This window comes from Coturnix japonica, chromosome Z (assembly GCF_054131305.1).
Source record: "Coturnix japonica strain WE chromosome Z, WE-NBRP24, whole genome shotgun sequence".
NCBI classification, from domain to species: Eukaryota; Metazoa; Chordata; class Aves; order Galliformes; family Phasianidae; genus Coturnix; species Coturnix japonica.
Window position 1 is genome coordinate 15,213,719 of NC_140702.1, and position 123,431 is coordinate 15,337,149.

Below are 123,431 nucleotides of genomic sequence, written 5' to 3' on the forward strand. Positions count from 1 at the left end.
CTGGACTGCCTTTACTGTGAAGAAAGGCTGAGGGAGCAGGACTTATTTAGCTTAGAAAAGGCTCCAGGTAGACCTCATTATGGTCTTCCAGATCTCAAGGGAAGCTAACAAAGAGGGGAATCCACTTTTTACATGTCTAACAGGGACAGTACAGGGCAGAATAGTTTTACACTAAAATAAGGGAGATTTAGGTTAAGTGTTAAGTGGAAATTCATTCCTTGGAGGGCAGTGAGGCACTGGCATAGCTGCCCAGAGAAGCTGTGGTGCCCCATCCCTGCAGGTGGTCAAGGCCAGGCTGGATGGGGCCCTGGGTAGCTGAGCTGGTGGGGGGCAGCCCTGCCCATGGCACAGGCTGGGGCTGGGTGGGCTTTGAGGGCCCTTCCGACCCAAACCATTGCTCTATGACTGCCTCAGATATTTCCTCGTAGCCGTTCAGGTGTCCCTGCTGGAGCAGAGCTTGGAACAGCTTGACCCAGCAATCCTGCCAACCTCAGCCTTTCTGTGATTCTTGGAGCAATTCTCTCCGAGGCAGCAGCTGAAAACACATGACAGCACTTGCTCAACTTACACTAGTACTCTTTGGCACCAAACGCCTTGTTTTAATCACCAAGCTACCGACCAGCAGAGAAACGCATATCAGGTTCCAGCTGCCGGAGCCCTCCCAGCCGTGCTGCCGGGTGACAGCAGCAAGGAGCTGATACTGCCGGGCTGCGCTCCCTCCCTCCCCGCCCCCGGGGCGCGGCGCTGCCATCGCTTTCGCTTTCGCTTCCCATCGCTGCTCGGGGCCCGCAGGCCGCAGGTACGGGGGGCTGCCTACGGAGGGGGAAGGCCCGGGCCGGGGGTCGTCCGAACGGCGTTGATTTGGAGCTTGCTTTCCTTCTGCAGGTGGTAGCCGCCAGCGGCTGGTCCATAATGACAGCGCCGCGCTGGGAGGTGGTGGTGCTGGTGTTGGTGCTGGTGCTGGCGAGCATGGGGTGGTGTGTCAGCCGTACCCAGGGCGGCGGCGGCAGCACGCCGTTTCCCTGGGACAAGGTGAGGCTCCCCAGGCACGTTGTCCCGCTGCACTACCACCTCCTCATCCATCCCAACCTCACCACGTTCACCTTCACCGGCACCGTGGCCATCGACATCGCGGTCACGCAGCCAACGAAAGCGGTCGTCCTACATAGCAAACGCCTGCGCATCACCAGGGCTGCCATCGAGGCGGGGGCAAGGAGTACCTGCACGGTGCGGGACGTGAGGGTGCTGCAGCACCCTGCCCTCGAGCAGCTGGCACTGCTGGCCGCCGAGCCGCTGTGCGCCGGGCACAACTACACCGTCAGCATCCAGTACTCGGCGAACCTCTCCGACTCCTTTTCCGGCTTCTATAAAAGCACTTACAGAACCCAGGAAGGAGAACTCAGGTATTTGGTGGGGTTTTTGTTTCTTTGTTTAGGATTACAAGATTGTGCAGTGGGGTACTACAGAAACTGCCTTTTTCTCAGATAGTGATATGGTTCACAGAGTTATAGAACAACAGGAAGGTTTGGGTTGGAAGAGACGTCCAAGCCCACCCAGCCCCAACCCCATGCCATTGGCAGGGCTGCCCCTCACCAGCTCAGGTTGCCCAGGGCCCAGTCCAACCTGGCCTTGAGCACCACTAAGGATGGGGCATTATCTCTGGGCAGCTGTGCCAGGTCCTCACTTCCTTCTGAGAAAAGAATTTACTCCTAATCTCTGAGGTTTGGACTGTGTCTTTAGCAGGCCTTGATCCACCAACATATCCACTGATGCCTCTTACGTATGGTGAGAGGAAAAAGCAGGCAACTTGTTGGGCTTATAGCAAATTTTCTTGTATTCTGCAACCTTTTCCAAGGTTGTTTTTAAGCAACTTCATCTGCTCACCTCAGTTCCCCACTACAGTTCCAGAAGCAGTAATTCTTGAATTAATGTGCAAAATATTATAATGGTACAGTTGTAATTATTATGGTATAGTTATTTCTGTAGTATGAAGTTTCTCAGCTTTTACACATCAAGGTGGTAAGCCCTGTGCGTGTGGAGATGTGTGGACTACAGCTCCTCCTTTCTTTCTTTTATTCACTTAGAGTGCTTGCATCAACTCATTTTGAGCCTACATCTGCAAGAATGGCCTTCCCATGTTTTGACGAACCAGCCTTCAAAGCCAGGTTTTCAATTAAAATTAGAAGGGAACCAAATCACCTTGCATTGTCCAATATGCCTCTGGTAGGTGGATACATCTAACGTTGTGTGATTGCTTGGTAGCCACTGAAACAAGAGAAGAATATCCAAGCATGGGAATGCTTGGCTTAAACATTACGTCTGTCCTTTTAAGGCAGTTTGCAATTGCTGGTAGTTTTGATGCAAGATTAAAAAAGAATGCGAGAAAATTATGCATCCAGTGGGTTCCTGCTTCTTAGCAGTAGTTTGAGAATATTCTGGGTTTGTGAGGAAGCTAGCCCTTAAAAATGAAGGAATATTAACTCTCCATACACACAGAGTACCTCTCTAAAAAGGAAACATTTAGAAAACTGGTTTAAAAAAGCAATTCTTACATAGAGAAATGGATAGAATAATGATTTTTCTTTTCATTATTGGGTGAGTCTGAGTTATTTAGCTAAAATTGTATGTAACTAAGAGGAAAAATGGATAACTCCAACAGGTGACCCGTCTTGTTTTCAAGTAGATACCTGAAACATCTGAATCAATCATTGTCTGAAGGAGTTTATTTCTCTCATGTATAATAATTGATGTTTAGACTTAGACAATCTAATTTGGTTGATGTACTGCCACACACTGAAAAAAACTGAACCAGCAACCAGTGTTTTTATATATATAGTTTTACCACTGTACAAATAACTTGTGAGTTTCATTTCTTATGAGTGAAACTACTTGTATATGTGTGACTTCTTTGTGTGGGGAGGATAGCCAAGGGAATTACTTCTTTCCAGCATGACTTTAAAATGTTCTCAATGAAACTGAAAAAAACCCACAGCAATTTATGCATACTAACAATGAATGATGTGCTGTGCTTGTTTGTTTTTGTTTTGTTTTTTTTTTTAGGTGAAGTCCATGAATATAGCTTCAGGGCTTGTTGAGGACCATTTTGATACCAGCGTCAAGATGAGTACTTACCTCGTGGCCTTTATTGTTTCAGATTTTAAGTCCATCAGCAAAGTAACCAGTCACGGAGTTAAGGTAGGTCTTTGTCATTTTCTAAGAGCTTTGTAAGAAGATCTGTATGGAAACAAACAGTTTATTTTTCATTTAAATCATTGCATTTAAATGTCCTGAAGTTTTACATGAATTAAAAGACAAAATGAGATAGGGTCTGTTATTAGATGATTGGACAATTAATTTACATTGTGATTCCTAATAGTGCCAATAGCTTTCGGTAATATGCATGCTTTTTATATACATGCACCGTGTGTAACGTTGTCTCATGTAAGAAGAGAATGGTTATATATATGCTCTAGAGACACTTTTTATGGCTACTCAGTTAGCAGTGTTAAGGAACAAATGACATAATACACATGACATTTTTGATGGTGGTATTAAAATCCTGCTTGCTTGTGTGCTGTAGATTTCCATATACACAGTACCAGAAAAGATCGACCAGGCTCATTATGCACTGGATGCAGCAGTAAAACTTCTAGACTTTTACGAGGACTACTTCAGCATTCCCTACCCCTTACCTAAACAAGGTAAGCTTTAAATAATCTATTTGATAATCATAATAATATTCTTAAGAACAGTGAGACATATAGAATTAGTAATTTATGTAAGACTGGGTTGACTTTGGCTCACAAGCTTCTAAGATTTTTTCCTCACCTTGCTTAAGAATAGTTTGAAAGGCTGCACTGAGAACTAAAATTCCTTGTATTCTGTGTAGAACTTCTTTTGTGGTATGTTTTTGCTATTACATCTCAGGAACCCCTTATACTGTATGTGATATGAGTGCCTGTGTGTGTGTGCTGTGATGAGTGGGATGAACAGGTAGCTGGGTAAAATAATCCTAGCAGTATTTTAATGTTTTGTTATGTTTTCTTTTCTAGATTTAGCAGCTATTCCTGATTTTCAGTCTGGTGCTATGGAAAACTGGGGGTTGACCACATACCGGGAATCTGCATTGCTATATGATCCTGAAAAGTCTTCAGCATCCTCTAGGCTTTGGATTACTATGATAATAGCCCATGAGCTGGCTCACCAGGTGAGATTTAGGAGTAACAGTGAAGGATCAGAATGGGCCCACAGAGTGGGCTGCTCCAGTTTGAGGGTGTTCTGCTATGAACAGCGAGGACTATTTCCAGTAATGGAGTCTAGTCAGGCTGCACAGACATGGAAGGCTGAAAATGTGTTTGGTTTGGTAGCTGCAGTACACTGGGGCCTTTGCACCATTGTTAACCATTATAATTGGTTGTGGGGCCTGAATATAGATACATAAAAGTTTGGAAAATATTTATATGTGTCTTTCCTACCAAACCTATTTAATTTACAAGGTTTTGGGGAGTGGAAGTGGAAACCAGTGCTTTAGGGTTTTACCATAAAAATAACAAATGAAGAAGCACAGAGCTAGCTATATCACTGAAAAGGTGTTCCTTAAAAATCAGTGAAATACTGTAATTTCAGTTTCATGCAGGTTGGCAGCAGCTTTTGTGATAAGCCAGGTACTTAATTGCAGGAGTTTGGTGTTTTTGTTGTTTCAGTGGTTCGGCAACCTCGTTACCATGGAGTGGTGGAATGATCTGTGGTTAAATGAAGGGTTTGCAAAGTTTATGGAACTCCTGTCAGTAAACGTTACCCATCCAGAACTGGGAGTTGTAAGTAGCATTTCCTGCATTTTTATTTTAGATCTGCCTTCTAAGTAAGTAAGTATGCTAATTTGCATGGGTAAAGACTGAGCTGTTTTGTACTGTGAACCGCTTCTTAATTTCTTTTTGAAGGAATCATCTGATCTTTACTCTGAAGGGTGGGAATGTTGATTGAATTGTGTGTAATTATTTTCAGAAGTTGATGATGGAAGTTAATGAGTACAACAAAAGTACTTTTTTTTTTTTTAACATTATTTAGATTTTCAAAAATGTAAAGAAATGATTTTATCTTTCTCTTAATCACATGCAGTCAGACTTAAATCCTCATGAAGACCCTGAGATCCTTCCAATAGGATCCACAGGTCCAATATAAGTAACTCTGCAATTTTGCATAGCTCCCCTAAAGTGAGGAGCACTGGGAAGATCTATGCAGGATTTTGCTGTAAAATTACAGTGGAATGATAATGAAAGAATTCACCTCTGGATTTTTTTTTTGTTTGTTTTCTTGTTTTTGTGTTGGGTTTTTTGTTTTATGGTGACAGACAATTCTTTTTTTTCATCAAACTGTTGGAATGTGCACGTGCTTTTGTGGAGTTATATTCAGCTCTCACTAGCTGCACTAAGTTTGTTTATAATGCTAGAAGAAATTTGCATCTCTTATGTAAATGTGGGTTTTTTTCCTAATGCTCTGCAATAAAAAGAAAGACATACATTGCTTTCTTTGTGTGATGAGAAGATGATGTGGAACAAACTGTAACGTGAACTAACTCAGTAGTCGCTGAGCAAAATGAGGTAGCAATAATCATTTCTGCCTCCCATTAGGAAGATTATTTCTTAAGAAGATGTTTTGATGCCATGGAAGTGGATGCCTTAAATTCATCCCATCCTGTGTCTACTCCTGTGGAGGATCCAGCTCAGATTTTAGAAATGTTTGATGAAGTTTCATATGAGAAGGTAAAATAAGTAACTAACTGCTTCTGATTTCAGTTGTACTGATTGTACTGTTGTACAGTACATACTGTACCAGGCATCCCTGAGCCACAGTGTGAGTACACATTTTTATGACTTGCTTAACTCCATGTCCAAAACACCTGTATGTAGTTCAAATTGTGTAAAAAGAGGAGGCTTTACTCCCTATTCTCTGTTCTGTATCAGTTTAAACCATTAAACCATTACTGCAAATGCCTAAGTCAAGCAGTGTATTTTACTGTTAGCATTATATGATGCCCAGACTATATAGTAAATAAAAAAATAATAACAGTTTGCCCAACCCAATATATTTTTAAGAAAGGTGATTATGAAAATCAAATTACTACTTAAATATACATAAAGACTAGTTGTTTTTTTATCAGAGACAAATAAAGCCATACTGCTATTTAGATGGTAGCATGCTGAAAAATTTCTAAAACAAGCATTTTGCTGTCCAAGGAGTGGTTCTGTAAACACTCTGTCACTCTGTTTTTTAGGGATCATGTATATTAAACATGCTGAGGGACTTCCTGACTGCGGATGTGTTTAAGGCTGGACTGGTGCAGTATCTACAGAAATACAGCTATCAGAATACTAAGAATGAAGATTTGTGGGACAGTTTAACAAATGCAAGTATTTCTGTTATTCTTTCTCTTTTTCTTTCTTTTTTTTTAAAAAAAATCTCATGGCTTTTCAATAGTAATTTGTTTTTATTATACATTAAAGAAAACAGCAAACACTACTTAAAGCTGTAACATCAGTGGATGGTTAAAACTCTTTTACAGATTTGTCCCACAGTAGGTACTGAAAACAGTGAACTACAGGGTGACGGCTTTTGCAGAAGAAACCAGCAGTCATCTTCAAATACAGTAAGCATCTATTATTTTACTCATTAGTATTTGGAAGTCTGGCATCTATCAGAGTCCTCTCATGTTACTATCCTTTGCTGTAGGATTGGTACTTGTACAGACTGGGCACAGACTGGAAAACTGCACTACTTGAAGAGATATCATTAACTATTTAAAAGTGTTTGTAGGAAGATAAGCCAGAGATGTCATGATAGCCCACATTCCATCCTAAACTTTCCTATGCAGAACTTACAAATATGCAGAAGGTTTTGTGAAGTGCTTACCTACTCAGGTCTACTTCATTGTCAGTGTACTCCATCTGTCTTCCTCCTCTTCCTACATGTCTTCTTTCTCCCTCACTAACAGCACTGGACCAAAGAGTCCCTAGATGTGAAGGCAATGATGGACACTTGGACACTACAAAAAGGTTTCCCCCTGGTAACTGTCACCGTGAGAGGAAGGAACGTCCACTTGCAGCAGGAGCACTACAAGAAAGGAGTGGATTCTCTTTCACCCACAGAAAATGGGTAAATCTCAGGGCACAGACTATAGTACTCACTTGTGGCAAACACAGCTACACAGTAAGAGCTTTTACTATTGTTTCTTAAGGAATGCTGACTGAGCTAACTAGATGAGCATCTTTGTGCAGATCAAGACCAGCACTGCTGCTGCAGTAGGTACAGTTGGTCAGACTCTGAGTGCAGAGTTGGGGTACCAGCTGCTGCAGAGCTGCAGGGGCTGGGCACCTTGGTTAGTGGAGTAAACCTCTGCTGCAGTCATGCTAGTGGAACTAGGCTTGAAAGTTTACTGTTTCAGCTTCACTGTTAATAATCTCCCAAGCAAACTGAATTAAAACTAGATAGATGCATGTGGGTCTGTACTGAAATGAGCAGGTGTGAGTGCATCTCATGGCTGTCATCTGGCAGGTACTAGATACTGCTCAGCTGTTAGGCTGAGCTAAGTTGGAGATGGTTTTTCAAAGCTTATTCATTAAACAAAGCACTTCTGTTTTGCAATAGGTACTTGTGGCACATTCCACTAACTTACATTACCAGCAGATCTCATACTGTTGAAAGATTTTTGATGAGAACCAAAACAGGTAATTTCCTTGACTAATTTGATTAACTTACTCAAAGTTCAAAAGCTTTTTTTGCTCTTAAGTTTTTGTTGTTGTTGTTTTTAGAATTGACAGCAAGATAAACTTTTTTTTTTTTTTTTTTGTCATCTCAATAGCATCACTAGAACAATCTCTTACTGTATTCAAACTTGTTGGAATTCTATTCAAATCTCTGAAATGAAACAATCTGTGGGCCTAGCCCTAGGCTGTGTTTGACTTGTTAACAAAAAGGAGTTATATTTATGTTTGCAGATGTCATTATCCTTCCAGAAGAAGCTGAATGGGTTAAATTCAATGTGGACATGAATGGTTATTACATTGTGCACTATGAAGATGATGGATGGGATCGTCTGATCAACCTTTTGAGAGAGAACCATACAATGATTAGCAGCAATGACAGAGCAAGTCTCATTAACAATATATTCCAGCTTGTGAGGTAACATGTTCTGTCAAAGGCAAAAAATGGACAAACTCTACATTTGTAGGAATGTCATTAAAGAAGTAATGTTGATAATATATATATATTATTCCTTATATTTTTTAAATAGTTTGAGATCATGTTCCCTACTTGCTTACAGCTATGTGAGCCCAGGATTTGCAGTAGTTCTATCTAAGCATATTGAATACAGGCCAGAGGACATAGTAATTCTCATGTTCCCAACAGTGTATTTGGTCATGGAGCTGGCAGACTGCAGCAGTAGAAGGCATTTTGTTCATTGCTAACGTGCTACAGTCTGCAATCAAAATGAAATATATCTATGTTTTTATGAAACCTCTATTTTCTTTGAATGTTTTGTTCTCAGTCCTACCAATCCCTGCTATAATTTTAGCTTCTGAGGTTTGAATATTCAAAATCTGTATTAAAGTGTTCCTCGAGGACACCAGGTGCTGTCAGCACATCTTCACCTATTAAATCTCTCCGTCAAGCTTTTGCAAGTGAGCAGGTGCTGGGAGTGCATCTATTGGAAATCCTGATGTTCACTTTGTATCTTCGTATGAAATCTTTGTATCTCCTGCACCACAGGTAGCCATCCCTTCTCTCTCAAGAAAGGATAGCACAGAAGTTAAATTACAATTTCCCTGGTCCAGCTGATGAGCAAGAAGGCAATTAAGTCTGGCATAGATCTCTTATTCTTTGATTTGAATGAAGTTTTTTAGACCAGAAGAGAAACAGAAGTTAAATTCTCAGCATTAAGTTTCACAAAGGAGAAAAGGAATAGATTTTAAAGGGGTTCAAAAACATGTTATTTTCAATGCAGTTGTGGTAGTACAAGTATGCCAATGTAAAACGATGGACTAGGAGAGTGATTTTGCTTTTAAGTTTGTCGTGTAAGCTTAATTGTAAATTGTTTTATCCTGTTCCTTCTACTCCTTAGAATAAAAAAACTGCCAATTTCCAAAGCTTTTGATTTAACTTTATACATGAAACGAGAAACACAGATCATGCCCATACTCCAAGGTATGAATGAGCTGGTTCCTATATACAAGCTCATGGAGCGGAGAGATATGGATGACACAGAAAAACAGTTAAAGGTAAAATTTTAAGCTTCTGCAACTTCATAAATCTGATTGTACCCTGCAAAAGGCCTTTTGTATAAACATTTATTATTGCCTTATTTTAGGACTATATAGTCAGTCTATTTAAGGACCTAATTGACAAGCAGCTTTGGAGTGATGAAGGCTCAGTGTCTGAGAGAATGCTTCGGCAGTCCCTGCTGACATTTGCATGTGTGCGCAGGTACCAGCCCTGCGTGGACAAAGCGGAAGAGTATTTTTCAAAATGGCAGAAATCCAATGGAACCTTAAGGTCTGTTGTGTAATTAGTACCGCCTTTTCTAAGGCTGTCTTTTCTGATGTTGTGTTTAATTACACTTAATTAAGCAGTGTTAATTTATGAGTTAAACTGCAGTCTTTTCTGCAATCTGAAGCTGAGTCTATTTAGTTTCATTTTTCAAGTTTTAGTTCCCACTTCTGTGGCATTTTGTTGAATATTATATACCCAAACCATCATGGACTTCATGTGGTATTCCACATCTTTTTTTTGTTAGAAATGTTCAGAGTAGTGAACATTATGCATGAATGTGTTCCCTCTTTTGCTTATATAAGAATAGGTAGCTCCTGTTCATGAACTTGGCCTAATTTATGTTTTCCATCATGACATGACATAAGAACTCTTTAAAACATCCTCCAGAACGTCTTTGAGAGATTGTTCTGGGCAGGCCAAAGATGACCACATTGGTATCTGACTAAATACAAGACAGATATGAAAAGAATATTCAAAATAAGGAAGGAAAACAAAAGAAAAGGAATGAGTCCAGCATTTCAGGAAATCATTTCCAGGGTGGGGACAGCACCATGATACACCCTGTGATATACTTAACTGTTTCTCAGCAGCAGGCATTGCTTTCTAATACCCATGAAGGACCAGTGTTCTTAACAAGCAGTCTGTTATACCAGCGAAGCATGACATGGTTGTGTTTCTACATACATTCCTAGATGTGACACGGAGACTAACTTTATCTTCAATTTGCTGTAGGCTGCCAGCAGATGTGAAGACAGCAGTGTATGTCGTTGGAGCACAAACATCTGAAGGTTGGGATTTCCTCCTTAGTAAATACCAGCACCACTCCTTCAGTGTAGACAAAGATAAAATTGCATCAGCTCTCAGCCTCACCAGGAATAAGGACAAACTTCAGTGGTGAGTGGTGTGTTACACAAGAAAAGTGCATTTGAGGGAAGATACACCAGTTCTGAAACAGGAACTGGAGTTGCTCCATCTTGTTTCACAGCTGTTAATTTCAGGATTTCTGAAGTGCTTTATATATTTAATACAATAAGAGGCTGCAGCACTTCCTTTCAGAATCTTAGTGCCAGTAGTCAGTCATCAGTTGAAACTGGGCTAAAAAGTAAAGGGAGTAATCATTTGTCATTATTATCTACTGGTCTAAACAACTTCAATTTCTGTTACTAATTCTTAGGCTAATGGATGAAGGTCTGCGTGGTGACATCATAAAAACTCAGGATTTTCCATACATTCTTGTGTCTGTTGCCAGAAATCCATCTGGCCACCATCTTGCTTGGACCTTCTTAAGGGAAAACTGGGAAAAACTCGTCAAAAAGTAAGGAACAGAAGTTGTTTCACTTCTGTCTGTACCCAGTCATACATTAAAACACTATTTAATTAATTTCCTACAAAATAATATAAAGCTTTCTGAGTGTAGGTTATTCTTTTTGCTAGATTTGAACTTGGTTCGCCATCCATAGCAGGCATGGTCACTGGAGTGACAAATCAGTACTCAACAAGGCCACAGCTTGCACAGGTAAGCCATTCACTGGCACAAGAGTTTGGATTAAATTTTAACATTTTAAAAGCATAACTAGTTATGAATTGTCAAAGTAATATCCAATATTTTCCTTGGAGATTACAGCAATGGAGCTGGATTGCTGAAGGCAGAGCATTAAGCAAGTGGCAAGGAGAAAGGTTTTGTTTAGGCAGAGGACTTGGATGCAGAGTATGAATGTGTAAGCTCGAGAGCTTATGCCTTCCCTCTGAAAAATACTGAGGAAAAAAAAAGGAGGTTTTCTACTGAGCAGAGTGATGGGCAAATATATCATAGATGGTACTCATTTTGTCCACTTCTTCCATCATCTCTGTCAGCATCAAAAAAATAATCAGGACTGGTCAATGTCCATTCATAGTCCTACCAGGACCTCAAAATTGAACCCTTGGCACTTTCTTTTCAGAAGCTGTCTCTGCTGTTGCCAGTTTAAGATTTCCTGATTTAGAGCAAAATACAGACAGAAATAATATAACCCACATAAATCCAAAATGAAAGAACACAAGGAGCAGTACACTGTTTTGTACTTGGTTCTCAGCTCTCTTGTTAGATCCAAATGAACTCTGTGGATGTGGATCTTTTTTTTTTTCTGGTAGAAAACTGGAAGGAGGCACGGATCTCTCCGTGTAGCAAAATCTTCTACCATTGTCACTTAATATTCTCTGTGGTAAAGTCTGTGCTGACACACAGCTGTCCATAGTGCAGGTGCCACAGTTTCAGAGACCACAAGGGCTTGTTGAATGAGCAAAGGACAGATTCCTCCCACACAACATCACATTTCTTGCAACTGGATTTCTTTTTATATATAATTAATATGTAATCTTCATCAGCTTATGGGATAGAGCAGTTTTGAAACCTTCTAAGATAACTTTTTGTGTCAGGTGGTTGTCAGGTCAAATACTACAAACTTCTTGCTGTGAAAGTAGGAGATGATGCTGCCTCTTCATTCATCCACTACTCTTTCACTTTTTAACCAACAGGTAAAAGAATTCTTCAGTTCTCTGGAGGAAAAAAGTGCACAGCTTCGTTGTATCCAGCAAGCCATTGAAACCATTGAGGACAACATACAATGGATGGATAGATATTTTGAGGAAATCAAAACGTGGCTGCAAAAGAACCACTCCTAAGTTAGGAAAGCTTGTTTGTATTTGTTTGAAAAAACTGGAAGGCACTGAAAATGCCTGAGGCATTAGTTCTTCAGGAGGGAGCTGTCAGCCTTCTGCTGCTGACTGAAAATATGCTGACTGAAGTATTTTTTAAGTCACATCAAGGAAAGGAGCATGGATGTCGTGTGTGTGAATCTGAATTTAAGATGATTAAACTGTTTGCTTTATCTGGAAATTTTCTTTTAATGATCCCTTGTACAACTGAAGTGCAGCTACTACTATAAATAATCACTGATGGTTTAAAGGGCAGATATCATTTGTAACAACCTTTATTTATTAGCTCTACGATGATGAAAAGGATTGTAAGATAATTACTCAGATCATTCATGAATATTATGATGGAGACATAGTTAAGAGGCATGAGTTGAAATCCTGGAGATGTTTTTATTTTTATAATACGCAGTAGTGAATGACCTTCTCTGCTTACCTACAAAAACTCTTCAAATACTAATTTTAAAAAATCAACAAATTCCCATAGGTGCCTAAAATCACTAGATTTCTCACTCCTGCCAAGCATGCCTGTAATTTTGCAGCTTTTTATTTTATCTGTTGTTCTGACTTGTCTGTGTTTCAATATTGGCTGACATGGCCAGAAAACTCTTAACAAAGACTGAAACATAGGGGTAAGTGCACAGGCTGGAACTAATCATAAGCTTTCAGTGCTGCTTTGTTCACTTTTCACTCTACTAGGAATAAAATCTGCTTAAAAAGTGGAAACCTACCATTAGCGTTCAGCAGGTCTTCAGAAAGGCCAAAGTTTGGTCTCAGTCCTGTCTGAAATACTGTTTCCTTTTGCTTGCTCTATCCATTCATATACAAGGAATCTTGTACCTCATCACTCAGTGAGGGAAACAATTCAGAAAAGGATGTGCACCATGTGTACTAAAGTTGGGGATTATATCAGCTCAATACTTGAAATGGATTTAGAAGTTTTACTTTTTGATGAACAACTGAGGTTCAGTTATTAGTTTCTAATGCTGGTGGAACTTCACTGTGCTACTGCAGTACTGTACAGGTATACTGCTAAGATGTAGCAGACAGGTACAGAGCTCTGCCAAAGTGCAGCTTACTTTGGGGTGAAATGCCTGGATAACTTGCAGCAATTTATAACAACTGTGAGAAGTTGAGACTCAGTATTTCAGGTATTGTTGACATCTGTTTCCTTTAAAAAGTTTCAGAGCAAACTGAAAAGGTGATTAATAGTAATAAATTTTTTTTACACGATTCTGGTTGACGTACTTCATTTCTACATATGTGTTTTGTTGTTTTTGTTACTGTAAGAAGGAATTAACGTTTCTGTTTTCTGCTTTATCTATCTGCTTAATTTTCAGCTCCAATGACTTTCTTCAGTATCTCAGCTCTGGGGAAAGCTATTAAGTAGCACTGCTTGCCCTCCCTATGACACCCACCTGCTCCTCTTCTTTTTTAATTAACTTAATCAATTTGACCTGTTTGCAAGCTTATATCCAGACACATTGCAGCTCCTTCAATGGGAGAAAAGGGAGAATCACCAACAAGTACACTGATAGTTTTTATTCACAGAGTTGTATGAGGTGACACGCTAATGAACATTTTAGACACACAGCTGTGTGTGTCATGAATAAAACTTGCTCACTGTGCTAGAAACACTCTACTGAAATTCTTATGTCAAGATCCAGCCATGAATTGCAACAGTTAAAGGCATACAGAGCGGGGTTCACAAACTTTGTTAAAATAAGGGTTTCTTTCAGTCTCTTGAGAATGACCGTTCATCATCATATGTCCCAGATTCTAACTGGACTTATTCAGCAAAATAATCATTTTTTTTCTGAAAACTCCTGTGTGTAAAACTCTGCGCTGGGCCTGAGGCCCATTTTGGCCCTACTTAGCTAATATACAGCATGGAAAACCAAGGGCAAGGAGGAAGGACCTGTAGCTGGCTCACAGTCAGACTATGGAGGGCTTCATGAAGCACCTCTGACAACCATTTTGGTTTTTTTTAGACACGCATTCAGTTTTAATAGGCCAGTGTATTTTTATAATTGCACATAATATAAATTCTTGCTTTCACCTTCCAACAACTATTCACATAACAGCTTCGGTGAATAAAAAAGCTAGAAACATGGCAGTGCATCCTTAAAAACTTTATTAGTGTGACACAGGTTCTCAGTACAGACTGCAAAGTACAGTCAAAATTCTGATTATCATCCAACTTCCACCTCAAGGCCACCTCCGTCTGCCACACTTCATACTAGAATCAGGTAATGGAATCATTGCAAATACTGACCCTAGTATGACCTTCGGTAAGCTAACAGCAAAGCAATACATGTGTAAGGATGTGCAAAAAGATGTTTTGCAAGTAATAAAGACAGAGGTAAACAAATGGAAGAACTTGGTATGCCTAGGTCCCAAAAGCTCTATCTGTAGCAGACGTAATTGAGGGTGCCTGCTCTTGCCCGTTATCATGAAGACTTGGTGAAAATGACATTGTTCCTTGCTGCATTCAGTTCTGTTCTACTGCATTCTCTCCTGAGTGTGAGGAACAGAAGCAAGGACCAGAAACAGCAAAAAAGGAAAAACAAACAAACAAACGAACAAACAAAAAGCCCACCTGTCTACTTTAATTTCTCTTTGATCTCTGCTAAGGCTTATGAACGTCCTTTTTTGTTTTGTGTGTGATTATAATGGTGGTGGTGTTACACTGTGATCTTTATTTGTTCAGTCCAGGAGACTCCTGAAATTATGAAAGAGCACAGATGCAATTGCAATTTAAAAAAAAAAAAAAAAAAAAAGTCCATATTATCTGGAGTGGTTTTGCTATGGTTTTAGCTGCAGTTAAGGCAAATACGTGTTTTATTATTCCTGATGAAGCAGCTGATCACCAGTTTCTCATTCCTTACGCATCCACAGCTTATCTGTGGTTTCTTACAGTGAAAAACATCAGGAAAGACTGTGTACAGCCAGGCTGAGATCTGCTGGTGATAACTAAAGCTCATTATATTCCAGAATATTTATTACACTCACCGCAATGTTAAAACTGCTAGCACATGCAAATTCTTCTGAGATTTACAGGCACTATGTGGAGATTATGTGCAAAAGTTTGCAATTTCTTTTTGGCATTGCTATTAATTTCTGAAATATACTTCTTACAAATATAAAGCATCCTTTTCCTCTGAAAACTCAAGAAAATTACAAAAAAATTTAAAGCATATCAGTACAATAAAATGAAAGGTTAGGAAAAAAAAAACAAAAACACTGATCTACTGGGGAAAAAAAAGAAAATACGAAGGAAGTCCAGAAAATACCACAGTACAAAAAACACCTAGAATAGCTACATGCTTTTTGCACCAGCTTTTGCAGCAATTATTATCCCCAATAAAAAGACGACTTTTCACATCAAGTGCCAACATCCTGAGGGAAAAAAAAAAAAAAAAAGAATATTAACATGGAAATACAACAGTTATAAAATATCTAGTGACAGAAGGAAACCCAGGAAGTCCAAATATCAAGAGAAAGGAGGCATTTTTTAAAGGGACACTGCAGTAAGTGTATCAGCTTGCTGCAGATGCAGAGCAATTACACATCTTTGTACCCCCCCATATTATGTCCACTGCTAAGGCTTCACACAGGACTTAGGTTCGCTCATCTACTGATAAAACAAGCTGAACCTTCTGCTGGGTTGTTTTTTGGGTTCCTTTTCGTTTTGCTTCCTTGCTTTGCTTTGTTTTTCTGAGAGATACAGAAATCACGACATAAGTTAACTGTCCCAGATATAAAAACCAGTCAACATATGCTGCCTGGTCTTTGTAAATTCCATGTAGAAGGCGTTACTAAGGAATCGGTATGGTACACTTTGTAATGCTTAACATTACAAGGGTTTAAAGAAATTTAGATGTGGGAAATAATTCTGTACTAGCTGCAGGGATAGATGAAAAGAACGGTAAGGCCTTTTCTGCATAGGATTCCCTACTGAAGTACAGAGTAATTCTATGTGTTTCTCTGTCTCTAATCACCATTTGCTTTTAATTAAAACTGTTTAAAAACTTAGCTTTAACAACACTAGCGTGAATTGTCTTTATGGTAGCTCCAAGATAAGAAAACAGCTCACCTAGAAAGGTTAACGTTTAGCTTGTTTTCTGCTTCTCAGATTTGCTGCTGGAGGACTGTCCCCTTGCCTAGAGAGAAAAAAAAGCAAGAAAGAGTGTGAAACCAAACTAAGCTAAATCCAAACTTACACACTGACAGACACTCATCAGAAATCACAGTGATTCAGTCACTACTCAGAACCTTAAAAAAACCCCATCTTTCTGGATTTAAAGACCTTCCACTTTCATACTGAAAACTGTAAGACAGTCCTGCTGCTATACAAAAGGAATGTGCAGCAATTTCACAGTAAACAAAAATCCTTTCACTTAAAATGTAAAGAACATTTTCAGAGCAGATGTTAGCATGCTGCTGCAAAATTCTCTCCAAGGTAGGCGCACGTAATACAAATCCAAATTGCAGCTGCTCATCTGTCACAATTACAGTGCATATTAACCTTGACTGTCCATATTCTAATATATTTCCACCTTTTTATGATCCTTGGGCTTTCTTTCATCCTTCGAGGTTGCCTTAGTGGTGACTGTTTCCTTTCCACTTTTCTCCTACACTCCAAAGAAAAAACATAATTACAGTTACAAACACGTTACAAAACTGACGTCTCTTACTCAAACAGCTGCCCTTACACATTATTTTAAATACACAGATGCAGGCTGCACGTACACAACCACTTTCCTTAATTCAAAACTAGCTCAAAGTTGGGATTCCAGCTTAACACTGGGGCAAATAAAGTGCAAGAAAGTACACAGACAAAAAATGGCTGGTGTATTTGGGCACATTCTGTATTTAGTACAGAGTAATAAAGATTTAGCTGAAAAGATCATCACCAAATAAAACAACTCTTAAAATCACAGAATCACGTAACTTGGAAAAGACTTCAGAGTTCACCAAGACAACCACCAACCTGGGCTACTGAGTGCCATCACTAAATAATGTCCCCTAGTGCGGCATCCACGTGTCTCTGAAGTACCTCCAGTGGTGAAGACTCTACCCCTGCACTGGGCAGACCATTCCAATGCTTGACCAGCCTCTGTGAAAAAATTCTTTCTCACAGCCAATCAAAACCTATCATGGCACAGCTTGAGGCTGTCGCCTTGCATTCTATTACTTGTCACTCTAGAAAAGAAACCAACTCACTTCTCAGTGCAACCTCCTTGCTGACAACTGGGAAAAGTGATGAGGTCTCCCCCCAGTCTCCTCCTCCAGACTAACAACCCCTTTTTCCTTAGCATCTCCCAGTCATTTTCTATGCCTTTCACCATGGCAGTGACAAAAGGCACAGTGGATGTTTCAAAGCCATACAGGACATCATCCCCTGTCTAAGCTCAAGATAGCAAATTCCAGGTTAAGGATGTGTTAGAGCAATCAAAAACCAAGTCTCAGTGCTGCTTCCCCTCAAACGTGGATCAAACCCATCCCGTTCTTAATACTCTTCTCTAGCACAGCCATCCTTTCTCACAAATTTAACTGTAACGACACTATTACTTCACTTCATACACACAAACAGAACTCCTCCAGGAAATGTCTGACAGGTGTTTGTCAGCTGTGCTACAGATAATTCTATGACAAATACTACTTTTCTCAGTATAATAACTTCTCTAGTGCATTCCTCCTCGACCTTTTTTGTTGGCAATGAAATTTTCTCTAACATACTTAAAACTCTTCTCCAGTTCTAGCATTTCTTTGAAAACACTCTTGAACTAGATGATTCTTAAGGTCCTTTCCAACCTAAGTCTTTCTATGGTTTATGATTCTGTGACTTCCAGCCTACAACTTCCAGTACTTGAAGGGCGCATACAAACAGGAGGGGGAATGGCTGTTTATGAGGGTGGATAGTGATAGGATAAGGGGGAATGGCTTTAAGCCATTAAGAGACAGGGAGGTTTAGGTTAGAGATTAGGAGGAGATTTTTCACACAGAGGTTGGTGACACACTGGAACAGGTTGCCCAAGGAGGCTGTGGATGCCTCATCCCAGGAGGCATTCAAGGCCAGGCTGGATGTGGCTCTGGGCAGCCTCTCTGGTGGTTGGTGACCCTGCACATAGCAGGGGGGTTAGAACTCAATGATCATTGTGGTCCCAGGCTATTCCATGATACTGCGAGGTAGTGCACACATCACAAGCCAAAGATTTATCTGCCCACTTTTGCTTTTTCTGTACAAAACCCATTATCAGAATTCTCTGCTTAAATCACCTCCAAGCCTACCTAATCACTCTACAAGATCCCAGACACCACAAACATGACTTCTTCCAAACACAAAGTACGGGGAGGACACATCAAACTTTCCTTATAGTATTAAGAATCATTATATTATGAGAGTTACGGCAAAGAAAAAAACTTTCACAGAACAGTGAAAAACTGTTTCTTTGGTTGTTGTTGTTGGTGGTTTTTTTGTATGTTATTAGTAGAAAATGTCCTACCTTTGAGTGCTGTGGTGTGGCAGAAGTCTTTGGACTACTATCAAAGTCATCTGACAACGCATCAATAGCAGCAGAGTCATCCGTAGGCTTCTGCAATAATTTTAATTATGAAGTTAATACGTGCTAACTCCTAAAGCCCAAATTATTGTATAAGGCATTTAACGGCTTAATCAACTTTTATATAAATATGCAAACCTTATACACATCCTATATACATGACCTTTACAGAACAGACACATTTATTTGAGTTTTCCAAACTGCACAGTATCTTTGGATACCAGATACCAGCATTACTAGCACAGTTGCGCATTTATAATGAATAGTTATTCTTAAGAAAAGTTTTGCTGCCTGTTCTTCCTGTTACCTCCTGCACTCAGCTGTACTTATGACATTTTGCATTAAAGTTAACTACAAGCCTCCAAATGACACAGATTTAATAAATAAATTAATTAATAAATCTGAGTTCATAGCAAACAATCACAGGCCAAAAATGTAAGAAATATTACCTTTTGTTCTTTGTTTTTCGAAGCATCCTTTGGTGCTGGTTTGACAGGTTTACCCTTTGAAGGAATAAAGATTACATCTTCAAGTTGTGCTGGTCAGATTCTTTTTATGTTTCAATATATGCTTACATATTAAACAGGGAGTTTTGAAAGTTGAACCATTCTGACCTGACTTCTGTACTACCTGTGATATATATTCAAAATTGGTTCAGAATGTATTTTCATTCTCTATTCTTCTGACTATGCTTGTAATTTTATCTTTTTAGTCTACTGGAAGGGCAGTTTCTTGATCTAGAACAGATCAAATCACTGTCAGAGTAGTCACTTGTCACAGTGAATGGCCGTCCCACAGTGCCTCAGGTATATTACAAAGGTTACACTTGCATATTTACTTAGCTCTCAGACTAGAAGCTACCTAGAAAGAATAAGCATTATTATATAAGGTTTGTAAACAGCTCATGTGTACTATGACTATAAACAACATCTTTTTAAAGGTTGATATGGTATTCGTTTTACTGGTTTTCTGGAACAACTAAGAAACTGCTCCAGTATAACTGAAAACTGCTGAATATTCATGATCATTGCTACTGGCTTGTTATAATTGATTAATTTTTTTTTCAGACTGCTTATAAAACACAACTTTGATTATTGTTTCTTCTAGAAATCAAGTGTATGAAAGGATGCACACAGCTTCTCTCAAGTATATAAGATTTACAAACTGAATGTTAACACATTAATATATCACACACACTTACTTCCCTGTCCAGCATCACTGTTCTCACTGTAATTCCACAGAGGAAAGACTGGCATATGTGCACAAATTTCTAGCATTACAGTAAAACAGTTAAGTAAAAACCAACACAGTTTCTCCTTACCTTATCAGACGACTCCAGAAGTTTTTTATAGTCAGGTGGAATAGTATCATCTCTTTCTCCAAGTTTGTCTCTGTGTTCAGATTTAGCTTTTTCCTGAAAGCATTTATTTTTTTAAGAATTTCAGTACTTGTATTGTTTCCCTGTCCCTATTACATTTTAGAACTGGATACCTGTTTACTACTTAGGAGGTTGTTCTTTCTTGTGAATCATGAAATGGTTTGACAAATACAAAATCAGTCAAATTTGACAAACATTATAAATGTAAGAAAACTGTGAGTATTCCTTAAAAAAAAAATAAATAAAAATGTGACAGCTGCCACTTTTGAAACAATTATCTCCAGATAATAAAACACATTAAGTGACTCAACATCTTTGACAAAATTCAAAAAGAATTCAACTGACTGAAGACTTTCTGCTTAGAAATAAAATAATAGTAATAATAAATTAAAATCTCCACTTTCCTGAGATAGCAAAAGTTTCATATTGCCTTTTGTTACCTTTACTTTATCCACAACCGGTTTGTTCTCATCAGGATCAGGTTCTCTCTGTCCCAGGGAATCAGACAAGAGATCCAAGGCATCATCCATCTCTTTTCCTCCCTAGTAAAATGAAATATATGTGAGAAACCAAATCTGCTGTGAAAATATTGTGGGTTTTTTTAAGCTAATGCACTAATTCATGTCTTGTCCAATTCAGAGAAGAATGCACAGATAGTTCTCTGTTTGTAATTGTAGTGTAGTCATAACAGCTGGGGAAAAAATATCTATATATTGAAGACAGACAGAAAACAATTTCAAGTAGGGGTTATGGAATTGATTTTAATGGTTCTGTTTTGTTACACAACTGAACTAATGAAAATAGTACTATAAAAAGATTGTGTTGCTGTTTGTTTTTTTGTTAGGAGTCATTCACTTTGCAATTATTATCACTGCAGACTAGTTTGTTTTACGCTCCCCTTTCAAATTAGGTTGCCAACGCTAGAGGGAGCTCTCACTGCATATATCAAAACGGAAATAAACCCAACACACATTACAACTCAATGCAAAAAAAGTCCTGGTATTAGAAAGAGGTCGTGGAACTACTCGGGCTTTCACTGACAATGAATTCGTCCGCATTTAGGCTTACAAAATGACTATGCCACTACGATGATGACTATGCTATTATTTATGTGATACTGACATTAACTAAACTACAAAAAGAATAGTGTGGTTCTGTTAAAAGAGCAAAACCTAAAAATGAAGCTATTTGCACACAGCTAACTATCCTTCATCTACAGAACAGAAAAGCCAAATCCTGCTGATGTCCTCTGTAGTTCTGGAGGGATCAGCCATGAGACTGTGTTCTCATTTTCAAAGGGCAGCCAGGGACTTTTCAAGAACAAACTGAAACATGCCAATATTCAGAAAAAAGAAAAACCAAAATAACAAAAAGAACAGTCTTCAAAGTCAGTCAAACACAAAATGTCCAGACCATCCCAAACTCTATTTTCAAGAGTAAAAAAAAAAACAAAAACCTTCTAATCTTAATAACCGTTACTAACAATTAATGACTTAACTTTACAATGGCCTATACTGGTAAAACTGGTCTTATGACACTCCAAACTCTACTCATCAATGTCTTGTCTGAAAAAAGAATCTAAAGAAAATGTTGCTTACCGATGTAGAAGCCAGAGGAGCTGCTGAGTGCACTGAGGAAACTGTAGAAGCAGAGATAACATCCGAAGAATCTGCAGTTTTTTTACCCGTCTTGGATTTCTGAAACAAGACACAGCCTCACTACTAATAGAGAAAAATATTCATCAAATGCCACATATTTTAAATGCAGTGCCCACATCGTCTTTTAAGGACTTTTTTTTCCTTTGTAGCTTGACTTATTTTAGATTGAAATGTCTTCCTGAGTGCAGAGTGAAGGCATTCTGCATCTCAGCTTGCTCACGTTCAATATTCCATCTCAGCTACTGGGTTAAAACCTGGCATAGTTAAGTCAAAGGCACATTTCACACAACCTATAAGTAGGTAAGATTTCAGAAAGCCCACTTATATCACCAGGTAACATTTTCAGCAGTCTCTACTTCAGGTGCTATATATGCACACAACTGGTAAGAAGATGCAAAAGCTAACTTGTCCAGCTTTTGTCTTACTACTTAAGTTCTGCTCCCTCTTCCACTAATTTCCTGGCACAGGATTAAAATATAATTACTCAGGAATATTTGCATAAAAACTAAGGGAAAAAATAAAACACGAGGTTACTGATATTATATGAAAACGCATTTTTAGGAGATAAATATACTCACCTTTTTTACAGTTTGTGTAGGTACTGGGGCAGATTGGGCTGGAGAAAATCCTTTGGTCAAACCTTCTAACAGATCGTTTTCACTCATAGGCTATCATTGAAAAGGACAAAAAATATCAGCAAGGTCTATTCTAAAACTTAACACTAGCAAATCTTACAAATGTTTGAGTAAGTAATTAATGAATGAAGCAGTCCTCTAAATATGTAATTGTTCACTTTACCTGGGACTCTTCTTCAGGTTTCTTTAACAGTGGTCTTCCATCTTTATCCTACAAAAGAAAAATTCCCTTACATTATATCAAGCAGTCCTTAAATGACCATGCAATACAACAAGTCTGATGGAATTTACTTACTGACAGATAGTAGTACAAAAGAAAGAGATCTAATTAGCAATTCCTAGCATTTACTTCCATTACCCAAGGACTCATAAAAAAAAAAAAAAAAATCAAGGTCCTCCAACATAAAAGCATAATGTCTATTTAAAAGTTTTCCAGTGTGTGGATTCCAGACTCCCTTAATTTTCTGTTTCCAAGGGAAATAAGTAGCAGAATCAAAAAAGATCCAGCTTTGTATCAATACTGCTGAATGAAGAGTCCAGAAAGGCAGTGTCACACTGGTACCTGTGGCAAGTGATGGGCAGCACCTGGCTATATGTAAGCAAACCATCTGCATCAAATGAGTTGTGTGGTGTTGTCTGTAAAAATATCCACTTGAAGTTTGTTGTTTTGTGGACTTTTTTAACAACAGTTTTAACTAGTCATGATTTATTAAATTTTACAATATGATGAAAGACTCCAACATACTAATCTGAAGAAAATTACTCATATGCAGGCAATTGCACATAAACCATTTCAGATCCTATGTAGGCATCTAATGAAGGATGTCAGATAATTCAGGAAGTACAAACCATGACTTTTACATAGTGTAAAACTGCCTTAAGTAAACACATCAAAATGTAATATGGTTTCAGTTTCATCATGTGAATTGAGGAATGAAAAAAAAAAACCAAACCAGAACATTAAATTTCTTACCTTTGCATCTGTTAATCTGTAATCTGGAGGAATCGTTTCTTCATCCTCACCCAGTTTTTTGTGTTCTTTCTGCTTGTTTTTCTCCTTTGAAGGCAAAATGAAATTAATAAAAACAAACAGTCACATCTCAACAGAAATTCAAATACACAAGTTTTCAATGTCTTCAGTTCACCAATTCAAATCAGTCTTTCTAATTCAATACAAAAGCCAGATGAAAAAATCTCATGCAAATTCAAAGAGCACTCTTCAAAAAGGCTTTACCTATCTTCATATCTCTTTCTAATAGCAAGAGTAGCTCCACATATCTCAGTGAAGATCAGCAGCATTAAGTAAATGGGCAAGTGTGAATCGACAACATAACAGCAGCGTACCTCTGATCAAAACTCCTGACTTGGTTTGAAATGCACTCAGCAACTAACTTCACTGCAGAGAATGCAGCAGCCAAATCCATAAAGGACTACTCTCAATACAAATTATACTGGAAGATGAGAAGGAAGACATCACAGTAAAAGTAACTTTAAAAAATTCTGTTTGACACATTCCAAGCACACCAGAAGAGCTGTTCTCTCTTTTTGGCTACATTCATTACCACTCGGCCCACAGTGACATTCCTGATTTAAACAAATCATCATAAATGCTCCTTTCTGAAAACGACTAAACTATATGTCAACTCCAACACACTTGTTAGCTCTGCTTTGCTTCTGCAGTAATACACTAGCAAAAGCAGCTTTCAGAAGCTGACAGAAGATGAAATACTACCAACAGGCACAAAGTACTCACTGTATTCAAATCCTACTAGAATTTCCTAAGCAGAATACAATTTGTTTCACACCTAAATATTCTTTTTTTAAAAGTGTGAGTGCTATCTCTGACTTGTTTAGCCTGTGGAAATACAGAAACAATGAAGGTATGTATACCAACAGAGCATTTTTTGAGGTCTGATTATTTTTTTTACCTTAACTTTGTCCACAGCAGGTTTCTTTTCTGCTGGATCAGGTTCCTTCTTTCCTAGACTGCTGGACAAGGCTTCTAGTGCTTCATCAGCTTCATGACCAACCTGCAAGAGTATTGATACAGTAGAACATAATCATGTGTTTGGAACTCCATTGCAGCTGAAGAAAACTCCTCATAGACTACACCTCCTAGACACACATTAATGAAGGTGGAAAACTGATGTAGAATCTCTTCTCCACTAAGTATTTATTAAATTCACTAACAGCATCCCTTTCACAGAATCACACAGAATCACAGAATTACCCGGGTTGGAAGGGACCTCAAGGATCATGTAGTTCCAACCCCCCTGCCTAGCAGGGCCACCAAACATACACCTTTACTAGATCAGGTTGCCCAGGGCCCCGTCCAACCTGGCCTTGAACACCTCCAAGGACGGGGCATCCACAACCTCACTGGGCAGCCTGTTCCAGGACCTAACCACTCTTCTAGTAAAGAACTTTCCCCTAACATCCAACCTAAATCTTCCCTCCTTCAACTTAAAACCATTTCCCCTAGTCCTGCTATTATCAGCCCTTTCGAAGAGTTTACTCCCTTCCTGGGAGTAAGTTCCCTTCAGGTACTGAAAGGCTGCAATGAGGTCACCCCGCAACCTTCTCTTCTCCAGGCTGAACAAACCCAACTCCCTCAGCCTGTCCTCATAGGGGAGGTGCTCCAGCCCCCTGATCATCTTTGTGGCCCTCCTCTGGACCCTTTCCAAAATCTCCATATCTTTTTTGTACTGAGGGCTCCACACCTGGACACAGTACTCCAGATGGGGCCTCACAAGAGCAGAGTAGAGAGGGACAATCACCTCCCTATCCCTGCTGACCACCCCTCTCCTGATGGAGCCCAGGATCCCATTTGCTTTCCGGGCTGCCAGAGCGCACTGCTGGCTCATGTTAAGTTTCTCATCTATCAGGACCCCTAGGTCTTTTTCTGCCGAGCTGCTCTCAAGGACAACTCCTCCCAGGCTGTACAGGTGCCTGGGGTTCTTCCGGCCCAAGTGCAAAACCTTGCACTTTGCCGTGTTGAACCTCATTAGGTTCACCCGAGCCCAGCTTTCCAGCCTGTCAAGGTCCCTCTGAATGGCATCCGTTCCCTCCACCGTATCGACTGCACCACTCAGCTTGGTGTCATCAGCAAACTTGCTGAGGGTGCACTCCATTCCCTCATCGATGTCATTAATAAAGATGTTAAAGAGCACCGGTCCCAAGACAGACCCTTGAGGGACGCCGCTCATTACCGGCCTCCACCTGGACATAGAGCCATTGACCACCACCCTCTGTCTGCGGCCTTTCAACCAATTGCTTATCCATCTAGTTGTCCACCCATCAAATCCACCTCCCTCCAATTTGGAGATGAGGATGTGATGGGGGACCATGTCAAAGGCCTTGCTCAGGTCCAGGTAAATGACATCGGTCGCCTTCCCTTCATCCACCAACGCCGTCACTCCATCATAGAAGGCCACAAGATTAGTTAAGCATGACCTTCCCCTGGTGAAGCCGTGCTGGCTGTCTCGGATCACATGCTCGTTCTTTATGTGATCAAGCATGTTGTCCAGGAGGATCTGTTCCATAATCTTCCCAGGCACAGAGGTGAGACTCACCGGCCTGTAGTTACCTGGGTCCTCCCTGCTCCCCTTCTTGTAAATGGGAGTGATGTGACCCTTCCTCCAATCATCCGGGACCTCACCTGACAGCCACGACTTCTCAAATATGATGGAGAGCGGCTCAGCAACCACCTCAGCCAGCTCCTTCAGGACCCTGGGATGCACGCCATCTGGCCCCCTAGACTTATACTCATTCAGTCTAAGGAGGCACTCTCGGACTTGCTCTACCCTTACAGTGGGGAGGGATTTACCTCCTTGGTCCCCACATAGAGGTATGGGGGTGCAAGACTTAGGGACGTGAAAAAGACTAGAATCCTGGCCACCAGTGAAGACCGAGGTGAAGAACTCATTCAGCACCTCAGCTTTCTCTTCATCTGTTGAAGCCATTTCTCCTTTTAAATTTACCAGAGTAGGTACGCCCATTTTGGCCTGTCTCTTCTGGCCAATGTACCTGTAGAAGGTTTTCTTATTGTTTTTCACGTCCCTCGCCAAGTTCAGTTCTGCCTGCGCCTTGGCTTTCCTGATCCCACGTCTGCAAGTTCGGACGGCATCCCTGTATTCTTCCCGGGTGACACAGCCTTGTTTCCAGAGCTTGTACACCCCTTTCTTCACCCTCAGTTCTCTTAGCAGGTCCTTGCTGAGCCATGCCGGTTTTCTACCTCTCCTGCCCACTTTCTTAATCAGGGGAATGGAGACCTCTTGTGCTGCCAGGAGGGCATCCTTGAACAGTAGCCAGCTCTCCTCAACGTCCTTATCTTTGAGGGCAGCGCGCCAGGGGATCTTGGCCAGCATTCCATTGAGAAGCTTGAAGTCAGCTCTTCTAAAGTTCAGCATCCTGGTCCTGCTCTTTGCCAGGCCCACATCGCTTGAGATCACAAACTCAATCAGGGCATGGTCGCTGGAGCCCAGGCATCCTCCAACCTTGACGCCTTTGATGATCTCCTCAGCGTTGGTGAGCAGCAGGTCCAGCAACGCTTGACCTCTGGTCGGTCTGTCCAACACCTGAACCAGAAAGCTATCATCAATGGATTCCAAGAGCCTTCTGGAGCTCTTGCAGCTCGCCGTGTGGTTTTCCCAACAGATGTCCGGATGGTTGAAGTCCCCCACCAGGACAAGAGCCTGTGAGCTAGATGCCTCACGCATCTGGAGCAAGAAAGCCTCATCAGCAGCCTCCCCTTGATCAGGTGGCCTGTAGTATACCCCTAATACCAGCTGTCCTTTATTAGTCCCATCTCTAATCCTAACCCACAGGCTCTCAACCTGTTCTTGACTGTTTCTCATGGGGAGCTCCTCACAGTTTATCCAATCTCTGACATAAAGAGCAACTCCCCCACCCTTCCTACCTCGCCTATCTCTCCTAAAGAGCCTATAGCCATCGATGGTAGTATCCCAATTGTGGGAGTCATCCCACCATGTTTCTGTGATAGCAACAATGTCATAATTTTCAGAGTGCATCACAGTTTCCAGTTCCTCCTGCTTGTTACTCAGGCTCCGTGCATTAGTATAAAGGCACTTCAGCCGGGCTGTCCGTCTCACCACCTTCATAAGTGATCCAGGATCCGCTAGAACAGCAGCATCCCCAGCATCCCCCTGCCCTACTCCCTCCTTTTGCACTCTGCAATCATTGCCCACGGAGTTTGGTACAATCCCTTGAATGCACCGTTCAACCCCAGTAGCCCTTATTTTGCCCCCTTCCCCCTTCATTCCTAGTTTAAAGACCTATCAATGAGTCCCGCTAATTCTTCAGCTAATACCCTCTTACCCCTCAGGGACAGGCTGCTTGCATCAGCAGCCATCATTCCAGGTGCAGTGTAGATTGCCCCATGGTCAAAATAGCCGAAATTCTTGTGTCTGCACCAGCTCTTAAGCCATCTGTTTAAGAGATGGGTTTTTTGGATCCTCCCTGTACCTTTTCCTGACACCACAGGCATAGAAGAAAAGATCACCTGCACCCCAGCTCCTTCAAGTATTCGCCCCATTCCCCTGAAGTCTTTCTTGATGGACCTCAGGCTTTGCTTGCCAACTTCCTCACTGCCAGCCTGAATTATTAAAAGTGGGTAGTAGTCTGAAGGATGAATCAATCTAGAAATTTTCTTTGAAATGTCCCTGACCCGTGCCCCAGGAAGGCAGCACACTTCTCTGCGGGTAGGGTCAGGCCGGCATATAGGGCCTTCTGTTCCTTGCAGAAGGGAGTCACCTACAACAATCACCCTTCTGTCCTTACGTGTAGAAGCAGTCTTGAGGCTTCGGGGTGACCGCTTCACCTGTGGCAACCTCATGGGTGCACCTGTTTCCATATTCTCACTAGTCCCCCCCTCAAGTTGCAGGGCCTCAAACCGGTTTCGCAGAGGCACCTGGGGAGCCGGGGATGGTCGTGATGGAGGATGCCCCTTCCGTCGAGCAGGTACCCGTTTCCACTCCTCCTCCCTTCTCAAGTTACTGCTGGGGGGAACAGAGGACAGGGGGCCGGCTGCAGTGTTGCCAGCTGGCTGGTTCCCCTTTACCACCTGTTTGTGAGGTGGCAGGGGCTGACATGCTCCATTAGGAGCCTCGACTGTGTGCTGAGAACTTGAGGCTGAGAGGGACTGACACCACCAGTCAATCTCCCTCTCACACTCTTTTATAGTCCTCAGCCTCTCCACTTCCTCCTTCAGGTCAACTACGAGGCTGAGCAAGTAGTTCACCTGGTCACAGTGAACACAATCACTGCCTCCCTCACCGAGCACTGCAAGGGCCAGGCTCAGGCACTCAGTACAGCCAGAGACCTGCACACCAGCATCTTGGGTTGGGGGCTCAGTCTGAGTTTCCTCAGACATTTTGGCAGCAGCCTTCCTATAAGACGTGTGCAGGACCTCAGTCTGGGTCTCTGCAGTCTTCTTGGTTGCTGCCTCCCGTTTCTGTGAGATCGGGACCCTTGTCTTGGCCTCCTCAGTATTTCTGGCAGCAGCCTTTCGCCGGGGAGCACCCATGTCGGAGCAGAATACTTACCAGAGCTGAAACAGGAAGTCAAGAGGTGCACGAGCCCCGCCTCCTCCTGACCGTTTCTGGTGGGCAGCGACTAGTCGCTGCCCTCCTTGTGCCCGTTTAAATCTCCCTCCGTAGGCAGGGAACGCCCACACGCTGCGTCAGCGGCTGCGTCAGCTGCTCCCTGAGAGCTGCCGGGCTTCTCCTCTACCCGGGGGTTCCCTGCTTGAAGGAACCGCCCGAGATCCCCCTTGACCACGCGGTCAGCCGCTGCTGATCGGTCCGAGACGGCTCCGAATCAGGCGACTTCGGCGATCAGAAAGGATTCTGCCGAGCAATGTGCCCGTTTAAATCTCCCTCCGTAGGCAGGGAACGCCCACACGCTGCGTCAGCGGCTGCGTCAGCTGCTCCCTGAGAGCTGCCGGGCTTCTCCTCTACCCGGGGGTTCCCTGCTTGAAGGAACCGCCCGAGATCCCCCTTGACCACGCGGTCAGCCGCTGCTGATCGGTCCGGGACGGCTCCGAATCAGGCGACTTCGGCGATCAGAAAGTCGCCTTTCGTAGCACTGAGGGCTAGAGCAGATACCAAGAACCGCCAGTTCAAATTCCTCTGTTAACTTCCCTGTTGACCTTTCCTTTTAAGTCTGACATACACTAGAATCCTCTCTAGAAGCCAGTAAGTCAACTTCACCAGGGGCCAAACTTAAATTACTCTATGCAAATACATGTCACATTCGTGGGGCTATGCTCTTACTGGCATCATGGATAAGTGGTGGCATGGATCTCATGACTTGAATACTGTAATGGAAAGATGAAGGCTCCTGGGATGAGTAAACAGGGGAGATGAGGAGGGGGTGTTTCCTTCAATGTCAAAGACCATCTGGGGTGCACGGAACTCTGCCTGGGGGTAGACAGAAATTGACTGAGAGCTTATGGGTAAAGATTAAAGGATGAACAAGAAAATCTGGTCAAATTAAAACTTAAAGAAGTCTGAAGAAAATGAAAGCAAGGATGGCTAACCTGAGAGAAATACAGACACACTGTCCAAACATCCAGGGACCAGGCTGGGAAAGCTGAAGCCCTGAAAGCAAATTTGGCAAGGGACATCAAGGGCAACAAGAAAGCCTTGCTACAAGCAAACCAGGGATAAAAGGAAGACAAGGAAAAATGTGAGCTTTCTCTTGAATGGACAAAACAGAAAGACTTGGTTTCTTGAGATACACTGGAGGCTGAGGGACTCAATGACTTATTTGCCTCATTTTCCCTGGCAAGTGTTCTAACCATACTGTGTAAGCCTCAGAATCCAAAGGTAGGGACTGGGAGAACTGCCCATTGCACAAGATCAGGTTCAAAACCATCTAATGAACCAGAAGATGTACAAGGTCACAAAATCTGATGAGGTGCATCTGAAGATCCTGAGGGAACTTGTGGATAAAGCTGTTAAGCCGTATTTGAGAAATTATGGCAGTTCAGTGAACTAAACCTCCACTGAGATTGGTGAAATGGATATTACCAATTCCTGAAAAGGGAAAAAAGAAAAACCTAGCAAACTGAAGGTCAGTCAGCCTCATCTCTGTGCCCAACAAGATCATGGAGCAGATCTTACTGGAAATTACGTGTGCAAAACAAAGAGGTTACTGTGAACAGCCAGCATTGCTCAAGTAGAGGGAAATCATGTCTGTCGGAGTTCATGATCTTTCATGATGGGGCAGGAGTACTGGTGGATAAAAGAAGAGCAACTGGTGTCATTTATCTGACTTGAGCAAAGCATCTAACACTGTTCCACACATTATTCTTGTGTCTCTACTGATGAGACGCGGATTTTACAGATGGGCCATTTGGAGGATAAGGAACTGGCTGGATGTAATGGCTTTATACTAAAAGACAATATTTGAATTAAATACTGGAAAGAAACTATTTGTCACGAGGATGGTGAGGTTGCCATTAGCTCCAACTACTCACAGAAGATGCAGATGTTGGAGCTGAAGACTGCACAGAGCAAGCTGTGGCACGAGGGACTACTTCATCCTTTGCAGTTTTTCCAGATGCAGGAGCAGAAGGCTTCTGAAACAGAAAAGATGCATTGCATTTTACTGAATATACTTAGAAACCCCACAGATATCTGTGAAGTGTTTTGTTTTGCTTTATAAAAATACAGTACAAAATAAGGGGGAAAAAAGAGTCCAAATTTAAAGCTAGATGCCCTTCAATTAAAGACTAAATGACAGAGTTGACATAATGCAGGATCCACTGAAACAACACAAAAATAAAAAATAAAATGAAAATATTTCTTCTTGAATGAATGAACACCATCAGTATCCAGTCTTAACAAAGCACTTACTGTTCTCATTTTCAGTGAACTAGACTTACTTTGGATGTGCTGCTGGGCTTTGAAGGTTTGGATTCTACTGCAGGCTGTGCAGGGCTGGCAAAGTCTTTTGAAAATTCATCAACAAGGTCAGATTCACTCAAAGGCTGCAACGAAAAGGACATATGTGGTATGGGTGACTCACTGTCTATTTCTCATTTATTTTTCATGAATTATACTTCAGGTTTTCAGAAAGCAGACAAACTTCTGTAGCCTACACCAAAATAACCTCTGACATTTACATCCAAAAAACATGAATTTTACAGTGCAAGGAACTAAAAAGACAAACCCAGCAACAACAAAAATCAGAATGAGTCAGTTTCCTTGATATTAAAAGCCAACATAACTGTAGAGAATGTTATGTGCAAAACTTAGGGAACATTATGTTCAATGCAGTTTACTGGGCTACTGAAAATGAACAAACAACTTTCTCACTACAAAAACAAACAAACAAAAATAACAACAAAAAAATCACAATATGATTTGCACATTTTAATTTTCTCCCAGCAGAAGTACAGTTCCTTCAGAGGAAGTGTTACTTAGCAGTTCTCAGCTCATGCAGTGACTGCTGACACTCCAAGTGTTCCCCTGCAAATACGCCAGGGAAAAGTGAATAAATTGCAACCTTACTTCCCTGCTGTGAGAACTATTGGAATTTGTTGATGCTATGTGATTTAGTACTCTGTGATCTAGTTAGTTCTGTGACTTATTGCAAATGCTCCCGTGATCTGTCCAGCTTTTAGGATAACACCAATATATCAGCTGATTTAATATCAGTGATAACCATTCAATTGCTATGTGGAATTCATTTAGTAAATGAATATTTATTCAAAATAATTTGACTAAGTTCACAATACATATTATGATATTCCTAAAGGATGCTCTTATCTTTATCCCTCTCACACTGTTCCTTTTGTTGGTCAGTTTCCCTAAGTATTTCTAAGCTATTTAATCACAAAAAGTCCCACTTTTCATAACTACTGAGTTGCTCTTTAAACTGCTACCTCGTAGAAGCATTTAGGAAAATCAGCTTTTTTCAGAAAAGTAATCATGCCACGTGTAGTTAAGGGCACACAAAACAAAGAAGTTCAGTTGAAATCATGAAAATAACTGACTCTGCACTTCCCAGGAACTGAGTATGAGATGATAAGTGATTTGAAGATTAGTCAGCTAGTGACAGAATGTTTTTAACTTTGTTGCTTTCAATTTCACAGATCTAAATTACTGACGACAGCACGGGAATACTGGCTAATATGACTTGCTGAAAACTGCCTTCTTCAAATTACAAAGTGAGACATAGTACAGAGGGAAAAAAAAATAGAATAAAGAAAAAAAAAGCCAACACATGAAACATTTATACACCTGACATGTCAAATATTCAATTATACTCATGTCTCAGATTGATTGGGGTATAAGAGCACAGGAATACTTATCCTTCTGCTAACAACTTCATTCTTTTGGTATAAGACGTCTTGTTTTGCTTTGGTACTGGACCTCATTCACACTATGGATCAGCCTCTTCTAATTCACACTCTGCTCCTGTTTTGGAGTATTTTTTTTCTAGGCACATTTTTCCTCGTGCTCCTCGTGAAACAAGAGGACTTGTCTCCTAACATCAGTTCTGGTTCCCTCAAAGGCTTCTCTTTTTTCTTGTGACATGTTTGGCAGCTTCTAACACACCACCCATTCAGATGGCTGGATGTCTAAGATTTGACATACACAAATTTATAGAGAGGTAAAGTCTTTTCATCACTGTCTTTGTCTTCCTCCATACTTCAAGCTTCAATACTGAAAACGGATTCACATTTTTGTTACAAAAGCACTGTTCCATTTTCACTGAGATTGGTCCTGACGTCTCAGAAGAACAAAGGTTAACTGTACTTTTCCAGTTCTAGCCCAGATATTTTGACATCACTCTTTAAGTCACCGTATTTCATTTCCTTTCTCTTCTGTTCCTTTTCTTTTTCTATTTCTTTTTTTTGTTTGTTTATTTTTTCTTTTCCTTTTGTACTTTTTCAAATAACCATTGAACTTTTTCTTTAGTCCATTCAATCTATCTTGCACTTTCTAAGCCATAATAGAGATGCTTCTTGAGAAGTCTAAGTCAATCTCTTTATTTAGAAAAATGTCAGCAGGACCTTTTTGCCACTTTCCAGTTATACTACCTCATATTTGATGACTAACTGTCAAGATAACACTGACTTTCCTACCTTACCTCTCTGTATTTCAATTGCTCAAGCAGACTTCTATAGGGTACCTTACACTGCTTCTTTACAAAACCTTTTCTTTGTGTTAGCAGTTATTTCTGTAACTCTTCAATACGTAAGTAACCTCTATATACTTCTCTTACTTTGATCTCCTCTTTCACAGCCAGTAAATGTCAGTAAAAACAGCTTCCACTTGACTCGTCAGATTAGTGCTTTTTGTGCAAGGAAGTATAGATGCAAACAAATAGAGACTTACATAATGGCACAGAGAGAAGTGACGACAGAAGGGGAAAAAAATATGGAATCTATTCACACTCCTACATTACTGTCAGTTTTCTAACCTTAGGTTTTTCTTCCAGCTTTGGGATTACTGGTTTTCCATCTTTATCCTGAAAGTAAAAAAACAAACAAACAAACAAACATGTTCCTTTATTGCAAGACACAATTCCATATTCCACAGTCACCTCAACATGACAACATGAGACAGACCAGATTAAATCAGTGACACAGTCACAGGTATCCCCCTAATCAGAGGCAGCTCTTACATGACCAGGTTAGCAGATTTTTAAAAAATTAAAATAAAATAAAATAAAATAAAATTGGGCTGTCAACACAATAAAAATGGGCTAAGAAACTGAAAATAAGCACTCATTCCTATCAGTACCAATACTCAATATGAATTAATTCCATAGCAAAACAGTAGAAATTAACCTAGTGGAGAATTAAGTTCTGAGTGTAAAAGACAAACTTGTGCTAACAAGAAAATCCACATTCCTGGCTAGACAGCCTTGAAATCTCTAACAAAGGGGTTAAAGTGCTCAGTTCAAAACAGAACACTAACATACAGCTCCACAAGTGACAGTTATATACCAATTTGTTACTGTCAACTACTTTAACAAACATTAAAAAAAAAAAAAAAGGTCTGTAATTGAAACTGAACTACATGGAGGACACTTCTTAGTTCTACTGCTGGTTTTCTTAGAGCAAATCTCCATCATTTGAATTTGTCATTTGAAGAAGCAGTTTCCATACTGTTTTACGTTAGTATTTCAAGGCTGCATGGAAAATGGGCACCGTGTTATAGGTAATTGTCCTATTTACACAGCAGTGGAGATTTTTAAAATCTTACCAGCTCTGGTTTTAGCCTGTAATCTGGAGGTATTGTATCATCATGTTCTCCAGCCTTTTTTTCTTTCTTCTCTTTAGCTTTTGCCTAAAAAAAGAAAGTACAAAAAATAGTTACTTAGAGAAACAAAAACATATCTTACATTCAACACTGCTATCAAGAAACACTAGCAGCAGATAAAATTATTCTGTATATCAACATACTCAAATTTATAGAATCACAGAATCACCTGACTTGTAAAACACATTAAATCTTTGTACAGCTCTCTGAAATGAACAGTGACACCTACAGCTCAATCAGGCTGCTCAAATCCCCATCCAGTCTGACCTTGAGTTACTCCAGGGACAAGGCATCCACTACCTCCCTGTGCAACCTGTGCCAGTGCTGCACTATGATTACTATAAAAAACTTTCTTCTTATATTTAGTCTAAATATTTTAGTTTAAATCATTTCCCCCTTGTCCAGTCACAATAGACCCTGATGAACAATTTGTCCCCTTTTTTCCTAAGGACCCCTTTAGATACTGAAAGGTCATAGATACTGTGAATTCCTCAATTCACTCATCCAATTTCTGTGGAAAAAATAATTATGGCTTAAGAATTAATACCACAAAAAAGGACAATATTTTGTTTTTCTTTTTTTAATGCATAAGGCTTCAGCCACTGTTCACAAGCTTCATAGCCAGTACTTTCAAACCTTTTAGGAAGTACAAAGTCCTGAAGTTCCCTTGGATTGCATCACACTGACAATACAAAATGCAATTTTTCATCAGCTACTTAAACACAGCTTTTCACTCTCTGGACAAGATATATGAAGATCCAGACTCAATCTGCAATATAACATGCCCTTGTTTGTCAAAATTTTACTCCAATATATCCTGTCAGCAATAATTATCTTTCTGCTGTTTCCCTGCCATTTGCCTGCTTTGTGCTGTAAGTGAAGATGGGAGGAAAAAGGTAATATTAGTGATGTTATAAGCAGAGTTGCCAAACTGAATTAAAAAAAAAAAAAAAAATCAAAGGACAACACACAGAATATGGCTATGGCAAAAATCTTACTGTTGAAGGAGAAAAAAAAAAAATGAGAACACAAAGCTAAAGAAAAGGCTGAGATTTCAATGAAAATGGAACTTTGTGGATGAAGGAGAACATCTCACAAAACATCAAAAGGATTTATTTAAAAGTAATCGAAGAAGGAATATATGCAAAGCTAAGATCTAGTATTAATTGTACCCTAGTGCACTGGGAACAAAACAGAGGAACTATAACTAACACAGAGAAAGGTATATGTATTCATATCTACATAGTAAAAAATATATATATATTTAATTTTCTGAATATCATATGATATTCTTCTTCATTCCACTTGGGATTTTCAATTTTCAAATTTTCCAAACCAAACTGGATTTAGACTTTCCTTAGGATTCTGGCATGAAAGTTGCTCTGCTGTTATTTTACATGTTTGTACAGTATCTAACAAAATGGATCTAAGATTCCACAAGAGATATATTTCTTAGTGGAGGAAGATTATACCTCTGACACCTCCACAATAGGGCCTTTTGGTTCGGGTTCAGGTTCAGGTCCACCAATAGTAGCCATAAGAGCTTCCATTGCATCCTCTTTGATTTCCTGTATTTACAAAAACACGCATTTTTTCTGTTATTTCTTTAAATGGACAAAAACTCAAACATTTTGCTGTATAAGAAGCAAACAGCCAGCAAACCCGTGGTCATTTCAACATAGCTACATTTGACTTTTGTAACACCACACTGAAGCATATGGCAAATTTTTGAGAAGAAAAGGCCACACTCATTCTCTCTTAAAATAATAATAATAGTAAAAACAATAATAATAATTTGAAAGATGCTAGAAAATAAAATCACATCCAGATTTTAAACACAACTCATACAGCTAAGAAGTTACTTTACTCCTCCAGTCAAAATAAGGGTCACTGTACAGAGGATGGAAATGTAATCATCAAGACCAGATCTTTCAAATGCTGGATTGTCTACAAAACCAGAATTCCTAACATTCACTTACTTTCTTGGCTGAGCACGATTTTCAACTGAAATGAGGATGACAAGTATTTTTGTAAGACAAAGCATGCTGAAATTTTAATTAGAAGTTAACTTGTGAAAAGATAAACCTTTATACCTCCTTAGATTTTGTTTTCTTCTCTTTAGGAGGAACTGAAGTCTTCATTGAACTTGCCACTTGTGCTTGTATGATTTCTCCTTCCTTATTTTGTTTCTTCAACATGAGCACAAAATGAGAGATTTAATTACAGGCAAATTGGCAAAAATATTTTTCACACGTGAAAGGAAAACTGTCAGCATTATTTTAGAGTGAAGCATTATGATAGTAGCAGTATTTCACTGCAGTAAAAGATTGCATGGCGAAGAAAAATCAATACCTCTGTTGTCTTCTTCTCTTCAGTAGCAGCAGTACTACAGGTAAAGTCGGATGACAGGGCATCCGCAAGCTCATCATCTGTCATTGGTTTCTGAACGAATTTAGCAAAGTACGATATGGTTACTGAAGTTCAAATTTCAACGCTGTCAAACTCAGTTTAAAATCTGAATATATTTCAAGCTTACTCAAATGATATTTCTCATTTTTTCAATAGATTTTTAAGACAAGTACTTAATTTTACATACTGAACTTACAAGTAGCTAAATTAAATCAGCTGACAGAATTATCTTGTAAGTATAAAGATTCAAGTAATCATTGCTAAAGAGATTATAAAGAGACTATTGTGTGCACACTCAATACACCTTCTCTGTGTTATTATTACGACAACTATTTTGTCCCTTTATTATTATTAAATCCAATACCTTTAAAGGCATTTATTTCACCTGATTCAGTTTCTGTCAATTCCCACCTCTTTATTAAAAAGCAAATAAACAAACAAAAAATCCCTGTGCCAACTTCTTAGTTTTATCAGTATCTCTGTTATCCGACAGCACACAGGCCCCTCCTACTTCCTGGTATCTTTGAAAGACACATGAGATTTTAATTTTCTAAGGAATCCTGTGATAATTGGGTTATTTTCACCTTGCAATACACACATAAAGAAAATCTTACTTCAGAAGGTTCATCTGCTTTTGGTAGGCCTCCATCTTTGCCATCCACTTTGCTCTAAAAGGAAAATTGATTTTGTAGTAAATGGGAGACAAAAACATACACAAAGAAAGAAAACAGACAAAGAACTGTGTGTTTTATTAACTCACAAACCTTCAATAATGCAAGGTAATCTGGAGGGAGGCTGCCTTCTCGTTTACCCAGTTCTTCCAAGTATTCAGAAGTAATATTTTCCTTTGAAAAGAACATATGCATCAATATTTTTATTACTGAAATAAATTTTTAATTTCCAAATTTTCTCATTTATTTACAGCGACATTTTTGGAAAGAAAATAAAAGCATTGGCTAGATCACAGGACCAATACTAAAAAGCAGCTATATAATATATTTCTGAATCTATAGTCATGCATATGCATATCAAATGTTTTCAGCTGTGTACTTCATCTAGCAGAACACTGCTAGATCATTTCTAGAAGAGAGTAATTTAAAGTACCATAGAATATATTAATGTACGTGTACTGAATTTTAGATATTTATCCATCCCAATTTGTTTGTTATGGATGTGTACTGAATTACACTTGTAATCTTAACTGTCCTTACATGACTCTAGTATTATAACTCTGAAAATATGTGTTCTTCCTCAAATTCTCAATATTTTACTCACTAGTAAGAAGATGTAAACGCTCCTAGACTATTGTTCTCTAACACACCCATTAGTGCATTTTGCAAACGTACTGGAATTCAGTTCAAAAAGCAACTTTATTGTCTCTTACTTAACCACATCCTGCTGCAATAAATGCATAACTACACCATTTCTCTATTACTGAAAACCCCTAAAATGCAGCAATTAAAACTCTATTTTGCCTCTTAGCAGACTGAAGTAACAATTACTGCATCGCTGTACAGGTGAGCAACTGTAGACATACCTTACAGATTAATTTTCCAAAAACTGAAAAGTGTTAAATACCGTAATTTCCCGACCAGTGTAAACAGGTCTAGTAGCCACATCTTCTTCAGATCCACCTAGTGTATCTATTAAGCTGTCCAGTGCTGATTCATCCATTGCAGGCTAAAAAATAAACGGAGCACTATAAAACATGCTATTCTATGGAAAGGAAAATATCATCTGGTAGATCCACAGAAAAACTTGAGAAACTAGACCAGAAAATTTCTTCGTGTAGGTCTAGTATTTGCAAATATTTTCAACAAAAGCTCTTCTTAAACTTAAGCCCAGTGCTGGTAACAAGATCTTCGTATTTATATACTAGCTGAAATACATGTATGAATATGAGCGTGGTAAAAATAACCGTAAATAATCAGAACGCAAACGCCATTATTTGTTTACCTGCTCCTTCAGGTACTCCTTCACCACAATCCTAACTACTAGAAAGCAATACTTCAGCAATAACAACTTTATTTTTTCTGAAACAGACATATTTCTTTTTTTCTGAAACAGGAATGTTTCAGATAAAGAAACATTCCCTGAAGTCAATTTACAACAGAAGCATTTCTCTAGGACAGGTTGACCAACCTCAGTATTTGGTTTATCAGCTGCAGCAACCACACTCGCAACAGCAACACCTGCTGTGGATGTCTTTTCGGTCTTAGGCTAGAGAAATAAGAGAAGAATTAAGAGATCATTTCACTGTGTGACCCTGTATTAAAAATTCTACAGAGAATACAAAGTGAAACAGATATTCTCCTCAGGCACATGTAGCTATAGTTCCTCCTTATCTGCACTTTGATTAAAAAAAAAACCAACAAACAGTTCCACATACTGTCTGAAGGGTTTGGAAGCTGGATATCTCCAGTTTGCACAACAATAATGACCAGCCAACAATGTTCAATTCAGTGGCAACATCTACTTATTTGGGACCCAGCAACTGGTTTATACACCTGTACAGCATCCAAATGCTCTGGCAGAATGATCTTGCCATTTACCTGTGATATCCTGGAAGTGAATCACAGCCATGTAGCTGCAAGAAACTTGTAAAAAGCTTCCATGTGGACTGAGGAGTCCCAAGCGTGTAACATACAAGAAAACAGTTAAGAAGGGCGACAGCTGTAGTGAACTTTGTATTGCTTGCTCGAGTAAAAGTCACAGTGGCAATGTAAAGAGATGTACAGAGAAGATAGCAAAGTGATTGCACACCAGGATGACCAAGCAAGTACAAACTGCCAATACTTTCTGCCCCCAAAAGATGTTTCTGCTCTGCAGCCAATCCTTATCCATTAATGCTCTCATGATTTAGCTGGAATTGGTATAGTCAGGGGGTAAATGTAACCAGTGTGTAGAATTTGAAATTTGTAGTGTCTCAGATTGCGAGCAGCACAAAAAGAGGTCTGTGATATGCACCTTTAAAGTTAATATAGTTTCTGAGTTCTTCCTACGTTTTTACTTTTGAAGGTTATCTTGCTTCATAATGTTCAGTGTACGAATCCACCTAGATGCAGAATTCTAACTTTTATCATAAGAAATAAAAATTGGATTGCTACTTTTACTATACCTGTGCTGTGTCTGCAGAGGTTGCCTGTGAAGGCCGCTCAGCTTGACCTGTAGTTTCCTTTCCTGTATTATTTGGTTTAGAAGCTGTTACCAAAGAAGGTGCAATTTTTGCCTGTATGGAAATAAACCATTATCAACAGGTTGGGAATATATATATATAAATACAGAAAAGAAAGAAGTATCAGAGAGAGAGGATTATTACTTACATCACTGGATTCCTTTTGCTTCTCTGCAGTTGGCTGATTACTCTGAGAGACTGATGGCTGCCACAAAAGAGAAACTTAACATCATTTACCACAATTCAATGCCAGGGAACATGATCTACACTATGTAAGTAAATAAATCTATAAATAAACATTCTTACTAACTGAAAGGACATGAGAAGAAAATTTATTCCTGTTATCTATCAAAACTCAGAAATTTGGGCTGGGAATAGGATGCACTTACTGCCCAATACACTCTCTGAAGCAGACAATACTTTAAATGCTTTCGTTAGAACAGTTTGTTTTAGGGGAAAAAACAAAAACAAAAATGCAAGACTCTGTAACTACAGGCACACCTTGAAAATGGCAGTCTTTAAGCAGGTACTTATTTTTAGCTAGCTATGCACCCTATATGCTTCTGCTGACACACATTTGCAGTTTAGGGGAGGCAGAGACAATTCACCTTTCAACCTGTATTCACAATAAGGTATTTAAATAGAGAAGCTGTCACAGGGACAGCCATTCCTGGGTACTGTGTAAGTAGAAAAAGCACACTTACTCCACTCTCCAGTACTTGTTTATCCTTTTAAAAAAGTGTTATTCTAAATTATATTTTCAACTAGTGCAAACTGAAAAGTGAATTAACTTTTGTTACATGCTCTTGCTAAAACTATACCTCTCTGGCCAATTACAGCCTCCCCTTTTTTGCAAACTAAGGCTGAGGCAATTTTGGCCCTTTGAGTTAGATGGTTCTGGGGGAAGGGAATTGGTTGTTTCTATTTCATACTTGAGATGTTTTGGTTTTGTTCTTTTTAAGACAGATTTATTACCTTGCTCTGGAAGGTGTGAAGGGTAAAGTAGGAGAGTTTGCAGAAAAAAAGGAATTAACTTTAATCCTCCCTACAGTGAGAAAGTCAATTTGGCCTACAGCTTGTTTCTCTTCAGATAAATTTGCCTAACAAGTGACAGACAAGAAGTCTAGACTTCAGGTCTGATATCTGAGCAAATCTGAAACTATATCCCAAAGTTGCTAACTGGAAAAATGAGAACACCAGCTTTCTCCACATTTTTTTGCCCACCTTTCACCTAAATGAGCACAAGACAGGTTTTCTAAGATGCTGTAAAATAATAATGCATACTGACTGCTTCCCCAAAGCACTACCTAGCTCACTGGCACACAGGAATGTTACTACTCATTCAGCAATTTTGCACAGCACAGTAGTGGCTAAGAATTTATCCTATCAGTCCAAAGTCAGTCAGAAAATGAAGTACAACAGCTCACTGAGAATGAAAGCTAAGTATTTACCTTCGTTGACTGAGCAGTTTTCTCAGGTTCTGTCTGAATTGTTGGTGTGGACTGAAACATAAGAAATTTTTATTCAGACAGAGATATATTTGTGTATTTCTAAGTTGTGAGCTAATTTAAAGAGAAATACTAGACTGCTTTGCACTTGTTCTAAACAACTAGTATGCTGCAAGTTAACAAAGATCTGGCTGTGACTTTCACTCCAGTGATCTAAGAACTGTCAATGTATACAAGCACACACAAACACTCCTCATAGCCAAGAAGGTTACAAAGCCATTAAACAAACAAAATAAATTGTTTAATTTACATATGAAAACTTTCTGCAGCCATGCCACAGAATTGATTCCTATGATCCACCTCAAGTATAGTAAGCTCTAAGTTAATACTAACAGAAACAAGTAAGAACAAGCACCGAAAAGCCGAAGGATAGCCCTACATGATGAGAAGAAAGAAAAATTAAGTGTCATGTCTTTGTCAGCGACACGGACAGCAGGATCGCATGCAGTCTCCACAAGTTTGCAGACAACACCAAGATGAGTGGTGCAGTCAACATGCTGGAAGGAAGAAATGCCATACAGAAGGACCTGGGGAGTGTTGAGAAATCTGAGAAATGCCCACATCTGCATCCAGGACTGACACCTCCAGCACAATAAATACATGGAACTGTTAGAGCAGGTCCAGAGGAGTACCACAAAGATGGTCAGAAGCTGGAGCATTTCTCATGCAAAGAGAAGCTGGTGGAGTTGCGCTTGCTCAGCCTGTAGAAGACTCCAAGGACACCTCATTGTGGCCATTTAGTGCCTTTATGGAGCCTACAGGTAAGCTGCAGAGCAACTTCTTACAAGGGCAGGCCAATCACAAAGAGGAACGGTTTTAAACAAATAGCAGGGAGACTTAGGTTAGATGTTAGGAGGAAATTCTTTACTCAGAGGGTGGTGATGATCTGGCATGGCTGCTGAGAGAAGCTGTGGTGCTCAAGGCCAGGTTGGATGGGGCCTTGGGCAGCCTGAGCTGGTGGGGGCAGCCCTGCCCATGGCACAGGATGGGAATGGATGGGCTTTGAAGTTCCTTCCAACCCAAGCCACTCTGTGACTCTACGATTCCAAGCGCCAGGTGATTCATCACAGCTTTCTTACTACTTTGCTTTTGCTGTTGCTACTTTAACTGTGCTATGATTAACAAATAGAGTCAGCATGTCTCCTGGAAAGCCATCAGAGGACACCAAAGAGGACACTGCCATGAGCTTGAACCTCAGAAGTACTCACTACAGGATCAATAGGAGAGATGGTTTGTTCAGGGAAGCATGATTTAATCTGTCACTGCTAGAAACAGCACTAGGAGCAAAAAATCTAAAAGTACTCATGGAGAACTACATAGCCATATATGTGCAACGGAGCCCAGACTCTTGCACTGTCACCCAGAAAGGAAAATTGCAGTTGTGGGTCACAGCTCCAGAGAGTGGTGGGAGCAGAACAGCTCATAGCAGCTGTACCCTGGCTGCAGACCGTGCCCTTTACTGCTGCTCATAACACTACTTTCTCCACAGCTGACCAGGCAGACTTGGAGTATGGGTCATTGCACTGTATCCACGTGCACTAAGACAGCTTTTGAACTAAGGAAATACAGCCTCAGATGGAAACCCTCCTTATTCCATCTATCCTACTAAATTATATAAGCACATTTAAAGTTGCTAAGAGACAAACAATACCTAGTTTTTTTTTTTCCATCAGCCTATTAAAAGTCAGTGAGCAACCAAATAACATTCTACTAACCTGTAATTGAGATTTGTTTGTTGCCTTGTAATCATTCTGCATTTCAGCTGCCAACCATTATTTAACATTCAGACTAACATTAACTTATATTTGATAGGTGACTAGATTAGGAAACTGCCAAAACAGGTTTATCATTTGTTATGGCAGTATTTACACCCATACACTGGACCATATGGACTTGGTTGTGAAAACCCAAAGACGTGTTGTGGTGTAGATGCTTGAGCACAAGCTGGGCAGAGATTCTGAAGCTACAAAACAGAGCATATCACCGTATTACATTCAATACTGTACAAGACAAACAAAACCCAGATGGAGACAGGATCAATGAATTTCTGCACTACAAAGTAGTGAAAAGATAAGAATTAGAAACAATAGTAGTAATCACCTAATCTCAGATTTCCCTCCTTTGATTTTTATCTTGATGCCTACCCTGATTAAAACTCAACACTTATCAGGTTTGATCAAACAATATGTACTCCCACTTGTGCATTATTGTTATTTGACCACCGTATGGCTAACTCAAAGACAGAGGCATCCAGTCGTTTACAATTCTATACTGAAAAAGCAATCATAAATTTTCAGTTTTTTTGCTCAAACAGGCTGGATACATTTATGTAACATCTAAAGCATAAAGTCAAACTGACATGAGATGATCCTCAGCAGCACATTGTCTTTTTGTAAGAAATGCTACAGAAATGAGAGCGGAGGTACAAGAAGCACAGTTTGACTTTTCCTGCTGTGGGACTGTTGCCTGTTGGATGCTTGAGACCTGAAGCAGAGCACAAATTTGTTTTCCTTATACGCTTTTCAGAACATCTAACACCTTTTTTTGCAGAATAATAATAATAATAATATAGAGTGCTTGCAATTCTGTCAATATTTGAGGAGAGTTCATTAAACACGTGATCACGAATAATAAAAAAATGCTCACACAAAGAGATACTTATTTAGATACACTTAAAGCAGTAGCAAATTTCAAATCCAACAATAAATAATTAGTACCAGGCAGGTCAAGGCAGTGTTTTCTCTATTTTAGTATGAGACTACACAATCAAAGGCAGATATTCAGTCAATTGTGAGCAGTCACAATTACTTATGCACTGTGAATTGAAGCTATTGCACTAGTTCACAGGACAGACCAAGATCTTTTATGGAAAAGATGTTCTACTTCCCCTTCTACTGCCTGTTTCTACCTGCACTGTGTCAGTACTAAACTGAATCAGGAGGCTAAAAAATGGGTTGAAAAGGAAAAAAAAGACCTCAAGCTGCAGTAATTCACAGCTTTCTCAGAGCAGCAGAAAACTGAGGCCTAATTCAAGACAAAGGATACATGTGCAGAACTGGAAGCTAAAGAGATGTTCAGAGAATCTTTAGGGATAGTGGTACAATACTGGGATTCCAAGAAAGAGAAATGGAACTTGTTTGCTACAGGCCCATTAGAAAGGAGTTAGTTTGCCAGAAATTCAAAACTAGAAATGAAAACTAAGACTTAGTAACACTATTTCTCTTCAAAGGTGTCTGCTGTCAAAATGCAGGTAACTTGTATCTTGCCTAATCCAGCAGGTGAAACAGTATTAATAACACAACAGGCACAACATCTGTTATCTGACACATGCAAATACAGGGCTGCATTTTGAAGTGGTTTGTATTTGGAACGCTTTTTTTTTTTTTTTTTTTTTTTTTTTGCCAGTGCTCAAGTGTATGTCTCTGCTGCTGTTTCACCTTGCAAACACCTTAATGATCTGTATAAAAATTTACCACGATATGCTGAGAGCTACTTGAAATCATAAGTAGAGAAAGGGTTTAAAAGATCAGGGGTAATCTAAAGGCTAGCTTACACCTAGGCTAGCATACACCTAGGCTATCCTCAGAAATTCATGCTAAAAAGACAGCAAGAATTTCCAATTCAGTAAGAGGTAAAAATTACAATCATATTGAAGGTGATGAAACATCAGAATTGGCTATCAACAGATGATGCACAGTCCATACACTTAGAGATATTTAGAATTTAGCAAGGTCTAGAGCAGTCTGACAGCTCCCTAGGTGGCTCCACCCTGACTGCGGAGCTAGATAAGATTACACCCAGATACCTGCTCTGACCTTGCTACTCTAAGTATTGTTTTCTTGTATTTAACACAAGATGCAGGCAGTTTTAAGTTTTACCACCACACAGTCTGTTGCTGGCCTAGGTTAGTATTCTGAAATTTTGTTGGATTCACTGGTACAATTATGGAAAATGGCAGGAGAATATCATTAAACATTTCCTGAAACATTCATGAACTGCATTAGGTAGCACAGGTGTAAGTTGGGCTGGCTGTCTTTAACAAGGAAAGCATGGTCACCTTCTATGACAAAGATGACTACCTTCCAACTAGTAAAACACAAGGACTAATTATACAGCTTCTATACTGAAAAAGTTGTAGTCACAAGACAAGTCAGAAAACAAGTACAAAGAACAAAAGCAAGGACGCTTTTGTTAGACAGCCAACAAAAAGTGATTTACAAGAAATTGCATTTTGTGAAATTATCAGGAGGTGAAAACTGCAGTAACACTGGGGGGAGCTATATACATGTCATGAAGCATGACTGCACTAAAATTTAGCACTGTTTTCATAAAATCCCTTCAGTCCTTTGTACAGCATTGTTCATATATATATATATATATTAAGGAAGAAACTAAGCTGTAGAGAAGAAATATGCAAAGCAAAGTTAGTCAGTATCAAAGTATGAAGAAAGAAACTGCACTGCTTTGTGTTACAAGACTGAATGCCGCAGAAAATCTGTACCTTTGCTTCAGATGGTTTCATGATGGGTGTTTTTGACGCATCCGCAGAGGGAGACTGCTTCTGAAAGAAAAAAAAGCAAACAATAACTTCTACATACTTCCATACAGCAAGTACAGGCAATGAGAATCCATTCCATAAGCGGCCAAGAGTAAAAAAAAAAACAAAAAAACAGTGTTACTGAAAATTAGATTTATCATTTTACATCCTCTGTTTTGCCTGTATTTCTCCTATATGTTTAAGTAGGACTTTGACAATAGATTTTGTAACAACACTTTTATTTCCTAACATGCACTAAAGGTAAATTTCAAATCAAGTATCAAAACAAACTCAAATTCTGCCCTTGTAATGAACTCAAACCTTCTACATGGGGTTATCCCACATTTTGAATTCCTTTATAAAGTAATTATGCTTTTGGATTTACTATTTAGTCACACAAAATTCCACTAAATTGGAAGCTCAAACCTTTTGAAATGAGAAGGAGTGGTTATTTTCCACGTAACACACACCAAAAAGTGTTCGTACATGTCATGCAACCCATTCAAAAGAGCTATGAACAAAGTCCACTCTCCTAGATTAAGTGATGTTATCCCAAGAACAGCACATGTTTTACTTCTCCAGTAACTGTATCAAATTCTATAGCCCAGAAATTAATACTTTAATTCTCTCATCAATACTTTATACAAATGCAATACTAACTCTCTGTCCTGTTTACTCTTTCTCTGCTTGAAGCTGTACACGCAGACTCAATTGCAGCAATGAGTTCATAGCATGCATTTAAATGAACATCACAAATTAAAAAATACACAGATAGATAGATTTCATTTTCTTCAGATGCTTATCATGCATCTTACTGCATTAAAACATGTATAGTCTGAAGGAACTCGCATGCTGCATAACTATTCCATTCTTGGAGTGACCTCTTATTTCCACACAGAAATTTGTAATATTTCCTTTTCACAGGATAACTTTCTCAGGAATTAGAAAAAAGCTGTACAAAATTTAAAAGGTATGTCATGATGACTATAGCATGCTCTTCCTTGTAACAAATCTGATACCTTCCTTACCTTGGTAACAGGCTTAACAACTCTAAGTATACACTAGAGAGAATCTTCAATTGCCACACTACAGAACTGTAAACAAATAATTTCCACTTCCACTCATGTATATACTGAAAGATTGATTATATAATAGGTGAGAGCTTTTGTATGGGTGGAGATGTATGTAAGAATTTTTTAAAGCCTCCTACATCAGGACAAGGAACAAATGTTTCTAGATGATTTTTTTATATATTACCATAACCAAGTAATCTGCAGGCAACATCATGCTTTTCTTATTTTGCTCTGTAACGTATTTTCCTTTCCTTACTTCTCCATGAAATTAATCTGAATTCCTTCTACGTGACTAATAAGCACGTATCTGTTCTTCACCTTCGCATTAGTCATCCTAGTCCCTATTCATTTCACAAAGATACGTCTCTGTTTTCTGCACTGCATGATTTATTTATGATGTACGGGAACCTTATCCCTTCCTCCCCTGCAAAAACTCCCACACCAAGCCTTTTTCCTGCAACAAACCAAAAAACTTAAAGTCCAGCACAGCAGCACCACATCAACCTGCAGATATTCACCACCATTGCAGCAACCGACAATGACAGCTAGGGGATAGAAAGCAGTTAATAAATGGCTGATCATCAGCTGCTACTGAGAAGCAAAGTTGTACTCCTGTGTTCCCAGACCACCTCTGCATACAAGGGCAACACCACAATGCCACTGTCGTCTGGCTCTCCCAGAGCACAGAGTGCCTTGTTCCACCCATACAGCACCTTTTGCCCCAGTTCCCAATACTGAAGGCCTCTAATTTTCAAGTCTCTTCTTCGAAGGTCTTCTGTGCTCACAGTCTGTAATCACACTGAGCCTCACAGCATGATGACACAGAATGCTGCCATGGTCTAAATATTTGTTTCATAACTACCATGCAGCCTATAAAAACAGTCTGACTCCTGCAAGTCCATTTTGGGTGACAACTTCTTATTGTGGGTTGTTCTAGTTTTCCTATTCCAAGGGACATGTGCCTTACCTGGTACTAGGGAAACTATGAAAAAGCCGTATCTGCTGCAGCCCATCAATCGGACTGCAGAATACATGAAGTTTTATCCTGCAAGCAGCATAAAAATGCATGTCAGGCTCAGAGGTAAACATTAAAATGCTGCCTAGCAACAGGGATAACAACTGCCTGACACACAGCTGCCAGAGAGGCTTCAGCACAGCAAAGCAAACCCTGCTCATGAAAAAGGATGGCAAACCCCTGCCACAGCCTGGGCCAAAGAAACCTGTCCAGAAAAACAGAAGAGCTTAAACTGCCCAAAAGGAAAGGAAGAACACAGAGAGCTCAGCTTCTGGAGGCAAAAGACAGAAAACCAGGCACAGGGTGGCACAAAAACACAGTATTTCTTGCATTGTTTCAGTTACAAAGGGCAGAGCTTACAGCAAATGGAAAGTGAGCATCATCAGCACTGACGTTTTTTCTGTGGCTGCACACACAGCTCTGGCCCCTAGACACACAAGTGGTGCTGGCAGTGCCATGCAGCCCCTCGGGGCTCCTAGAAAGGGTTTCCACCTATAGGAGGCTGCTAAACAGCCCTTAGGAAAGCACGCAGAGTCCAGGCTGATGGAATATTCTCCCATGGGAATAGGCCAACAGAACTCAGCCACCACCACCACCACCACCAACAACAAAAAACAGTCCAAAATGTGAGGGGAAAAAAAAAAGAAAAAAAGCCTACTAAAAGACTTGTTATCTAGTCTCACTGTGCGTACTCCAGAGACATGGAAATAAAATGGAAGTAGCAACAATAGAGGGGATCAAAGAAAGTTAAAGCAGGAAGCATCAAAAGAGAATAGTTTTAACTATTTAAGGAAGCGAGGGTAAATGCCTTTCGGAAAAACAAAACAGCAAAAGAACCCCGTGCCAGCTCTTAAGTTATTAAAAGCTGTGAATCACTGAAACTACACTGCGCACAATGAAGCGAAGGCCATCGTCAGCTTAAACTATGACTTATGGTATTGGTCAGACAACAGTCCTTGCTTAGCCCTGAAAAACAACTGTAAGGTGCAAGGTAATGGCCGGCTCACTGTAAAGGAGATGCTGAAAATATTTGCAGAATTATACACAAACAATAGGTGATACCAAGAGAACAAATATCATCACTTTGAGTGATATTTTCTGGAGCAAACAGGGAGGTTACTCTGCCACATCTGCAAACCTGCATTCCTCCAGCACAAAGGAAGAGCTTCAAAGCAGTCTCCAAAAGCATCTATGAGGTTACACTCAGGTCCAAGTTTAGATGAAACACCAAGAGAAAACAAAAGCAAGAGAACAGAAGAACAACAGTGCAGGCAGCACTGTTAGACAGCAATAATAAGAGAAACAGAATTTTGCAGTACCGCAAGCTGAGATACTGCCACCAGAAACAAACAGAGGGGAACCGTGATAAATTCTCTACCTGATAATATAGAGCACAGGGATCAATTTCCATCTTTCTAGCTTAAGCCATTCTAGAACAAGTGTTAGAATAGTTCTGGCCATCACACAACATCAGAAACAGAAAAGAAACAGATCTTAAGACAAAATTGTGAGAGAGAAATGAAAAGCTGAGCATGAGGACTGTGCACATTACAGAAAAAAGGAAGATGGCAGCTTCTGTCCCCTGCTTAAAGAGACAGGAACAAAAGGGCAAAGAAAAACAATCTGGCTTAATTTTGTAACAAAGAATCTCTCAGATCAAAGCTCAGAGATTTTTCTTCACAGGAGAACAGGCTCTGCAAGCAGCACTCCCAGGCCAGGCGCTTCTAGCACAGGAACTTTTGGTTTGAATGATCAAATATAGTTGCTTCTTTAAATGAACATTTCTGTTTCTATCAGTGTGTGTGCAAGAGGCAACAAATCCAGCTTGGAGAACTACTGTAAAATAATGGTTATTTAACTGCAGTGTAAAATGCCATTTGATTTGCTTCCGGTTCACCTGAATTAGAAGCATATTGCAATGGCTGTGAAATGCCTGCCTGGCTGACATGTAGCATAAGTCCTTTAGCAGGCAGAAGGCAGGTGAAGAATAGCATTTACAGGCCATTAGTGCATTTAACAACACATTTCCTAACAGTGCAGGCAAGGCTATACAGACTTAAAACTGGGAAAAATATAGCACTGCAACTGTAGAAATGTAATTTATATAATAGCTGAATTAAAAATTACAAATTCAAATGCTTCTATGGCATTTCTACCCTAAATAATTTGGAGAGTAACCTATTATTCTTTAACTACCCCTCTTATACAAAAAAAGTTTCATTATTAAGTTGTTAAGAAAAACTCATTTTTAAGTGAATAAAGAGAAAATAAGAACTGCAGCTCTTGTTAACACTGTGGAGACTTAATATTAGAAACATAGTAATATAATATAGCAGAATATAGATTTCCACTTAGAACCTGTCTACCAGTCAGGCTCTGATATATTTACACAAAACACCCCAACTGTAGAAGCCATCCTGTTGACTTGATGTGATTAGTTTCTTTTTAGAAGTGGTCACCATGATTTCCTTTCCAAACAACCAGCACTGGACTGACTTTGTTGTGTATAACTAAGAGCATAACTTTTTCATTATTGAAATTTATAACATACCATGTTAGTGACAAAGGCCTGCCCATGACATTTAATGAGACAAGAGGATCACAATCCCTAAAGGACAGCTAGTTTTGTTATTGTTGTTGTTGTTTTTCCTGTAGCCAAATCTTAATTTAAAGTGAAATTATTTACTGATGTTGTTATTCTGACACCACTAAACTCATTAAAGCCCTGACTCAGCAAAGCTTCCCAACTTTGCTCTTGATTCGACAAAGCAAAACAAACAAAACAGGATTCAAGTATGCAAGCACTGAGATTCACTTGTGCAGCCAGTTTGAAGAAATCAACCACAATGCAACACACATTGTGTTAAATTCTCACAAACCAATAATCACTGCTAGGAATGCCTCCTTGCTTTCTGTGCTTTTAACATCCTTAAATTCAGCTGGTGTGAATATAATCTAAAAGTTTATGAAAGCTATTATCAATTAATATTTCCACTTCTACGACTCAACAAAGATAACAAGAAAGTTCACCTTAGAGATATGCAAATTCCCACTAAAACAATTAACAACAAAAAAAGCCCACACAGCTAAAAGACACAGAGAGACTTGTTCTTCCTGAATGTCTACTCACAGTTAAGAGCAAACACAGAATACAACCAAAATATGTTCATCTGCAGAAGGAGGAACAACACTCAGCAGGTGTGTTTGCTAGGCATCGATCTGAAATGTCACTGAGACTGGCTACAGTCTAAGGGAGCAAAAGCACTCACGATCTGGAGAAGGCCCAGCATGCAAGGAGATTAGTGGATGGAGAGCTATGCACCAAACCCAACCATCAGAAAAGATTCATAAGGACATTCCCAACTACAGTATTAGGAGCACCCCAGAAGTTGAGTTTCCATCTGATGACCTTCAAGTTACATGTAACTGCCCTCCTAAGCAATAATAAGTCCAATAACATATACTGGGTTTATTCAAGCCTTGTTATTATTGAAGAAAAAGTTTAATCCTAAAATTTCATTCTGAAATTTTTACATCTCACAGAACAAAGTTTTGCTACAAATACTAATCCACAACCAGAAGCAAGATCAACCATCACCTAGAGATCCTACAGTAGCACAAATAAAATAATCTATCCAAAAAATGTCTGAACCAAGAATCTAAGAGCTGAATAGCTCACAAAGCTGTTTTACAGCTTCAAGTGCTGCAAAATATACTGAAGACCACTCAGTACACTGAGCAGTGAAGTTTCATAATACAGACTCACACTTCGTTTTTTTTTTCAGTTTTGATTACTTAGAGCAACATTTATGCCATTTTAACACAGGAAATAAACGTGGTGATACTTAATCCCTGTATTTTAATGTACTGGCTAAAGCTTATGGACATCAGTACTCAAACTTAAAGCAAGAGCTTTCATTTAAACAGTAGTAATCAACTTTGGTCACATGAAATTAAACTGTTGTCAAGCATAACCTGTGAATAAAATCAGTAATAAGTTTATCAAAGTGAAGAACAAGCTTTGCACTGCCTAGAAATTGATCAGACAAACCACCTTTAGTGTAGAAGTGTGTTTTAAAATCAATCTATGTCAAACCCAAAGCTTCACACTGATGCAATTTACTTTCTTAGTATTATTTTAATGTTACAATTAGGATTCCTGAACAGCTGATACATCAACAAAAAAAAGACAGAAACAAACAAACAAACAAAGCAACAAAAACAAACACACAAAAAAATACCCAGAGTGATGAATGTCAAACAACTTTAGGAAATTTTTGTACCACCTGACTCTTCCAAAAACCTCCAACATCTCAGTTTCTGGTTACTCACATGTGGGAAGTTAGGGGCATGCAGAAAAATTTAGAGGGATGTAATACCCCTTTATTTGTTAGTATCTCCTGCTATGACTGACATTTTCACAGGGTTTTTTTTTGTTTATTTATTTAGGAAGTAAAATAAAACATTCTGTTAGTCAGTCACAGAAGATGCAAAATATCTAAATGTACACTTTCATCTGTGGACAGATGAATTCTGACCTGGAAAAAAAAAGCCAGGGCATACCTACCATAGGAAAGGAAAGTTCACCTGCTGCCTTCAGGCTCGGTACGTATGCAAATAGACCACATCTTAAATATAACAGGGTACACACTCTCTGTCTCAAATGTTTTAAAAATGGAGTTAAAAGCACAGACTACAGAGTCCAGATTATAGATCTCAATTGTACAATTCAGGTTTTATTACACTGGAAAAGTTTTATAGTAAAAAGCATTCTAATTTCACACTTAACTTTTCACTGTCAGAAAGTTCCCATGGCTAGGCATGCCAAAACTTCTTAGAGCAGAAACACTTTTCAGCATTGGGTAAAACTATTTATTGGGTATAGAGAAGTGTCATGAAAAAGTCTTGACATCATGATGTTGTTTTAAACTCTCCATTCGTATTTCTTCTTAAAATGAGTTCTTCAGTCATCTGCTTTTGGAAAACTCCTGTTTCACTTACAGTATGTTCTACAATTTGGCACACACTGGAATTTTATTTCCATTCAGTCATATTCAAGTATTAGAAGCAGTGTAACAACACTGTCACCACTCTACTCAGGTTCCCACTGAGCACAACAGATTACTGCACTACAGTAGCATATGTACTTGTCACAGTAACACAACCCTCTTTTCTTAAAAAAAAAAATAAAAAATAGGTAATTAAAAACACTCTTCCTGCCTCTAAATTGTTCCATATAGAGGTATTCAGTGGAGAGCCAATAGCTGTAATTATTATAACTATTGCCATTTCTGTGTATGGTTTCAAACAACAGAATGTTCTGAAGCTACCTGCAGTAGCATACTGCAAGCTGATTGGAAAACACCAGAAAACAGGGTGTGCATGCAGCCACTGAGCTCAGCTAGGGTTGTTGTCACTTGGTCTGCAGTACAACCAAGGGATGGCACACAAAGTCCTGCCTCAGGAAGGTTGGAACAGAAACTGCAAGTTACAGATCAAGCCAGCAGTCTTTAAAGTAGCGGGGTTTAAAAAGTTAAACCATATAGCATAAAAGAAGACCTCATCTTAAAACTAAAGCTCTCCAAGGTATTACCAAGCAATACACATAATGGCCAGCCAGTGGTCACAAGAACTAGTGAGGTATATTGTGCATTAGAGACTGGGCTCAGAATAAAGGTATTATTAACAAAGCACTATGAATTGATACATGCATTGTTGAATCTGACAAAGGTGTTTGATAACAAATGATGGGAAAATAACACAAGGAATTCTAGTAAATTTTTGCTTTTAAAATATCAACTCACAGTAACACTCCGTAACTAGGAAAGAAGTAAGGAAGGAACGAAGGAAGGGAGCTCAACATTAATTCACAATTCCAACTTTAAAAAGCCAGATTAATAAATTTCCTATTTCAGAATAGCTTCTTAACTTATGAACAGCCAAACTTGCTTCAGAAGGGCCCCTTGCATGCTCTCAAGTGAACAAACACATTAACCTCCGATTGAAAAATATAAGATATCCTTCACTGTGTGGTCCTGTCACGCCTCACACAAGTTCTGTTCTAAGGATTACAACTTTCAGCATTTCTATTGTAGCAAGACATAAAGGCAGGCAGATAGATTACTTCATTATGGCTTCTGAGCTCCTAAGGAGTGAGTTCACAAGGCCACAAACCTCCCTGCCTTCCTGTCGAGTTCTTTGTTTTGCAGAAGAGAATCCAAACGTAGTCCCAAGTGTTTGTGAGTCCACGTTCTAGCTCAGGAAAACAAGACAGAAATGAAGACAATGACACACTGAGGGCAAACTCACTCACAGAGGAAGTTCCATTGCCTTCTGGAGATGGAGGTTTCTCAGTGACTCCACTCCACACCCATTTCCCACCCTCCAAGATCCACCACCTTTAACGCAACACAGCTTTGCCTACATTTGAAACTGGGAGTGTCCACCTAAGGATTAAAATTATAGCAGCAGCATTGCAAGACAACACTGGCTGATCCGTGACAACACTGGGACTCATCCATGGAACAAGCCATTCTGGAAGGCCAAGATCAGGAACAGATTTTTCTGCTAGTTCTGCATGCCTGGCATACTTAACCACTCCCTTAAAAACAGAAAAATAAAGCACCTTATTATATTACAAGCTGACAGTAAGAACTACTTAATTTTAAAAGAGAAAACAACCAGCAGGTTTTATATTGAAGCAACTACTTTTAAAAAGTTTTTCTTACCCATTCACCACTAGCTGGCCATTACAAATACTATCTTGTTTGGCTATTATAATCAAAATGATTGAGCTTATAGCCTTGGAGATGAATTAGTCAACACAGGTCTCTTCAATGTTCAAGAACCATGCATTATTTAACATACTGTCTTCAATTCCTCCAAAGATAAAAGTGAGGAGGGATGACCCTACTTCTCCTAAGAGGTTAGATACAGAGGACACCAATGGTTATGGATCAGTGGTTTCATTTTACAGCAGCTAAAAACTGGCATATAATAAGTAAAGCCTACCTAATTTCTACTACTACAGAAACAGCAATAACACACAGTTTTATAAAAAGCATTTTTTCCCCGTATGGTTATATGTATCTAAAAGTTTAGTATCATTTAGGTATCAAGTACAACAAACACTTATTGTCAAAGTAGTACCAACACCTAAATGGATCTAAACCAAGAAGTAGTTCTTGCAGGTCACTCCACCCTAACTACGCAATGCTCTGTATGTGCCATGGGTATATTAAGCTCTGCAATTATATGAGTTTTTGATGCAAGGACAGCATAGGCTGAAAATAGGTGGGGAGGGAGGAAGGGAAGGAGGGAGAATAAAAGGAAAAAAAACCAAAAACATCAGTATAGTAATACAGAACAACACAAACACTTCTTAAGCAGTCAGCTCTTCCTCATGCCTCTCACATTTAGGATTCTGCTATGTCATGTAAACAATTTATTGTGTAACACACATAACATGCATTCTTACTGAGTTGGATACTGAAACAATCACTGGCAACAGGTTAAAAGAATTTTAAAGGCAATTCACTACACACAGCTCTTAAAGGCTGCAGATGAGAAACCCCAAAAGCCAGCAGCTAGTTTCGGTTCAGCCCACAGAAATCCCAGAAAAGAAAGGCAAAAGAAAAAGAAGTACAACAAAAAATGTGACTGACCACAAAGCAGAGATAATAAGAAAGAAAACCCAACAAGAACAGATATCTTACATACTACAGGCAGGCCTCCTGCTCCCAGCAATAACACCCTGGAGAGGCTGTTACTCTCACCAGCACCCTGCAGGTTGTGGTTTCAGTTTCCACAGCACCAGCCCCCGTGCTATCCTGCAACTGCCGGCACCACCCACCTCTTGCCAGCACCCGTTTCTATCTGCACGCAGGGAGCGGAGCCCAGGCACGCCAAGGCGGGCCTACACCACGTCACTGCAGAACCAGAGCACTCCACACTGCGATGATACAGGATGTGCCCCTGCCTACCTTCGGCTGCAGATGAAAGCCCCACAAGCGGGCTTTCAGCAAACGTGATTCACACTTCAACTATTTCTCTTCTTTTTTCTTGTACAGGATCAGATTCTGAACATGTGTAATCTGGGAGTATTTCCGTTTGATTACTTGCTTGTTTATAAAGAGAAAGGTCCAACGAGACTAATGAACACTTCAATCATTTTTCATAATAATCTCTCTGCCCTTTACCTCAAGGGAACAACAAACAAAAAGTCGTCCCAACAAAGAAAGCAGAAAAGAGTACCCAAGGATAGAACACAGAGTGATAAATACTTTTCTGAGTGAACTACAGGATTCTTAAATGATCACAGTATGTTGATTTATACCCTCGCAGAACACTACATTTTATATCCTTTTGCAGTACTCTTGAGAGCAGTTTACTTCTACAGCCCTGCTTTTCAAATAGTTTCCTGTGACCAGAGCCTCCTCCTGTAGCATTACATGAAGTCAGGCCTTCCACACAGTTTCCATATTCCTACAGTTCACAATTTTAGTGCTGTGGTCCATTCTTAGCACATCTCTGCTACCAAGAAAACCAGCACTGTCCTCCACACTGACAGGTCTTATCCTTCTAAAACACAGAGTAATCCAATGGCAGTAATTCAAAGAGCATCTCGCAGGAAACACCCCACAACCTTGTTACAGAGCACCTAAGGAGGATCTGTGCACTAATGAGAACACGAAATAAAAGTTTTCATTTAAATGCCCCAAATGGCAGACAAAACCGCTACTCACTTTGCTGGCAAAAGACTGATGCCCTTTTAGAACAGCGTTAATTTGGGCAACAGTCAGAAATAAGTAAACATGAATTTCTTGTATCTTTATGTGCAAGAAGCTTCCTCTGAAAACATTCAGTATCAGTCAAGTCTGAAATAAAAGTAATTCTTGCTGAATTTCCAATGGTGTTGAATTCACGCAGCACTGCTTCAATATACTGTCCATGAAAGTAACACAGACAATAAAGCTCACTTCACTGAACTGCAGAACCTAGCAATAAAATAAAAAGTAATAATAATAATTCAAGGAGTTCATTAACCAAATGAGCCAAATATCTTTTACATAAAAAAAAAAAAAGAAAATTAAAACCCATTTGACATCACCACATAAAAACTCAAAGATCCAATAGAACTAGCAGGATCCAGGTATAATCAAATATTAGTGTCTTCTATTGATAGTTATGATTGAACACTACACAATGAATTGGTACTACTTTTGGCTAAGGAAATGGTAAAACAACAGCAAAACAATGTAAAAGACCATAAAAAAAAAAAAAAATACACCAGTGCTGGCACATCACCTCCAGATCAGGAGGGAGGTTAGTTCAGTTTTAACACTTCTTTGCTGCCCGTTAGTAATGTTGGCACAACCTCCTGGTTTGCACATCTTAGCAGCTAAGAAATACAGGAAAAAGGCTGCTCAACAGCAAACAACTGATCATAACTCTTCCTGAGTTTCGTTTTTTCCTCCATTTACCTGACATGGCTCTGTAAAAGGCATGTGAAGCCAGACTAATGGTGATTCCTAGGAGTGTTCACATTACAGGGAAGAGTCAGAGGAAAATTAAACTACCCACGTATTAGACAGGCATTAAACAATGAGAAATTGACATCACACACGAGCTCCTGTGTCTTTAAGCTCAGAAACACAGACAACCCTTGCTGAATACAAACCAGCCGTTACTACTGCTTACTACCAAATGAAGAATCAGGCCATAATACAGAGACCAAAAAAGCACTCCAGCTATTCAGTTTACAAAAAGTAATTCCACCAGAGAATCACAGTAAATTAAATGACTGAACAGCTGCAGCAGCTCTCATTCACTCTCATCCCTTCTTCCCCACCTCTCTGCTGAATTCATTTTGGATAAAGTATATTAATGAAAAGGATTAATGACCAACAAACTGATTAAGGAATTCCAGGAGATTTCACACTCTGAACACATTTAAGCTACAAGAAGGGGAAAAAAGAAAGGAAGAAACAGCAGTTATCAAAACTTGCTGGAACACTTCTGATTACATTAAAAGCTTTGATGTAGTTTTTGCAGCAGAAGAGATAAAAGGCTGCCTTTACCTTCTAAAGGAATACTTCCTTCTCTGTAAAATACATATATATTTAAAAGATTGATTTTAATATAGGTATTTTTAGAGAAATGCCAGCAAACATAAGTTGTTTTCTATCTCACTCTAGGTAATAGAATAATAACATACTATCTTCACTACTCAAAGAGACCAGGTCTTCAATTACACAGTACCTTAGCAGCAGATGATGCTCCACTTGTCTGCATTTTGGGAGGCTGACTGACATTAGCACTTGCTGACTTCTGCAAAATAAATGAAAGAAACATAATAAACAGAAATGTTGATGAAGAAGTAGTAAAATTGTATATTAAAAAAAAGTATTTTAAAAATTCCATATTAAAAAATCCCCATAAGAACATTTTTAAAAGTAATCAAAAATCATGTTTTCCTATGTAACTTTAATTCACACTGCTTTATTTCAGATGACTTTGCCCAGCATTTCCATAAGTTCCATAACCATAAGTTCTCTAGCACTGTTTCACAGAACAAACAAAAAGGCCTGGAGCATTTCCCATATGAGAAAAGGCTGAGTATCCTGAGACTGAAAGGGGATCTGATAAATGATTACAAGTATTTAAAGAGAGATGGGAGGCAAATGGTTGAGGCCAGGCTCAACACTGTGTAGTGTAAGACAAGGAGTAATGGCCTAAAACTTGTGAAGAGTGAGCAAGATTCCGCAAGTCACTTGAACACAGGAAATTCTGTATAAATATGTGGAAGAAATTCTTCATGATAAGGCTGATGGAGCACTGGAACAGGTTGCCCAAAAAGGCTTTGGAATCCCCTATGGAGATATTCTGGACACCTACCTGTGCAACCTAACCTACTTTATCAGGAGGGTTGAATTCGATGATCTCTTGAGGTCCCTCAACCTCTGCAATTCTGTGATTCTGACAGATCTATGCTATTTCCTGTGGAAGAGTGACTTATTTTAATAAAGGGCTAAATAAACAGTAGCCATGTCATAGAATCATAGAATAGCTTGGGTTGGAAGGGACCTCCAGGATCATTAGGCTTCAACCCCCCCTGCCAGAGGCTGCCAAACTCAGTATCTAATACTAGAGCAGGCTGCCCAGGGCCCCATCCAACCTGGCTTTGAACACCTCTGGGGACGAGGCATCCACAGCCTCGCTGTGCAGACTATATGCAACATGAACAATTTATGAGTAAGACTTTAAAGTATTAATTGTGTAAAGTAAGACAGGTAGGTCATTGCACTACAGAAATAACTTATAACAAAATAGGAAGTAACGATGTATCTCAGGCAGGGAAGTACAGATACAAAACTAAGAGCAAAATGATAGTTTTTGTAGTGACTAAGTAAACTTGCAACTGAAACAGAACAGGATATCCCCTCTGAACCTGCGCTGTTCAGCAACTGCTGAAATGATTTCTAGTGAATACATTAATAATAACCACAGCAAAATGTATCAATTCTTTGAAGGCAGCAGATGGAGAAGACCAAACCACTTTCTCTGACAAATGGAAGCTCAAGATCTACAAGATGAAGTGTTTACACTTCAATTACTCTCTGCAGTAGAGAAGTCAGTAGAATGATGATGGCTCAGATATCGTAACAAGAAACCTGCATTCAAACTCAGTTCTCAAAGGATTGTATAATAGCTACTTTAACAGAATAGCAATCACAGTCTTCTGTATTAAGGTCATTTCCATGTCACTCTCTCACTGCAGGTCAGCTCCAAAACCAGAAAACCATCTCCATAAGCAGTGCTGCACACTCAACCATCAACATCCAGTCAGAGCCTGAGGGAGAGGACTTTTAGGGCTATTAACCAAAGACTAACATCACCTCTCTGCTATCTATCCCATAATACATTTGTAAAAGGAGGAAAACTGGCAATGTCAAACTACCGAGTTCATCATTCTCCTGCACTTATTAAAGTAATGATTCTGGGAAGTACAACACTCCCCCCCAAGCATACCAGCTCTAACACCCTTCATGAGCATCAGTGCTGTTCTGTCTTCCACTCCTCCTTGAAAAAGAAAAATATTTTTCTCCTGTGACAGTCTCAGACCCAAACAGCTAAAGAACTACCTTTTAGCTGTACTCAGATCTCATTTCCCTATCTGACAACAGCAGAGTTAATGAAATATGAAAGCATAACTTATTTCTATAAAGAAGTAGAAGATCTCAACAAGACCTTTGACACCATCTCCAATAATACCAATAAGCAAACTAACAATGTGTGGGATAGACAAGTGGCCAGTGAGTTGGACTGAGAACTGACTTATTAGCAGAGATGAGAGGCTTGTAGTCACTGGCAGACTCCTTTGGAGGCCTGCAGTAAGAAGTGTTTCCCAGAGGTCAGTACTGGGTCCCACCTAGAAGCATTTACCAGGGGTCAGTACTGTTTCTTCATCAACGACCTGGATGATGGGATAGAGCGTACCAGCAAGTTTGCTGATGATATAAAGCTGGAAGGAGTGACTGATAACAAAAAGGCTCCGCTGCCATTCAGCAAGACCTGGGGAGCCTGGAGAGTTAGGCAGAGAGAAATGTGATGGAGGAATACCTGCAGAGGAATAACTGCATGCATCAGTACAGGCTGAGGGCTGATCTGCTGGAAGGGATCTCTGCAGAGAAGGCCCTGGGTGTCCTGGTGGACAGCAGCACAATGAGCCAGCAGTGTGCCCTTGAGGCCAAAACCAATGGTATCCTGGGATGCATTAAAAACAGCATGGCCAGCAGGATGAGGAAGGTGATCCTGCCACTCTGTCCTATCCTAGTAAGGCCACATTGGAGTATTCTGTCCAGTTCTGGACTTCCCATCTCAAGAAAGACAAGGAACTTCTAGAGAAATCAGTGGAGGGCCACGAAAATGCTTAGGGTCCTGGAGCATCTCCTTTACGGAGAAAGGATGAGAGACATGGGACCGTCCAGCTTAAATAAAAAACCTAAAATGTTAGATCATTTCTGAAGCTTCCTCCTGATCTGGATATGCAAAGTTGAAATGAGCAGCAAGGTTCATCATTTTTACATTTCATCTATCAGCCTACAGACCCATCCCATGGGCCCAAGTCATGTGGCACCCCCTGGGCAGCATGAGGGATCTGCCTCTTGTTAGTAAGCTTTAAGAAGGCTCAGGAAAGGTAGACTCCAGCTGCCTACTGGGAGCATGGAAAAAGAAACCTGACTTTTCTCACAGGTGTCAAGTAGCGAGCACTCTCCTTCCCACATCTCTCCTTTGGAGATCAGGGCAGAAGAGATGCCACCTTCTCAAGTTCCAGGCATGGGGATGAGGAATGGGAAATAACAGCTGATGCAACCCTCAAAACTCAACAGTTTTTCATGGTTGCATCTCCCATGGCTCTCTGTAGGGTGTCAGTATGCTTTGCCCCTCTCTGCTACTTGCTGGCACCAGGACAGCTACACACTACGCAGCTGCAGGGTGGATGAGAACCCCCTTGCCTGGCCCACGTGGTACATCCTTTCAGCCACCTCACAGCAAGAGCCATAGGTCCCAGCTCCCAACTGCCATGTTTTGGTCACCATGGGACACTCAGAATCCTATTGCCATGGCCACCCCTATAAACACAGGAACCCCATGTCCAGAACCCCAGTTGCTGAGCCAGAGCAGCCTGTGGCACCTGGACTCTGCAGGAAATATACAAGAAGCTTTCCCTTGGAGGACTGAGGATGGATCAGCCACCTTTCAAGAAGAGGTGGCTGATGGAAAGAGTCATTGACAGCAAACCCATGGATGTGTATCCACCTCTGGAGGACAACCTGATGGAAGTGGATCTCCCTACATCAGAGCACACTGGTCACCACTCTATCACTGTCAGGCTGGTCAGGAAGAAATCATGCCCCAAACACCACTGCAGGGGCACTAGGATCCCTGCACCTCCATCCAAACAGCTGCCTCAATGTCGGTGCTGATCCTCCCATCCTTTAAGTCTACCGTTAGATGGGAGAGCCCCAGCTCAAGGCCATCATGCATGCTTATGTGAAGCCTCCATTTCCTGATCATTTTCCTTTTGACAGCCAAGACTCCTACAAGCCCGTTGTTACCATCTCATTCCCTCCTCCCTACCCATGACCTCTCATCTCTTCTTTACCAAGTCCTGAGCAAAAGGGAAAGGCAGGGACTGCCAGCCTCTGAGCTGCTGCCCCTGGGCAGCAGTAAGAGTCCAGCAGAGGGACCTAACCCCCAGAAACCTCAAACACTGCAGGGATGAGAGAATCATGTAAGTTTATCATCACCCAGGTAAGCCCCAACTTGAGACCATCTTGCAGGCTCACATGGAGCCTCCATGTCCTAGCAATTTTTCTTTTGACAGACAAGGGTCCTGTGAGTCCTTTCTTCCTGTCTCCTTCCCTTATTCCTCTCCAGGGGAGGAGGAGGGATCAAACAAGTGACAGAGGTACTGCAGAGAAGCAGACTTCAGCTTGGACAAAAAGTGCCAAACTTCAGCAGGAAGATCCAGTCAAGATGTATCATTTGCACTTTTTTTTTTTTTCCCCAATACAGGGAAATCAATAATTTTTAATAACAATGCAAAATAACAATAATATAAAAACAAGAACACAAAATAAACAACTTTTCTTTTATGAAAAGAAAAGCAATAATTGTCTGCTTTTCTGTTTTTTACAGTTTTACAGTCTGTATGTAGATTCCCACATCCTCTCCATGCCCTTCTCCACATAAGAATGTACTCTGGAGCAGGACACACTGCCCTCATTTCCAGCCAGAGGAATAACCACAGAACTGCACATCTCATGTATGGCCCCTTGCCATGCCTCATCACTGTCTGGTATGTCAGAGGACATTTTACATAGAGCCAAAAGGTTGCGTTATGAACTGTCATGCAGGAAAAGAGCTCTGCAGAGAAGGATCTCAATCTCCTGGTGGGAAGCAAGTTGGTCATGAGACATGCAGTATGCCCTCACAGCAAGTAAGGCCAGTGGTATCCTGGAGAGCACTAAAAACAGCATGGTCAAGGGAGGTGGCCCTCCTCCTCAGCTCCGCCCTGGTGAGGCCACATCTGGAGTACTGGGCTCAGTTCTCGGCTCTCCAGTTCAAGATGGGGAACTTCTACACAGAGTCCAGCAGAGGGCCACAAAGATGGTTAGTGGCCTGGAGTATCTTCTGTGTGAAAATGGCTGAGAGGCATGGGACTATTCAGCCTGGAGAAGACTGCAGGATATCTTATCAATGCTTATAATTATCTAATGGGCAGGCACAAAGTGGATGGCGCCAGTCTCTTTCCAGTGGTGCTCAGTGAAAGGACAAAGGTTGGTGGGCACAAACAGAACACTGGCAGTTCCATGAAAACATGAGGAAAGGCTTTTTTTTTTTTTACTTTGAAGGTGACACAGCACTGGAACAAGACTGACTGTGGATTCTTCTCTGGAGAGGTTCAAAACCTGCCTGAATGTTTTCCTGGGCAGTCTACTGTAGGAAACCTTCTTTTGCAAGGGAGTTGGGCTTAATGATCTACAAAGATCAAACTTGAAAGCACTGCATTTGACATCCCAAGAAGGCTTAAAAAAATAAAAAAGAAAAAAAAAGAAAAAAAAAAAAGAAGAAGAAAAAAAGAACAAAAATACAGTTTAAAATAAGTAACTTGTTATCAAAGCAGAAAGAAATCTCACAAACACTCTCATCATTTACTCCTGATCCTCCAAAATTTGAATCAATAACATTCACCCTACCACATTTCTTACCAGTCATAGTGTTGTTACTCAGAATAATGCTCCTGCACTCCAACTAACTCTAATGTTTGTTTTGGATAAGAAATCTGCATCAGGATTTAAAAATGACAGAGAAATCCCATAGTTAGAGGAAAGAATCAATTTTAAAAGAACAATAGTGTTTCAAAGTCAGTTACTGTTATCATGCTTTCAAAATAAGGATCATATTTCCTGTTTAGTAAATAATAATAAGTTAAGGAAGTGGCACATATTTTGTCTACCCTGCTTGAAAGCACGACCTGAAATTGCAGTAAGCATTCACTTGGATCTTATTTCATACCATCTTTGTTAAAATACACCCTTGCTTCAATTCGGGGCTTCAAATTCCTAAACATTTTACACTGTCTTCCTTTTATAGAATCCTAGAATTGCTTAAGTTGGAGAAGACCTCAAAGATCATCTGAACCCAACAGATGTTATTGGACTGCCCAACACTTTGGAATACTTCACAGGAGATTAGGGCAGGATTAAGATTTGTGCTTGAATCAGTTTAGCTGAGATTCCCAAATGAGGAGTTGCATTCTTTTGCTAACCCTTCGTCCCCAGTAGCATCCCTCTGAAGGGACAATACCAAGCAAAGAAGAATACAGATGTGTGACAAGGCAATTCACTATAACACTGTATCTACTTTTCTGAGACCAGACAAAGATTCAGGCAACCATTACCCTCTCTCCAACAGTAGCAAACAGTAGATACAATAGAAAGCAAAAACAGCTATGTAAAAATAGCTCAAATGTATGCTGATACTCTTTCTCACAAACTCATAAATTAAAAAAAAATCTATGGCCCAGCATCTTTAATTTCAAGATATTTTATGTACTATCCTGGGTTTCCATGTAGTAATTTTACTCTCCCCCCTTAAAATTATTTCTGTACCATCCAAAATATTCTGTAGCTGTAATTCCTTTGTGGTATATAAATTCCAAAGTGACTGGAAACTGCTGAAAGGGAACACATATGCTTGAAGATGATGTTAAGATGAAAGGTTAAAAAAAACTATGTGAGTTGTCTCTCACATACTAAAACTTCACATAAAAGCGGTCAAAAGTCTTAGTTCACTGGGAGGAAAGGAGAAGAAATTTGCTATTTCTCACATTTCGCAATGCTGTCTTGCAAACATGTGGACTCAAGACCATAACATCTCAAGTCTTCACAGAGTGAGGACCTAGAGGCATGGATATGGTTAAATGGCAGCATGTTCTGTAGCATGGCAGGTACACCTCAGCTGCAAATGTATAAAATACATTCAAATGCATGGGCAACCATCAATTCCAACACTGATCATTTATTTTATGCTAATGTCTACCACACACACATCCACAAGCAATGAAAACATTTTAAGGTCAACTTAAGATTCGCAGTGCCTGACCTTATTTAAAATGTGAATTTAGCAATTTTAAGGTTCTGAAATGCAAGACACAAAGAGATAAGGTACATGTCCAGTAAGTTGAATCTGTGTCTATGAGCACTACTCAGTACAAACATAACACATGCACATGTTATCTTTGGATCATGTGGATAAAGAGTTGCCTGTATCTCCTTTCACTTACATATTCTAACACATATGAATTTTCCAGCTGTCTCCCTTATAGCAAAGCACTTATTTGTAGAAGATACTGCATGGCTACATACTCCATTGGTCATAATTAGACTGGCAGATGATACATTTTTCAATCTAAAGCTGACCATTCCTGGGGCAAGGAGATCACTCAGTCTGTCCTGAAGCCTGAGTAGCACCGCTGAAATAAGGCAAAAAGGATCACAGTGTGAGGGTGTCTCTTCCTTAATACCATACAAATAGTAATGAAGCAAAGGAGATCAACCCTTCCAAGAGGAATGTGGGCCCTGTAGGGACAGATCTCACAGACATATCCCTATTAAACTATCACAAAATATTTCTCTGTTGTACTAGATGAAACAGCACTGAGAATCTGTGCACCCTAAGTGCTTCCAAGTAACTATCATTGGCTGCTATAAAGAACCAGGGTTTAAAAAAATAAAATAAAAAATAATGGGCATAACATATTAATGCCACATCTTAGTTTTGTTTTCAGACCAAAGAGACTAAAGTTAGCATTGTAGAAGAAGGAGATACATAAATTAGAACATTAATACTGTTGTAAAAGCAAAAGCATCTGAACAGTAACTCCACTATCCAAATTACAGACTTCAGCTCCCACCAGTCCCACAAAATGGTAAGCATTTCTACATTAAAAGTAACAAGACGCAATCAAAAAAATCTGATATCTAACTAGGAACGTATAAATGAACAGCACTGCTGAAGAAAATACACTGTCTGGAGATAAGAGGATTGTGTACCCAGCGTAGACACCCATTTTTTGGTATTTGGTCAGAAAAGACTGGTATCTGCTCTTCTCATCTACCTCTGAAGACAGTAACAAGAGTGACTACTGTTCTTGATAGACACAGCAGTTAAAAGCACTATAGCTTAGCCAAAGTTCTTTTTTCAGATAGATTCTGCTAAGACTAAAATAGCAAATGTACCTACTTCCAGCTTCCCTTACACAAATAACTGATATTTGAAGTCAGCAAGTAGAAAAGTAGTAGATGCTTCCATTAACTCTTCTCTTTTTAAACCTGCTGCTAACATTCCTTGGAAAAGTACTGCTCCCATTTTTGAATCAGCTGAGAGGAATTAATGATCACTACTGGCACTTGCATCCTGGCTCAGACAGCACTTTCTTCTACTGCACAAGAGTGACTCACCATAGCACACAACATATCTCTGGGTGACTAACAGGGTTTAGGCCTCCTGGGAGAAGTACAAAGTACTGTTCTGAACACTGACTGCAACCCATATGGTTTCTGATCGTCATCAACAGCCTCTGTGATCAGACTATAAAACTGCCTGCTGTAAATTCAACATTGTAGCCCAGCATGAACTCCTGACTGGGAAAGCTTCATTCCTGAAAAACCCGTATCTTCAAAAAGTAGTATTTATTGAAAATACAGCACTGACAACACATATGCAAATGTGCCAAGATGTGGCCCAGATGTGAAAAAACTATGCATGAATATTCCCATTTGGAAGAAAATCCAAGGTACAAACAAGATAGGAAATGTGACAGAACATTCCACTTTATTCCTGCTTCCCAACCATCAAAAAGTCAGAACCATCAGATATGTATAAAGTGTACCTGCACTGCAGAATACACAAATCCACTGAGATCATTTCAACTGATGCTAAACTGAAGAATTTGTGAAAGCAGGAGACAAGAAAGAAAACAACAGGTGGCTCTGCAGCTTAAGACAAAACTGCACCTACCTGCAACAAATTGTGTGACTACAGTAATCACTTTTATCTGAAAATTATTACTTTGCTATCAAAAGGCAGAAATTTATATCAGATGTAATTCATTGCTCAGTTTTTCTTGTTAATATCTTTGCATTATTGAGTTTACCTCTGTTGCTTCTTTTTTCTCTCCTGATTTGGAAGAAGTTCCGTTTGCCTTCTTGTCACTCTGCTGTAAGTAAAGAAAAGAGAAACGTAAATATGAAGATCTTGAAATACCTTCCATGCTGAGCAAGTCTCAAATATCTTAATGCATATATGATGCAACTCTCACTCTCCACAATACAAAAGAACAATACATTTCCCTTCTCACTAATGGACAGATTTTTAAATCACAGAATGACTTGGGTTGGAAAGGATCTTAAAGATCAAACAGTTCCAACACTTCTGCTGTGGGCAGAGTTTCCACCCGCTAGATCAGGATGCCCAGGCCCCCATCCAACATGGTTTTGAATGCCTGTAGAGATGGGGCATCCACAGCTTCTCTGCACAGCCTGGGGCCAATGCTCCACCACTCTCTGCATAAAGGATTTTCTCCTAGTAGCTAATATAAATCTTCCCTTCTACTCCAAAATCTTTTCCCCTTATCCTGTCACTATCACAACATGAAAAAGTCTGTCTTTTTGCTGCTTATAAGCTCCCTTTAAGCACCAGGATGCCACAGTGACATCTCCCCAGAGCCTTCTGTACTCCAGCCCTCTGATGAACTTCATGCTCTTCTCTGAACCTGTTCTAACAGGTCAAAAATTTTCTGCAGAGGCCCAAAAGTCTGGATGTATCACTGCAAATGTGGCCTCATGAAAGCAGAGCAGAGGGACACAATCACCTCCTCTGCCCTGCTGCCCACTCCTCTTTTAATGCAGCCCGCTATACTGCTGGCCTTCCAGGGTGCAAATGCACAATGCTGGCTCATATCCAGTTCTCTTTCTATCAGAATACCCAAGTCCTCAGCAGGGCTGCTCTCAAGGAGTTCCTCTCCCAGTCTGTATGAGATTGCCCCAGGCCATGTGCAACACTTCACACTTGGCCTTGTTGAACCTCACCAGGTTCATACAGAACTACTTTTCAAGACTGTCCAAGTCCCTCTGGATGTCATCCCCTCCTTCTATCAAGTGCACCACTTGGCTTAGTGACATCAGCAAACTTGCTGAGGGCATAGTCAGTCCCACTAAAGTGCTGAAAAAGATGCTGAAAATCACCAGTGCCAACATTGACCCATAACGGACACTGTTCGTGCCCAGCCTCCATTGACCTGCTGGATGACTTCGACAGATTTCAGTCAGAAAGAAGATTTCAATAGCACTACATTTAACACTATTGTTGTGAGAAGTTCTGTAGGATATTCATATTATCACTCAGCCTTGATTAGCACGTCGCTCTCTGATGCTTCAGTAATGCTGTCAGTCCCACAGACTCCTGTAGAAACTGAACAGCTTTACCAGATAAACACTACATGTCCAACCAACATCTAAACTTTCTTCATAACCATACAGATGCTCATGATGTCCAATCCCTCTTACATGGAAGAGATCTGCTATTATGACTTCTAGAATTTTGCTGTTAGTACAAGACATAAACTCTGTCATGGTTCAAGCACAGGTGCACATCAAAAAATACATTCCTCTTCAAGCTTCCTGTGTCATCCCATCCAAGACATTAAAGTTCCTTCCACCTAACCCAGCGTGCCATTAGTCCTATTTATTCTTCATGTGTGGCAACATACTGAATATTCAGCAAGTACACTGTATTCAGCACAGGCTTTATTTTGCATCTCTGATAACAGAGAGTATGGTCCCACAAAAAACAAAACAAAACAAAAAACCACAAATTTTTCAACTGCATACTGTTTAATCTTAGAAAAAAAAAATGCTAAAAGCAAGTAATTTTGCCCATTAATAAAATAATAATAATAATAATAAAGCCATTATCTAATATCTCAGCTAGTATAACTTCCCAGGGCAACTCAGACATCAGAGAATGAGGATTCAAAACTGTTTGGTGGTGCTGAGTAAAGAGAAGGGATGAGTTTAGAGCCATCTATTCCTTTCTGTTTTGAAGACTGAGCAGCAGAAGTTTGCTAAAGCACTTAAGTAATGAGTTCCTCCGGCATTCTCTTTGCATGACTACAACTAGAAAGCAATGAGCCATGTATCACTAGACTATCTTTAGCTGGAATGTGCTCTAGCACAGCAACAGACAGGCTGGGGACGCAATAGCTGAATGAACAAATAGTACAAAATAAATAAGTCACATCTCTTATCCAATTCCATTAAGGTAGTACACGACAAAAAAAAAATCACATGTTGTTTTAAACAACTTCTAATAATTAAAGATTTTAAAATTAGTACAGGCATCACTGAGGCACTTGAAAAGTTTTAGAATTGGAAATACTATTCTCATATTCCCATTTTGACTTTTCAGTGGAAAACCTTACCATATAGGCTGTCTTTCCAGGTAAGATTTAGGTAGATTAATTCAATGCCCCATAAAAGCACTTCCAGTAAAGACACAATTAACCCAGTTATCTGTAGCTTTTATTACTACAGCCAACACACACCACACACATACCAGTAAAAGCAACATCAATAGATCTGCTTTCACTGACAAAAATCTGATTCCAGTGCCAGCACAGCTATAAAGTTCAGGACCTACGACTGCTGTTCAGCAAAATCATTTTATGTAGACCAGGCTCTGATCCTACATGCACACCCTCATTATAGGATCACAGACTCGTAGTCATACAATATCTCAAAGTGGAATAGACCCAATAGAATCATCAAATCCAATTAATGGCTTCACACAAGACCACCCAAACCCAAACCCTGCACCTGGGAGCACTGTCCAAACACTCCTTGAACTCTGGCACTGGGGCCGTGCCCACAGACTTGTGCATCCCGTTCCATGCCCACCATCCTTTGGTGCAGACCCCATCACCAGCTGCCCCTCCCCTGGCACAGCTCCATGCAGTTCCCTTGGGCCCTGTCACTGTCACACAGAGCAGAGCTCAGCGCTGCCCTCCACTCCCTGTGAGGAGCTGCAGCTGCCATGAGGGCTCCCCTCAGCTCCTCTGCTCGGTGCTGAGCACATTCAGGGCTCTCAGCCGCTCCTCACCCTTCTTGCCATCTTTGTTGCAGCACAACACTTTAAAAGCTGAGCTGCCCTGAACCTAGCTGCATCTCTTACTGTTATCAACACAGACAGCTTGTGGACAACTGCAAATGCATACTGCATAGAGTAAAAGGCTTTACTGGCTTCCCAAGTGGACATTAACTACCATAATGGAAGTTGGTTAACAAAGCAAGCACGTTTTCCTATATATTGCATGCATGTTGTCAGTCCTACTGGTTTGTTCTCTCAGGTTTGGGCGCAGCTTTAAAACAGTAACACCAACTAAAGTCCAGAATGATTCTTTTTCCTTTGCAAGTCACAGAAAGAAGGAACCCTACATAGATTCTACTGTGTGCACCTTTCCTTCCCATGTCCACATCTTTTTACTTGCCAAGGAAACCCACACCAGACAGGATCAAGAGAGCTCCCAGTCCCAGAACTACACTGTGTCCCAGCAGTTGGCTGAAGTGAAGAGCATCTGAACCTAAGTGTCAAGGCTCTTCTCCCACCTCTAGACTAGGCTGTTATGTACAGTAATCCCAGGCTCCCAGACAGAGCTTGGGGGAGGGGGGTAGAGTTAAAGGCAGGACAAAGGGGTTGGCAGTATTCCCTCAACTATTCCCCAGCATCAACTGCACAACCCTGAAGCACCCTAGGGAGGCCAAGTACTCCAGCTCTGCCATGCCTAAACTCAAGTCAGGCAAGGGTTAGGCACTTGAAGCCTAAGCTGTGTCAAACAGCATCTACAATAATGAGGCTCCAATTCAAAATTTAAATAAGGTTTAAACACTTGGAACAAACATGTAAGTCTACACCAAAGTGATTTTTATTCAGTCACTTAGAGTCTGTGTAAACATTAAGCACTGATGCTCTCTGGCCTCGGATAATAAAAGTCTACAAAGGCATAATCTCACTTGAAAGTCTGCCACCTTGAGGAAGTAAACTGGGAAAGCACAACTTGCTTATCCACCTTCCATGAAGATCACACTGGTTCCATTAAAAGCTTATGTTTAAGACATGAGAAGGGACCCTATTTTAAAATCAACCTTCATCAGCTCCCTTTTGCTTTGCATTTCCAAGTGCCGAGTCTTCAGATTTAAATAAATTAATCAATTTGCTTAACAAGAAACTCAACTGAGCTTTCCTGGGATGGTATGCATGCCTCACTCTTCTATGTCCCCATGTGGGTGAGAGAGGTTGCTTTTGTTTTGGGCATTCTACTCTTTTTCTTGCTCACTTTTCTTACAGTGACAAAGAAATGTATGCACACGGTAACAACATACCCATACCAATGGCTGAAGCAGCTCCAGCTATGTCACAAAAAGAGCCAGCACACACTTTCAGTTAGTTAAACTTAAAACGTAACTTATTTTCAACTCTTTCCTGTTTAAATCAAATTGGCCGCAAATATTTTTCACTAAAGACAAAACAAACAAAACCACTCACAATCACAACATCTGGGGGAAAAAAAAAAACACCCAGTAAAAGTATCATTAACAAGAAAGTTTATCATCTTCAATTTGTTCCGTACGCACAAAAACATCTCGACGCTATTGCTTCAGCACATTTACCTTCAGATTCAAAATACTAATAACAGAATGTACGACTGCATCCTCAGCTTACACTTGTAAAAATCAGACTTCATCTGAAACTCCTGCTCCTTGACATTCTTTCTAAATCTCAGGAGTTCCACTAGCAGCAGCAGGCCCTCAGTTCAAATATGCTGCATTTCAGCAGTCAGCAACAACATTCAGTAACTGGGTAAGAAGGGAAGTCTGCCTGCAACAGCCTCATCTTAAGTCAACTAACTGCATTGCTGCTGATGATGATGAAGACAAACATTTTATACTGACAGGAATCTGACCATCATATTTCAGTCGAAATTGAGAAAAAGACAGAGATTTTTGATGCTGCTCAAAGAACTGACAGATAAAAGACGCGTCAAGGAAGTGCAGAGAGAGCATAGGTGAAAGCCAGATTCTTCTTACAGCCCTTGCATTATGCTTTGCGCACATATCCTAGGGAAACAGCAACAACAAAAACCATCACCTAACACAAAAAACACCGAATCTCTCATGCCTGTTCCTTTCTTCCTTCTCTCCTGCTGCACTCCCTCATCTATTAGACCGTGATGCCCTCCAGGAAGAAACTGCCCCAGTAAATGATAGATGTTCACATGGATGGCGAGGACACTGGTCTTGCACAAAGGCCAGTAGAGATGTGCTGGTGCCAGTAACTGCAGAGATTGCTTTCCAACAGAGTTCAAGAGGAGTGGTTTCCCTCTGTGAATGCGGGCAACGAGGTGGTCTTAGTATCTTTCCCAACCCTGGATTCAATGGCCCAGGACTACAGGGCCATCATCACTTAGTGCAACAGTTCTCAAACTTTCTTATTTCTGACTCTGCATTATCGTCACCATGCCGTATCACTGGCTTAATACAACAAATTACTTCCAAAAACACCACTAATCCATCATCTGAGCTATTCTGAGCAATGGAAAGTGCAATTAGAAATCGAGGGAATCCCATATACCTCAGCAATTATTCAGGAAATATGTTAAATCAGTCATTTCTCTGAAAGACGCCTCTCCTCTTACAAAGTTTCTCTAAAACTTTAACAGAGGGCAGGCTCCCTCTCGCCACTCCTCTGAAAGACTTTTCAGCTTCCTGCTATGACTAATAATTCAGACGACTTCTAAGCAATTACAGGTCCTGTCAGACTAATGAGCATTAACCAAGCTGAGCTGAACCACAGAGAGCCATGAGAGCTGAGGTTTACTCAGAGACTGTTCAGCGAGACAAAACTATTCCTGGCAGCTCCACGACCCACCTGCAGTTAAACACACGTTTCCAAAAACAGGCACAACGCAGGATTTTCACCCAAAGCAGAAACAAACCCCCGCAAGCTCTGCCTTACACTGCGTATCACCAATTGCTGAGTTCTGATCGAATGGCACAGTTTAGTCACTTCTAGAGCTTGCATTATTCAGAGCATCACGAAAACAGCCGTCAGCACAAAACGAGCCCACGTCCCAGCATCGCTTAAACAAAGAACACAGCAGAATTTCGGAGCTACATCCAGAAAACGCCAGGCTTTCACAGGACCTGACGCACAACAACACGAGCACGTGAAGAGCGCCCATCCGCCGCCCATCACTCCCACCTCCCCGCTCATTCGTGTCACAGCCGGGCGACCCCGCCCGCAGCCGCTGTGCGGAGCCCTCCGCAATCCGTAGCCGCAGCCCCGCATTTCACATTTACCGTGGCATACCACCAGCGTGCAAAAGCCATGGTGCTGCTCGCTGCTCCGCACTGCACGGCACGGCAATACAGGGCACACAGACGCACGGGCCGCGCCCCAGCAGCCACCTCCCTTCGGGGGCGGCACCCGCCAAGGGAGCGGCCAGAACCGCGCCCCAGCCGCCCCCGAGACCCGCATCGGGCGGGGCTGCGGTCCGGGCAGGAGGTCGGGGTTGGCCGAGGGGGTGGGGGGGGGGGAGGCGAGAAGGGTCGGGGTCCATCAGTGCAGCTGCCGTGCCCCCCGCCCGCCTCACACCGCGTTCGCGTCGCTCCCTGCCCACCTTACCGCGGCGGGGCCAGGGGGGCCCGAGCCCGGCTGGGACATGGCGCACGGAGCGGCTGCGGGCGGGGGGCGACCGGCGGCGGTGAGGAGCGAGGAACGCTGCCGAGCCGCGCAGCCAGTCCCTCCTCTTCCTGCCGGGCCGGGGGGGGCCGAGGGGACCGGGGCAGGGCGTCCCAGCTCGTTCTTCCAATGCAGGAGCGGCTTGCATTGTGTGGCTGTTGTCAAGGTTTGGGGGCGGGAGGGGGAAGTGTCGACACTTTCCAACTTTCGAGTGGAGTTACTGACAGTTTCACTGCTGTCTCCCCCCGTGGAAGGCCTATTTTCCGCAGCCTTTTGGCAAGGCTTGTGGATTCCGACAGACCTGAGCGCAAAACTGCTCGTCCCGTGGCCTCAGCCCGGGACTGATACGTGACCCGCAGCGCTAAGGCTCCCGTCAGTAGCACTCACTGGATATGTGGTCAGAAAGCTTTCCAAATATCCCGACCTGTGGAGTCCTCACAGAACTGAGCTCCTGACTGACAACAGTAATGACAGCTCTTCCAAAATACTGCAGAGGTTGTCGTGGTCACACAGAGCTGCTGGAAGTTGAATCATGACTGAGTAACCACGATCAAAACAGATATTCTCTGTAATAAGGCTAATAAGAGCAGCACTGGTTTCTGGACACGTACGTGTGTACTGAGGTCACATACACCAACAGGAGGAACAAGAAGTTTTCAGGGAATGCTCCTTCCCTTACCAGCCACACTCCCTGAGGCAGGAGGACAAAGTCCTTCCCAGCCACAGATCAAAGCCAGCCGCTGGGAAGCAGCCCCAGTTGATGCTGTTGGATGGGTGGGTGTATGCGAGGCCTCAGAATGGCTTCAGCCTCCAGGAGAGAAGCTGGGTAGGTCAGGCACATCCCCTGCCTGAGGCATTCCCTGCTCTTCCTGCACTTGGTGCACTCATCACTGGCCTTTGAAGTGATTCAATAGCACGTACGGGTTTTGCTTTCCACTCTGCCTAAAATTTTAAGCACGAGTTCACTGTGGTGGGAAGAACAGCACAGAGTCGTTCAGCTGCAGGCAGAAGGCCTGTCTGACGCAGCACTCCACGTAGGCAACTTTGTGTGCTTCACCCCTTCTATTGCCACATGCCTTGTGACAGCAACTGAAGCCGTCAGTGACTGAAATCCTGGAGTTACACAGAAATGAGGCAGTAATACAGGAAAAGCTTCATGCTGATCAGCATCCTGCAGAGTGCTGAGGGTTCTGCTGATCCACCACAAGGTCAATTTTAAGTTCTCTGGTGGGAAGTTAGGCATGAGGCACGAGGTTTGAAATGACCCTCAGAAATCCTGTTCAGGTGTACCATGTGTACCTACACAGAAGGACATATTCCAGAAGAACTCATCCTGCATCACTCCGTGCATAACATGGTAGCCCTGCCTGGCCTAGAAGGCGTGGTGGATGCCCTCCAGCATGGGATAGCTGCAGGGAGGAGCACAGAGCCTTAATCCAGATCTTGAAGCATCCGCATGCACCTGCGGTGTTCTGGAGACTGATCAGGTTTCTAAGTCATGTTGTTTGTTTGTTTGTTTTCTGTTGCATTTTCTCACAGTTCCTTCAAAGCATCTGCATTTCTCTTGCAAGTGAGCAAACCCACAGATACATGCTGAGATTTTACACTGCTCTGGGAGGCCTGCCAAGGGCTGATCATGAACAGACACAGATGATGATGGGCAGTCCAAAAATCGCATGTTCAGTGTGTATCTGCTGGAGCAACAGTGGCAGCTGCAGGAGCACAGGCTTTTTATTGTTGATAATATGCAATGGAAGCGAGTATTTAAAATAGTTGTCTTTATGTTTTGAACAGTCATTTAGATACACACTCCATGGGTATATTTATACTTCATCCCAAGGTACTGGCAGACAGATTGGAATGCAGAGTCACAGGTTCGTGTTTCTCTACCACACTCAAACTCCAGAGATCTCCAGTTACTGTGATATGCCTATGGATAAAAAGGCGCTGAAAGTTCTACTGAGATCCAACTAATTTATTTATTTATTTATTTATTTATTTATTTTTACCACATATGTATTTATTATTAACATAACTCCCATAAGAGTAGTACTTCATGGGTCATTCAGTAAATTAATGAAATTTAAAATTTCATGTATAACTGGACTTTCAGCTGAAACAGTTTAAAAAAAAAAAAAAAAGTACAGAAGTATAAAACAAGACAAACAAGTTGTTTGCTTTGCCTCCTCCCTCTTCCTCTGGTTTACCAAGAGACTCATGTCAGTTTTCTTTCTGTTCTCTCCCTCTGAACTCCAGACATTGCCTTCTTACGGACATTGTGGGATTTACATTTTTTCATTGGGCGCCTACAGTCCCACCCTGCTTTAAAACACAGCATTAATGAAGGCACACAACATATATTTCATCTTCTGCTTCTGTTCACAAAGCATTTGGTAAATGGAAATTAGGAAGTTTTTCAGTTACAGAAATCCTATTTGTTGGTATTCTTGCAGTACAAAGCTGGGTTTCAAACATTTATTATTAAAAAAAGAAACATTTATTTCTGTATACATTGATACCTGTATTATTCTAAGCATTGTAAATGTGCTCTCTTTCATCACATAAACTATATATCCTCTCTTTGCTTAGTGTGGATTGAAGACTTCCTGCTGGACTGCATGCCACTACTAAATGGAAATTTGCTCTGCACAGACAGAAGACACCAACCAAGAGAAAACAGGCATTGATTCTATAGTTGTCCTTGATTTCTATAATTTTATAAATCACAAAATATTGATCTGGAAATTAATTCAAAAGATTAAATCTGAAATCAAATAATTCTTGAAGCTGAATTTAATCTATATATACAGATGAATACAGATTTAGTGAAGGTTTCTTTTCTCCACAGCCAGTTTCCACTGGAGAGGCCCAACAGTGCTGTCAGTTTTGGGACCTGGCAGAGATTTAAGGCAGCTGAGATAAGATTGCAGTATTCCCAAAATAGTTGTGACTGTCGGATGGAGAACAGTTTAGGAATGTGTGCTTCAAGTCATTTATTTGTTTCAGTATAAATACAGCTTTTAGCATTTCTCTGGATTGGAGATAGATAAGAACGGTACAAGGTTGTTTGATATCCACGAGGTGAGATCCAAAAGGAAGTAAAATGTGTTGAGATGGGCGTTACCCTAATGAATGTCAAACATTGCAACTATGTAGGAGCGGCTAACCTGCAGCTTGTTTCTGTCTGCTGGTTTTATCTAAAAAGAGCTTCCTGGGATGAAGTATATTCTCTCAAATATAAAGTGTCTGTCAGTATATAAAGTATAAAACAAAATTAGAGCAAAGTTTATGTCTTTGACATTTCTGATTTTCTATAAACCTGGAGGAACTCTGCTATGTGCAATATTGGTACATAAGGAAATGACAATAGCCTTTATCTCAGATTCTCAAATCATAGACTGATTGGTTTCTAACGAGCTAAATAAGACTTTAGATAGCACTGCGTGAGCTGGGATGAAGAAAATCTGTGCATTCAGAAATTTTAAAGTCTTTATCCACTAGGTGGTCTCAAAATCAGTATAAAACCATGCTAGTAGAGTAAAATACACACCATTTAAGCACAGTGTACATTTTCAGCAGATAGAATTAAAAAACCTTTTTCTGTTCTATCAAATCCTTATGCTGCAAATGTAAAACCCATGTGGGAGATGTAAACTTCCATATACTTCCTGGCTATCTGCTCAATGATGATCAATTTCCATTTGACACTGAAACAATGTTTTTCCCTTGAGAGTACAGGAATTCTCCCCAGCATCACTCCACACCAGCCTCCAAAAACTGAGGTTAGGCAATGGGCCCCTTAGTTAAGCTTTCATCAGTTTGGTTTCAATACTTCCAGTTTTTGGGGGAAAGGGCAGACGTTTTATTCTACTGGGGGCAGATTACTGCCAGTTTTGTAATAAAAAATACCTCCAAATGAAATTTGTCCTGAGATTATTAACATTTGCAGAGACTTAAGAGAGAATGGGTTATGAAAAATAGCTGCAGGTTTCTGCACATCCTGTAAAACAAGCTCTAATGTTGTTTGCATTGGTTTGAAAAGGTGCAGTAAATCATACATGTGAGTGATTTCCCATGGGCCATCCACAGTTAATGAAGATGAGGTTTTAAGTGCCACCACATCACAATGTACCGTGATTCTTTTTTCCTATTTTGTTTTATGTTTTCTTTTTCTCATCTACTTGTGCACAGATCCATACAAAATCAGAGCTCAAGAAGACCAATACAGATAAAAGTACAGGTTATGACTAAACTGAAAGAAAAACAAACAAAAACCTACACTAGAAAGTATTATATATTGTGTTCATAGTGTATTTATACATAATATGTATATGTACCTGCATGTATACCTAGATATATATATAATATTATATATATATATATATAAAATATTATATATACCATATATGTATATATCCATGTATCTACCTCTCAGTGTTTTTGTACAGTTCCATGATACAATGCACTATATCATTAATCAATATTCTTGTGATTCCCAGGTAAAATAAAAGACTAATGACTAAACATTAAACAATATTCACTTACAGCAAAACAACACTGAAATATATAGTTAATTAAGCCGAACATATGCAGTAAAATATTAACCCAGAGACAGAATTTCAATAGAAATCTTGGAGAATCTCTAGAGCCAGGTGGCAATCAGAAAAGGGAGAATAGCTCCTCCATGTGCCTCTGCTCTGCCTTCATAAGGGACATCCACAGTATGAGCCTTCAGCAGCACAAAGTGGGCTGGGAAGAGGACCACAGCACCACAAAAAGTGGTCATTTTTGTGACTGACCCCAAGGGCCTTGCAGGAGCAGTATGATGCTGGTTTTAAATTACAAAAGTGCCAACCCTGCTAAATATCTTTTCATGTTTCTTTGTTCTGCTTCCTACAAGTGTTTTGTAAACTCTTTGCTGTGTTGGCTGGGAGACGATGCTCCTTCACATTTATTTTCCACAGCTGCCTGTGAAATGAGATGTCAGAAATTATACAAGTATTTCTGTGGTATTTTCCTCTGCACTTGTGGCAGCTTATATAAAAACAAGGAAATTACAGTACGGTGCCCTGCTTATTCTCATGAGATGCAGCACACCTGCCCTTCCTACATGGATGCTATGCTGCACCTGGGTGGCTGGGTGTGCATCCCAACAGCTTTCATCTGTTGCATTGTTGGGAAAGGAGGATGCTTCTGCCTTTAGTGTTGCTAACTGGACATGGAGGAGTGTTGAGAGAGGTCACCTAGTGTGCTGGTAGAGGACAAAGATGTTGACCCTGAGTTTTGTTTATGCACAGCACTTTCCATCAGACCACATTTATGTTCTGATTACCAAGCTTAAAAACAGGGCTATATCAGTGATGAAGAAAGATTACATACATTATCCTCTTTAGTATGCCAACTATGTGAAGTCTAAAGGTGTTTTTCATTTAAATGCACACTCTTTCATAATAGCGTAATTATCTGTATAAACTTTATTTGCATGCAGCCACACATTCACACATCCATATATATATACACACGCACATAAATATCTGTCACGCTTTAGAGCAAGAAAAATAGCATTGTCAACTACACTGCTGATCACAGCCTCTCTGTGTGCCTGAAAACAGGAATGTAAGCAGACAGAACTGCCCAGAATGTAGCACCACGCTGCTGAGTCATCTCCTACAGGCTGGACAGGGGCTGCTGGATGCTGTCACGCATTTAGCAGTCTTGTTGCTGTCTGGCTTGTCTTGGGCAAACTCAACTAGTTAACTACAGCCGCCACTGGAAGTGAGATTAACTCATTACAGACCACATTAACATTAATAGCCGTGTCTCCAAACTGAGGTTTCCTTGCAGCATGACATTCCTGAACCTATTATATCCATCTGCCACTTTCCCATTACTGCCGTGCTCTGATGTTTGCTCTCTTCATCATCAGAGACTGCATACCCCGAGCAGGACTGAATCCCTCCGATCAGTGACTTTAGGTTATATTTTTATTTTGGGTTATTACTATACTTTATATCTTTAAGGTTTCTTCCAACCCAAGACATTCTGTGACTCCATGACAAAAGACAGCTTCCAGTGAAAACAACAGACAGGAAGTCAAAGTAAGTACAGGCTATTAAGGACAAATTTTGTGGAGAGCTGCAACACTGTTTTGCAGGACATTGCTTCCTGTTTCAGAAATATGGAAAAAAAATAACTGAGCTTAGTCAGAAGGGGAATATGCGTAACATGAAAAATATTTCACAATTATATACTGTTTTGTCAGAACTATAAAAGAAGAAAAAATCAATTTTTTTAAAAGCAGACAGTAAACTGAACTAATGGCTAAGAGTGAATAGCTGGAAACAGGACCATAGCACTCTGTGCAGCTTGGCTTGTCACTGAGCTCAGAGCATGGAAAATAAGCCCTCACCTTTTGTTGCAACCCTAATGCTCGTTCTGCTGTGCTTCACTCACTAAACACATCACTCCCGCCTGGGTAACTGCTTGTAGCTATTTTCTTGCTGTGAAATAGCCCAATAATATCAACCATTGATTCATTCAAGTGTCCAAGGATCAGTGTCAAGACATAAAGCACTGTACACACTGTTGTGAGGTAAGCTTCCCGTAGCAGCTCCCTCCCAGCTAATGCTTTTCTGAAGACAAATACAGCACTAGTGGTACTGGTGCAGGAATAATTTCCTCAGCCTGCACTGCTTCTGCTTGGAAGCAGTTATCCTGTCTAAGCTGTGTGCTAGTTTAATGTTTGCCCATCCATGGGCTGTGGAGTGGCTGTGTTGCAGTGAGACCAGTTTCTGTGCATGCTCAGGACTAGGCATCAGTACATGAAGGCAGAGGACTTTGTTTGTCGTGAAACTACACAGTAGTGTGATCCAGTGCAAGTTCACTCCAGGTGATGTGCAAACCATTGCAAAAGTAACAGAGTCTTGAGCACCTCAGAAAATCCCAAACCCACATTTTCTACCCAGAAGAATGCACCACACCTCCAAGCCCTGGCAGCCCTGGCAACCAAGGCAATCCTGCTGCTCCCTTCAGGCAATGTCCACATTCAGAAAGATGTGTGCAGTTGTCTGGGTGGGCACTGTGGGTGCAGATGCCCTTGACCCCTAGCCGTGTGCATTATAAGTTTTGCTTGCATGTACACAGTGAATGCAGCAGATGTGGTGAGTAGCACATGCGCTGGATTTCTGATGTGAGTTATAAAGGAACTTATATCATTGCTAACACAGGTATCCCCAAATATTGCAAAACACAGCCACTTCAAGTAGCTGCAGGGTAAGAACACAGCAAAATCTGAGCCAAAGTACTCAGCTTGAGGAAATGCATTTGTTTGGTGTGGTTCCACATGAGATAACACCTAGGACAGCTGCACTGTGCCTAGGCTTGTTCTTCTGAATGCCACTTGGCTGACCCAGCTATCTCCCTCACAAGCAGACCATGCCTGCACCTTTCCTACAGCCCAGTCAGCACAGGTTACATTCCAATTTCCAGAACAAGCAGCAGATAAATCTCTTTGCAGGATCCAGCTGGGCAGCATTACATGATTGTGTTAAAAAGTAAATTGTCCTTCAGCCCTCTGTCTGCACAATGGCAGGGGAAGATGCCTGCTGTTGGCTCTATGCCTTCGGTGTGATTCAGCATCTGAAGGCACCAGATGACAAACGTGCTCTGCTCTGTTCTCAGGCTGCAGGCAAACGGCAGAGCAGTTCAGAGGTGGAGTAACAACCAATGAACAAACCCGAGATTATTAGATGTGGCGGAAACAACAGCCTCAAATGAGAAAATAGATGGTCCCTTCCATAAGATCTTGAAGATAATTAAAGTTTTTCACTTAAATAAAAACAAGTAGTGTATGAATAGAAATGCACAACTCCAACTCCAGGCTCTGGGAGACATGAAAAATTTCCCCCTACGACTTAGTGTCTGGCAAAACCAGATGGAGTGAGGTCACTTCTGATTGCCAGTGACCTGCCTCAAAACTTGCTCCAAATAATGATTTCCCACTGCCCCTGCTGAGTTTTAGATTAAGTAAAAAAAAAAAAAAAAAAAGCATCACTTTTGCAGCAACAGTGCTTTATATGAGCCAGCTCCAAATATCAGCAGAAGTCCCTTCTCTCTCTTGGAGGCAAAAAAATCAGAAGGAAGGTGTGCTTAGTTCAAATGAGAAGACTCAGTGGAGACATTCCTGCTTTCTCCAATTGCCTTGAAAAGAGGCTGTGGTGAGAGGTGGGGAAGGCCTCTTCTCCCATGTAACTGCAATATGATGAGTGAGAATGGCTTCAAGTTGTGCTGAGGGGAGGTGGGGAAGGGGGGGGAGGAAGGTTAGATATTGGGAAAAATTTCTTCTCAGAAAGAGAGGTGATGCAGCAGCACAGGCTGCCTAGGGAGGCGATGGAGTCACCACCCCTGAAGGTGTTCAATAAATGTGTGGATGTGCTACTGCAGGACTTGTTTACTGGGTATGGTGGGGAAGGATTAGGGTTGGACTAGATTATCTTAGTGGCCTTTTCCAACCTTTGATGGTTCTATTATCCTAAATCTGGATACCAAGGTCCATTCCCCTGGACTGCAGAAACTGCAGAAAGTTCTCCCAGCTGTGCTTACTGCTTATTGATGCCAAATCCTTCTCAATACAGTATTTACATCCAAAGTGGCTGTCAGCAGGTTACTGACAGGTGTGCTGATACTTGTAGTGAACAGAGAGTAAAGTTCCAGTACGCCCATATCTGTGCCACAGTATGGTGCCAGAGTAGATAACTCCTCTATATCCTTTGCCTCTGCAGCCAAAGTAGATGGAAGGCATGAAGGCCATTAATGCCACCCTCAGCACATTTGCTGATGTTATGAAGTTGGGAGGATTGGCTGGCACACCTGAAGGCTGTGCTGCCATTCAGTGAGACCTGGACAGGCTGGAGAGCTGTGCAGTAAGAAACCAGATGAGGTTTAACAAGAATGAGTGTAGAGTCCTGCACCTAGGGAGGAATAATTGCATGCACCAGTACAGGTTGGGGGATGACTTGCTGGAGAGGAGCTCTAGAGAGCGAGACCTGGGTGTCCTGGTGGACGACAGATTGACCATGAGCCAGCAGTGTGCCTTAGTAGCCAAAAAAGCCAATGGCATACTGGGGTGTATTAAAAAGAGCGTGTCCAGCAGATCGAAGGAGGTGATCCTCCCCCTCTACTCTGCCCTGGTGAGGCCTCATCTGAAATACTGTGTCCAGTTCTGGGCTCCCCAGTACAAAAAAGACAGAGATCTCTTGGAAAGAGTCCAGCGAAGGGCCACTGAGATGGTGAAGAACTTGGAGCATCTCCCCGATGAAGAAAGGCTGAGTGAACTGGGTATGTTTAGCCTTGAGAAAAGAAGACCGAGAGGGGACCTGATCCAGGACTATAAATATCTGAGGTGTGGGGTGCAAAGTGGTGAGGCCAGGCTCTTTTCAGCAGTGTGTGGAGACAGAACAAGGGGAAACAGACAGAAACTGGAGCATAGGAAGATCTGCATGAATGTGCACAAGAACTTCTTTACAGTGAGGGTAATGGAGCAATGGAACAGTCTGCTCAGGGGGTTGTGGAGTCGCCTTCTCTGGAGATATTCAAGACCCGCCTGGACGCCTACCTGTACAACCTGGTATAGGGAACCTGCTTTGCAGGGGGGTTGGACTCCATGATCTCTGGAGGTCTCTTCCAACCCCTACAATTCTGTGATTCTGTGATTCTGTGAAGGGCAGGGGACACACTTTGCACATAAGAGAGGGGCAGTCCACCCTGACTGGGGAACTGGTGGGGAAGCCTGAAACAGCAGGTCAGCGTGGAAATATTCCAAAGCACTGGAAGATTTGGAAATCAAATCCAGGGCTGCAAAGCCTGGAGCAGGACAGGATGGCACCCCTCATACTTCTTGTCTTCCTATATGTTTTGCTTGGAAAGGCTGAACACAGACACTGATGGACAGCTCTGAATTGGCAAACACAGCATCACAGCCTGCATGGGGAGAGTTTGGGGCTATTCTGGCTTCCACTCCTCTCTCCACCTCAGGCACCAAGACATCCGAAAAGTCACTAGCTACACCAAGCCTCACACAGCAAATCCACAACCAAGGCACCTGCTTGTATCACCCTCAGCTTCCATCATCCTCAGCTGTTATATTTGCAGCATTCTGCTATGGCACTTGTAGATTTTTCCAAATAAATTTCTCTGTGGATTTACTGTTGTTGTTGTTATTTGTTTGTTTGTTTTTGGACTGTGGAGTGCTGCAAAACATCCTACAATAAGTATAGTGTTGTTCCAGGGTAATATATACGTTTGCTGATGCTTGCCTTGTAAGGGCTTGCTTTTCCTCATCCCCTAAATGCTCTGGAAATGACACATCAGCCACTCCCTGCTGAAACAATGGGAATCATAACGGAGTGAGCCATGCCTCATGAACATCTTGGTTAAATAACAATACACTATGTTCTGGGGGTATTTTGTTTTTTGATTTTTTATATCACAATAATATCTGGGTGTCTCAAGCACCGCATGTACTGACAGTGATGTAGCAGAAAGATGACACTTGGGGAATTAAAGCTGGAAGAAATACACATCCTTTTCCACTGCTTAAAATGGCTGCACACCTCAACTGCATGATGACACTGGGTTCTCCTTGTCCCGTGGTACAGCTGGTCTCTGCTCCTGTCAGTCTCAGGCTGCCCCAGCTTGTGGGCAGGCTCTGATTTTTGTGGCCTCTTCTCCGGGGAACTCCCTTTGCCTTCCTCTGGGGCTGTGACTCATTTCCTTGTGCTGCTTGTCTCCTCCTTTCTTCTGCTGCCCTGAATATTTGGTTTTGCTGTTCTGCTCTGCAGCAGCAAAGCACGTTTAAAAGACAAGCGTGACATTATCGCACTGTTGAAAATCTTTCTTTTTTCTTTTTTTTTTCCTTTTTTCCCCAGCACACATCCCTCCTTTAAGGGAAGCGTTTTAAATGGGCTGGTGCGTAGGGTTGGTTCAACGGGAAAAACAAAAAATAACAACAAAAACTCTTATATTCCTGCGGCGCCATTTAATATTTATGCCGTGCGTACCCGCAAAGAGGCAGGAGCGGTAGTAGCTCAAAAAGTATTCTTAAGTTTCAGACTCCTGGAGCGCTGGTACTAATGAGCGGTGCTGGTAGGCACGTGTAGGCAACGAGTCTCCAGGACAGCGCTGCCACCTGCTGGGTCCGGCGGGGAGACGCATGTTTCTCTTGCGTGAAGCACAGATTAACTCATGGATGCTGAAGCTGAGAACCAGAGGACCGCTCTCATTTTAGGCCCAAGGCACAGCCAAGCAATACTGTGAAAGGGTACAGAGACTGAAGGCAGAATAAAAAGTCAGTGTTTGGGCCAGTCCCATGTTGTTTGGAGAGAGATGTGTTTTCATTCCTTACTTACACAGCAGGTCTGCAGTCCTTGGAACCAAGAAACAACAAATTGCTGTTGGCTCAGGTGCATCCTCAATTTTTACAGACTTCAGTTCACTTTTAATAGATAAAAAACATAGCAATATAGCAGCGATGGTTCTCACCAGAGATGTTATCAGAAGGGAAACTGAAATGTGAACTTCCACATTGTTCTTCAGTGTGTGTGCTTTTAGAAAGAACTATTTCAAGTTAGTTTCTTGTGCATTTGTAGGAATTAAAACTGCCTTCTAGAATTAGAACTTTTCAGCTGGAAAACAGGGCACAGCCTACCTTGCTTCCCTAGGAAACATTCAAATAAGCTGGCCACGTTTGCAGGATGCCTTGAAGGTGAACAAACTGAAGATGAACACAAGAAGAGGAACAGTTCTCAAGATTGAAAACTGCTTGGTGAGGATATATGTGCATGCATATTTATCTGCAGAAAAACAAAACAAAACATCTAATACAGTAAAGAACAGTTCTTTCAGTATACATGAAAGTGCCCCTGCTGGAGCATGGGGTTGGACCAGATGACCACCAGAGGTGCCTCCAACCTCAAACATGCTGTGATTCTGTGATCTCTCTCTCATCCTTCCTGAACAGTAGTAAAGAAAAACATTTAGGCAGAGGTGCACTTTGGAGTAAAGGAAATAACTGAGCCCACCAAGAGATTTTGGGGAGTGAGGCACAGCTTTAGCATATCTGAGTGGGCTAAAGGAAACCCTTGCTGTGCTTCTGCTTTTGTGGTGCTCAGAATATTTATCAAATTGGTGAAGACAGGCTCCTCTTTTTCATGGCCAGCTAATGTGTAGGTAACGGAATATTTTAGTGACTGTGAGATAACAGCCCTCTGAAGACAGTACAATTTTTTTTTTTCCTACCTCCCTTTATATATTATACCAGGAGGGCTTCCATTAAAGCCTGTTTTTCCTTTATGGTGGTTTCTCAGACAATGCATCATTTTCTGATGACTCCAAAGTGAGTGATGAGGTGGACACATCAAAACAGAGGACCGGTTTATTGCAGAGAGCACTGGACAGGTTGGAAGAGTGGAGAAGCAAAAACGTGAAGTTTAACAGACAAGTGTAAGATCCTGCATTAAGAACAATAAACCAAAGAGTCCATTACAAGGTAGGGTCTGTGAGGTTGGGAAGCAGCCTTGCTGAAACATACCTGGACATCTGGATAGACAAGCTGAATGTGAGTCAGCAGTGCACCACTGCAGCAGCAAGGGCGAATCAGACCCCGGACTGCACCTGCCAGGTTACTACTAACAGAGATAGAGATGCAATCATTCCACTGTATTTGGTGCTTGCCAGGCTGCTCCTGGAGTACTGTTCTAGTTTTGGTCCACACAATTTCAAAAACAAAAAACAAAAAACTGGACAGACAGGAGGGGGTCTAAAGGAGGGCCATGGTGATGATCAAAGGAAGAACCTGCACAATAATGAATGACTGAAGGAGTTAGGTCTTTTCACCTTGGAGAAGCGTGGGACCTTGTAAACTATATTTTAGTACTTAGAGGGCTGCTGCAAAGAGGACAGAAGCTGTCTCTTCTCAAGGAACCACATAGTGAAGACAAGTGGCAGCAGATACAAGTTGCCCCAGGATAGGTGTTATCTTCCCGTGAAAGATTTTTTACAATCAATCACTGGAAAATCATGACTGGAGGTGTAAATAGCCATCACTGGAGATTTCTGAGATATGATCAGGAAGGTTGACAGATAATTTCATTCAGGCCCCCTTCTCCCATTGAACCTGATGATCTTTGAGGTACCCTTCCAACCCAGGCTGTTCTATGAATTTGTGATCTCAAAAGGTTCTCTGTTGTGGGAGTAGGAAGTCCAGGACTCATGATTCATATAAACTGAGATCAGGAATCAGTGGATATAATTTTTCATACCAACTTATCCTCACTTATCATTTTAAAGATATGGTGTATGCTTTTGATTCTTTCTTGATCTCTTTCTCAACTAATCACCACTTTAAGCTGTGGTTGGTCACCGAGGTCTGCTATCATCTGCTCTATGCAAACAGTGAAGAGAAGCCATAGATTATATGTGAGTATTATTTGGCATTCTGTGCCAGGCTGAGCATTGCAGCAGTGGTATTTTCTAGAGATGGTGGCTGCATTATACGTAAAAGTAAAAAGATTATTAAAAGCCTGAGAAAAAAAAAAAAAAAAAAAAAAAAAAAGAAAGCTTACTTTCAATCCATGTAAAAGCATATGAAGATTACAGTTGTTCGGAAGCGTGAATTCCTTGTCAGTATAACAATAAAGAATTTTTCTGCACTGTTCTTTCAGATGTAATTTGTAGCCCATTTTAAGCATTTACCCAAAGTGACTAGCAGCTCTGGAAATCATCTTCTGAACATGTTGTCCTTCCTGTCTCTGTGCCCTAACGACTCTGGAGGTCATGTTCCCCAGAGCTCTTTGCAATGCAATAATCACAGATTCATTGTGGTTCTCTATCACAATAGGCTGAGGAAAAAATGGCCAGGATCTTCCTTTACAGGAAAGATGTTCCAGGATACTCAGTAGCCATAAGCTGTTCTGTAGTGAAGGCACAGACAGAGATTTTTCAGAACACGACGGCATATGGCTACATTGACAGTCAGCTACTGCAATCCTGAAATAGGATGACGCACAGAGACTTAGCATTTTGCTGAGAAACTTTGTCAATAGTGACCGACTGCTGTGGGCTGAACCTGGTAAGTCCGTAATGACTGTTATGGGAGATGTAGCAGGGACTGTGTATGTGGTGAAGGAACAAATTCACAGTAGGGGAAAAAAAAAAAAAAAAAAAAAAAAAAAAAAAAAAAAAAAAAAAAAAAAAAAGAAAAGAAAAGAAAAAGGAATAATGTAGAAAAATGCCTATTTGATTCAGGGCAGGAAGGGTGGGAGGGAGGAGGAAGGGAGTCTTCTTGCCTTAGCATACTGTAAAACCCCCATGGTTACCACGACTTCTGCATTTTTAGGGCTCTTTCTATTTGTTAGTATGCTGGGAAACATCTACCCTGGGTCAATGACTGCACTACCATACAAGTGTTGGAGTCAGCATCTGGGTGAAGTGAAGGAAAGCACAATTCAAGGGACAGAAGTTCATCAGGTCCAACACCTCCAGCAGTGGCAGCCAACCCAGGCAGTGCTATGTATTGCTGGGGATCTCTGTAATTTTAACCATACAACCTTCCCACAGATTTCACTTACAGACTGGCATTGAACCAGCCAGTGTGTGCCTTTCAGCCTGCAGAAACTGTGTTTGAATGAAAAATGTGAGTTTTGCACTGCTTTCCATTCTTCTTTCAAATATGTCAGTGTGTCCATCACTTGCCCTGTCTGTATTAGCTGTTAATTAATTTACATTAGAATAAAAATTCTACACACATTATTATAAATTCTGAGCATTAAACAAATTTATGTAGACTTTAATTTGACACACTGTAAAGTTTTTCAGGCAAGACAAGGAAGACAGCATCTGATTAATCTAGTATGCAAATTTAAGCATATTATCAATTCATGCTATCAAGTATGAATAAGACAGTGATAAAGCTGAGGTTTATTGCTGGTTGATGTTAAGTAATCCATCGCAGTCCCTGTGAAATACACTGGGAGACACTGGCTCCAGCAAAGAAAGATATCAGGAGGATTTTTCAGGGAGGAGTCTTCAGGTTTACAAGAATAAAATGTAAAGGTGTCATATCTGCTGGCGAGCCTAGGGCATCCTGTTCCTTCACTCATAAAAGACCAGAAATATATCCAAAAAAAAAATAAAAAAAAAAAATAAGCAGTTGTGCACTTAAAAGGTATCTTTGCTGACAGTCTAAATGGAGGTGGATGTTCTAGGAGAACCAGGGTCAAATTAACCTCTGGTTAGAAAGAAAGGGAAGGGAAGGGAAGGGAAGGGAAGGGAAGGGAAGGGAAGGGAAGGGAAGGGAAGGGAAGGGAAGGGAAGGGAAGGGAAGGGAAGGGAAGGGAAGGGAAGGGAAGGGAAGGGAAGGGAAGGGAAAAAGAAAAGGAAAAAGAAAAGGAAAAAGAAAAGGAAAAAGAAAAGGAAAAGGAAAAAGAAAAGGAAAAAGAAAAGGAAAGGAAAGGAAAGGAAAGGAAAGGAAAGGAAAGGAAAGGAAAGGAAAGGAAAGGAAAGGAAAGGAAAGGAAAGGAAAGGAAAGGAAAGAAAAGAAAAGAAAAGAAAAGAAAAGAAAAGAAAAGAAAAGAAAAGAAAAGAAAAGAAAAGAAAAGAAAAGAAAAGGAAAGAAAAGGAAAGAAAAGAAAAGGAAAGAAAGAAAGAAAAGGGGAAAATAGATCAAAAAAGTTGCTATGGGATCATAGATTTTTTCACACTGAATTTTCCATTTTCAAATGAAATGATTTTTTTGAATGTTTCCCTTCTTTTTATTGCTGATGGACAAATGTTAATTTTGAAATCCTTCTCTTTTGAATCCCTGCTACTGCCATTGACACACTGGCATAAAATATGTGTAATCATGAGGCCACTATACTTTTCCAGTTTCTACCACTTGCCTGCAGCACAGTGGCAGTGCTCTGCTGTTGCTGAACTTAGTCAGGGGTTGAAATTCCTGCCAGGAGCACTGTGTCAGTATGTGTGGCTTCATGTGGGCTTGGGACTCTCCCATTTTAGCCTCATAGCTGAAAAGGACTTGATGTTAGAAACAGGAGCATATGGGCCAGGAAACAAGGTAGGAAGAAGATGGGTCCAATAGTAAGATACTATATGATTTTCAATCCAGATAACCCAGTCTGATTTTACTCCTTTTACCCAGAGTGAATATTCTCCACTACAAATAGGAAAAATGGTGTTTTTCACATAATCATTCATAACATACCCATTGCTGAAGATTCAGCAGCAAACAGGGCTCAGAAACTCGATGTCTTTTTTTTTTCTGCCCACTGAGAGACACTCAGGGTCTGTTTTTCCCTATTTGTAGCATGAGTTCTCTGTTTACAGTGAGAAAGACTTCATGGGCTCTCCCTGCCACTGTAACCTTTCTTCCTCTATTTTAATGAAGTTGCAAAGGCTAAGGGGTGCATGTGAAAGAAAGAGAAAATCAACTAATGAGGTACATAATCATTTTTCCCTGAAGTTCATCTGCACGCAGAAATTGAAATCAGCCAGGCTGAAGCTGGATGCCCTAGGGCATTCAGCAGCTTCTGCAGGGGCCAGGGTGGCCTGCATGAGGTCACGCTGTGGCTTTGAGTTGCAGCAAGGGCTGACTGCTGACTGGCAGCCCTGCCAGAGTTCATCTTCCCATTTTCTCCCCAAAACAGCTCACCTTGTAGCCATGGCAACTTACTGCCAGGCGCAGGCAGGCCCTGTTGCTGTTGCTGCCCCACAGCTGCCATCTGCTGTGTACTGCAGTGTCACAGGCTGCTTCCTGATGTGGCACATGGGTTGTGGGGTGGGCAGAGTGGCTGGAGGAGATGCCCACTTCCCTCTGAGCACAGAAAAAGTGCTATTTTCCTCACAAGCCCCATTATCAATACTTGGTTTTGCTGCTGTCACACACAGCTAGTAAGTATGTGTTATGTATTAATAAATCTCCCATTAATGGGAGATGGCATGGCTAGCTCCATCTCAAGTGTGCACCTTCTTTTTATACTTGATACCTCTCTGTTTAGGACCTGTGGCTCCAGAAGTATCTGCATGGCTCCCCAAGGATATATTTTGGCTTTGTTGAAAGAAGCCATGCTGCATCTGCAGAGCAGTTTTCAAAAGCTGACAAAAAGGCTGCAGAACTATCTTGGATCTGCCTTGCTCATAATCCATAATACTGATATTTCTATGTGCATAAATGCCCACCCTATGTGAATAAATGCACTCCCTTTCAGTGATAACCCTGAAAAAGGGCAAGTCTCAAGATTTACACATCTGTCACTGCATTAGAGATGGGAAAAGGAGGCTGGACTGTCTGAACAGGAGATGGCACTTGTAAAACAGAGAATGATGTATAGGATAACTTCATATTATTCCAAAGAGAGGTCTGTGGGCAGATTGCTAGTGCTATCATGCAAAGCAAAAGATCATGCCTTCTGGAATGTCTCTGTCCCTCACGAAGATGGACAAATGAAATGCAGGACTGTTGTCATCAGAGCCACACAGTAAAAATATTTTGTAATGATATCAGACCAGGAAGTAAAGTCTAGCCTTAACGTACTGCAGAACAACTTGGTCCTTAGATCCATTAATGAGCTCAGCCTTTGTCATATTATATTGACAATCTTCTTTACTAGACTTTCTGTGGCACTTAGTGACCATTAACAGACGTATTATTTCCTCACTGCTGTGCAATAGCAAATGAGAGGAAACCATCACTACAAACCCAGTGCAGATTTACTGATTCAGTTTCAAACATCAATTTTCAAAACTCAAAAGAAAACTATTATTTCCCCCAAAAGGAGTTTGGACTCAGTAGCTGCAAACACAATGCTGATCAACCTTGCTCCTTATGTACAAACTGACATCTCCTAAAGTAAAACACAAGATGACAGTTTTGTGAGTAGTCCAACATTATTCAAATAGGATTGTGCAGGCATTTAAGAAAACAGCTGTGTTCAGGGACAAACACATATATTGTCAGTACTAGATGAAACTAGCACATGGTATTACCAAATAGGTTGTTTCCACAGAATAACTGTAACTCTGGCTTTTGTGGCAGCTCATTCCATTTGTAAATGCATTGAAACTAATGCTGCATCCAATTTGCATGGAAGGATTTGCGTGTAATGAAGAATCTGTTTCTTTCATTCTGGTTATTTTGTGACTACACTAGAAGCTGAAGTATCACTGTATGTAAATGCCTGGAACCTAGTAGATGGAGGTCAGCCATACTGAGTCACGTTTATATGCTGACATTTTCAGTGTATGTACCTTTCTTACAATCTATAACACTATGTAATCTTTGATACATGCTTCAGACTTTTATTGCAGCTATCTGTATGCTTTGAGGACAAGGAAGTTTTGGTATACATATACAAGGACTTTTGAGCACTATTTCAGTGTTTGCATGTTCTCCTGGAGAGAAGCAACAAACAAAAGCAAGGTAGTCACTGATAAGGAAGTTCAAATTCCAAAATGAAAACTATTCTGCTGCGCAGCTGCTTTACACACCTTTCTAGATTCATAAAAATGCTACTAAGAAAAGTAATATGGATCAAGGGTGACATGCTGTCATATCTAGGAGAAATACAGGGGTTTTTGATTTGGATGTCATCTTGCTCTGGTTCATTACAAACCCACGATAATTGAACTTTGCTGATTGTGAGTTCATTGCAATGCAAATGTGCTCATCATTTGCATAATATAGAAGCAACACAACTAAAGAATGAAGGAATTTCACCACTACATCTGCAAGTGATCTGCACTTTCCAGCTACTGGGACAGTAATCCAGGACAAACTGTTAATGGTTCCTGTATATTTTTCAGCACTAAATATTTTACTGAACAATCCTAGCTGAACTTACACTACATTTCATTTCCAGTTTCTCCTCCAATTTTAAAATTTCCCATTATGTATTGCTATTTTGAGTGCTGGATGCCAAGTTATTACTATTTTTAATCTTGCCTTTGGTCTCTGCAAACCATCCAGACACACACTTTTGCTGGTGGAAATTATTGGTGGGAATACATCTTTAACTGTTTATGGTTGTTTTTTGTTTTTTAAATAAAAGATGTTATCTTGGAAGATTGGAGCTATTACCTCCCTGCTGTCATATCTTTGGAAAGACGATCATTTTGCTAAGTAGGAGCAAGAATAATCTGTTCTGCTCAACAGTCTTTTTTTAATCAGAGGGTACATTCATGGCTTGTTAGCAGAACACTGGCTGTCTCTCTGCAAGCTGTCAACCTGACACAGCAGTTTCTTTCCTAGCCCTTTCCTGTAAAACACCATAGGAGAGTTTCTAATTAGATTGGCCAGCTGTCCTGGAGGGTATGTGGTAAACATCCCCGATTTCTGCATGAGAAAGAACATGGTTGTTTCACAGTCATTGTGACAGACTTGAATTCAGACAGGATGGTGTGCAAACAGCTTGTCTTGTTAAAAATGGACAGTTTTATTTGGTTCCTTCCCATTATCAAACATTTGAAAATAACCAGGCAGATCAGAGGAATGTCAGCACACAGCACAGTGGTTTATACCATCCATACAGCCCCAGTTATGGCCAAACGCTAAGGGCCAGGCTCACCCAGGTATCAGCAGGCACTGTGCTGGAGCAGACCAGTGTTCTATTAACAGAGTTTTTGATCCAGCCATCTTTTGTTAGTGAGTGCATACAAATATCAGGCAGTCCTGCTGGTTACAGTTGCAACCAGCCTTTTTAAAATGTGCTGAAATTTTGTTTCTCCATGCTGAAGATGACATAGCAGGCCTGGTTTGCTTCAAGATAAGTAGTTCGAAAAGGAAGTCCTGACATGACCAAAGTTAGCAAAAGATTAAAATGGTCTTTCAGGTCACCAAAATGTTCCTTCCAGCATGATCACTTCTGCTTCCATTCTGTTAATACACCTTCTGCCCCAGTTTCATTTTGTCATTATTTATCTTTGTGCAGAAAATATTTCTGCTCAATAATCCTGTTTCCTAATTCCTTCCATGCTTGTTTGATTCTTACTGTCTTGAATCTCCCACAGTTTTCTGCAAAGCAGCAGTCAGATGTCTGCCTGCTTATCCAACCTTATTCTTTGCTCTGTCAAGCTGAAAACATCTAAAAAACATCTGTGTCCTTTTCTACCCTTTCCAGGCAGAGTTCAGTCAGGGCTATGTGGTCTTACAGAGTACAGTAAAATTGCACTTGTGCCATGAAAAGGATACGCAATGCTTACTGCAAACTGTAGGTGAAACTCCTCCTAATGTATATCCCATAGCATTTAGAAGGCCCAGGAGGACACCACAGCAATCACTGCTGCTTTTCTAGTGAGTTTTTTAAAAAGACATTTAAGGTGTCATACTGAAAGATAATTTTTAGTGTTCTGTATTAATGTCTCTTGAAAACTGGTTTCATAAAATTCCTCTTCCATATGAGATGATTTATTTTCTGCACACTCCACTTGTGAATATAGAGCTGCAGTGTTTTGGAAAACCTAGGTAAAAGTCACTGAATTCTTTTACAACCACCCGTTTTTCTATGTTCAGAATCATCTTTCTTCCCCCAGCTCTTTCACAGAAGGGACTCTGCTCACCACTGCCCCAGAACATTCTGTCTCAGCTTTTGGGAAGGAGGCACTAAATCCTGCTCCCCAGCAGCACCCAGAAATCACTCTGCACCTGACTGCTGTGCAAGGACTTCTGCCTCACTTGAATAATGGGTTAATTAGTGGTCCTAAGCTTAAAATTGCTCCATTTCAATGTCCATCAAAGCCTGTGAATGCTTTGTCACATGCTTTATAGGGATTAGGAGGAGGCATAATTTATAAGAGAAAAACGAGGCAGGAGTTTCTTCACATGAAAACATCAGTGAGCACGCTGATTGACATGCTGCCTTCTTTAACTTAGTGAACAGATGAGAACTAGTTAAATCACTCTGAGAATGACTGGGTATCACTGCAGTTTCAGCCTCTGTAAGCAAGATGGGAGCCCCCATGTCTCCCAGGTGGTGAAGGCTACTTCCTTGTCTTAGCATATGGAATCTCTGCAAGGCAGGGCACAAAGGGGGGAACACAGGGCAGAAGTCTGACTGTCAAAGGGCGCTTCTTTATGTCGCACAAATGAATACTTGGTACGCCTTGATAACCAATACCAAGAGCACCTTTTCTAGGGTGTGTACAACACGTTCAGTATAAAAGCTATTTATGCAGCAGCTGTGCCCAAGTTACTGAGTAAGTTGGCATGCAACATCATGAGGATTAGTGGGAGCCAGTTATGAGGAAAAGAAAAAGTGCTGGAATGGACTACATCAAAGCCCAAGACAATCCACTCGCAGAAATTAGTGGGAGTATAGGCTCTCCAATTGCTTGGCTTTAAGCCAAAACATGATAATTTTCTAGCTCATCTGTGATATTTCAGTGAAACAGATTCAATTTGCAAAAGTATCCTGGCGTCATTTCTTAAAATAATGTTGCCCCTAAGCAAGTAAATACAAGTGATGTTTAGAATCAGATATCAATTACTCACAGCTGACCCACGCCTTTTTATCATCCTCCTTTAGCATCTGATTATGACATTTGCCATTGTTTGTGTCAAGGCTATACACTATGCAAATTATCCAGGAAGTTTGTTATAAGTGCAGATGTCCACTGGTCAAAAGATAACTGTATCTAAATGCATTTTTCTTTATTTGTGTATTTAGGGGTAGCCTTATAAACCCATTCATGAAGTCACAGCTGCAGCCATACTTACCATGCTTATACAGAGAACACTTACGGCAGGAAGGAAGAGAAAAAGTGGGGAAACCTCTTGGTCTGCCATCTGGACAGAAGAAATGGTTTTTCCAGAACAAAGGCTACTTAGGCTTGGTGGTTCCCTTCTCTTCCTATCACTATAATGACTGCCAAAACGGATTGCCTTGTACTAAGAAGCATCTTCTGCAATGCCGCATTGCATAAGGTGGAACTCTGGTCTGATACTCAGAGGCAAAGTTGAAAGGATAATAATATTAACAAGAAAAAAAAAAAGAGATGCAGAAATACATCAGTTGTCCAACACAGTTGACTTAAGCATAACATATGGATGATCTCAGACAAAGGAAACTTCCATTACCTTTTAAACAGTGCACTGCCAGTTTGAGGCATAATTCCTTGTTTGCAGAGATAATGTCAATGATTGGAATAATCATCTGCCTGATCCATCTAGAAATGTAAACATTTTATTTTCATGTTACAGTCATGTTTGCTTAGCAGTAGCACCTGTGACACATAGAAGGATGAGCTCACACCCATTTAATATTTTGTTCCCACTTCTATTGTCCTTTGGAAGAGCTCACCTTTATTTTTACTATAAATCCCTTGTAGGAGAGAGATCATCTGCAGTTCTGACTCAGACCATTAAAAGCATATTGAGAAATAACTTAGGTTTCCCAGAAGGCTAATTTACGTCAGCAAGCAGAAAGATAATCACAGTCATAAATCTTTGTCCATGTCCATGTCTCCTGATTGCTTCAAAAATATTAGGACAATGCTTTCTATATCTTAACCAAATGCAGTAATTTGACGTGCTTTTCTTGACATCTGCAGTGCATGGTAGCTATGCTGTTTTATACCAGGCTCATTTCCAGCATGTTGGAATTAAACATGCTCTGTAAATTATGCATGACTTTTTAACATTCATGAATCCCATAATTTTACTTTATTGATCAGTTCTTTCTGATAACTGGTAACAACCCATGAGGAAATGAATGTTTTACATGAGGCAAATGGGAATTTTATTGATGTATTACTGAGAAAACAATGGACGTGCTTAGCAAGCTGAACTGTTACTGTCCTTTATGTCTGTTTGAGAGCAGTGTTAGTGTCTTCTTGCCTGCATTTTACCTGAGGTTGTCAGGGAAATAAAAAAGCTGTTCTAATTATTATTTAAAGGAGAGCTAGGATAACCACCTATTTCTCCATTGCTGTTAGTATTAGTGCAGGTAACTGTGTTCCTACCTCCACTTATATTAATATTAATGGAAATGAAAACATAAGTTAATTCAGGGATTTAAAAGGTTTTTGTTACATCTTTTTCTATCAGAACTGCCAGCCAGACTTCTTTGCTCCCACTTCCTCATGCCTTCATTTCACACATACCAGCTCAGTACTCAGGACTAACAGTAAGACAAGGCTCTGATGACCCTCCAAGCCCGAGGCAAGGCAATTCATCTCACTGAAGAATAATCAAGACTACCATGAATAATCTGGTCAATAAAGGCCTTGTACTGAAGAATAGCATTTGCCTTTGAGTCAGTTATAAAAACACATCACTAGAAATAAAACTCAGTAGCTGGATGAGGAGCCACAGCTCTACATCTTCCATCCTATTTCTGACTTATCTTCAGGTCCTGGGAGAAGAGAAACAAATCTGGCCTTATGAAGGGCAAACCCAGCCTTCAATATAATAAAAACTTCATGTAAAAATTGTTACGGTGTAGATGCCATGTCTCCAAATCCAGTACTGATCTTAACAGTGAGGGCAGCAAGCCTTCACTGTGGTCGAGTAAGGCTCCTGAAGAAATAAAAAGAAAGAAGAAAATAGGATTCTAATGTGGATTGTGGCTTTTCATTATTCTGATTGCTTTTGTGTGGCCATAGATTCGTAACGTGAGGGCAGTTAAAGCAATGTTAATTCTCTACATTCAGCTCCTATGTCTTGCAAATATGTGGTTTGAGTTCACAGCATTCAGCTCTGGGAAAATGCCTATTTCTGTTGTATACTTTGTTAAAAATGATACTGCACAACAGTAGATTCTGCATCATTTATTGGGTGTACATAATGAGATCAATTCACTCATTTGATTTTCTGCTTAGCCGGGAACTTTGCACTTGTTGAGTATTACTGAATTTGTCTCCACTGGGAAAAAGAAAAGATTTAGATTTGCTCTAACAAAACATCGTATCAAGGTGAAATGAAACTGCAGAAAAGAATGAGTACTACTGTAAAACCTAGTATTAATTTCAAATGCAATTATAGCAAAAGCACTCCTTGTTAAAGCACGGATTGCCTTTTACTCTTCTCCTTTTTCTCCCCAGAGTGCACAGTAGAAGAAACAGCTTGACCTCAGGGCTTTTCTGTTTTTTATTTCTTATTGTCAAAAAATGGTTCAAATAGTTGGAAGAAAAAATCGTAACTGTTCTCAGAAAGTCATGAATATTCTCATTTAAACCTCATGAGTAGCAGAAGTCTCAGTAGTCCATATTAAAATAACGCAAAGAAGTTACTAGGAAAAAAAAAGTCATCATCTCCTATAACTCTAAATGGAAATGAAGAGTAGTGTATCTGGTAGCCATGGTGCCAGAGAAAGCTGATGTTGCACATTAGAAAGATGGAACATTCCCCAAGGATCCTGGAAACACACAACATAACAGATCATCTGAAAGACCAGCAGTAAAGTGAAATGAATAGCCTTTAACAAATGCAAAAAACCTTTGCACTTGGAAATATCTGGGCAAATAAAGCATATCATTCCATAGGAGAAAAGGGTCACAAAGAAAACAATGCCAAAATCCACTGTTGAACTTAGAAGTTTGCAAGCATTTCTTAGCAGACTCTTTTGGCAACCTGTCCCCAGGCTAAGAGCATGTGCAGTTCCAGATATGAGTTCTACATCAGCAACACTTCTGTGAAAGCAGAATTCACAGGTGGGGTGTCTAGGGAGTTAGACTGAAAGCAATTTTGGCTTACAAGAGAAATCACCGCTTTTATTGCACACCACATGTGAAAACAGATGTGTTGAATCTTTGAATTTTTGGGTAGACAAGGAATTATATGGCCATCTAAATGAATGTCTGGTCACCTTCTTGGAACAGGGATTGATATAAATTTGTTCTTCAGAAAAGTCTTTTTTCTGACATTACATAACCACAACTCCAAAGTGTCCTGAGTTGTACATTTTTTCTAATATGTTTGATCTTTCTAACTTTGTGACTATGCAGAGCTCTTCATAAATATTTAACCAAAATTATTCTGCAGACAAAAGCATCAGAGAAGAGTCAGAAAGTGACTCACAGTTTCTTAATCAGATATCAGTGACTAGGCAGCTCTGATGTTGCAGTGGGAGAGGGTTATTGGTGTCGATGAAATCATCTGAGAATGACATCCATGTGTGCTTGTGGCCCAAGCCATTGAGCAGGTGGCACCCCATCCTGAGGAAACATGCACTGACATCCTGCTGCCCCTCTGCTGCAGTTCTGAGGCAAAATGCAGAACAGCCTTTGCACACAGTGCTTTCTGATTTATAGATATATATTTTTTTCTCCACAGCAAAACCCCTCAGTGCTGACACAAAAGAACAGCAGGAAGACATGTGGCTACTTCTTTGTGTGTTTTATTTCTGTTAGATAAATGCACATAGTTTATACCAGCATAGATTTAACATGCATTTATAATTAACTTATGACTCTGCTAAACACTTTGTATTAGAAGCTCAAGCATCAGACAAACTAAACTGGGAAACCAAGTGCAATCCATTGATTTAAATTAGACTCCTCATTCATACTGGACAGAGAGCTCACACCCATGCAGGAAACTGAAGCACATTTATTTCAGAAAAAAAAAAGAATTAAGAATTAAGAATTTCTTATGCAATCAGATGGAATCTTTTGGAAAACAAGGACAACTGCTGTAAAGAAAACTGTACGCTTCAGACTACTAGAAACCTGTAGCAGTAAAATAATGGAAAAAAAATCAGCAGGCTTAATTTATTTCAGCTTTGAAGAACTTTTACCACAATATTACAGATGGAAGCAAGAAAGAAAAAGTGATGGCACATTAAAATAATTTATTCGTCATTAAACACTGTTTGAGGTACCGCTGTTCCTGTATTATTTTAGTGCTATCTAATTGAACTCTGTTTATGCTCACATTTTTCTGTAATTTGTTTTCACTGATTCGGTGGCCTACAGTAAACTTACCGTATGTGGCTAATTGCAGGAAGGTTTTAAAATAATATGAAGCATTTGGCTTACCTTTTGACCTTACCTAGTTAAATAAGAGTGAATACACCAACAATTGTGTGCCCCGGTGGCGCAGTGGTTAAAGACGCCGCCTTGCATCACTGGGGCCCAGAGTTCGAGTCCCCCCGGTGGCGCAAGTGGTAGAAGTGCCGCTCTGCTACACAGAGGCTCGAATCCTGGGGGCTGGACTCGATGATCTCTAAGGTCCCTTCCAACCCGCACGAAACTATGAAACTATGGAGATCTTGCAAGAAAAAAATTTTCTGATTTGATAAGATGACATTTTCAGCTACTGCTCCTTTGCAATTGGAGTCTTCACTACTCCCCTCCCCAGGAGAAACCAGCTCATACAGACCAGCTGCGAACATGAGTGTAAATAGCCGATTTTATCTTGTTCTTCCTTTGGTTCAACATGAGTTTGGTTTGTGTCCTACTGGGAACAAAGTGTTACGTGAGCTGCAGCTGGCATTAACTTGTACTGAGAATGTATCAGCTCCTCCACCAGCACTGGCCGCATTAATTCCTTTTTATGTGTGAAGTCCAATTTGTTTTGTGTCTTACAGTCTGGGTCTGCAAATTGTGGATGGTCAGAAGTGCTGCAGGACATCAGCCATTGCTGCAGGGATTGCCAGCCATTCCTGTTCAGGCCTTGTTTCCTGAATCTTTCATTAAAAGAAAGCTTTAAGAGGCTGATGGCCATCATAATTTTCATAGTTCATGAATGTTTCTGCTGCACTTATCGTTGCCACGTGACACGTTTCTGGATATATAGATTTTCTCTGTGTTCTATCTTTTCTCATGCTTTGTCTTCAAGAAAAAGTTCAAGCAGCAGCCCTGGATATAAATGCTGCTATGATCATAGTACCATACTAAATCAACCACATACTTCTATTTTGGGATAAACTACATTCTGCAGTGCAACACTATTCTGGGTATTGTGGCTGCTCAGTGACTGTTATTGTTATGAATTGCTTTCTCAGGTCTTTGGGGACTGCAGGATCCAATCAATCATCAGGGAAAGTGCTGAAGTTCAAATTCAAAATATCTTTCCATTAAAATTTTAAATTAAATGTATCTTCACCACGCTAAACCACGCGCAAAACAAGCCTCCACAATTTCATATTAAAAACCCTTCTGTTTCTGCTTATCTTTTATTAATTCCTACCATCATTCATCCCACATCTGAATCAAGAAACAGCCACACTCATTGTTAAGTAATTGATATGTCCCCTGCAAGATCTGTTGCATGCCACTAGGCACAATGCAAATGTTCAGCAAGGCACATGCACAGATAGAGCAGGTATTTCTGCCTCCATGGCTTCTAGCCACCACAGGTCTCCCTGTGTGCTGGCTTTCAACAAGAGGCTGCTCTGAGACAAACCAGTTCTGTCATCCCTGCATGACTGCCTCTGGTAAAATCAGATGGCCTTGCTGCATCAACAGCAACCAGCATGAAGGAGGGAGCAAGACACAGGGGGCTGATTGCTCTCTGTTGGCCACAGCAGCTTCACTGGGCACTTTATGTAGTGCTGTAGTCCAGCACTTCCACAGTGCCTTCTACTTGGAAGTCCTCCAGAGTTTTCAAGAGGAAGCTTCTTATTTTTGGCTTACAGTGTTACTGTTGAGGTAAACTCACCAGTCAGCCTTTTTTGTTCATTTGTTTTGTGGGTTTTTTGGAGCCCTACTGGACAACTAAACATGTCTAAAAATGTGATGCTATGGCTTATGTGTGAAACAAATACATGATGACCCTGCCATTAATGCTCATGGCTAGCATGTCTTCAGGCTATGGAAACATGGTAAATAAAGAGAACCATGAATCCTTCAAGATGAATTAATTCTTCTCTTCTCTTCTCTTCTCTTCTCTTCTCTTCTCTTCTCTTCTCTTCTCTTCTCTTCTCTTCTCTTCTCTTCTCTTCTCTTCTCTTCTCTTCTCTTCTCTTCTCTTCTCTTCTCTTCTCTTCTCTTCTCTTCTCTTCTCTTCTCTTCTCTTCTCTTCTCTTCTCTTCTCTTCTCTTCTCTTTCTTCCTCCCCTCCCCTCCCCTCCCCTCCCCTCCCCTCCCCTCCCCTCCCCTCCCCTCCCCTCCCCTCCCCTCCCCTCCCCTCCCCTCCCCTTTCCTCCCCTCCCCTCCCCTCCCCTCCCTTCTCCCTTCCCCCTTCCCCCTTCCCCCTTCCCCCTTCCCCCTTCCCCCTTCCCCCTTCCCCCTTCCCTTCCCTTCCCTTCCCTTCCCTTCCCTTCCCTTCCCTTCCCTTCCCTTCCCTTCCCTTCCCTTCCCTTCCCTTCCCTTCCCTTCCCTTCCCTTCCCTTCACTTCCCTTCCCTTCCCTTCCCTTCTTTCTTCTCTCTTCTCTTCCTTTTTGCAGAGCTGCTCTCCAGCACCTCATCCCCCCCAGTCTGTATGTACAGCCAGAACTGCCCTTTCTCTAGCGCAGAATCTAGCATTTGCTCTTGTAAAATAGACCTATTTTACCAGCCCAAACTGTGGCAGCTTTAGGAGGCAGATTACCATATAACCTGTGCTGAGGGCAATGCTGCCACAAGAGACACTTGCTGACAGCAGGACCAGGTGGGCAGGAGCTCTGAATCCCACCTGTAAGTGCCTGCTGGTGATGCTAAGGATGCTGCAGGACCCAGCAGGAGATGGGGCTTGAACCAGTGACTGCTTCCGGGTGTTCTGAATTCTGCAGAGGCTTTTCCCATGAAGAAGGCAGGATGTCACTTTCCTTGTCCTCTCAGGCCTTGCCTCTGTCCAAGGCACTGAAGTGGCTATTATTGTCTCCAGGCTTCTCTGCCTCATCTGTGCTTAGGTTTTCAAAGCTGTTCAAGAGCCAAAGTGAAGAATTGCAATATTAAGTCAAGCTAGGTGGACAGCTGGACTAGATGTTCTTAGAAGCCTTTTCCAACCTTAACAGTGCTGTTTTATTCCCCACGTCTCACTAAAAAGTAAAAAGAAAAGGACATTATAAAATAACTGCAGGCAGAACAGAAGGCGGTTGTGCTCAGTGCTAGTTTTACGATGCTGAGGTGAAGTTAGTATGAGTCACTCCTATAACTTACATGGGCATGACACAGACTTCTGACGTTTAATATTTCCTTCTTCTCTTACCAAAAGTTATAATTATCCCTTGAAAGCTTGGATCCACTTTCTTTTCCTGCCATTTAGCCCCTTTATGTTTGGCATTTTGCCATTTTCACAGTGTACATATTCCATCTGTGTACCTTCCTGGCCCTTAGTGCTGCAGTAGCTGAGTGCTCCCAAGATTTATAGATTTTATTCAATCTGTACCTTGTATTATGCTTGGCAATTAGAGACTCAGGGAGCCTTTGCATTAGGTCGCAGTCACACACACTATGGCACAACAAGGAGCTGGAGGAGATGTATACTGTGTTGTAGTTCTAGCAGCAGGCCTCTGTTTCAGCTCATCTTACTTTCTAATCCTGTTTGAAAAGAAATGATATTTAAGAGATCTGAAAAGGATGGAGGAGAAAAGCCACATTGACACTGACATTGACAGTGATCCACAAAGTGGATCCCACCCGGTCCTTATTGCTGGCTAACTTTTCTAAGCAGGATGCTGTGTCTTAAAAATAACACTGCCTAAATGTGTTGTAATGACCAGGTCAAACAAACTGAAACACAAATAAGGAAAAATAATTAATGCAAGCTCCTATGAGAAAAGATAATTCCTAGATTATTTTTGCTTTGTTTCTGTGTATGTATATGCATATCAGGGCATGTGCTTGCACGTAGAGTTACACACACACATTATAAGATGGTATACAGTGCAATCACCTGCATGTGTTTGGTGGGCAACATTCAGCAAACAAGTCTTCACACAAAAAGACTGATAGGCTGCATGGGGAGCTACAATTCGGACTCCTTTTAGAGCTGTCAGAGAATATAAGCACTCCAAGTGTGTAATAGTGCGTGCACTATTTAGGAGAAGTCAAACAGAAGCATTATCCACCACAATCACAGTGAGAGGACATTCTGCTCACCTCCTCTTGGCCAAGCGACTGCAGAGACCTGACCTATATAGTGTTTCCTAGAAAAGGAAGAGGTGAGAAGAAACACTCATTCTGTTGTTAGCTAAGTCTAGTATCCATCCTTTATAGGTAGGACTCCAGATTCTCATTAACACACTAATAAGGCCAAGTACCCATGCCTGAGAGGGGTGGGCTCCTTGTGTAGCTTTTGAACTTCTTACGCAGCCAACCAGTGGATAAGGAGATGGCTCAGAGGTAGGCAGCTGGGAACAAACACAGACTGCCAGCTTTTAGATGAAATAATGTCCTTCTAGTTAAGCTGAATTTCCTATCCAGATGGCTGATATCTTGAATAATTTTACAATGACAGAGCAAAGCCAGCTGAAAGCATAATGGGAAGGATGAAAAGAGCAAGCAAACTGTGCAGGACTGCGTCTGAGCACACACCAGGTTTTGTCCTTTCTTCACCCACTGGTGATAGAGAAAAAACACAAAGATTCAACCTTTCTGAGTTCAGATTTATCTTCTTACTACCTGCTTAGAAAGCTAAAACTAATCCTGACTAGACAGAGCAAGTAGCTACTGCTTTATTTCACAATAAGATATTAAATATAAGGCAGCTGAAGAGGATAACTATGTTTTAGTGCACACATTATATGTCATTTTCCTTGTCAGCCTTGCAGACTAAGCAATCCAACAAGAAAGTACTGCTGATTATGAGGCAGCATATGATTGCAAGAGATCACATTTACGTAGCACATGTCTGGACTCTCTATTGCTTTAAAGTAATTGCTTGCTTTCCTTTTTAAACATCTGAGGAAGAAGCATTCTCATTGTAAGAAATACTTCCCCTTTACTTACCAATCAATTTCTGTCTTCTTATTAGCCTGAACCTCTGTGCTCTTTCTATTGTTAGACAGAGACTGTAAACACAGACATAGGTAGGATTGTTATTTGCACTTGATGGGGTGGATATTTCTTAGTCCATGTCAGTGGCAGCAGAAGGGTCTGAAGACCCTTGGTTTTTATTTTTCTATGGGAGCAGGTGAGCAGGAAAAATGTGCAGCGCTGGTTGCATTCTGGCAAAGAACTGGGCAAGTACTGCATTGGGAATAGCTGTGTCTTTATAGCTCCTTTGCAGAGATGCTCAGCACACTGTACAACATCAGCTGATGCTTTTGCAGTCCAGGCAAGGGTGGAATTAATACATTATAAAGAAAGAAATTTCAGGTATGTCCTTGAAGGCAAGATCTGCAAAATGGGCAGCTTGTGAGATGGACTTCAGCAGAAGTATTTGGATTTTGTTCAGTTTTCTGTAGCTCCTGATCTCTGAATGATGGAAAATAAAACAGAGTGCTTTTGTAAAATGCCTTGTAATAGCCATTATTTGCAATATCTATTACTATTAAGTACAAGAAGCATGGTGTGTTATTATTTATAATCCATTCACCTAAGGATTTTCTCAACAATTCTGCATTCCAAATAGCTCTGCCTATTTCAGAGGACATTAAAAAGCTTATTTTCCTCATTGTCTATAAAATCAGTGCTTTGAAATTCTTTTTTCCTTACAACCGGATATTGGAGTGCTGTGTACATCAAGGATACTATTGACATATTCACTGAGATATATTTAGCCTAGTGGAAAAAAATAAAATCTTGAGAAAGGTCAGTTCTTTCCCTGTGCTAATTAAATTGCTTTGGAAGGAGATTATATCACGATGGTGACCAGCAAGCTATCCAGAGCAGACATCAGTCTGCAGTAGGTGGCTTTTGTGAAAGTGCTGATGTAAGAGTGGCTGGCAGGGATAGGCAAATATGCTAATAGGTTGCCAGTGAGTCACTGAAAAGAAGATTTCTTTCTTTGATGCTTTGATTTCATAAAAGCAGGGGAAAAAAAGACATGTGCCTTAAAAAGAGAACATTTTCATCCATTTTTTATTCCATTTCTTATTAAATATGTGCAGTGCTGTATGTGTGCTTTTTAGCAAGAGAATCTACTGTTAACTGGAAACATGCATGGTGATAACTGTAAATCACAGTTACCAGAAAGCCTGCATTTTTGGAACATGTGTTTCTAATAATATAACTTTTGAAAAAATGGGAATGCTCTGAATAAATAATGTGACATTAATTTTTCCCCAGGTGTGACTGGGCTGTTGCTATAACAATTTTGCAATGGTTGACTTAAAATGAGAGTGTTCTCACCACTCGACTCAGTAAACCCAGCTTTCAGGTTGCTTGAAACTTGACATTATCTTTCTTTTTCCAGCCATGTGGACTCCTTCAGTGCTTTCTTTTGTCTGAATGAAACTCCTCAGCTTTGTTCTTTCTGCCTTTCCTTTTGTCAGGGAGCCCTTATCAATAGTTGCCCGTTTTTCAGCAACAGTTTGCAGCCTAATCAGCAAAGCAAACAAATGAGTCCAGAACAGCCACAAGGTGGGGTTAGGTTATTCATGATCTGACCAGTCCAGAGAATGAATTAATGGTCACATCAGCCCTTACTTCCTTCCCTCTGAAATCCTCTGCAGTTCTGTCATATGTATTTTCTCATAATGAAATCATTTCTTCCTTTGTTAAACGGGAGAATTCTGTTCAGCCACTTTGTAACTCTTATGTCCACCAATGATAATTGCAGCAAACATCCTTTAGTCCATTTGCCTGTGCTGTGTACGTCAGCACAAGTCTCTGCTCTGTGATTTCTGGCTATGAATAGAGGAATAACTAATTTTTCCGAAAGCCTCTGCTGATCTCCTGCAGATCACTTTGATTTTCTGAAGAAGATACAGTTGCTGTTAAAGCTAAGCTTTTCTGATGACAAATTAATGGCACCAGGACTGTGTAATCTGCTCAGCCAGGTGACTGTGACTTTCAAATGACCGTAAACACATCTTAATGCTTTCATGAGCAGACAGCACAAGTTGCCTAGGATGTGTCTCTTGCAGTAGTGGATTTTGTTATCTTGGATGAGAAAGTCACTGCCTTTTGAAATCCAGATATTTATAAATATCGCACAAAGCAATTGGTTAACTTTAACCTAAATTATTGCTTTAACTACAGCAATTAAGAAAATGAAGTGAAGGGGAAGGGAAAGGGGAGCTGCATCTCATATTAACTGTCACATGCTCAGTGAGTGTTTCCAGGGTGGACATGAAGAATCCAGGAGTAAATGATTTTGCAGGAAAAGATGATGAGTCAAATTCAGATACAGAAGTCTCAGCATCAGCAAAAGGGCATTGTGGTTGGGAATCCCAAAGGGATTAACTGGGGTTTCACTGGGGAAGATTGGGTATAGAATCTTAAGTTACTTGCCAACTATTCAAAAATGTCAGCTTTAAATTTGAATTAATTGCCAAAATCTGCTGTCAGTCATCAGAACTGATGAAACCTTCACCCATCTGGATGTGACTGTCCACACCAGGACATCTTCTTGCTGACATCCAACTTGGATATGCAGAATAGCAGCCCAGTGTTTCTAAGAACATTTCACATTAGCTGTAATTACATGCTGAAGTACAAACTAACAAGCTGCATCTATTCAGTATTAAGGATTAATGATCTGAGCTTTTAGTATTTACTTCCCTGCAGGGTAGCAAAGTCACTAAAATCATGCTTCAATAGATGCAAAAAGTGTAATAGACAGTATATGTAGAATATATATAGAGAGAGAAATATTATTTTTTCTTTTTTTCCATTGTTTATCCCCACTTCCATGCTGTCTTCACCACCTTACCATCCATCTTCCCCATCACAAAACAGGCTCCCAATCTAGTCCTTCCATTTTGAATTCCCTCCCATGCTATCCATTTTACAACGAAGACGTGATCCTTCTTGCCCCTATGACTCTGATCAGCTGTCTTTGCCTGGGTGTTTCTTCTTCCTCACAAGGGCAGAAGAAGGCAATGTGCCCAAGCAGCAGAAGCATCCAAAGACCCGGCTGGCCAGTCTGCCTCAATTTGGGTCATTTTGAGTCTGAGCCTTCTCCAAAGCCACACGGGGTTGAAATAGTACTAAAAAAAAAAACCAAAAAACCAAAAAAACAAAAAAAAACCAAAACCACCAAAAACCATCCTTTTTGAACCTCTGGTAGATCCATGTCTTTCTTTCTTCACCTTTGGCTTGGCAGTGTGTGCATAGATGCTGGTCCAGTTCATCATCATGATAAACCAGAGTGGAAGGAGTTTCAGCCCCCTCGTTTAGTTGGATTTTGGTTTAAAGTGTCTTGCCACTTCAAAGCAAACCTACCTCTCAGTTTTGTGTCACTTGTATGGGAAATAATCAAAAGGGACCCTCAGCCTACATGACTTCTAGAGATTCCTTCCAACTCAAATGATTCTATGATTCTATCCTATGACATTTACCATAGACATCAAATCCTTGGGCACAGCATAGCTCTTTAGCAAGCCTATGAGCTTGCAAAACAGCTAACAATTCCAACTTTAAATACAACCAAATACTCCAGGTGTGGTTTCAGTGACTATTTTTGGTTAAAGCTTCTTGAAAATGCTTCCATACCTGTTTAGTAACAACTGTGTGGATCGCTTTTAGTTGTGTGACTGTGAGGCTGAAGAGCAACAATGGGGTGCTTGCATGGGCACCAAATAGATGGTCTGAAGTTATCCCCACATTAAGGCAGGTAACAAAGTGTGGGAAAAAAGAGTATTTTTGAAATACAGTGAGCTCTGGGGTGTCTGTGATGTTCAATAGCTGTCTTGGGGTCCAATAGGGCATCCAAACAAGCAGTGGGTTCTCGCTCTCCTGGGTTACAAACCCTGTTGTCAGGCTTGCTTCTCAGCCAAGATATCTGCCTTCTGAAAAAGATTTCTTATTACGTTGTTTCTATGTCTGTTTGCATGAGTAAATCTTATAGTCAGGCAAAGCACGAATAGTATGGCACATATAATTTATTCAGCGTATTCAGGAATGCTAAGCATCACGCTCTCATCAGTGGAATTGACTGATATTGAATGTGTCTTTTTTTTTTCTTGGCAGTTCGGGTTATATGCAAATCTTGCACTTGCGTGTACATTCCAAATAAATGGCTTTTTAAAAATATATTTATTTATTTTAAGAAAAGAGCAAGACTTGCAGCGAGACATCTGGCCTGGAGACTCAAACACAAGGCGAAATGCAGGACGGGGAGAAAAAGCAGCACTGGATGGAAATGGTGGTGCAAGTGCCTCCCAGAAAGCCTAGAGAAGCGTGCTTCATATGTCCTGTCTGACCAGCCCAGGAGGCTTTAATCACCTGGAGGACGGTGCCAAACCACCACCACTGGCACTGCGCTCTCTAAGCCCCTGTCAGCTGGCACTCTGCATGACATGAAGAGCGCTCACGGCTCCTTTATCCTGCACTGCTGTAAATCACAAGCCAAGCCAAAGAACAATAGGAAAAAAGAGTGAAAGTAATATTACAATTTTTATTTCATTTTTATTTTTTATTTTTATTTTTTTAGCAGAGCCTCCCCCTTTCTTTTACTTTACTCCCTTTCTAGCTTTGTTCTGGGATCAATCCTCTTGGACTTGTTTTGTTGCCCTTGCCTCAGCCTCACCCACGGGTCCATCTCAGGGTAGCCCCTTGTTCACTGTTGGCGGCACACAGGGGCAAACCAAAGGCTCACCCACTGTCTTCAGAGCCTCGGTTCCTGCTGTCCAGCTGCAATTCTACCTCACCATTCTTGGGAAACAGAGAGTAATATCTTTGTACCCACGTTGAGAGAGTGTTTAGTATGCAGAAAGCTTCCCTTCTTCCCTTCCCTTCCTCTTTTTTTTTTTTTTTTTTTTTTTTTTTTAGTTTTAATTGGAGAGCCGGAGAGAGCTGTAACAGCGAGAAGCTATTGTGCCACAGCCTGTCAGCTGTAGTGCTGGCAGGCTGGTGTCTGAGGGTTGTGCCTTCGGTTTGCTGATAGGAGCCTCGCACAAAGAATATCTACAGTGCTAATCAGGCCCTCTGAAGCAGCCTGCGGGCTCTGGAGAAGGCAAGTAAAAATTCCAGCCATGATTGCAAACCTCCCAGCTCCTGACAGGGAACAAGGAGGATAGGAATCAAACCCTGGGGCTGGTTTCTAATTAGGAAGACAATGAGACGTTTGAAACGAGATAGCTGCAATTAGGATGAGAGGCACTACAGAGATCAAGAGAAATACTTCTTCATAAGAGCAAGCTTCTCTCAAAGGGAATATGTGGGGTGGGGAGACAGGGGGAAGGTAGCCTGCTTGAAAGAGACTAGCAATGTAAATTGGACAGAAAACTCAGCATACAGAGAACAAATCATCTCCTCCCAGCTTTTAACTGATTTCAAAAGAATCAGGGTTTCATTGAAAAAAATAAAGGAATACTGTTATTATGGCATCTTGGATAGCAATATATTGTTGTTTTTCTCTTACCTTTGTGTTGCAAACAGCATATATGACTGCTCTTATCATCTCTGAGATTTCCTGGAGGAACGCAGTATGCTGTGATATTTGAGAAAGAGAAGATAATATTTAAAAATCCACGCAGTGAAAATTCAGTGGTCTTTCAACCAACTCTTCTCCCAGGTCAGCAAGCCCAAGTGGACCATTCATAGGGCTAAAGAGAAACTCGTTACTCCATATGACACAAGGTTTATGTTACTAGCATGCTTGCTAGTTTTCATCTGCACCTTTCTCTTCTAAGTGCAGCGCCCTCACTGGGAACTGAAAAGACACAGGTCATTCACATATGTGTTCACATCAAGGAATGGGGAGGAGGACAAGTGTTAAGTATTTGCCTGGATGGCCAAGAAGGCAAATAGCATCCCAGCTTGCATCAGAAATAGTGCAGCCTACAAGAGCAGGGAGGTGATTGTCCCCCTGTGCTCAGCTGTGAGCACAGGCTGTACCTCAAGTGCTGCTTTCAGTTTTGGGCCCCTTACTACAAGAATAATATTGAAGCCCTGGAGTGTGTTCAGATAAGGACAATGGAGCTGTGAGGGGTCTGGGTCACAAGTCTTATGGGGAGTGGCTGAGGGAACTGGGGTTGTTCAGTCTGGAGAACAGAAGACTCAGGCGGAACCTCATTGCTCTCTACAACAACCTGAAAGAATGTTGTGGTGAGGTGAGGGTCAGCCTCTGCTGCCAATAACTGCAATAAGATGAGAAGGAATGGGCTCAGGTTGCAGCAGGGGAGGTTCGGATTGGATATTAGGAATAATTTCTTAGAAATATTGGTGAGGCACTGGAACAAGTTGCCCAAGGAGTTAGTAGAGTCACTGTCCCTGGAGATGTTTAAGGAAAGGGTAAGTGTAGTTCTTAGTGTCATGGTTTAGTGGGCAATAATTGGCAACAGGTAGATTAGATGATCTTGGAGGTCTTTTCCAACCTGACCTGATTGTATGATTCTATGATTCATAGATTTCTAGATTGTATTCTGTCATGATGAATGATAATGAAATGAGGGCTTCTGTTACCAAAACTTATGGAAAATAAATTCTTCAGACACTATTGATTCATATAGTTACAGAATCATAGAATGGCTTGGGTTGAAAGGGACCTTTAGGAACTGCTAGTTGCCATCCACCAGCTCAGGCTACCCAGGGCCCCATCCAACCTGATGTTGAGCACCTCACCACCCTCTGAGTAAAATATTTTCTCCTGATATCTAACCTAAATCTTCCTTCTTTCATTTTGAAACCATTTCCCTTTGTTCTGTCATTATCAGACTGTGTTAAAAGTTGGTCAGCCTCCTGCTAATAAGCTCTCCTCAAGTACTGGAATGCCACAGTGAGGTCTCCTCATAGCCTTCTCTTCTCCAGGCTGAAAAAGATCAATTTTTTCAGCCTTTCTTCATGGGTGAATTGCTCCAGCTCTGTCATCTTCCTCAGGGCGCTGATAGGAGGTATCCTTCATCATCACAAAATTTTTATCAAAAACCTCACTTTACCACTGAAGGGAATAAGGAAGGTGATTAAGTTTTTCCATAGTTAACACAGGAGGTTGCTCATACCTATAATTTTCTAATGCTGTTCATTCATAATACAGCTTGGAAGTGACCTGTTCATCTCCAGGAAATGGGAGATGAATTTTTAAGCATCTGAAGAATACTGCTTCAGCATATGTTGAGTGCAGAGCTGCTGACATTTCCCTAAAAGTTACTTACAAGCAGAACTAATTATCATATTTCTCTGAGATTTTATGCGTGGAGTCAATGCTTTACAAAAATGAAGGCAATCTGGGGAAGAAGGTTTTGCTGGAAATGCCAAACAAATCTCAGAGCTGTAAAGGTCAGAAAACAAAAAGAAAAAAGAAAAAAAAAAGGTTGTGAGGGAAAGCACATAAGCTAAATTCTTTCTGACACTCTTCTTGAAGTAACAATATCAAGTGCCACAGAAAAGCAGAGGTTTCCAACTCTAAAAATAAATTTGAAGTCGAGCATAGTGCAGCATCTTTCTTTAATCCCCCCAGAGTTTCAGCTAGAAGGATTCAGGCCACTGCATTTCATCTCTTGTTTAAATTGAAAGCCTCAAAGCAAGCCACCAACAAGTGTTTTGACATGAAGCACTTGCCTTGAGGGGTTCTGCTTCTTCCTGCGCGTTTTCTTTCTTCTTTCCTACTTCTTCATTGTTTTCAAGCTCTCACGAATATAACAGTGCTGAGTCCTCTCACAGAACCAGAGTGCAAGCTTGATTCTCATCCTTTTTTGATCAAAAGAAAAAGAAAAAATGGAAGAACTGCATAGAGAGCATATTGAAGTGTTTAAAAAAAAAACCAACACCAAAAAACAAAACAAAACAAAACACAGGGATCAAGAACCTCTTTTTGTTATAGAACTGCAACAAATAGAAAATAGTCTGGCAACTACATGGCTGCCTCTAGAAAAGACAGGAGGAAACCCAGGACAGTCCTGGCTCCACAACACTAACACTGGTCCGCATTGAATAATTACATGGCAGCCCTGAGACACAGCCCACAGTGGAGAAATCAGCAAACAACAGTGAGGTGATGGGTCACATGCACTCCCAAAAACTGCCAACCTCCTTCTACAGCCTGGAGTCGTCCGCATCCCTGGTTCTGAAGGCTCTGTCCTCTCCTCTGGGGAGGAGAAGCCACATGGAAGGGTTTTGAAGCTTCCTGAGAGAAAAAAGAGCATGAGTGGTATCAAAGTGACACATTTGTGATCTTCCCTGTTTGTAGATTACTGTTTTCCTGTGTTTCATGCACATAAAGTCTTGGAGGAGCAAAATGAAGCCATTTTCGACTTTTCCATTAAATTATGCTGAAATGATCAAAGGCAGAGATGAGACTCAATGTATGTAAAATATTTTATCTCTTTCCTTTATTAAAGCTTCACAAATATTTTTTAAGGAATTGTAGAAACTAGGATGGGTGGGTTCTTAACGAAGGATCAAAATGGAATTTGTGTTTGGCAAAACAATCTTCGTATTAATAGCCCATGTATGTGAAGAGCCATCTAGTCTTTGTGTTCAGGAGTACATCTCTGTAATGTCACACAGTAAGGAAGGCTCTTCAGTGATCTGGCTTATCATGGCTGTCTCAGGAGCTGGAGCTGACTCATCTTTGACTTGCCCTCCCTTTGCAGGGAGCTGCAGCAGTAAGATATATTAATAGCTGTACAACATGTTATCATGGCTCTTCTTGGTGACATTGACTGCTTAATCAGTAGGAGAAACTTACAAGTTCTCTTTGTTTACATCAATACAGAATCCAGTGTTTAGTTCAGACACACTTACTGGAGGCAAGAATACACCTTCCTTAGCACCAGCTCTATGATCGCCTCTGGGGAGGCTGGGGCAGATGGGAGCAGTGCCACAATGCCTAAAGCCGCAGCACAAGAGAACATCAGGATAAATGCCATGCACTGGTGGAAGTAATGCCAAAGGCATGCAAAGCCCACGACAACATTGTACATGTTTTTGCTGTGCAACGGACTGAATTCTGTGCCTTTCTGCAAACCAAATTATCCCTTGACACATGCAATAGGTACTAGTGCTGGCTTTTTTGTTGTTTGTTTTTCTGTTTTTGTTTGTTTTTTGTTTGTTTTGTTTTGTTTTGTTTTTTCACCCCAAATGGAATTTACTGCTGCTGTTTCACAGACATATGTTCACTTCAGTTCAGTACTGGCAAATTGCACTGCAGAGAATGGGATTTAAAAGGTCTAAACAAGAGTGACTGGCTTTTACCTGTTGTCTTGCCCATCTTGTCCTTCCATCGCAGGGCAAAGATAACTTGCGCAGGGCAAAGATAACTTGCTCTAAGACAAAACATTAAGCAAATAAGCTTGAAAGCAGGCTTACAATGAATAAGAGAAATGCAGACCACTTAATTTTTACATTAACTCACTATCTGGATAGAACAGAGGCCTGAATTTTGGGATGTCCACATTTTATACATCCTGCTGCATGATCTTTGGCATGTCATCATACTTCCCTATCCCTCCAGTTTCCTTCTTCATAAGAAAGAATAATGATTCTGATTTCCATTGCAAAGAGCAAACTGATGAATCATGCTGTATTAATGATAGATCTTTTAACTTCTCTCTAAGGAAATTATGTGAGAGTATAGCAACACGTGAAATAATTGGAATTTATTCTCATGATTTTCTTTGCATTTGAAAAATCAGAATTTGTATTTTCATAAGATTATTTTCATCCATGATTTTTGGCTTTTTTTTTCACTTGAAATGTTGAGGCTGTCAAACTGGTTTCAGAAATTACATTAGAACTGCAGCTCTGAATAGGTTTGGGGCTTTTTTTCTTTGCTTTTTTTCTCTTTTAACTGACATAGCACTGAAAGACTTCTTATTCCCATATCCCTAGGTCTGCTTTCTCTTGTACTGTTTATAGCGCTGTTTCACTGTTTGCCCAAGTCAGAAGGCGAGGTGCAAGTCTCCTGTCAGAAAAAGATTGATAATCTCGCTCATTGCTGACTTCCCACAGAAAATCACTTGCCCTGGAATTGCAGTCATGATAATGTTCAGAAAGGCAGACAGACAGAGAATGGGGCTTGATACCAAACATGGCACTGACATGTAAGTGTCTGAGAAGCATCACACATATAAATAAGATAATGTCAGTGAATATTTATTGCTCAGAGAAAAGGACGAATTATTACTGATGGAATCAATTTGATAAAATATCAAGATTCTGCTCCAAAATCTTTTAAAAAGGGAAGAAATAGAAGAATAGATGGAAGGGAAGGGAAGGGAAGGGAAGGGAAGGGAAGGGAAGGGAAGGGAAGGGAAGGGAAGGGAAGGGAAGGGAAGGGAAGGGAAGGGAAGGGAAGGGAAGGGAAGGGAAGGGAAGGGAAGGGAAGGGAAGGGAAGGGAAGGGAAGGGAAGGGAAGGGAAGGGAAGGGAAGGGAAGGGAAGGGAAGGGAAGGGAAGGGAAGGGAAGGGAAGGGATCCCTGCTAAGGGAAATAGTTTCAGGGCTGTCTACTCTCTCTTACTTGACTTTTGTTATTAAATTTTCTCCAAAAACTCTGAATTCTGAGAAGTGTAATGATAAAATGAATGACGGGGACACTTTGAATTCAGCAGCATCTTCAAACCACCCCCTCATGTCTCTGAAGTCAGCTGAGTAGGTGATACATGCACTGCGATAGTGCAAACAAACATCTGCTTCAGTGGGTGTGTGCTTACTCACTCCAACATGCTCTTGAATCTAATTGGGAATTTCCAGGCATATATTGTTCACATGTTCTCCAAAATAACTTTTAAGTATAAAGTGTATGAATTAATCATCCTTTTAATCCAGCAACAGCTGTGCTATATCTGTTCAATCACCAGATAGTTATTTCTATCCTGGGTATTCAGGGTGCTGAATAAAATGGAATATTTTTGTATTTTCTTTTTCTGTCAAGAGGAATTTCCAGCTTTAATAATTAAAGCTGTTGAGTTTGTTTCAGATTGGCAGACTGCAGTGCAGGGAAGATTTAGCAGAAGTGCTGTCCCATAGAGTGGGAGAGTGAGATTGCTTCTGTTTTTTTGCATTTCCAGAGCTTCATATAACACTGAGGTACACGGGCATAGCAGCATGAATGTCCTACAGTTCAGAGTCTGGATGTGTACACCAAATAGGAGCACAAGTCCATGAAGTCTGCTTATTGCTGATGAGGGCAACTGGTGCACCATGTGGCATCGACTTGAATGGGATGCAGTTGACTATTCTGGCTGTCTGTTGGCCTTGTTGCATCATGCAGCTGCCAGTTCTACTGTGAAGTTTGACAGGTCATTTCAGACAGTCCTACAATGTAGAATGCAGTGCAGAGTGCCATTTGTGAGTGTGACTGAGGCGGGCATGCATGTTGCACTTATGGATCAGCTGAGAGGGCTTGAGTCTGCCCAGGTTACTTCTGTATGTCTGTAAATTGGGGGAAAGCACATTCGTGCTTTATAGATGAAGAGAAATATGTTAAAAATCTGAGAGCCAGTGAGCATTCAGTATTACAATGGAGAAATACACTCCCATATATTCCCAACTCCACTGACTCTGACACAGATTTGCATGTATTTATTGTTATGTTTGGGATGAGAGACAAATGTTGCATGACAGATATCCAGAAATACAGATTTCCCAGTGAAGGAGAAGACATTGAAGCTACTGGGGATCCTTGCTAGCTTGACTGCTGACCTGCACTGGGTGCTGCTGTCAGACCCACTGCAAGAAGAGATGAGCTGCTGGCTAAGAAGATCCTTGCCTCTGCACAGTCCTCGGTTATGTGTGAGGCATAGGGAGGCATCCCCATTTCTCACAGCAATGGGGCAGTAGGCTGACTGTTAGAGGAGTTCTTACAACTAAACAACAGGAAATGGAATGCAAGAAAAGGATATTTTCTTTTCTTTTTGACTTTACACAAAGAACAAGCCTTTAAGCAGTTCTTGCAACAGTGAATGTAATTTACAATGCTATAGAATTTCTGATGCCAAGGAAAGTCTCATTGTCATTATTTGAGTGAAAGATCCATACAAATTCCAGTAGGTAAGTGAAAGGAATCTGCTTAAAATTCAGTATGCTTCAATCTGTATTCAGAAATGGTAACTTAATACCAGAAGCTGTCTTAGCAGTTTCATCAGGATGGAACCTTTAAGTTAAACAGCATGATGTTACAGTCTGGAAATATGGTGAAGTGCAGCATACTAGTTAAAAGATTGTGTCAGATTTCTAACGAAGAAAACTGTTAAAAGTTTAGTAGGAAGTAAAATGTCTTCAGCCATTCAAAGAGAAGCTGGTATGGATTGCTTTCTATATTGATTTTGCTTTCTGCTTAGCAACAGAGCTTAATGCTTGTTCCATAAAAATCCAGAGAAACCTGCAAATACCCTCTTGCTATTGTGAAAAGTTAAAGAGATGGGGGAAGGAAGGAAGGAAGGAAGGAAGGAAGGAAGGAAGGAAGGAAGGAAGGAAGGAAGGAAGGAAGGAAGGAAGGAAGGAAGGAAGGAAGGAAGGAAGGAAGGAAGGAAGGAAGGAAGGAAGGAAGGAAGGAAGGAAGGAAGGAAGGAAGGAAGGAAGGAAGGAAGGAAGGAAGGAAGGAAGGAAGGAAGGAAGGAAGGAAGGAAGGAAGGAAGGAAGGAAGGAAGGAAGGAAGGAAGGAGGAAGGAAGGAAGGAGGGAAGGAAGGAGGGAAGGAAGGAGGGAAGGAAGGAGGGAAGGAAGGAGGGAAGGAAGGAAGGAGGGAAGGAAGGAGGGAAGGAAGGAGGGAAGGAAGGAGGGAAGGAAGGAGGGAAGGAAGGAGGGAAGGAAGGAGGGAAGGAAGGAAGGAAGGAAGGAAGGAAGGAAGGAAGGAAGGAAGGAAGGAAGGAAGGAAGGAAGGAAGGAAGGAAGGAAGGAAGGAAGGAAGGAAGGAAGGAAGGAAGGAAGGAAGGAAGGAAGGAAGGAAGGAAGGAAGGAAGGAAGGAAGGAAGGAAGGAAGGAAGGAAGGAAGGAAGGAAGGAAGGAAGGAAGGAAGGAAGGAAGGAAGGAAGGAAGGAAGGAAGGAAGGAAGGAAGGGGGGGGAGGGGGAGAGAGGGGGAGGGGGAGAGAGGGGGAGGGGGGGAGGGGGGGAGGAGGAAGGGGGGAGAGGGGGGGAGGGGGGAAGGGGGGGAGGAGGAAGGGGGGAGAGGGGGGGAGGGGGGAAGGGAGGGGAAGGAAGGGGAAGGGGAAGGGGAAGGGGAAGGGAAAAGGGGAAGGGGAAGGGAAAAGGGGAAGGGGAAGGGGAAGGGGAAGGGGAAGGGGAAGGGGAAGGGGAAGGGGAAGGGGAAAGGAGGGAGGGAGGGAGGGAGGGAGGGAGGGGCATTTGGTATAGCTTGATCCAGAAATAGTACTGATGTCAATCTTGTGTTGAAGTGTTACTGAATTGAAAGATTGAAGTAATAAAATAATAAACTGGATTGGTGGGAAATTAGTGTAAGCACATTCTTGTATTTGAGTGAGGCTTTGACTTTGTTTAAATAAATCTTTATATGAAATGTACATTATGGTCAACAGAAGACAGAATAAAAAGTTGGGGAGAAGGAAAACATCTTAGAAAAATGAACAGTGCATAATGACCCATTTTTTAAAAGCTGGTTTATTAAGCATTTTTAAGATAAAGCAAAGATTTCTTTGATTTTGGTAACCTTTTCTATCTCCCTTTCTAATGATACTTGATGGAGTGCATTCCCCAGAAAGCACAGTTTTGCCTGTGGTTAGACAAGATCATCACGGAAGATGCAGAAGATACTTAATGTTTTCAGATGTCACTGAAATTAAGTTTTATTTATTGTGTGCTATATTTTCTTTGCTTATATGATCAGCCTCTCTTGCTCTGTGTGGCTCACTCTGCAGTCTTGACATACCCACCCCATGGCATTCTGCTCTACCTGAACTTTATTTCCTTAGTGAAGAGATTAGAAGTTTTCTCTTGGACTCATCAACAGCAGTGAAGGATGTCACAGCATGTCTTTTGAATGTGGGAGAAATTAACTTGTAAGATTATTTGGCATGAGGAAGATGGCTTAGGAAAATACTACTTCTAATAAATACTTCCTTTTCCTTCTTTAGCGGCTCCCTTCAAATACAGGATGAGAACAAATAACCTAGTGACATTTGAAAGTGTTATTGTTATGAATTATAAAGGAAATAATAGTTCTTTAAATGACTTACAGTCACCCTGTGTTGGAGTCACCATCCCTTGGAGGTGTTCAGGAACTGTGTGGATGGGGCACTGAGGGATATGGTTAGCAGGCATGGTGGGGATGGGTGGATGGTTGGACTAGGTGATCTTAGAGGTCTTTTACAACCTTAATGGCTCTTACAGTTCTAGAAAGTGTACAGGCGTGCTGCTGAACATACAAGATGAAGGACATATATTTCTATGTTAACCTGCTGCATAAAACCTATAATATAACATGCCTGGTATATAACATAGGCACATGTACACTGCCCTGAGGAAGAGCAAAGAACAGGAATAAGCCCATCTATGGCTACATGCTACTTCGGTTATTTTGGTCAAATCAGCACTGGGCACTTTAATTTCATTTCAAGGGTGGTGAGGTTTAGGTTACTCTTCAGTGACCTAATCCAAGCCCAAGTGAAAGATTTTAAACTTTAACAAGAATGAAGTGGAATTTCCCCCCATTTGAGCAGATCAGCCCAATTTCTTGCAAGTATTTTTTAGGGCCAGGTTCATGTCCCATTGAGGTAGCCTCATGCACTGGTGTGGCCTCTAAAAGGCAATCAAGTACCATGAGAAACCAGGATGGCACCAGAGCCTGGACAGGTGGGTCATAAAGCAGTCCTGTTGGGAAGGAGAGGTGCTCACCTGCTCCTGGTTAATGACAAACAGGGCAGAGGTAGATGGCAGGCACGGCACTCCTCTCTGCAATATGGTGACCATGGAACAACAGCTCCTACTTAACACAGAAAGGTAACAAAATATGTGGTTTCTAAAAGCTGTCTTCTTTTTCCTTATGTGCTCATGATATGAGCCCAGTATGCGTTTTGGCAAGAAGAAATTATAATTTGATTTTTCATCTACTTCAGTGAGACCTTTTCTCATTTTCAGGATTTTTGACCTAAAGTCAGTGCTTATCGTCACTTTTTGTTACTTACTCACAACGCATGTATGTAATAGCTTGCAAAATAACTGACAATAAATAAACAGAAGAAATGTATATGATTCTTTTAATACAGCTTCCTGTTTCCTCTGAATGTAGCTCAATCTGTTTACCTGCGTATTTGTTCTCTTATCTCATGCATTCACGCTCTCTGTTCTTTCCTGTCTTTTCCCTTTCAAAGCACATTTGAAATGGAACATGGAGAACACTATATAGCAGCTGTTTTTAATTGATTAATCAATGTAGTTAGCTTCCTAAAAAGACTTCCAGAAATATGGGACATTTAAAATAAAAGTGCAGCGAAAACACCGAGTTCTCAGAAATGTTTTCATCAACACTGAATGATATTTATACCATTATTAAAACATATCAACAACGTATTGGTCCTCACTTAGGCTTTATTGAACAGCATGCGAGTGAGGTCAATAAGGTCCTTCACTGCAAGAAAAATATTGTCAAAAGTATAACCTTGATATGTAGAATTTTAAAGTGTTGGTCTTTCTATCCACTTAGGTGGAATTAATAAAGCATTTCCCTAAAACATTTCCTTTCTTTGATCGCCTTTGCTATCTGGATTCTGATAAGCAGTGAACCTGCAGCCTCCTCTCTCTGTTGCCAGAAGAATACTACTTTGGCATTTCTTCTTCCACTCCAAAAATTCCTTTTATTGCTGTTTTTCTGGACTTTTCTCTGTCTTCTCAAGGTCTGCTTGTGCATTTTCCAGCCTTTTTGCTTGGATTAGTTTGAGGCACACAGTAAACAAAATTAGCTAGGTTTCTACAAATGGATGGTTGTTCACCAACTGCTTCCTGCTTGCATAAGTGCGCACAGCGAGTAATGTGTGGTGTCATTAGTCCCGTTTAGCTGCACGTATGGCTGGGAGGGCATGTTTGCGTTTCATTTGAACAGATATGATTAGCTGTTCTCAGAGCTTGTCTGCAGTAACACTGAAAATGTGTCATGCACTATTACCCAAGCAAATGTAATGCCCCCAAAATAAACATGCCCCACTAGTTTGCAGGCAGTAATTGAAGGAAAAACAGGTGTTTCCCATATTCTATGTGATTGCCTACACATGGGGCTTTTATATTGTACTTCAGTGACTTTGGAGGTCTGGCTTCTGCTGAAAAAGAAATAGCGGTACCAAAAAAGAGTGGGTTTCAACAGTCTTCTTTGGTCTACCGCCAAATTAAATACAAGTGGTGCAGCCCTCTTTAGCATTTAAATACTTAAATCACACCAGCTACCACTTTAGCCATCAAACTGTTTCTAGCAATTGTGGTTTTAAAGTGTGGTACTGTGTGTGACTTAGCATGTTAAAACCAAATGCAATGCAAAATGCCACTTAAGTATTGTCAACACTCCCAAGTTGGGGCTTTCACACAGAACCAGTAAAATAACATTGACATCTTTTAATAGATTGCTTTTACACCGTGCAGCCTGAAGTTTCATCTTGCAGAACCAGTGAGCTCCTGATGGCTGCTGAGATCGATGATATTGCAGTGTTACCAGCAGGCATGATTTTATGAGATGCAGGTAGAAATGTCAGTGGCCACTTTTTGTGACACACGTTTTTACAGTGGGTTGTTCTTCTTGATGAATGCACCTGGATAAGAGACGGAAGGAGGAAGGAGGAGCTGCTTCTGCCAGCTGGTCAGGGTGAAAGTCAGAGTTATGCTGCACATCTGGTGCTATCCTGTGGCAGTCTGCAAAGCCACTCACACGTGATGGAAGCCTGTAACACACAGAGTACTCAAAACAAACTTAGCTTGAGTTGATTGTTGATCCTTGTGCACTCCACTCTTCCCTGAAAGCAAGTGGCCCTGCACTTCACCCCGATTTCTTTCAGCACAGAGCTTGCAGCGTGCAGCCTCTGTTCCAGCTGTCAGTCATGGAGAGCTCCTGAGAATGAAGCTCTGGTTTCATCTTTCATTGTCAATTTAGCAGCAGAATGCAGAGAAGCCTCTAGGATGTATTCCTTCTGTTTTCAAGTGTTATTATATTGATGACTTAATGTTTGCTCACAAAAAATTTCCAATAGTTTAGCCTAGTTTTGATAATGTACTGAAAGAAAGCTCTATAGGTGAACAGAAAAATCACAGAATCCCAGACAGGCTGAGGGTGACAGGACCTCTGGGTCCATCAGAACCAACCCCAGCTCCAGCAGGGACACCCAGAGCGGGGTGCCTAGGCCATGTCCAGGCAGTTTTGGAGATCTCCATGGAGGAGACTACACAGCCTGTCTGCATCCCAGTGCCAGTCACCTGCGCAGCACAGAACTGCTGCCTGATGGTCAGGGGGAGCCACCTGTGTTTCAGTTTGTGCCCATTGCTTCTGGTCCACAGGGCACTACTGATAAGAGCCTGGCTCTGTCTTCTGTGCACCCTCCCTTCAGACAGAACATCACAGCTCTCTCAAACCTTTGTTATAGGAGACATGCTCCACTCCCTTTATCGTCTTGGTGGTCCTTCACTGGACTCTGTCCAGTATGTCCTTGTCTGTCTTCTACTTGGGAACCTGGAAAAAGACACAGTACTCCAAGTGACAGCATTGTACTCAACAAGCTGAGCAGAGAATTACTTTCCTTGACCTGCTGGCAATACTTTGCCTACTTCGGCCCAGGATAACATCAGCCTTCTCTGTTGGAAGGACACATTTCTGGCTCGTACTCAGCTTGGTGTCCACCAGGATGCCCTGGTCATTTTCTTCCAGGCTGCATTCCAGCTGGGTGGCTCCCAGCATGTCCTGGAGCTTAGTTTCATTCTGAAAAATAGTAAGGTCAGCTTTAGGAAGTGACATCAGAGATGAATTTGCTCTCTGGCAAATGTAATTACACAACTCCAGTCTTCATTAGAATAACAAACCAACCAACAAACAAACAAACAAAAAACCTTTCAAAATATGAAAATGATAAAATGATGGAGTTTCCCTGAAACTTCAAGATTATTTCTGCAGATAAATAACTGTGTTTTACGTGCCTTTGTTTCTCATAGTATCATAGACTCATTAATCTAGGAAGAGACCTCTAAGAT

The 123,431-nt window shown here is 41.0% G+C and overlaps 2 protein-coding genes across 20 annotated transcripts; one reads left to right on the plus strand and one right to left on the minus strand.

The window, feature by feature from the left end:
- The first annotated feature begins 645 nt into the window (after positions 1-645).
- Positions 646-13,470, plus strand: ERAP1 (endoplasmic reticulum aminopeptidase 1). Its single transcript, XM_015849665.3, has 19 exons — positions 646-799; positions 886-1,403; positions 2,085-2,223; positions 3,061-3,195; positions 3,581-3,701; positions 4,053-4,207; positions 4,704-4,817; positions 5,631-5,762; positions 6,275-6,406; positions 6,563-6,646; positions 6,992-7,152; positions 7,645-7,724; positions 7,995-8,178; positions 9,119-9,275; positions 9,365-9,549; positions 10,279-10,440; positions 10,721-10,861; positions 10,981-11,062; positions 12,061-13,470. The coding sequence occupies exons 2-19, from the start codon at positions 913-915 to the stop codon at positions 12,205-12,207; spliced, it is 2,802 nt and encodes a 933-aa protein (XP_015705151.1). The 5' UTR covers positions 646-799; positions 886-912; the 3' UTR covers positions 12,208-13,470.
- Positions 13,471-14,354: 884 nt separating this feature from the next.
- Positions 14,355-74,519, minus strand: CAST (calpastatin). 19 transcript variants are annotated; one of them, XM_085528729.1, is made up of 30 exons: positions 74,295-74,519; positions 67,716-67,778; positions 58,751-58,819; positions 46,367-46,423; positions 41,809-41,859; positions 40,506-40,562; positions 40,301-40,411; positions 39,325-39,402; positions 38,761-38,862; positions 37,947-38,027; positions 37,797-37,850; positions 37,126-37,215; positions 36,867-36,962; positions 36,246-36,341; positions 34,717-34,800; positions 33,929-33,976; positions 31,383-31,487; positions 30,975-31,076; positions 24,403-24,504; positions 23,448-23,531; positions 22,638-22,685; positions 22,418-22,507; positions 21,780-21,878; positions 20,622-20,723; positions 20,125-20,217; positions 19,253-19,306; positions 18,747-18,836; positions 16,797-16,871; positions 16,334-16,400; positions 14,355-15,636 (listed from the first exon to the last, which is right to left on the minus strand). In XM_085528729.1, the coding sequence occupies exons 1-29, from the start codon at positions 74,502-74,504 to the stop codon at positions 16,350-16,352; spliced, it is 2,442 nt and encodes an 813-aa protein (XP_085384855.1). In that variant the 5' UTR covers positions 74,505-74,519; the 3' UTR covers positions 14,355-15,636; positions 16,334-16,349. The 19 variants fall into 19 exon arrangements, 18 of the variants coding, with proteins under 18 accessions (XP_085384855.1, XP_085384854.1, XP_015705153.1 ...); XM_085528728.1 differs by having other exon boundaries at positions 16,797-16,876; XM_015849667.3 differs by having other exon boundaries at positions 46,367-46,426.
- Between the last annotated feature and the right edge of the window lie 48,912 nt (positions 74,520-123,431).

Coding starts and splice junctions, on each gene's coding strand:
- ERAP1 (XM_015849665.3), top strand. CDS start 913: ATGACAGCGCCGCGCTGGGAGGTGGTGGTGCTGGTGTTGGTGCTGGTG. Junction 9,276..9,364: donor ACACAGAAAAACAGTTAAAG/GTAAAATTTTAA, acceptor GCCTTATTTTAG/GACTATATAGTCAGTCTATT. Junction 10,441..10,720: donor AATAAGGACAAACTTCAGTG/GTGAGTGGTGTG, acceptor ACTAATTCTTAG/GCTAATGGATGAAGGTCTGC.
- CAST (XM_015849666.3), bottom strand. CDS start 74,504: ATGCAAGCCGCTCCTGCATTGGAAGAACGAGCTGGGACGCCCTGCCCC. Junction 39,403..40,300: donor CCTCTGCAGACACAGCACAG/GTATAGTAAAAG, acceptor TTATTTCTCTAG/CCTAAGACCGAAAAGACATC. Junction 37,851..37,946: donor ATTACCTTGCATTATTGAAG/GTTTGTGAGTTA, acceptor TTTTCCTTTTAG/AGCAAAGTGGATGGCAAAGA.